The sequence below is a fragment of the Mugil cephalus genome, chromosome 1, assembly GCF_022458985.1.
Source record: "Mugil cephalus isolate CIBA_MC_2020 chromosome 1, CIBA_Mcephalus_1.1, whole genome shotgun sequence".
Classification (NCBI taxonomy): Eukaryota; Metazoa; Chordata; class Actinopteri; order Mugiliformes; family Mugilidae; genus Mugil; species Mugil cephalus.
The window spans coordinates 32546380-32662342 of NC_061770.1; the positions used below are offsets into that span (position 1 = coordinate 32546380).

General features: G+C 41.5%; 8 protein-coding genes and 1 long non-coding RNA gene across 17 annotated transcripts; 4 read left to right on the forward strand and 5 right to left on the reverse strand.

The window, feature by feature from the left end:
• The first annotated feature begins 3786 nt into the window (after positions 1-3786).
• Positions 3787-9185, forward strand: LOC124997612 (toll-like receptor 13). 2 transcript variants are annotated; one of them, XM_047571448.1, is made up of 5 exons: positions 3828-3898; positions 3990-4041; positions 4786-7322; positions 8127-8244; positions 8335-9185. In XM_047571448.1, exons 3-5 carry the CDS (start codon positions 4838-4840, stop codon positions 8576-8578), a joined length of 2847 nt encoding a protein of 948 aa, XP_047427404.1. In that variant the 5' UTR covers positions 3828-3898; positions 3990-4041; positions 4786-4837; the 3' UTR covers positions 8579-9185. The 2 variants fall into 2 exon arrangements, with proteins under 2 accessions (XP_047427412.1, XP_047427404.1); XM_047571456.1 differs by lacking the exon at positions 3990-4041 and having other exon boundaries at positions 3787-3898.
• A 755-nt stretch (positions 9186-9940) lies between these two features.
• On the forward strand, positions 9941-19153 carry LOC124997626 (protein phosphatase methylesterase 1-like). Of its 2 annotated transcripts, none has more exons than XM_047571470.1 (13): positions 9941-10555; positions 11394-11583; positions 11679-11736; positions 12318-12369; positions 12457-12611; positions 12753-12843; positions 14296-14361; positions 14968-15112; positions 15323-15440; positions 16441-16485; positions 18360-18424; positions 18766-18833; positions 18947-19153. In XM_047571470.1, exons 1-13 carry the CDS (start codon positions 10527-10529, stop codon positions 18966-18968), a joined length of 1104 nt encoding a protein of 367 aa, XP_047427426.1. In that variant the 5' UTR covers positions 9941-10526; the 3' UTR covers positions 18969-19153. The 2 variants fall into 2 exon arrangements, with proteins under 2 accessions (XP_047427426.1, XP_047427436.1); XM_047571480.1 differs by having other exon boundaries at positions 9953-10555; positions 14968-15091.
• A 2488-nt stretch (positions 19154-21641) lies between these two features.
• rnf150b (ring finger protein 150b) lies at positions 21642-39241 on the reverse strand. Its single transcript, XM_047582343.1, has 6 exons — positions 38073-39241; positions 30678-30928; positions 29950-30104; positions 29562-29658; positions 28167-28422; positions 21642-26595 (listed from the first exon to the last, which is right to left on the reverse strand). Exons 1-6 carry the CDS (start codon positions 38530-38532, stop codon positions 26477-26479), a joined length of 1338 nt encoding a protein of 445 aa, XP_047438299.1. The 5' UTR covers positions 38533-39241; the 3' UTR covers positions 21642-26476.
• Positions 39242-39295: 54 nt separating this feature from the next.
• LOC125006344 (type II inositol 3,4-bisphosphate 4-phosphatase-like) lies at positions 39296-55916 on the reverse strand. 5 transcript variants are annotated; one of them, XM_047582329.1, is made up of 18 exons: positions 55750-55916; positions 53081-53174; positions 52259-52328; positions 51858-52005; positions 50948-51078; positions 49461-49568; positions 49267-49375; positions 47415-47580; positions 47134-47340; positions 46536-46653; positions 46099-46274; positions 45076-45199; positions 44767-44893; positions 43981-44121; positions 43797-43894; positions 42996-43093; positions 42411-42565; positions 39296-40200 (listed from the first exon to the last, which is right to left on the reverse strand). In XM_047582329.1, exons 1-18 carry the CDS (start codon positions 55899-55901, stop codon positions 40080-40082), a joined length of 2343 nt encoding a protein of 780 aa, XP_047438285.1. In that variant the 5' UTR covers positions 55902-55916; the 3' UTR covers positions 39296-40079. The 5 variants fall into 5 exon arrangements, with proteins under 5 accessions (XP_047438285.1, XP_047438263.1, XP_047438271.1 ...); XM_047582307.1 differs by lacking the exon at positions 55750-55916 and adding an exon at positions 55378-55618 and having other exon boundaries at positions 39296-40243; XM_047582315.1 differs by lacking the exon at positions 55750-55916 and adding an exon at positions 55378-55609.
• Positions 55917-58312: 2396 nt separating this feature from the next.
• Positions 58313-69838, forward strand: LOC125024146 (arfaptin-1-like). Of its 3 annotated transcripts, none has more exons than XM_047611837.1 (8): positions 58313-58511; positions 59519-59625; positions 63131-63218; positions 63864-63976; positions 64068-64289; positions 64928-65085; positions 66764-66938; positions 67416-69838. In XM_047611837.1, the coding sequence occupies exons 2-8, from the start codon at positions 59551-59553 to the stop codon at positions 67578-67580; spliced, it is 996 nt and encodes a 331-aa protein (XP_047467793.1). In that variant the 5' UTR covers positions 58313-58511; positions 59519-59550; the 3' UTR covers positions 67581-69838. The 3 variants fall into 3 exon arrangements, with proteins under 3 accessions (XP_047467793.1, XP_047467803.1, XP_047467811.1); XM_047611847.1 differs by having other exon boundaries at positions 59522-59625; XM_047611855.1 differs by lacking the exons at positions 58313-58511; positions 59519-59625 and adding an exon at positions 59638-62380.
• A 2065-nt stretch (positions 69839-71903) lies between these two features.
• Positions 71904-107439, forward strand: LOC125006400 (FH2 domain-containing protein 1-like). The gene is made up of 17 exons (XM_047582412.1): positions 71904-72136; positions 83757-84256; positions 84840-85001; positions 85115-85176; positions 88963-89065; positions 89149-89234; positions 90734-90834; positions 92736-92806; positions 98356-98463; positions 102404-102476; positions 103328-103578; positions 104816-104911; positions 104995-105061; positions 105740-105886; positions 106091-106541; positions 106954-106969; positions 107084-107439. The coding sequence occupies exons 2-17, from the start codon at positions 83939-83941 to the stop codon at positions 107177-107179; spliced, it is 2208 nt and encodes a 735-aa protein (XP_047438368.1). The 5' UTR covers positions 71904-72136; positions 83757-83938; the 3' UTR covers positions 107180-107439.
• LOC125015062 lies at positions 93879-98349 on the reverse strand. Its single transcript, XR_007113552.1, has 2 exons — positions 98063-98349; positions 93879-94378 (listed from the first exon to the last, which is right to left on the reverse strand). It is a non-coding gene; the product is annotated as an uncharacterized LOC125015062 (long non-coding RNA).
• On the reverse strand, positions 95601-98005 carry LOC125015048 (tripartite motif-containing protein 16-like). Its single transcript, XM_047596694.1, has one exon. The coding sequence runs from the start codon at positions 97559-97561 to the stop codon at positions 95894-95896; it is 1668 nt and encodes a 555-aa protein (XP_047452650.1). The 5' UTR covers positions 97562-98005; the 3' UTR covers positions 95601-95893.
• Positions 107440-111760: 4321 nt separating the features above from the next.
• LOC125015056 (E3 ubiquitin/ISG15 ligase TRIM25-like) lies at positions 111761-113015 on the reverse strand. The gene has a single exon (XM_047596704.1). It carries the CDS (start codon positions 112896-112898, stop codon positions 111912-111914), a length of 987 nt encoding a protein of 328 aa, XP_047452660.1. The 5' UTR covers positions 112899-113015; the 3' UTR covers positions 111761-111911.
• Positions 113016-115963: the final 2948 nt, after the last annotated feature.

A 115963-nucleotide genomic window follows, 5' to 3' on the forward strand; every position in this document is an offset into this window, starting at 1 on the left:
GACCGGACTGGTTCAGACTTGGCAGTAAGAGATCCAGACTTTGTGTCTGGACTGGGCTCCTTGAGGTTGTCATACTTGGACCCAGAAGGACCGGTTCCTGATGGCGAAAGCATTCTGAGGAGGTCAATCTTTGAGCCAGAGGAAGCCAGACTGTGTTTTGAAGTGGAACAGGTCAGTCCAGGTTTGAGAGTCACTTCTGGTGCAACAATTGAAATGAAACTGACTCCAGAGTCTGACAGAGGTTTAGGATCTAGGTCGTCTTTTGACTCCACATAGGTTTTAGAAACTACCACCGACCTAGAATCTATACTGGTTTTATTTGCTTTAAATTCAGAAATGGTTTTACAGTCAAGACTCTCTTGGGAACTAATCCTGGATTTAGGATTTGAACTAATTTTGGAGTTGGAAACAGTTTTAGAGTCTAAACTAGCTGTGGCGTCCCAACTACCTTTGGAATCTGAATCCAGACTGTCCTTGAACACTGTTGTTGTTTTAGAGCATGAAATCGATTTGGAAATGTTTTGGGGTCCAGAACCAGAACTCAAATCTCTGCTATCAAGATGTTCCTTGGACCCTGTTGCATAAGCGTTTCTAGTCACGTTTTTTCTCAGTGTGGATGGTTTGGGACTCAGAGAAGTTGGTTGAGGTATCTTGGTACTAAGCAGTGATGATTCTGCACCCTGACTTGTGGATTTTGTATTTATGGAGGACGTGTCAGAGCCATGAGGTCTTGAGTCATGGCCAGCTTGTTGGTTTGACTTGGTGGACACGCTTGCTTGGTCTGGTTTTTGAGTTTTGGCTGCCACTGTTGTGGTTCGATTGGCCACTTTTGGGCTGATAGCATTTGTAGTTTCTTTCTGATTGTGGACTTTTGGACTGACGGGGATGTCTTCTTTCCTGCTCGACCCCACTTTTAAGCTCAATGTTGTTTTGTTTGCGGTCTTTGTCGTCAGCTCTGTTGTCAGTGAAGTTTGTGGTTTTGCCGATTCCGTCCTCGGTAGATGTGTTTTAGCTCTTTCTGAACCCCCGGCACTGCTAGCCGTTGGTGTTTGCTCGAGCCATCGAGGTTTCGGACTTGCTGCCGTGTTGTTGTGCGTGTGCATTTTGGGGCTGAGTGTGGCCATATGTTTCATATGTGGGGATTTCAGCCTTTGCTCATCTCTGCGGTTTGTGTTGGCTGCTGGCAAGCAAGACAAAGCTGGAATTTTGCTTCTTTGCAGCAACAGATCATCAGCATCTCTTGGTCCTGGTGACATTGCAGTGGTTGCTGAGGCATTTGCCATTTCCATATCGAATGTTCCTTTCCCCTTAACTTTCCCTAACACTTTATTTCCGCTGCCTTTTTTGTTCCCTCCATGGAGCTTCGCGGCCTCTGTGGCTGGGCGAGGGTTGCTCGGTGAAGTCAGAGTGAAGTTGAGGTTGAAGTTTGGTTCTGCTCCCCAGTTAGCATTGGAATCATCAAGAGTGTCGGTTAACCCCGCATTCTTTGAATTTGGGCAGTCTGACTGGATGACATCCTTTATGGATTTTGACACATTTGAGGAGTTTTCCATGCCAAAAGTGACCACTTGTCCAAACTAATTTTCTTTGTGGTATGTCAGAACCTGATGGACGAGACAGGATCAAAGTTATACGACAACTATTTATAAGAAGGTCACTCTGTCAGATTAGATGATTGTAACAAGAAACACGTCACAAACAATTTAGAAATTATTATTTTCATTTAGTATTAGTTATGTTATCAGGAAATAGTAGTTAAAAAAAAGAAGTTTGGTTTTGTCTTTTGTTTCTAAATCCTTATTTGACCTTTTTATAATAATTTACACCTAATTTTTCTTTTGTACCATATTTCATACATTTCTTTTCTGAACTGGTAAAAATATATTATTTGGGCTATGATAGTGATTTAACTGTGTTCATTTAAAAAACGGAGGACCACGAAAGACAATAAAAAACAAGTAAAACTAATGCAACAGTGGGTTATGTGTAAGAAAATCACATACAAACTCCCAAAACTGATGCATATATATAGATGACTTTAAATTTTCAAAATAGTCAGATTGTTAAAATTATAAAAAATAGCAAAAAAGTTGGCGCGTGGAAGGCATAATGCAGATTTCATCACAAACAACATTACCCTGATAATCAGGTAAATTAACATATATACCCGCTATTTGGCATAATTTATGAATAAATAAGTATAACAGGTTAAATTAACGCTTCAATTAAGTAAGTATTCAAACATCAGCAGCAGATATTCTTAAACTAGCAACGATTTCCATGTATAAAAAAAGAAAGTCCACGAAGGAAGACATTTGGAAATGGCAGCCAAAGGCTTTTGAGTACAGAGCATGGATTCATCCAGCAGGGGGCAGAGGACAAGTCAAGCTATTGACAAGTTATTCAGGTAAGTGTCGATTATGTAGATTGTGCAGAGGAGTTAAAGTGATGTTCCACTCATCAAACCAAACAGTAGAAAAAGATCAGGTGTACTATTGATCCTTTTTCTTAAGTAAATATAGTTTTTAATGTGTTCTGAATAAATGCACTTTTTCCTTGATGCTAAACATCAACTGTCATTTTTCAGTTCTTTCCCTTTGAGACAAATCCTCTCAGGATCCATTTACCCTGCCATGCCACGCACATTAATTTAAATCCAAAAACATAAATTAGATTAATTCATGTCTATAAGGATGTCACACATTCAAGTATCAATTTACTTAATTAATAGTAATAATTTGCATTTTTTTTTTATTTTTTTTTTTAGATAAATTAAATATCCACTGATCTATTCAAATATCAGCTTTGTAATCTCATGACTGGATATTACAGAAAGTCATAACGATAATATTACGGCTAACCTGAAGTTCGTTTCAGTCGTACCTCCACGGTTGTAATCCCATCACGACCGCCTGCCGAGGACCAGAGGAAATGTTCGACTGCTCCTTCGCTTTATCCTCCAACACCAATGAATAAATGAAATGAGGATGGAGAGAGGGAGGAGGAGGAAGCAGGACTCTGTCGCTCCTCCTCTTTTTCACCCACCAAATACTAAACTACATTAAATATCTTAAATCAAAGCAAAATATGCTCAATAACTCTTGTCAATGGAAAGTTTCTTTGTGTTGTGTTGAGGATTATTAATGGTGCTTTTTTTCTGTAGGTTTCAGTTTTTTTAACCATATTTCTATAATATTAACAAAGGCACTGGGTGCTGAGTAAATAATTAATAACTAAATCTTTCCACTCTAGATGAATGTGTAGAAGCTAGGAAGAGCTAGTATTAGCTGAGAGTCAAGTATTTTTAGTATAATATACAACATAATATGTATGTTTTGACGAGAACTGATAAAAATGGCTCAACTATGTTTCAACTGATTTTATATAGATTGCAAAAACAAGAAACGATTTCTTTTCTCCCCTTTAGTTTCAAGCAGCATCTTTATATCCTCATGTGTGATGTCATGTTATGTTGTATGTTTTGTGCCCAGCTGGTACATATGTGTGTGTTACCGAAAGGAAACGAATAAAAAGTAAATTAAAAAAAATAAAGGAATGGGTCGTAAACCAAAGTACTGGACACAGGAACAAGTTTGGACATTAAAGTACAGATGTAAAATTAGTGACAGCACTAAAGTAAAAGCCACAAGGAGACATCATCCAAGATCAGCCAATGCTGCAAACAAATAAAGAGGATGACTGAACACATTTAAGATGTTGTAGAGTCACGGACACGCTCTCAAATAGCAGAAGTAGTTGTACTGTTACACGAAGTTGTTCTATCTTGTGTCACATGTCTAACATGTTAAGGGTGAGAGGCTGCAGGGTAAATTTGTTGTGTTTCAGTTCATTCCTGGCACCAAAACAGCAGGTGGAAAAGAGGCAGTGGAGGCAAGTGGTAAGTCCAGTTTGATAAAACTTTACAGGGAAAAAAAAAGAAAATCCGGTATCGTTGGCGTTTGTACCGAGGTCTTTTCTCTACGTCTCAGGCCAGATGTCTAGTCTGGGGAAGTGTTAGAGGACAGAAAAAAAGGAAACAAGGTTTGAGACGTTTACCACTTTCAAACTCTTTAAGCAGACATAATTAGAAATGTTTTGTTTGACTGTTACCATGATAACTATTGATATATTTATATAATTTAAAATAAGCCTACATCTTTTTTTATATATATACAAAAAGAAAGAAGATTAAGGGAAATAAATATGGTTAATAGACATTGTTTATGTTGGAGATATTTCCTCTCTCCTTATTTTATTAAAAATCTCCATTCATTGATGATAATTTATGTATAAGAAACTAATTGCGAGAATTATTGTAGTTATATACAGCAGATGATCGGAAAATAAACCAGCCCAAAAAATGACACATCGCTGCTGTCAGCTGCAGGTTGGGTGCAAAACTGGGGAGACCCACGAAGAGAGAGTTGTTTGGAGGAAGTTGCTTGGTAAAAGCGAAGTTAGTTGTACCCTTGAGATGTCATGAAGGCCTTCCAGACAAAAGCACAACTTCCCAGTGTTCAGCCACACTTTGAATATTGTCAATAGCACTGACACAGCCAGACACCAAGACCATGCTCCAAAATGTTCATGAACAGCATTCAGTTAGCTTTGGGTATGTCCTAAATACGAGTTTTTTTGTTTGTTTGTTTAATAGTAGCCACTAAAAGATAAATATGTCAAGTTCCTGGTAAGAGGCAAGCTAAAGGCTAATGTTACTGAGATATTCCAGGACTATAGTTGGATGCCAGCAGCCCATGTCTTGATTTCTTCTTTTACTCTCCTCAGATTTGTTTCGACACAGACATCAGGTACCTCTGGTTTCACGGCCCTGTTCGACATGCAAGTTTCCGGAAGCGGGCCTCTGCTGCTGCTTTTACTTCCTCATTTCTTGCTTCACTATGATCACTCGTTGGCTTTTTCACTTAAAAACTGCGTGATCCTCTATTCTGAAAACACTGATGCCAATGTCTGGGTCACATGCAATGACCACGACCTTGCCACTATCCCAGATGACATTCCCAGAGACGTGACATCACTAGATCTCGCCACGAATCATATTCTCAACATCGCCCGTACTGATTTAACGGGTTTACGAAAACTTAAATCGGTACAACTTCATTACAATTTGATTTCGCACGTTGATGATGGAGCTTTTGTGGACTTGGTAGAGTTAAGTTATCTCGTCTTGGATGAGAATAAACTCACAAATCTAACAGACAACATGTTTTATGGTCTGTCCAAATTAAGGATGCTGTCTCTGTCCACAAACCAGATCTCATTTATCTCCCCTGTGGCATTTCAGTCACTGGTCAGTTTGGAAGAGGTGAACCTAGGGTCTAACCACTTACATCAAGCAACAGACATTGCTCCTATCTTAAATCTACCATTTATAAAATATTTATATATTGGGTATAACAGGTTTACCTCTTTTCAATCAGGCGACTTGCTTTTAAATGCCTCAAACCTCAGAAGCCTATCGCTAAGTCTGAACCCACTGAGAAAGTTCAGCGTTACAAGAGACGTCTTTCCTCATCTGAATACTCTCGACTTCTCAATGTGCAGCACTGACATTGAGTGGGATGTAGCAAACAAGACCTTTCTGAGGAGTCTAACTACTTTGTTCTTTAGCGGGAGTTACGTTAGCTTCGAGTCGTACAGGGCGATGTTGCAAACTGCGGACTCGCTACACGAACTTATTCTCTACTCCATTAAGAAAAGAATAGACGAGGGTCTCTTGGATGTCGCCTGCAAAATTCCTTCCCTAAGATCTCTTGAGGTAACGTTTTGTGAACTCGTGACCATTGACAACGTCATGCTGCGGCCTTGCTCTCGGCTGACCAAGCTAAGTCTATCCGGTAATCAGCTGTCGGGGATGTCGGAACACGCACTCCAATCGATGACGAAGCTCACGACTCTAGACTTGAGCATCAATCATCTGACTAAAGTGCCAGTTACACTCAGAGGACTCTCCAGTCTGGAGGTTCTGGACGCGAGCTCTAACTTAATCAGCGAGCTCGACTGCCTCGATTTCCAGAATCTGACAAGACTGACGAACCTTAGTTTGAAACACAATCACATCTTCAGCCTCGGAACCTGTGTCTTCCAGAATCTCAACATCTTGAAAAGCCTTGATATTGGACAGAATTTCATATTTACATTTGAGAATACCTTCAGAGTTAATTTACGGCAACTGCAATCTTTGAATTTACGCAGCAATGGTCACTTAGACCTCAAGAGAGGAGATTTTGGGAGTCTGTCTTCACTCCGTATTTTGGATTTAGATTCAGACACATATTATATTGTTCATGATGGGGCTTTCGAAGGTCTCGATAATCTCCAAACCCTTAGCATGTCACTTGATAGATACACAAAAGAGACTTTTAGTGGACTACAACATCTAGAGGCTCTGAACTTACGTCTTACGTTTAAATGGAGCCAGAACAGTTCCCGGCAAAACTCTGAGCCACCTTTCTCAAATTTACCCAACCTGAAGAGGCTGATGCTCAGAGTTTTTGACACATACCGCAGTGATATCCCACTAGATCTGCTCAGCGGTCTGAAATCTTTAGAGTATTTAATGACTCAGAAGTTCTTCACAAGGTCCTTGCACCCAGACACATTTAAACACACTCCCTGCCTGAAAGGCCTCCAGATAATCAACAGCCAACTATCCAGTTTACTACCTGAGCTGTTCCGGCCAATCCCAAACCTGAAGGAGCTCGACCTGTCCCACAACAAATTCAAGTCTTTGGATTTCCTGGCTCAGACCACGTTGCTAGCACTCAGCTGGCTGAAACTTAGCGACAATAAGCTGTCAATCGTCAATGAGTCGGTTTTCCACTCCCTCCCTGCCTTGACGTACCTGGATCTGAGTGAAAACCCTTTAGCATGCGAATGCTCTAATTCTGGCCTTAACCAGTGGGTTCAGAGCAACAACCAAACACAGGCCGTCAATGGTCACCAGTATACTTGCACTTCCCCGGTGAGCCAACAGGGGGCCAAGTTCCTAGACTTTGATGTCCACTTTTGCTGGGTTGACGCCAGCTTCTTATGCTTCATTTCCAGTACTTGTCTGATTGTCGTCACCCTCCTTGCGTCCTTCACCTACCACTTTCTGAGGTGGCACTTAACCTATGCCTACTACCTCTTCCTGGCCTTCCTCTACGATAGCAAGAGGAGGAAGACGGACACCCCCCAGCGCTACGACGCCTTTGTCTCCTACAATGTTCATGACGAGGCCTGGGTCTACCAGGAGCTGGTCCCGGTACTGGAGGGTCAGCAGGGCTGGAAACTCTGTTTGCACCACAGAGACTTTGAGCCAGGTAGTAATACTTCACCTTTGACTTCCTCTGTAGTTACACAGCTGTGCTAGCTTCAAAATGTTTTAAACAACACCCCCGGTAAAAGTTAAAAGTGTTGGTGTGTTGCTTTAGGTGGAGATGAACCTGTCTGAGTAAATAAGTTTGAAGGTTGACCAAATCTGACCCCCCCCAAAAAACCTAGATGCGGGTCAGTTGCAGGCATAATGTCACCCCAGCATCACAGATAATAGTAGCCTTTCATACCCTCCTAGCCAATAGTAGCTCTTCCTAGCTTCTGGCTAATAATAGCCCTTACTAGCCTCCCAGCTTATAGTAGCTCTTCCTAGCCTCCCAGCAAATAGTAGCTCTTCCTAGCCTCCTAGTCTCTTAACAAATGATAGCTCTTCCTAGCCTCCCACTTAACAGTAGCATTTCTAGCTGCATGGCTAATAGTAGCTCTTCCTAGCCTCCCAGGTAATTGTAGCCCTTTTCTAGCTTCACAAGTAATAGTAGATCTTCCTATCCTCCTGGCTAATAGTAGCTCTTCTTAGCCTCCTAGTCTCTTAGCTAATAATAGCTTGTCCTAGCTTCCCAGTTAATAATAGCTCCTCCTAGCCTCCCAGCTAATAGAAGAAATTCCTAGCCTCCTAGGCTCTCAGCTATTAGTAGTTATTCGTAGCCTCCCAGCTAATAGTAGCTCTGAAACCAAGCATAAGTTTTCTTTTAACATCTCCACATCCATTTCTTTCCCTCTACTCAGTACACCACACATTTTACATCCAAATCATTGCTGCAGCATCTTGAAAGAAGCTGTTGTTTACACAGGAATGCCCATCTTTGAAAACATCACAGAGGCCATCTACAACAGCAGGAAGACCATCTCAGTGATCAGCCGACACTACCTGCAGAGCGAGTGGTGCTCCAGGGAGATCCAGATAGCGAGGTTGGGGGAGGGGGGCTGCCTCTCTACTTTCACAACATCTTTACACTTTACACCCAGACTGATACAGATGTTTGTGTGTGTTGCCTGCAGCTTCCGTCTGTTCAGTGAGCACAAGGATGTGTTGATCATGGTGTTTCTGGAGGACATCCCGTTTCGGCATCTGTCCACGTACCACCAAATGAGATGCCTGGTGAAGAGATGCACCTACCTGAGCTGGCCGCTGGCCGGTGGCCACTCTGGAGTTTTCTGGCAGAACATTTGTCGAGCTCTGGAGAGAGCTGAAAGCCCCGACGAGCATGCACCCCTCCTCACTGGACACCAGAGCTTTATTTAGTGAAGTCGAATTCAAGTTAGACCCCACAGATGTACGATTAAACAGCAACATCATGATCTAGAAGCAAGCTAGCAATTCCTATCGTCACAGCTAATAGTAGCTCTACCTAGCCTATCAGCTGACAGTAGCACTTCCTATCCTCTGAGCTAATAGTAACTCTTACTGGCCACCTACCTTCCCAGCTAATAGTAGCTCTACCTAGCCTATCAGCTGACAGTAGCACTTCCTATCCTCTGAGCTAATAGTAACTCTTACTGGCCACCTAGCTTCCCAGCAAATGGTAGCTCTTCCTATCTCCCATTTAATACTAACCCTTCCTAACCTCTCAGCTAACAGTAGCTCTTGCTAGCCTGCTAGCTCTCAGTTAATAGTAGTTCTTCCTAGTCCACTAGCCTCAAAGCTAACAGTAGCTGTGAGGCTAGTGGTAGAAGTTCTTTGATGTTGGGATCCAGTTATTCTGAAGCTTGACAATTAGTGGTGACACCTTTTCTGTGTAATAAATCTGTCTGTATAAAGTTAATGGAAAGAAAAAAATTATGACAATATCCATCAAGAAGTGTAACATATACAGTATGTTTTCTTAACATGTGCATTAAACTAACAACACATTTTTGCGGTTTTCTTTTTTTATTTCTGAATGACATTTATTCTCTTCAGCTCACTGCTGGTTACCTGGATACTGTAGCTGTCTGTCACCAACACCTGAGGTCAGTTTGTCTCGCACAAAGACTCAAGCTTTGATTTGCTGACACGCTTCTCACTGATAAAGTGACAAATTAGTCCTATTTGAGAATAAAAGTGGAAAGTAAATTATTTGCCTTTAATCAACCTTTAATCAACAATGAATGGTGAAATGTTTTTGTAAGACAAGCAGAAAGTTACAAACGTTATCACAAGTCTGATTTTTAGAAATCCAAAATACGAGCTGAAACACGAGCATCTTGATTTTAAAGGATTCAATAGTAGTTCTTTCTTGTTCCTAGCCTCCTTGCTAACAGTAGCACTGCTTAGACTCCTAACTAATAGCAGCTCTTCCTGGCCTTCTAGCTAATAGTAGCTCTTCCTAGCTTCTCAGCTAATGGTACCTCTTCCTAGACTCCAAGCCTACAAGCTAAAAGTAGCTCCCCCTAGCCTCCAAGCTAATAATAGCCGTTTCTAGCTTCCTAGCCTCCAAGCTAATAGTAACTCTTCATAGCTAAGATTAGTGCTTCCGAGTCCCCTGGCTAATAATAGCTCTTCATATGCCCTAGCCTCCAAGCTACTAGTAGCTCTTCCTACCTTACTAGCCTCCCAGCTAATAGCAACCCTTCCTATTCCCCTAGCTAATAGTAGCTCTTCATAGCTTCCTAGCCTCCCAGATAAAAGTAGTTCTTTTTAGCTTCCTAGCTAGGTTTGAGGAGTAACTGTGTGTTTTCGTAGGACAAGGAAAAAATCTCAGAAACTCTCAAAGCTTTGGGAAGCATATCAAAAACCAAAATACGAGATGAAACAAGAGCATCTGGACTTGAAGGGGCCCAGTCCTCCAGGTCTGGTTGTAGGACTCAATCTTTCAAATAAGGACTTTAAATATTTCTGAGCTTCGACCCAACCGTGAACTACCAGAATCTACCAGAATCTGGCCACTGTTTGAAGCTGCCAGAAGAATTAAAAAGGGGTTTTTGACCCTTGACCCTCCACTTACCTGCTCCATCCTCTTCAACTGTCTCGGCCAATGAGACGCAACATTGGTGACGCTACCTGACAACAGCAGCTGATCTGGTATTGTCCTGTAGTGTGTGTGTTCGTCCTTATACCAGTCGTCCAGCTCCTTTTCTTATTTGGTCCATGGAAGGAGGACGTGTACGAGCGTCTCTTCCTGCGGATTGAGGGGAAAACTTGCTTCATCGCCTCAGACGGAAACTACAAACACAAAACACCCCGTGACGTGTCTTTCCTGCTGAGTTGCAGCATGTGGGAGGAGAACTTTGACACTGAGCAGTAAGTCACCTCTCTGAAATACGATGACCCTGGATGAAATACCAAAATATATCATATAGTATGCCATATCTTTGTGACTTGCAAACTACTCTGGAAATGATTTGCCTACTTAAAAACACACTGTAATGGGATAATACTATTCAATACATCCTCCTATTTGCAATGGAAGTGGTAAGATTTTGGGCCAAACTAAATCAAAATGACTTTTGAAAGTTGCTTTCAGTAGCAGACAGTGAATTAAGAAGGTTGTGGTTATATTAGTAACCATAGTTTATCCCTAATTTACCAGCATTAACTGTTTACTGGATGTAGAATTTACACGCTTTGTTTTGTTTTCAAAATGAGATAATGTTATTTTAAAAAGGGTATGCACAAAATACTCTTCAGCCTTTTCAGTCAAGGTACATTTGTTCTGTTTTGTTTTGTACTTTAACGGAAAAGGTTTTGGTTTTTGGATAATATAGTCTAAAAATCAGTGCAGTTCAATACTTGGACACATTACTACTTGTCAAAAATTGAGCAAAAGGGGCCTAAACCCTGTCAAAGACTTCCTTATTCTCTCTCAAAATAAAAGTCTTCCCCATTGCGTCATAGTTACTCATTTCTCTGAGCCACATTAGGAGTAAACGCTTTGGAGTAGACACATATCCATAATAGTCACTTTATTTCTTGGTATGATTGTCGTGGTCAGATGTAACCCCAAAACAAAAAGTTTAGGATCACAATTTCACATGCAATGATGAAATGTGCATGTGGGGCATTCTGATTATTGCAGGTATTGTGGTTTGTGTGGGTAGTGTACGGTGTTTGTGTTTCTGTGCGTCTACATGTCGACCAGTGAGGTTGGACGCAAACTGGACTACTCGCCGGTGTCGTGGCGGGAGTATTTTGACCAAATGGAGGACGTGAGCGTGGGGCCGGCCGACAGCAGGGACGTCTTCAGGATCTACAAAGCAGGAAGTGATGGACCACTGTTGGTCCTTCTGCACGGAGGAGGACACTCTGCACTGTCCTGGGCCGTCTTCACAGTAAGCATCAGTGAGGCCAGGTGATTGTATCGGTTGCCACGTCATGCTAACAGTAGCTTATCTCTTTTTGTTTGTTTGTTTGTTTGTTTTTTTAGACTGCCATTGCCAGCAGAGTGACCTGCAGGGTACTTGCCATGGATCTCAGGGGCCACGGTGAGGCTCATCTTTGACTGGAGACATGCAGGATGCAACAGAACGTCAACATCAAAACTTAAACCTCACTAAAACATCTTGGAGAAACTTTTCTGTAAATAGTTAAAGTGGAGTCAGTTGGAGAGTTTGAGTTTAAATCACAGGGTTGCTGTGGATTCATTTTGATTAATTGTGATTAAATATCATTCACTTTGAATCCATATTAATCATGTTTCACTTTGCATGAGCAAACAGACTCAAGAAAAAGTATTTCTTGAGTCTGATTAGATATAATAAATGCCCAATGTAATCTAAAATCTAAATTCTAATCTAATCCGATCTAATCTAATCTAATCTAATCTAATCTAATCTAATCTAATCTAATCTAATCTAATCTAAAATCTTGAGGTTGATGGCTTTCCCTTTTCGACCTTTCGTTTATACATCAAGAGCGTCAAAAACCCCTCGCACAAACTTCTTAAACTCCATTTAATTTCTTCCTGATTTTGAATTCAACAGGCCTTGGTCACATTAGGACCCTAGTTTCTCAGTCACAGGGAAGGGTTTATATTCTTAGTTTCTGAATTTATTTCTCATTCAAGGTGGCACCGTGGTCCGCCAATCGGACGACTTCTCAACTCAAACTATGTCGAGGTAACAGCTTGAGACAAAAACACGAACACGGCTGATAACTAACGCCACCAATTCTAATCCTCTTTAATTGTTACTGTCAACTTTCAGCGACGTAGCCAACGTGATTCGAACCTGCTACGGCGAGACTCCGCCCCCAATCGTCTTGATTGGCCACGGAGTCGGAGGGGCGATAGCAGTGCATACGGCCAGCAACATGCTAATACCAACCACTGTGGGCCTGGTGGCTATAGACGTCGTGGAAGGTAATCGAGCACACCGACTGGTTATTTAACCAGGAAATAAAAGAAATACCTTTAGAAAGAGTCATGGCTTAGACAAAACAGCAACAAACGTGCTTTCAGGGCAGATATTTTTGTATACGTAACAATGAAGTGTTCTTGAAGGCAGTGCGACGGATGCCCTCCACAGCATACAGAACTTCCTGAAGGGAAGACCCAAGTCTTTTAAGTCAATGGACCACGCAATAGAATGGAGGTGAGAATATGAGGCACCATGTATTTAATAGTTTTTTTTCACACCTATTTTTATATTTTATTCACTTGCGCACACATGAAACTATGTTCATATAATCCAGATAATAAGGAAAAAATACATGTGACAGAAGATGTCAAGAAGCCATCAAACAAACCATAAAACAGGAAGAGAAAACTATCAACAAAAACAAAAGAAAGCTAAGCTAACCTCATTTGCATAACATATGACAGAATAAAAACATACATGAGTAGAAACCTTGTCTATTCAGTCAATCCAATCATCCAATAAACAAAAAATGTATTGAGGAGAGAAAAAAAAATACAAAATATAGCAACCCTACGTCACTGATAAGGCCACGCCCCCTTTTGGGTGACAACAAAGGAGAAGATGTCATACATTACCTGGAGATTCAAGGAGGTAATAGAGTAAATGTCCAGGTATGACACCTCCGAACCCACTGAGTGGTGTTGTTCACCCATTTGTCGGTCGGTCAGCTCCATGGACATATGACCCCTGTTTTTTCAAGTTTTTCTGTAACAATTCTTGGCAACAACATTATATATGTGTCTGCCTGACTAACTTAGCCATTTCACCCATTTTTAGGCCGATGAATGCTAGCAACTCAAAATAAACAGTGACTACAGGGGGATTTGTATTTACTGATAGTGCTTTGTTTTCGCCCAAATAGGGACGTGGCCTAATTTCCTTGACCATGTGCACTTTGGAGTTCCATATCTGTATATCACGATATCTAAGGGACCATGTTTGGTTTGGAAAAAAGGAAAATGAAGATGATCTACTTCTCTAGTAGATCTAATTTACTGACGTACAACATCTACGTTACTGACAACTTCCACTAGACCAAAAATGGGCTAACGCTAGCTGCTGTAGCTACAGTCTGTAAGAGTTCACAATCAAGAACCAACATCAGCTAGTTATTTATTCCTTTACCAACATGAACAGTTGAACCAAGAATTGTTCCAAACCAGCAAAAGTCTACCGCAGACAGATGTCATGTCCATTCTGAAAACATGTTGTGGTCTACGGGATGGAATAATGTCTCTGTAAGACAAGCATAGAGTTAGAAATGTTATCACAAATCTATTTTCCAACAGACTCTTCTATAGCAAAACCCTAGATCCGCTAGCTAGCGATAGCTGCTAGTAAAGCACCTTGCTATATCACCTACAGTCTTACGGTACTTTTCATCCACTAAATGCTATTTCGCAAAAGTAAAGCATCCAAACCACTGTGAGGCTTGCTAAACAAGCTAAGGCAAAAGCAAAAGGAAGATTATCAAGGACGCTAGCCATTGTAGCATAGCTGAGGAACACAGCATTAGTATCAGATGTCATTTGCGGATTTAATAACATATTGATGCAAAGCTTCATAACTGGAGAATAATGAACTGAAGTGGCTGACAAATTGTTTTTCCTCTCTGTTTTCCTTCAGCGTAAAAAGTGGACAAATAAGGAACTTGGAATCTGCCAGAGTCTCAATGGTTGGCCAGATAAAACGGTAGACAATCGACATAAGACCTCATCAGTCACTGACTTCATTCTTTCTTCTCAGAAAACAGCTTAAAAGGATTTGCAGCCCTCAAATTCTACATAAAAATGTCTCAAAACATGTTTGGATTTTCACACAAATCTTGAAAGTAGACAAAGAGAACGCGGTCAAACTAATGAAACTGAAATATTAGACTTGTGTCTTTGTTTACTCAGGAAGATGAGCCAATATTACATCTCAGTGAGGTGCAAACGTAAATGAACTCAAAAGATTTCCAATCATTTTCATGATCCACCCGTTCAGGAGTGTTTCCAACAAATTAAAGAGACTCAGTTCCTGGTTTAGTTAAAATAAATCAAGGATTTGTCTCAGTCTGATCTTCACAACACATGTTTGTAGAAGTGTACGATAGAAAAGGTCCCAAAACAATCTCTGAAGAGCTTGAAAGCCACAAATAATCCACAGAGTCAGACAGATTGAAGACAACTCTTCCCCTCCTTTTATTCATTCAAAAATGCAGAAAATTCTGAGGTCTGCAAATACTTTCATGCGCTTTCTATATGTACCAAAGTCAGAATGCAGACTTAAACCATCCTCTGGCCTATCCTGTATTAGATGTGAGGTGGAAGAGGCGGACATCCGGGAGCAGGCCAGCCCAGACACCGACGTGGTTGTGGAGCGCAACGAAGAGTTCTACGATCAAAGCTACGTTACCGACAAAGAAAACGCGGCCTCAGAGGTGAGCCTCAGCGAAGGCCAGGTATGAAAACGACCACCCAGGTGGTAATGGGGTATTTCATTGACGTCCACTTAAAAGCAAGCAATCAACTCCAGCCTTTATGAATACTTGTTTTATTTGTTCTTGAATCACTTGTTTTATTAAAACCTGCACGACATGATGTTTGTGTCCTGTCATTTTCGTAAAGACCATGAACTTACCGTGACATGTGTCGATGTGCATGTGTGCTAGAGCGTGTACAAGTGGCGCATCGACCTCTCAAAGTCAGAAAAGTATTGGGACGGCTGGTTTCGAGGAACCTCCAACCTCTTCTTGGCCTGCAACCTGCCCAAACTCCTGCTGCTGGCTGGTAGGCACTTCAAGACCAACATTTATCACCATCCATCACAAGTGCAGCGTTGTGCAACATAAATGGACCTTCCAGTTGCCCCCTAGTGTCCACGTCCTATCCACTAACATGGAGGAAGTGGAGCTTATGGCCTATACTGCAGCCAGACACCAGGGGGAGCTCTACTTACTTCATATAAAGTTACATTTTACGTAATTTTACTTATTTCTTTCCACGTTACCATTGGATTTCAGTTTTAAATAGAGCTATAAAAATAGTTTCCTTTGGCCAGAAGTGGCAAGACCCACGTGTTTGTAAGATTGTATTTCATAATTTATAATTCCCAGAGTCCTCTTGATCCTTAGATTTACAACAAATGGCTGTTTTCAAAACAGAAGTCCATTAACCTTAACGAAGATAATAAAACCATGTATTCCAAACAAAGATTCACAGCAATTTCTTCATAGATTCACATAAAATTTCCATTTCTTCACATTTCTCGGTGTCGTATCTCATGATACAAAGCTCCTGAGTTGTTGAAAACGTTCACGAGGGCGTGAGTCTAGAGGAAGTATGGACGGGTCTCTAAACATACAAGATGCCATCGTCCCCATCCCCAGATTTTTGGACTTAAGAGAGGGCTTAAGGCGGAGTCGTCCATTTTTATGTACAGTGTGCTTTTACCTTTGAGTGCGACTCTATTGACCACATTTCTAATACCGTGATGCAGGAATGTTCTCAAACCTTATTAAACCTGGTAATTTAAAACCAAAACATAATGCCCAACCTTTTCCATGGCCTTCGTAAATGTAGCCATGTTTAAGTTTTATCTGAATCTAAATCTGGATTCCACATGTCTCTGATGACGTCTACGACTACCGTTATTCTTCAGTTCATCAAAAAATTAAGCGATCTGATTGGCAATCTTTGCTCTGCCTCCAGAGAAACTTTCTATAAAACACATTTATAGAGACATTCTTATTCAGAGTAAATCATCTCGACGTGTTATTTCCATTTTCAGGTATCGATCGGCTGGATAGAGATCTGACAATTGGCCAGATGCAAGGTGAGACGCCGACTCAACAACAGACTCATCCAGACTCAAACATTAAGTTCCATGTCTTCATTGGCGCACTGTCGCATGGTTGTTGATGGGGCTCGGGTCATTCATTTTCAGGGCTTTGGAGAAGTCATTTTAGTTCAGGGCCCACGTTTAACCCAATTTGATCTCAAGGGTTCGGGACCAGAAGCACAAGAGATTAATAACCTGTAAATAAATGACGACGACTCCAGATCTTCCACTTTGTTTTTAGTGCAATTAAATCATAGAAGTGTTCAATGAACTCTCCTTTTACAGAGCTTTTTTATCAAAAAAAGTGCATTTCTGACTAAAACAGTTCAGCCCGAGGGCGGCGCAGTAGCTTGGTGGTTCCAGCTCGGGCCTTTCTGGGTGGAGTTTGCATGTTCTCCCTGTGTTCACGTGGGTTTTCTCCGGGTACTCCGGCTTCCTCCCACCTCCAAAGACATGCTCGTTAGGCTGATTGGTGGCTCTAAATTGACTCTAGGTGTGAGTGCGAATGGTTGTATGTCTCAGTGTTAGCCCTGCGGTAGAATGGCGACTTGTCCAGGGTGGACCCCGCCTCTCACCAGATGCCAGCTGGGATAGGCTCCAGCAACCCCCACGACCCTAGTGCACGACCCCTATGTTTACAAGAAACACACCGCCTTGGTGTGTTACAACCATATTTTTCCTCATAAGGAGAATTCATTTGCACAAACCAGACGAGTTTGGGAGGAGGTTGTACGTATCAAATGATACCACCACCACCACCGATACGCTGTGTACGAATATCTGAGATGAAGAACGAGCAGCAGGGCTGATGGGAAATGCAGTTCTTACTTGGAGAAATAAAATGCCACGTGTATGTGGAGAAACTCTACGCTGGGAATAGCTGACATTCTTTCCTGGGAGGGAAAAGGTGACGGACGCCTTCGCTGCGTCTCTTGGGATGGACTCTCACATCCACACTAACACACCTTGAGGCGGCAGCTTCCTCTCCAGAGACAGCTGGTCGTGTCAGTCAACAGCCATGCTGGAAGTGACAGCCTTGGAAAAAAATAGCATCAAAGATGAATATATATGGAGCAGAACCAGGAAGGAACACATGTGGAATTATGTAAGAGCAGAATGTGTTTTATGGTCACCTGGAATAGTTTTCAGTTGGTAGATGGGGGATGGGGGGACCTTTTTGGAGCATCCTTCGGGTAGATGCCATACGCCTAATATGTGGCCCAATATTTGACGATAGAGGGAGCCAGGGGAGTGAACTGTCCCGGTTATGATTCTCATGGTTGTATTGAGCTGAGGCAGGAGGAGCACTGGCAACTCGTGGAAAAAAACAGGTTGAAACCAGATGCTACTGCCTCAATCTTTGACCTTTCTTCACATAATGCACAAATGACAAGACTGTCCCTCACAGTCCACTATTTCTGTGGATCTCTTTTAATTAACTCTTTCAAATATCGAAAGCTAAAACACTTTTACGCTCTCATGAGATGGTTTTTCAGACATATAAATGCAAAACTGCACTGGGAACACTTTTTCTTATTTCCTCATCACGCAGGGGGTCATGATGTGACCAGCTCATTTGAAATCCATCTTCCTCAAAGTGAAGATGAGAATTTGAGAAAATTATGAGATATCACGTAAAGACGAGATATTACGAGAGTTACAGCTCATTCACAAAACACCTTTCAATGGAAACACGAACAAAAGAGCAATTTCACAAATACGGATTTTATTTTGCGGCTTATTTACAAACTCCAACATATTTCAGGGTGCAGTAGAATATTTTCTTCTGTCTCTAATGGATCTACTGATGTTTCAGAACCAAGAACGGTGCTGTTTTATGAGTGTGCGTCTTTCCTGATCTCCTCCAGGTAAATTCATGATGCAGGTGTTGGCCCCTTGTGGTCACGCAGTGCAGGAAGACAAACCAGAGAAAGTAAGAGAATGAATTTTATGCTTTTATAAAAATTTGTTCAAGAAAAATACTGGTGATTGTATTAATGTTCGTGACTGAGCAGAACGTTTGATTTTACGGAAAACTTAAAACTGTGCAAAAAGTTAATAAATAAATATGACAAAGTGACAGAGGAGTCTGTACCAAATCTTATTCCAATTAATCCACTTGTGGCGGAGATATTTGTTCTAACAGTACAAACCTTAACCTCGTGGTTTTCCAGTAGCAAAAGACAAAAATGGCTGCTAATGAATTTCAGCTAGGATAAAAGCTGCTTGACGCAAAATACATTCCTACAATTAAATGGTTTCGTTTATGTTTAGGTGGCTGAAGCTGTGGCCTCCTTCCTGTTGAGACACAAGTTTGCTGAAGCCATAAGAGAAACCAGGAGGTGAGTTAAATCAGTTTAATTTTCCTTGTGACTCAAAGAAAAACACACATTACTGACTTATGTGCAACTCTGCAAAAAAAATAAAAAAATAAAAATGTTCTTTCTGTTTTCAGCTCCAACTCTTTCACTCGATGAAGACCTGAAAGCAGATCCTCTTCGTGACGATCTCTAGATAGGAGCACACATTTCCTGGAAAACCAATAGAATCTTTTCTTTCTTTCTTCTTTTTTAACATTTTTAAGTTCTTAGAGTGTCTCCAACATATGGTTCTGTTTCCCACTTCCATTATTAAAAATCCAACTGCCGAATAAACATTAAGATTTAGCGTTCTCACAGTTATTGCATCTGTTGCTGCATGACCACTGAACTACTAAAGGCTACACTGCCCAGAAAAAAAGGTATTAAATATGTATTAAAATTACTTGAATTCAATCTTAAATATAGATATATAGATATCATTATATTAACTTATATACATATATGTTCATTGAGAGAGAGAAAGAGAGAGAAAGTTTATTTCAAACAGGATTCACAAAATAATCTATGGAAGAGTATTAGGGCCACCGATGAGGAAAAAATAAATGACAGCAGGTAGATTTTTTTTCAGCATGCACTACAAGAAAAAAGTCGAGATTTCAAGAAAAGTCAAAATTTCAAGAAAAAAGTCAAAATACAACGTTAAGAACAAAGTTGAAATGTTGAAAAAAGTCTAAATATAATATGAAGCAAAATAGTCGAGAAAGAAGTCGTATACAATGTCAAGAAAAAAGTTGAAATACAGTGTAGAGAAAATAGTCAAATAATGGTAAGAAAAAAGTCAAAATATTGAGAAAAGTCGAAATGTAATATAGTATCATCAGCCTCTCTTCTTCCCCTGGAAATGTTAAAAGTCTTAATGTTGAGAAAAAGGTCTACATACAATGTTGAGAAAAAAAGTGTAAATGTTGAGAAAATTTGAAATAAAGTATGGAGCAAAAAAGTCGTAATACAAATATAATTTCATGAAAAAGTCAAAATGTCGAGAAAATGTTGAAATACAGTGTTGAGAAAAGTCAAAATATAGTAAAAAGTCGAAATGTTGAGAAAAAAGCTGTAATGTCAAGCAAAGGTCGAAATACGATGTCAAGAAAAAAGTTTAAATACTTTTTTGACTTTTCTCGTCAAAATGAAATTTGTCAAGAGTGCATGATGGAAAAAAGTCTTCCTCCCCTCATTTCTCATGGGTGGCCCTAATACTCTGCCATAATCACTCACAATACACAAAACAAACAACTCAAAGCTTGAAAAGTCGTAGGATGAAGTAATGCTTACCTCTACCTTCCATTTATAATTAATACAACACAGTCATGATGTCACAATCATCCAGAATATTATTCAAAGAGAAAAAGAACAGACAAAAGAAACAATGAACAACAACTTAATTCATGAACTTGGTCTAAGTTAGCGTAGCCTAGCGTATCTGGACTCAATACACCTGAGTCTGGTAACACCTGGATTTCATTACAAAATAACTGGTGATCTGACCTCCAGGCTGCTATTAGCTAGCTAGCTATTAAAAAAATGCATGATTAATGCCAAGTGAGATTTAGCTTTTTATGGAATTAGTAAAAATATTTACCCATATTAGCTGTCTTCCATCATATTTCCTCAAGTAAACAGTGAACCCTTAAGAAAGTGAGTAACTGTAATTGTATTAGACTGTCTGGATGTAAGCCTAACATATTTTGTGTAGCAGTAGCCACCATTCAGTAACAGCAGTGAATAAAAGTGTTAGTTGTTTAGTATAAAGCCACGTATTTTGTGCCCATTGTGTGTCCTCAGACTGTTATTCTTGATATTATCTTTGGTGTGTCATGAATACTATGGAATGTGCATCCGTAGAATGTGTCGTTAGCTAAATTAAGAACTATTTGTCTTTAGTTTGAGACTCCCGGAGACGCTAATGTCAAACAGGACGACTGTGTTATCGTTATGAAACAAGAGTAGACGGTGGTTCATGGTTCTGAAACAACAGTGGTACAGCAGATACTAGGATCATGATGGGGGCATCTCTTCAGCTCCCTCTCTTATTCTTCTTCTTCCCCTGATGCCCCGTCATTCTGGACCAGGGTCAGTCTGGACTCATCAGACCTCATGACCTTCTTCCATGTCTCCAGAGTCCAGTCGTTGTGCTGCTCCCTAGCAGGATGGAGCCTTTTTTTCCTGGTTGTCCTCCCTGACTAGTGGTTTTATTTGGGCTCAACAGCTGTTCAGTCCCTTTACTTTGTTCATGGTGTAGAAATTATCTTTATTTCTATTAATCAGCCCTGACTTCTATTGCTGGTTTCCTCCCTTCTTTCCCTCCTTCCATCCCTTCCATACATCCTTCCTACTTCCCTTCCTCCCTCCATTTCTCCTTCTTTCCTTCCCTCCTCCCACCCATCACTCCGTCTTTCCTTTCCTTCTTTATTAGACCCCCTCTTCCTTCCTTCCCATCATTCCTCCTTCCTTCAATCCATCCTTCCCCTCATTGCTTCTTACATACATACATCCTCCCTCCTTCCCTTCGTTCCCTCCCTCCCTCTCTTCCTCCCTCAGTGATCGTCCATCTCCATCAATCAGGATCATTTCTTTCTGGTTCCAGTTTTTAATAAAGTTCCAGTAGTTTTAGTGGTTTCTGATGTTTGACTCTTCTCTAACACACTAACATCTAATCCTCCACCACAGGGTCTGTCTGTTGTCTGTCTGTCCACTGGTGGAGGCGTTGATGGGCGACTGTCGCTACTCGCTTTTTACTTTGGTTCCAAAGACGACACACAAACACTTGGCTGGAGTAAAAACGAAAACTTGCAGTAAAACTTTATTTAAACTCTGTCCTGAACAAGGACAACGTGCAACAACTGAAACACACTGAAACAAAATGGCGTCACACCGGCCTTTATATATTTACACGTGTTTTACGTTTGCGTGCACGGAGACAGTCTCACTGGTGTTCACGGAGGGGAAAAAAAAAAAAAAAAAAAACAAAGACGGACAAAAAGAACTAAAGTCCAGTTATAATTGTAGAAACGTTCACCACGGCTACTCTGAAACGTCTCTCAGCTGTCGGCGTCTCTCTGGAAGGATCCGAAAGTTCAGCCTTCTTTGTCTCGGTTCTCAATTTCCTCTTGACACAAAATTAAAATGTGATTTAATTTACAAAATGTATATGAGAATATGAAAATAAATCACAGACAACAAAAACAGGACAAAGGAAAATAAATTGTTTCCAGCAACTTCCAGAGAAACACAGTTAAAGTGCATCAACAGAACCGGCTGGGTAATCAAAAAAAATCAAAAAAATTAAAAAAAAAAAAAATTAATTTCCAGAGGCAGATGTAACAAAGCACCAATCAGACGTCATTACTGGCTGTGACACGAGGCCCCATTCTGACTTCATCAGTTGCAAGAAGATTTAAAAGTGTTTTAATTAGCATCGCAGAGCTACGAATTTATTTTTAATTGAAGCCGGAGTCGAATGAATGATGAACGTAGACGAACGCATGAATGTAACTTTGTTGCTAATGGTGCCAGCACGTAATTAAACTATTCTTAGACGATAATCTTGTGAGAATTCTTTTTACGCAATAAACTAAATGAAATCCCTTTGAATTTGAGGACCAAAATTACAGATTTAAGGATTTGTGATAATAAAATATTTCAGAGTTGGTTATCGCTGGGAATATTTAAGTTATTTATGCTAAAATTAACGTACCAATGCCGTTAATTTCAAAAATGCATCTAAAATTTATGGGCTTTTAAGAAAAGTTTACACTTAAAAAAATAATAATTAAAGCAAGTGTATGCGAAATTACCACCTAAAAAATAAGGCAAATTTTTGACATTTGAATTTGAGGACAAAAATTACAGATTTAAGGATTTGTGATAATAAAATGTTTTAGGGATGATTATTGCTGGGAACATTTCTGATATTGATGCTAAAATTAAAAGTAGAAATGTCGTTAATTTCAAAAATGCACTTGGAATTTAAGAGTTACTGTCTTTTAAGAAAAGTATATGTTTTATGTATATAAAAAAAACAATAAAGCAAGTGTATCTGAAATTAACGCCCAAAAATAAGGAAATTGTTTTTGAGAAACGAGTGAATGTAGCTTTGTTGCTAATGGTGCCAATGCATAACTAAACCTTTACTCAAAGACTACAGATAATCTCGTGACAATTTTTTTTTTTTTTTTTACATGATGAACCAAATAAAGTCCATTTGAATTTGAGGAAGAAAATTAAAAACATAGCAATACTGTTTATTTCAAATATGCAGTTACAATTTAAAATTTACTGCCTTATAAGAAAAGCTTATATTTGACAAAGAACAAAAGGACGTGAAATTACTGCCCAAAAAACACGGCAAATTTTTGATTTACGAATAATCCGGTTTCTCGACATCTTTATATCAGAAACCACCAACTATAGGTTCAATGCCCTATACGGTCCTAAGGGGTCCAGTATGCCACAGCAGCCTCAGTCTCCACAAGTAGAAGGTAAATTTAATGAATGTGCAGTTACATTTCTTTAAATCCCTCCTCTGGCCACAACAAGCCACACAGATCCATCACGGACAAAAACAAAAGAAAATAAGAGGGAGAGACGCCTTCCACCGTTTTTATTGGTGTTTCAGTTCACTGGTGTTTACAACATATGTCCTGAAACCAAACCAGGAGGAGACAGGAGACATGAAACCAATGACACAAAGAGGGAAGATCTTCTGGAAACGGCGACGCCAGCGAGTCAAATTCCTCCAAAAAAACAAACAAACAAAAAAAAAAACAACACAAACTCTTTATGTTCAATTACATTTCGTGTTAAATGGTAACGGAAACTTTTTTTTATTCTTTCCCATCCTGGAAGCCAACAATTAAATTAGCGCCTGTAGTTGAGCTCAGTTTTCAGATCGAAAACCTTAACAGACGAGTTTACAATTAGTCCAGGTTCACATCCTTAAGTTACGTCTGTACAAATTGCACAAATAATCGACAATATTCCTCCCGGCTGATGCTCAATCTCATTGAGGATCCACCAGGACGGGAGGCGATGAAGAAGAGGGGGAGGGGGTCAGTCTTTTCTTCGTTACAAAAATAAACGTCTCCTCTGGTATCAAAATAGACGACAATCTCATTTTTTATTTTTATTTTTTTTAATCTTTCTCAGTTTCTGGAAGCCACCGCCGACGTGGTGATGTGAACTTGTGTCGTTTTCTATTTACAAATCTAACAAGAAAAGCCGGGAGGTGGTTCTCTGCTAAACAATAAAACTAAAAATCGTTGTGTACGTCGGGTTCTTTTATTCACAGTTTGTGTTGTTTACTTAACCCTAGTAACACATAGCTAACACTTACTGGTAGGGATGTCCCGATCCCGATCTGTTAATACTGTCTGAAATGTTTTGAACAAACTGGACTATTTACAAATTGCCGTCTGACTGACACAGCGGACACGTTTAGTTGCGTAATTTTTAGTTTTTATCGGCTAGCTAGCTAAACGTGAGAACACTTTTTGACGTCGTTTTCATCGTAAATAGCTACAACATTAACATCAGCTGTTTTCGGCTGAAACTCCTTCAAATCATTTTCGGACATGCCTGGATTGACCTCCCCCCCGATACCGATCGGGACATCCTCACTTGCTGTAGTAGACAGATCTTAGGTTTGCTAATGGTCAGAGAGAATGTTGCTGAGCAGCAAGTAAAAGCTCCATGATTGTCAGGATTAAACATAAATGTGTTTTTTTGTTTTGTTTTGTTTTTTTAAAGAAAAGGCAGCATGAAGCCATAGTAACAACGTTGAACACAAAAAAAAACAAGACCACAGGGTCCCTCTGCAGCGTTTTAACCTCCTGAGACCAGAGCATCTGTTGGGTATTAGGGATTAATAGGACCTAAGAGGTATATATAAAAAAAAAAAGAATCATCTTTGAACTGGAAGTAGGTTTTGGAAATAATTATGAGGGCGCAGGGATTATTTCACTGTGTATTACAATTTAAGTTAATTTTAATGGAAAAGCAGAATTGGAAACGATGAAATCCCAACGTCCACAAATGAGTACTTGGGAATTTGTCGAATTATCCTGCCATATCAAAGTAGAAAAGTTAATAAATAAATCATAAACAAACAGGTGTATTGACCCTTCGCTACCAGTTCATGGCAGACGAAAATGTGCAACACACCTAAAACTCCACAGGTCTCAGGAGGTTAACCGACAACGGAAAGATCGGAGAGGCGGTCGATGACGGAAGACTGACGAGAAAAGACTTCCCGTTGTGGATCATGTCTTATTCGGCCGGGTTGACTGTTTCGGTTCAACTGTCAAACGAACAGACTCTCGGGTTCTCGGGGCAGATATTCCCTCAAATAAAACCGTAGCACAGCCTTCGACATCTCTTCTTTTGTTTCCACGTTGTTCCCGTCTAGACTGAAGGCTACGCCGCGAGATGAATGTTGGACGTACAAGGTTTGACTAAAAAAAGCGTAGTGTTTGCTCGGGAAGATTTGTGCAGTTGAAAGCCTTTCGTTGGGCCAACCAACCCTTTCCTTCCAAGGATTTGTACGTCCGTATACCCTAAAAGTCAGAAACGTGCAGCCCTGCAAACTGTTGAGAACTAACGTAGAAAAAACACAACAACAACAACAAAAAAAAAAAAAACAGATTGCCCGCCGGAAGTCCAAAGCAAATATCATCAAATATTGTGTGAATCTAAAATTTTACACACAAGCAGAGAAAGAAAACAATAACAAAGAGACAAATACTGCGGGTTGTCACGCTTCAATACTTCAGTCAAACTCTTGTAGTTAATACTGCCAGCGAGAAAACAAATCAACAGAGAAGTCCTTCCCAAATAAAAGACGTTAGCATTCAGCCAAAGTTACATCCATGAGTCCAGACCAGGGAAAGACGTGGCCTCGACTCAGTTTTGCCTACTTGGGGAAAAAAAAAAAAATCAGGAAAGAGAATATTTCACAGAAAATAAAATAAAATAAAAAGGTCCAGAGAAAAGAGCGACGTGGACTGAATCACCTCCAAAGTCGCTCGTGTCGTTGATGTTTGAAATGAAGGACTTGGGTTTTATTACTTCTCTCTATCGCTGTGCGAAGCTTAACAAGATCAAAGACAAACGAGACAACGTGGGAGGGGGGCGAGGGGGGGTCTGGTTCAACCCACCGAGGATAGTCCACGATAAGACCGACTTCAACAAACTACAGAGCATCTGTGTCGAGTCCAGGGGGGAAAAGAAACAAAAAGAAATCGCGCCGACCGTCGTCCTTCAAGCCCAGAAGTTATTAATAAAACACGCTGATTTAACTCGGGTCCGCGCTCAAAAACCCTCCCAGGTCTAGAGGCTGGCTCTACCTGGGCTTCCAGTCCAGACAGGTTTGGTTTGGCAAGTTTTATAGAACAGGACTACACCATAAAGATCCACTTGGAATCGGGCAAAACCAGATGCAGGTCCCGGATCTTAGCTCAGGTTTGGTTCGCCCATTATTGCGGGTCCGTTTAAAAAAAAAAAAAAAAAAAAAAAAATAGGAAAAATAATGAGATGACGATGAGTTTTGGCCCAGTTCTGTTGTTATTATTATTATTTTTATATATATTTTTGGTTCTGTTGTGCAGCTTTCAGGACTTGTCCCCCAGACGAGTCTGATCCATCGACCCCTCTTCGTCCGACAGACCCGTTTCTACGGCGATGACGAACGACGCCACCGACGCGCTGCTCGCCATTGGCTGGAGCTCACCTGGAACAGAGAGAGAGAGAGAGAGAGGAGAAACTGGACGTTACCGAACACGACCTGAAAATAAGAGCGACCGTTAAGACAAAAGTCGGTGAGAAAGTGAGAAAGTGTGTCCAGACTTATGAAATGTCATCAGTTCACGATCTGATATGGATCTGATATGGATCTGATATACAGTAAAGCTCTTAGCGTTAGCATCTTTTATTTAGCTACATTTAAATTTACTGAACTGAAACTGAGGCTAATCCACTTTTCCAAATCCATACTAGTTTATATTTACTTCTCCAGAAGGGATGTAATTTTTTTCAAGCAAGGGAGCGACAACACCACCGACACGTTCAAGTATTTGTTGACGGCGTTAAATACGGAAAGAGACACGTGTTGGACGATCTCTGGTTTAACAAGTCTTAGCAGAGCAGAGCTAGTGAGGATCCAGAGACCAACTTCCTATTTGTTCTCTTACACAAGCTCTTATCTCTTGTCTAGACAATAAAATGTCTGTCGATTGACGCCTACTGTTTCTAGACCAAAGATTCTCAGGAGGAATTGATGAAGAATCGATAATGACATCGGCATCAGTGAAAACGTGTTGATGACCATCCATTTACAGCCATTTTTTCCCCAACTTTCCTTGAATACAGCACCTATTCTCTAGGGGTGCACGATAAGTATCGTCCCGACATCAGGATATTATGACATCATTCCGCTAAGTCCGATACCATGACTTATCGGCCCGATAACGTATAGTATATATTTTTGTCAGCACTGCGGTGTAAGACGTCGCTTTGAACAGGCGCTCCCTCCCCTACATGGACGTGCACTACCTGCAGTGGATGCTCCGTTCAAGTGGCGTCAGTATTATTGGAAAAATGACTTTCTGACTGAAAAAAAAAACGCATTACTCCCTCATGTCGGAAAAACAGCTCGTCACCTGACTGATATCAACGTCTTATCCACAGTATTCTACTCTTTTCCCCGGATGTTACACACCAATCATGGAAACATGAACATAAAAAGGTCGGGGAAACGGCTCGAAAACCGGGAGAAGGGGAATTTCCGTCACCACATGAATGCATCACAACGTGCACACATTTGTAAATACATAATAAATATAATAAATACCACGGGGAGGAAGAAATAGCATAGAAATGTTTGATTCTAACATGTGTCGGTGCATTATTTTTTTTTTTTATGAACTTTTTTACTTTTATTTACTTTTTAACCTGATGCAAAGTATTTCAGGTCTAGAGGCCTTTATTATTTTGTGATGTTCATTTGAAATATCAAACAGTTTGTTCATTAGTCTTTATAATCTCCAGACATGTTATCGGTTATCAGTATTGGTATCGGCTGTTGATATTGGTTTCAAAAAAAAAAATAAAGTAATTGTGCATCGCTATTCTCTGAGTACTTTACTGCATCCAACAAAGTTCTGTTTTCTTTCAAAGGTAACTTATGTGGACTTGGAGCCTAACCAGGAATCACAGATATGTGTCTACCAGATGGTTTCGTCTCTCAGTAACGGGACAAAGTTCAGGTAAGGACTTCCTGCCCTGAGGTCTGTGGTGTGTCACCTGTGTGGGTGTCGGTGGTGGCCGTCACCGGGCTGTCTCTCAGGGTATCCGGGTCCTGGTAGTCCTGCGGGAGCCCCATCCGTCGCACGCCGGGGTCCAGCACCACGGAGGAGCCGTCCTCGCTTAGCGTGCCGTCGCTGGACGCCCCGGACACCACGGCCTCCAGGGCCAGGGCCCCGACGCCGCCCATCCCACCCACGCCGTCCAGGGCCAGGTCGTAGTCCAGAGGCAGGTCGTCCAGGCAGTCGGCATTTAACTGCGAGCGGAAAGGGAGGAGGAGTCAAAGGAGAGACAGGAAGTGAAGGCGGGAGGGAGGAGATAACGTGGACACACTGTAACATTCCCCTGTGTCATGTACGGGACAGCAGCAGCTCATTGATAAAAGTCATGACAGGATTGAACCAACACAAAAATTCAGGCAAACCAAACAACTTCTTCTTGTTTTTTAACCATGTGCCAACTTTGATTCCTCAAGAACAAAACCACTCTAGGATTTCAGTCATAGAAACTTCAGAGTCTCGTCTTTTTAAAGACCATGAATGAGCTCCAACATGTTCATCAACAGCGTTCAGTGACTTTGGTCTTAAACAGGCTGGAATGCACCAACTACCTCACTGTCTACATTTTATAATCTTACCAACGGCATCATATTTAGCAATATTCAGCATTTTTATTCCCGTTCCACTCCGTATATACAGAATGTCCGTATATGTCTATTCTGTCATACTGTTTTTTTTATTGCTTCTTATCTAATTCCGCGCTACTGTGACGAAGGAAATTTCCCATGTGTGGGATAAATAAAATGTCTCATGTTGGACACACCGCTGACTGTTTATACTGTGGACAAACCCATCGTGACGTCACCCGCTGGATTCTGAACCTCGAAAACGAAGTGGGCGGAGCCTGCGGTCGCCATGTTGGATGAGCTTTACTCCGCCCACACGTGGTCATTCCAAATATGGACGTGGGGGTTGGATGTTAAGAACCGCCCACCCAACTCCCTGCTACCTGTTAGCTTAGCTACCGCCTGGTCCCTTAATTATGCAGAAATTTAAACCTTAGTAAAAAATAAACAAGTGGAACAAAAAAATTGTATAAAAATGTTTATTTAAGTAATCAACTGGAGAAGTTTCATGGTGATATCTATTAGTTAAATATTTTACCCTATTCACCTTAGATAAATACAAATAATTAAATTTTTTGTAACTGAATTGAAACTGAATTTTTGACTTTCGTAGCAAAGATACTGATATAAATATAAATATAAGTATATATAATATCTAAAAATAATTTAACCTCCTGTCTGGAGCCTAAATATCATTTTGACTCTACACCAACTTATAATACCAAGCATCAGCCAAACAAAGTCTAAAACCAAACATGACTCAGACTCACAGCGATGCCCAGAGCTTTCAGGATGTTCATCTTGCACATGGGGCATGTACGATGGTCCAGGAGCCACGGATCCACACAGCTTTTATGGAACAAATGTCTGCAAACAAGGAAAGAATTGAAATCATCACAGAAAGTTCACGAGCCAAACTAAACGTGTGACATATTCATAAATACACGGGATAAGATGTTACAATCCCTTGTGCCATGATCTGAGGCAAAACACATTTAGAAGCTCAGTCCAACTGAAAAGCCAAACACCAGGCTAGCAGTCAGCTACCAACTAGCAAACAACAAGAAGACACCAGCTAACTAGCCTAGCCAACAGCAGCAACACTCTCCCTCTGCCTAAGAATGAAAATGAAACTTGTGCTCAGGGGTGAGTAGTTACCTGCAGGGTAGGATGCGGACCACGTCGTTGGGCTTGTAGCCCTCGATGCAGACGGCGCAGTTGTCAAAGTCGGCCTCCGTCTCCTGGTCGCCCTTCCTGATGGTGCGAACCTGAAGCTTACTGATGGCCTTCTTCGCCGCGTCGCCAAGACGACGCTGGAGAGATTAAGGAGGAGCAAGAGGAAACTTGGGTTTTATTCCAGAAAACCTGTGTTGTCTCCTCCAGAAATGTTCTGGTCCTCCAGCGCTGCCATGAACTCCCCTAACCCTCTCTGGAACATTTGTCGCAAGGAAACTTTTCTCTTCTTTTAAAAGTTCAGTGATTCAACTAGTTACTAACATTTTCCAGAGTAAAGTTCTTCTACACCGGTTTGAGGCTCACCAGCTACTGTTAAAGTATAAGAATAAGAAGTGCTGACGCTACAGGGACGTGGTTTTAGTTTATAACAGACCTGAAATAAACAATAACAACAACAGTTCAGGTTTGTCTGAACTGATTCTGATTATTGGTTCTGAAACAGACCAGGACATTTTGTTTGAGCGCTCTTATAGAGAAGATAGTTAGGCCTTTTCTTTCTTTCCTTTGGCACAACCCTGTCCACCTTATCTAAATTGTAAATAAATGCTTTTATTGCCACACATGCTCGTTGGGCTGATTGCAAACTGCAAAGAGGAACGTAACAATCACATGGGAGCAACATTAACACAGGAGTCGCCGTTGTACTGAACCTGGTTCCTGTCCCGTGCGTTGGCGTATCTGAACCTCTGGATGTAGTAGAAGACGAGCCAGGCCAGGGAGATGATCATCAGGACGATGAAGGAGATGGACACGAACACCACCGACGTCCTGCTGACGTACTTCTGCAGGTTCCTCGTCCCGATGGTGATGGTCAAGGTGACCGTTATGTTGCGCTCCAGCAGAGAGACGACCTCGCGGCCTTTGGGCTCGGGGATCATGATGGCCACCACCTCGCCGGTTCCTGAAGACGTACACGAGGAACATTTAAAAAGCTACGATAAGAACGTGCTGCACGCATCAACCAGGCTTTGGTGGTAACATCAGTCTTTTAGTAGATGTGACTAACTCGTTAACAAGAACGTCATTAGCTCTGTTGTTGTCGTTTAGTTCTTTTGATCCGACATGAGACTGGTCAGTGCTGGGTTCACCAGTCAGTCAGACCTGAAGAACCCACTTTAGATGAAACGTTTTCAAGGAAGTTCAGTTACTTGACCTTTTCTTTTCTTTGTTTTTGGATAAATTACTGATAAACATCCCAGACATTTGAGGCTTTAGCTGCCAAATCCTCAACTATCTCCCCTGATTTCATGTTTGCCGCCAATGATGAAGTCTTCATCGGCCTTTTAGAGACTTTCTTTTAAAAGCAGACATCTTCTGCTGAAAATGAGTGATATAATATACTCTTGTATATTAGCTTCATATTTGGTCTTTGATTCAAAATCTAAAACAAGGGCAACTGGACTAGTTTGAGTTTAAGTTCTTTTGATCCAAGTAGGACTGGACAGAGGTTTACTCAGAATTGCAGGTGAGTGTTGGGTTGACGTTCACCAGTATTTTACACCAAACAAGTCTAGTTGCCTTTGTTTTGACTCCTTCTTGGGGAGATACCATGACCAAAGATCCTTGACTAGCCTTCCCGCTTTGTGTTTGCCACTGAGAACTTTTTAGAGACATTCTTTTAAAAACAGACGCCTAACAAACTGTTATGGCGACAAAACATCTAAAAAGATGAGCTGAAACAAGACAAATACAAGGAACATTTGACTCTTAGGCCTGAACATCATTAGCTCTATTTAAGCTCCGTATTTGGTCCATAAGCGCTAGATGAAAGTATTTGACTCTTTATAAAAAAAAACAAGAAAACAACAAAAGTTAAAACAAGGGCAACTTGACTGATTTGAGTTTTCTTGAAATTCTTTTGATCCAAGAAGGACCAGATAGAGGTTTAATCGTTCACCAGTCAGTTAGACCCAACACTTTCGAGCAACCCAACAAGTTTAACCTCTTCTTGGGGAGAAACCATGACCTTCCCATGAATAAATTTCACAGCTAAGTCCTCAACTAGCTTCCCTAGTTCGGGTTTGCTTCAATGACTTTTTAGAGCTGTTCTTTTAAAAACAGACGCCTGCTAAAGGCTAAAGCTAAAGGTGACCATTGGGAGCGATGACAGTGAAGCAAAACTCTTTGGTGCGACATTATTACAGAAACATCCAAGAGACAAGTTGAAACAAGAAAAAATACGAGGAACATTTTATTAATTTATTTAAAAGTACGTGAACAAGACTTTAGTGGTACGACGACTCTTTTCGGTCAGTAAACATTCCTTTAGTAAATAAGGTTAAACAAGCAACATTAAACCCCATCATTAGTGCTATTGTAGCTCCATATTTGGTCTCCACCAGTGGAGGAGGAAAATATTTGACTCTATACAAAAAAAAAAGACAAAAGCTAAAACTAAAAAGTACAACTGTTTGAGTTCAGTTGGAAAACTGATAATCTTCTCAGACATTTGACTCTTGAGCTGCTAAATCCTCCACTTTCCTTGTTCGCCGCCGATAATGAAGCCTTCATCTGCTTCTTAAGAGAAACCGGATGACTCTGTTGCTAAAAATGACCAACGGGAGCGATGAGGGTGAAGCAGAACTCTTTGGTGACGGACCAGACAATGGCTGCGTTTAATCGAGTGCGAGCTGAGGTTCTCCTTGTGACCGAGGCCTGATTCAGATCAAACTCGTGTAACAACAAACATCCCAGAGGAAGGTTTGAACGAGCACAAACAAGTCAGTTCTTTTTCAGGTGTCTGACTCCGACCCGGGGAAATGTGTCGACACAAGTTCACCGCAAAATTAGTCACACGTGGAGAGACGGTTTCACAACCAGCTGGTGATTAAAGACGGGAAAGAAAAAGGAGAGCACAGACTGGGTATAAACATGGACAATGTGTATGGAGCCACAGTCTGATCAGTCTGAAGGCGGAGCCATGATATGGAAGCCCCGCCCACACTTCCTCCAGACTAATTTTCATTTAATTAATACTCGCTCTGCTCTACCTTCACCAGCTACAAGGAGATGTTGGATTATACACTGAATTTATCGTTAAAAATAGTTTTCACAACTTTCACAAACCCACAGGACTTCTTTACAACTGGTGTTCGCCATTAGGTCACATCCTATTTCTATAGCGTCAAATAAACGAAAACTAAGCTTAAAGGAGTGTATAGAGGTTATGCACTGATGTCACTTCCTCCTGGGGCCACGCCCCCTGAGTGGCAAAAACATGGTGAACTGTATCAGTAAATACAGAGAGACCAGGAAAAATGTGGAGTATCAGATCAAATTCAGGACAATTCCTACTCAATGATGATCCATACAAACTAGTACGGATTAGGAAAAGTGGATTAGCCTCAGCTTCAGTTAGTTTTAGTTCATTTCAGTTATGATAAGTGTAGCTAAATAAAAGACGCTAACGCTAAGAGCTTTACTGAGAAGTAACGTTAGCCATACAATACTGTAGCGTTAGAAGGATGACGAGGAGTGATCACAAATATTCAGTTTATTGTTTTATTCTTATTTATTGTTGGAACTGAACTGATGAATTTCTGACTTTTAACCCTTCATATGTCGGGGTTTGGGATGACATCTCAAATTTTGTGGAAAAAAAGAAAAAAAATGACAAATTTTTGAATCAGGGCGTGATGATGATGAGGCCTCCTCTTTATACCTGGATGAGGCAACGTTTGCTATTTTTAGGGCAACAATGTAACAATTTTTGAAAAATCGAGCACTACAAAAACAAAAAATTTAGTAAATAAAAATCCATCAAAATCAATGTTGCTACTTAATTTGTCTTCAAGGATGAATAAATTAATCTGTCTGTTTGTCTGTCTGATTATCACCCACTAACGAGGAGGAGGTGGAGCTTATGACCCATACTACAGCCTTCAGCCACCAGGGGGAGCTCTACTACTAGCAGCTCTGCTAGCTTTGGCTTCACTTTGGAGGAACTGTCATGGCGTCCATCTTTGTTTACAGCCACAAGTAGAGAGTTTTAGGTCCTCTGGAAGGGTGGGTGGTATGTTGGACGCCGCCCCGAGGACAAACATTATTGATTAGTCTGGTCTAAAAATAACACTCTGGGGTCAATGTCTCTCTGCAGCACATCTGTCCCGACAGTTAAACCAGGTCATCTTCTTCTTCTACTGTTAAAATAACAGCTCCTCCCTGTACCAGATCAGACTGGAGGAGGAGGAGGACGAGGAGGAGTAGAGGTTTGGTAACCATGGTAACGTTTACGAGTCAACTAGTGAAGAAACATCGGAAACACACAGGTAGAAACACCGAGCAGAAAAGATGAACCAAAGTTGGAATCAATGTGGACAGAGACGACACCTTGAAAACAAAACATGACTCTTTTTCTTCTTCTACATCTTCTTTGTATTCCTCTTCTTCCACCTTCTACTTTTGCTCTCTTTGCTTTCTCTTTTGCTTCTTCCTTTCTTCTTTCTACGCCACTTTCTTGACCTTCTCCACCCTGTTTTCTTCTTCTATGTCTTTGTCCTCTTCTTCCTTCTTCCTCCACCACCTTCTTCTTCTATGCATTTGTCTTCTTCTGTCTTCCTCCTCGATCTTAGTCGTCTCTCCTCGTTCCTCCTCCTCCTGTTCTTCTTCTCCTGTTTATTTCCAGCAGACTTGATGCTCATTCATGATCTTCCACAGTATTTTGTATTTTGATGTAAATGTTTGATATGAGGTCTGTGATTTTTTTTTCCATAATTTAAACTACCTTCACTTAAAAATTAAATAAAACGTTAATAAATAAACAGCGATTCACCAAACCAAAGATTTATCGACGTTTTCAGACGCAGAAGGAAAAGATCGGACGTTAATTATCTATAATTAACAACACTACACAACTGGATTATAAAATAAAACGATCATCAGCGGCTAAAAAAACACGATCATGCAGAGGACAGAGATATTTATTTAATCCTTGAGCAACGGCTCTTTCATCCTATTAATCATTTACAGGGTTCAAACCGTTGCTCTTTACCCGCGAGGAGTTGCTGCTGCACTTCATGTTGTGCAATGTTGGCTGAATGTGCAAAGGAGTCACGTTGAGACATTATAAAATGATAATAAAAATAAAAAGGCTGTATCCCATTTAAAAATGATTGAGTCGAACAGCAACTCAAAAAGAAAATCCCAAATATCTGCAGTTCCACTAACGTTCACTAGAGGCTGTACCCAAAAAATGAATTGGTAAAAAACCTCTGCAGCTCTCAGGTGTTCAGGCTGTTACACAAACAAAAAACACCATAAAAACAGCACGTGTTCATATATTTTTCTACTTTTTTTTGCCATAAATCTTTTAATTCACTTTAGCCTTAATCATAAATACCAAAACTTTGATTAATTTCTGACTTTTAACCCTTTATACATCAGGGTTTAAGATGGCATCACAAATTTTGGGAAAAAAAAATGAAAATTTTTTAATTCAGGACATGAAGGTCAATGGTAAAAAAGTACCAATTTTAAAGTCGGGGTGATGAGGCCTCCTCTTTCTACCTGGATGAGGCAGCATTTGCTATTTTGAAGAGGACACTGTTCCCAAAAACAAAAAAATATAAATAAATAAACTGCATCACAATCAATGTTGCTGCTAATCATTGCCATGTATAATAATCCCCCCAAGAAAAATCCACATTGAAAATATTTATTTATGATTTAAATTTTTGACAAAATTTTTTGATGCCTTCACAAACCCTGAAATATAAAAGGTTAAAAGTCAGAAATGAATCAGAGTTTTGGTATTTATGATTAGGGCTAAAGTGGAAGTAGAAATAAATACTAATGAATGCTGCTTTTAGGGCGTTTTTGAAGAGGTCACTTTGATTCTTTAATTCTTTGAAAATCAAGCACCACAAAAAAACTAAACCAATCATCATCAGCTACCAATCATTGACATGTCTAAAGCTCTAATAATCCCCCAAAGAAAAATCCACTCTGCCTTTGGATTATCAAAAATATTCCATTTTTTATGTTTTTTCCACCTCACATTTCATTTACCGTTTTGTCACCTAAGTTGTAATTTTTTAATTCTGTTATTAATGTAATTTTATCACTTTCCGTCTTGTTTCCCTTTTATTATTTTTTTATACTTTGTGTCTTTATGTTTATTAATGTTTATTCCATTTCTTCTACGGGGGCAACATGTGTTTGATGAGGACAATTTAACGGACATTAATGGTAAAAACTTGTCAGTGATTTTTCAGTTTGTATTGTTCAAATTTTATTATTGTTACATTTTTTTCTTTCTTTTTTTGCGCTTTTTTTTGGACTTTTTAGCTCCTTTTCTTAGAATTCAGTCGTAATCGTGGATTAGATTTGACTAATTTCTGACTTCTAACCCTTCATATAACAGCGTTCAAAAAGGTTTGGAAAAGAAAGAAAAAATAAAACACACACAAACTGAAACATTTTCAATAACATAAATGCAAAGTTTTGTTTCTTTCTTTTTTTTACCCCATAATGCTCCGTTTTTAAACTGTTTAACCTAAACTGTCACGTTGTTTTACAGGTGAGTCTGATGAACTGGTTGATTGATCACGTGGAGCCTCCTCTTTCTACCCGGAGGCAACATTTACCAAAAACTGAACAATGTTAAAGTCAAGTCTGAGGATTGTGTCTTTAACACCTAGACGGGCTGTTGGTGGCATTAGACCCCTCTTCCATACCTGGATGGGGTACTGGGGGTATTAGACTCCCTCAGACCCCCTTTTCCATACCTGGACTTTACGTGCCGGGTGTATTACCTGTATGGGGTGTTGCTGGGAGTATTACTGGGGGTATTACCTGGATGGGATGTTGCTGGGGGTATTACCTGTACGGGGTGTTGCTGGGAGTATTACTGGGGGTATTACCTGGATGGGGTGGTGCTGGGGGTATTACTGGGGGTATTACCTGGATGGGGTGGTGCTGGGGGTGTTGCTGGGGGTATTACTTGGATGGGGTGTTGCTGGGGGTATTACCTGGATGGGGTGGTGCTGGGGGGATTGCGTTTACGGGGTGTTGCTGGGGGTATTACCTGGATGGGGTGTTGCTGGGGTATTACCTGGATGGGGTGGTGCTGGGGGTATTACCTGGATGGGGTGTTGCTGGTGGTATTACCTGGATGGGGTGGTGCTGGGGGTGTTGCTGGGGGTATTACCTGGATGGGGTGTTGCTGGGGGTATTACCTGGATGGGGTGTTACTGGGGGTATTGCCTGTACGGGGTGGTGCTGGGGGTATTACCTGGATGGGATGGTGCTGGGGGTATTACCTGGATGGGGTGGTGCTGGGGGTGTTGCTGGTGGTATTACCTGAATGGGGTTTTGCTGGGGGTATTACCTGGATGGGGTGTTACTGGGGGTATTGCCTGTACGGGATGGTGCTGGGGGTGTTGCTGGGGGTATTACCTGGATGGGGTGGTGCTGGGGGTATTACCTGGATGGGGTGTTGCTGGGGGTATTACCTGGATGGGGTGGTGCTGGGGGTATTGCCTGTACGGGGTGTTGCTGGGGGTATTACCTGGATGGGGTGTTGCTGGGGGTATTGCCTGTACGGGGTGTTGCTGGGGGTATTACCTGGATGGGGTGTTGCTGGGGGTATTACCTGTGGGGTGTTGCTGGTGGTATTACCTGGATGGGGTGGTGCTGGGGGTGTTGCTGGTGGTATTACCTGGATGGGGTGGTGCTGGGGGTGTTGCTGGGGGTATTACTGGGGGTATTACCTGGATGGGGTGGTGCTGGGGGTATAACCTGGATGGGGTGTTCTGGGTGTTGCTGGGGTAACTGGGGTATTACCTGGATGGGGGGTGTTGGCTGGGGTATTGTCCTGGATGGGGTGTTGCTGGGGGTATTGCCTGTACGGGGTGTTGCTGGGGGTATTACCTGGATGGGGTGGTGCTGGGGGTGGTGCTGGGGGTATTACCTGGATGGGGTGTTGCTGGGGGTATTGCCTGTACGGGGTGTTGCTGGGGGTATTACCTGGATGGGGTGGTGCTGGGGGTGTTGCTGGGGGTATTACCTGGATGGGGTGGTGCTGGGGGTGTTGCTGGGGGTTTTACCTGGATGGGGCATGGTGATGGTGTCGTTGGCGTTGGCCGAGCCCACGTTGAAGATGACCACGGCCGACGCGTTGTGGGCCGCGGCGTGGCGGATCTTGTCCTTGTAGGTGCAGTTCCCCCGGGCTATGAGCGCCACCCAGGCCCCGGCCTGCGGGGGCACCGCGAACCGAGTGTTGGGGTCGCAGGCCTGCCGGTCCAGGGGGGTCGAGGCGGGCAGCACCGCCACCCCCTTCACGTCCCTCTTCGGGGAGTGCTCTCCGTAGCGGCCGCACTCCGTCTTCTCCGTGCGCTGCTCCGACGTGGCCGGGTCCACGTAGGTGATGTTGACGAAGGCGGTGTACCACTCCTCCCTCTCGGCCACGGTGAAGTCCAGGCACAGGAGGTGGACGAAGCAGAAGGAGAGGAGCCAGGTGGAGAGGGCCAGGCTGCGGCAGGCCGCCACCAGGGAGCCCGGGGCCATGACGACGGTCCCCGGGTAAGAGCGGAGCCGTCCACCGGTGGTCGTAGCAGCAGCTCGGAGAGGCCCGATATCGTTCACCACGGAGCCGCTTACTCCACCATACTACCCCCGGAGCTTCTTTAACACGTTTAGCTTTAATCCTCGGCTGCTTTTATTTTATTATTATTTCTCCTGGGTTTCGTCCCTTAGCCGTCTCCATTTCCAGCCGCAACAAAACAACAACAACCAGCGGAGCTCTGAGCGCAGACAGCCGCGGGGAGGTCAAGGGAAGGGGGGGGGGGACGTGACCGTGAAAAACCCAGACGAGGTGAAACCCCCCCCGAGACCGCGGAAAAACAAACGAGAAGTTATTTAAAATGATAAAATATTCTAAATGCTAAGCGCAGCAGCGAGCTAACTAGCTAAGCTGCATTGTTTTGACTCAGCTATCAAGTTAGCGCGTATACAAAACTGCACTTCCGGTGCTACACACTTAAATAAAAGCATCTTTTAATTTAACTGTGCGTTTACATTCACATTTAATTCATAGAAAACTATCCAAACTTCATTTAATAAATTTAACAAACATATACAACAACAATCGGATTAAAAACTTATTTTAAACGGAATAAATAAACGGATATGGATTTTATTTTGAAATACAAAATCACTGATCGATGTCATTGAGTTTAACTTGACGCAGCTCTTTGTACCACCTAGCGGCCCGATGTGAAACTGCACCTTCAAAAAAATAAATTAAATAAAAACAAATCCGCCATTTTTATTGTGTTATTTCACTTTAATTAAACAAAATATACAATTTTAACATATTACATATAATACAATAAATTTTAAAAAAATAAATAGCCGTCCATAAACGATAGCTGTTATATTATTTTCAGCTTCCACACACTTTTTAATATTCAGCAAACATGGTAATGTTTTTTTTTTTTCTTTCTTTCTTCCTCTGTGCTGGATTAAAGGGAATTAAAATGGGAATTTAAATATTCCGTATGAAAGGGTTTGGTCAACAGCAGGTTGCGTCAGAGAGTCACACTGCACCAACACAGGTGTTTAATATGAAGTTGTAAATGTTTTTATTTTGAAAATGGAACTGGAAGTGATTTGTTTCATGACGGGGTAAATACACCTCAGGGAGGAGAAGGGAGGTGGTGTAAGAGGCGGTGGTGGAGCAGAAGAAGAATGAGAGGGATGATGAAGAGGAGGCTGGAAAAGAAGGAGGAGGAGTTGCAGAAAAAGCAGAGTAGGAGAAGGAGTAAGAGGGGGTGGAGAAGAACGAGGAGGAGGAGCAAAAGAAGGTAAAGAAGAATGAGAAGGAGGTGGAAAGAGAAGGAGAATAAGAAGGAGAAGGGGGGAGAATGTAGAGGAGGAGGAGGTGTATCCAATGTGATCCTTTGATCCAGGTGACTCCAGTGAGTGGAGGTTTGATGAGGAGCAGCTTGGTGTCTCAGGTTCATGACCTCAGAGACATTGTAGTAAGCTCCTCCCATTCATCCATTCATCCATCCGTCCATTCATCCATCCGTCCCTCAGAGCTCAGAGCTCCTCTATCCATAGCTGCCGTCTGGAGGCCGGTACAGTTTGGGGAAGGTGAGGAGCTGAACGCCGCTGAAGGCGAACTTCCTGTTGCCCACGTTCTTCTGGACGTTGTCCATCCTGCAGCCGTCCCTGGAAGAGCCGACGAGGAGGAGAGGAGGAGAGGAGGAGGCTACTACATGATGAATACAATCAGAAAATAAACTGCCACTTTATTAGGTACACGGTGTTTAATTAAACGGGTAGAGCTCCCCCTGGTGGCTGGCTGCAGTATAGAGGGTATAAGCTCCTCCCCCTCTGTCAGTGGGTGGAGCTTGGTCCTCACATTTTTAGATCATTAATTCATCCTCCTAATGCCTACAGAGCTGGGTGATACTGGGAAATTTGGTATCGATCCAATACTAAGTAAATACAGGGCTAGTATCGCCGATACCGATACTTTTTCTTGAAATGTCACGATGATTGAATAACTTCGTAATTTTGCGCTGGACATATACAAGACAAACTGCAACAGAGGATCGATCTCAGCATGCTAGTATCAATCCACTACCGATACTGGCCTTGGTATCGATACTATCGATATTTAGCCTGTGTTTTTAGCATGTGTTTTTAATTTCGCCACGGTTTTTGGGATTAACAGGATCTAAGACGTATAAAAACTAAGAATTATCTTTGAACAGGAAATAAAACAATGTCCTCATATGTGGACACTGGGATTATTTTATTATGTATATTATAGTGAAGTCACCCAAAGTGTAATAAAATATAACTTTGTTTATTTTAATACCTGAACATGGCTGAGCAAAGACAGACAGTGAAGTCCAAACATCCTTGAACGAGTACTTGCTGATTAGTGACGTTGTAGCTCATCGCTATTGATAAAATTAGTTAAATTTGTGCCTTGTATGAAACTAGAATGAATAAATAAGTAAATTATAACCATAGAATTCAACAAGGTTTTGTCCTGTGATCGTCTGTAGAATGAACGAATGAACCATGTTTTTACACCGACAAGTGTAGTGACCCTTTCTACCACTAGGCGGCCGACTAACAGGTTTCAATGAAGCAGAATAAGCTGCGACAAAACTTAGAACTTAACGTCCCCATATGAGGACGCAGGATCTTTGAATCTGATTTATGTTCAGGAGCCCATTTTATTTTGTTATCTGATGCTATAAGGACACAATGTGACATCATGATGATTGACAGTTGTCATTGACAACGACCTGTGAAGTTTTCTCACAGGAAGTCAGAGTAAAAGTTTAGTTTTGTGAATCAGTAATAAGTAATTACCCAGCTAGCTAAAACGTTAGCTCCAACATTAGCTCTGTGGGCCAAGGGCAGCCAACCAGAGGGTCTAGACTGGCCCACAGCATGAATTTACACGGTGAAAAAATTACATTTAAGACATTAATCGCAGTTTTTCCAGTAACAGTAGCTGCTACTGCAACAGTTTCACACAGTTTTAGAGACTTAGAACTAAACAGAAATTGCACTTCTTTGTCTCAAGAAACATTCGGAGTTGTTGTTGTTTATTGGTTAACACACTGTTGTGTTACTGGTCCAGGCTCTTGTTTAACCTCCAGCCTCGGTTTGACCAATGGGAGGAAGTTCACGACTAGTCCGTACTCAGACTAACATGAGGCTCATGACGTTTACTGGTATTTAAGCAGAAGAACAACCAGACTGAGGATGAACCACAGAACCAGCAGGTGAGAGGACACCAGGAGGAAGGCCACCGGGTAAAGGTGTCGTCTGGGACTACCCAAGGTACATTCGCCTGGATCTAACCCAGAGGCGGTGAACCCTGACTGGGCGTAACACCCCTGGATCTGCCCCCAGGACAGACGAGATCTGGAGGGACGGACGAGGGGGAGTGTGTGGAGGAGAAAGGGTGAAATAAAGGAGGTTTAAGTGAAAAAAGAAAAGAGAAAATTATTAAAGAAAGAAACTACAGGAGGAAGGAAAGAAAAGATCAGTTCTAAGGGACTGGAGCAGCATTCACAGAGGAAGTGGTTAATCTGTTTAGGACCTACACAAAGTAAACTGAGTAAACTGGTCTTGGCCTCTTTTGAAGGACAAGACTTTCTATCATAAAAGTCAGAATCTCTCTAAGTGGTACTGTTCAGTGAAACCGGAAGAAAATGACATATTGCATCATGCAGAGTTTACTCAAACACAACTGGTGTCCAGAGCTCTGATTGGTTCAAAAAGATACCCAGAGGAATGTTTATAGGGACAAACCTCAACTTCCCTCCAGTCCTTTAGAACTGAAGACGCTACTCGGATGAAACATCTTGTCTAAAAACAAGGAAGGAAAACAAAGGCTGAGGAGGACTCACCTCCTCATGGTGTCCAGTGCGGAGCTGAAGTGTTGCCGGTTGAGGGCGTGCCGCTCTCTAAGTAACAAACACTGCTCCAGCGTCACCGACATGGCCGTCCGGTCCTTTGCGCTCTTACAGCTCGTCAGCCGGACGCCGTTCACCTGACGACACACCTGGAAACACAAAACCAAACCTTCCTGACTCCAGGTCCCCCAGAGATGACGAGAATCCTCTCTGAGAGGCTCCTAACTTAGCTTAAAAAGTCTTGGACAGAAACTCTGATATGGTCTTAGGCCACGCCCACATCTACCAAAACAACCTTCTGCGTAAAGATGGATCCATTGCAAAACCGCATGTAGTTTCCACCATCTTCTCCTCTGCTTCAGAAACTCCTAAGCCTCTCAAAAGTCCTCCTCCCTGCTCTTAACAGATCTCACCCTAGGAGCTCCCTGAAGGTTTTTTTTTTAGGAATACCTTTTATCTACTCTTAACTTTGAGGGGAAATTCTTAGAAAACATCTTAATTCTAAGTATTTCCTTTGAAGAATCTTTAGGAATATGACCCCAGGTGTTTTTGAAACATCTCTGTGGGTCTCAATCTCACCGTCGCAGCGATCCACAGGACCTCCACGTTCTTCCTCTTCCTGGACTCCACGCTGCGATTCAGAGACGACAGCAGCTCTGGCAGCGTCTGGACTCCGGCTGAGGGACGAGAGGTTCAGGTTCAGGTCAGTGGTTCAGTTGGATCACGGTAAAAATGTGGGAACAAAGAACTGTAACATCCCAACGCATCACAAAGACTAAAGTAAACGAGCAGCTGGTGCATATGATTATTAGCTAAGAGGTTAGGAGGAGACACTATGTGCTGCAATGCTAGAAAGAACTACTATGAGCTGGGAGGCTAGGAAGCGCTACTGTTAACTGGGAGGCTAGGAGGAGCTACAATTAGCTAGTAGGCTAGAGAGTGCTAATATTAGCTAGTAGGCTAGGAAGGCCTACTGTTAACTGGGAGGTTAGGAGGAGTTACTATTAGCTGGGAGGCTAAGGTGTTAGGAAGAGCTCCTTTTAGCTAAGAGGCTGGGAAGAGCTACTATTAACTGGGAGGCTAGGAACAGCGAAGTGCTAATATTTGCTGGGAGGCTAGGAAGAGCTATTATTAGCTAGTAGGCTAGGAAGCGCTACTATTAGCTAGTAGGCTAGGAAGAGCTACTTTTAGATAAGAGGCTGGGAAGAGCTACTATTAGCTAGTAGGCTAGGAAGTGCTACTATTAGCTAGGAGGCTAAGAAGCTAGGAAGTGCTACTATTAGCTAAGAAGATATGAAGTTAGCAAGAGCTATTATTATCTGTGAATCAGGAAGAGCTGCTATTAGCTGGGAGGCAAGGAAGGTAGGGAGAGCTTCGTACCCATGTCAGGAAGCCTCTCTCTCAGCGCGCTACAATAAGTCTTCAGTCTGACACAGCTCTGTTCATTCATTCTCTCTTGCAGTGAACTGTCACCAAACCTGAAAACAACAACAACAACAGTTTAGAACAGGGGTCCCCATACACCAGGGTTGGTAGTTGTGTAGTACAGAGTGTGTGTTTGTACCTCTCAGCCAGACTCTGGTGCTGATTGATTCCAATGTTGAACAGAACCGGTTCAACTCGAATCAAACTCCCGTCTTTTAGCTCTTGTGGCAACAACCTGAAGTTCTCTGGGGGCACCGGGACCTCGACGACAAAACCAGCCCTGGTTGGAGGACATGGGACGCCATGATAGAGCTGTATGCTACGTACTCAGGGCTAAAACTAGGGATGCTAACTGCAAGGCTAACTGGGTACAAGTTAACTAGCAAACAATGCTAACTGGTAACTAGTAGACAAAGTTATCTCGAAACAAGATAAATAGCAACCAAAGATATCTCGATACAAGATAGCTAGCAAATAAAGCTAACTCACACCCAGATAAAAAAGCTAACCTGATACAAGATAAATAGCAACCAAAGCTATCTCGATACAAGATAGCTGGCAAATAAAGCTAACTCACACCCAGATAAAAAAGCTAACCTGATACAAGATAAATAGCAAACAAAGCTGACTGATACAAAACTCTGTATGTCTAAAAACTTTGTCTCAAAAAATTGACACTTGAACTTGAGTCACCTATGTTCTATTAACAACTTAAAATGACCTAAAACATCTTAAAAAAAAAATAATTAACGTGTACTTGTGTGTGTTTTAATTCGCACTAACAAGGAGGAGGCGGAGCTTATGAACTACACTGCAGCCAGACACCAGGGGGAGTTCTACTAGCTTTAGCTTCACTTTAGAGGAAATGTTACCATTAGATCAAGGAATGTGAACGGTCAAGACAGAAGACAGTTTGTGTTCCCACCATGTTCCACAGAGCCTCGGCAGCAGGTCGTGAGGTTCGTCCGTTTTGGCCTCGGTGATGGCGAACGCAACTCGGCTCAGGTCGGCCACGCCCACCTCCATGTCCTCCAGCATCCCCACCTCATCACCTGTTACACACAAACCGTTAAAACTAGACCCTCGATAAGAAAGTGTAAGAACACGGTTATTCTGGAACAATGTCATTCAACTAATGGAGGGAATTTGAAACCCTGAAAGTTGTTGTTTAGGGTTACAAAAACAATCGACCCTCTGGTATGTGTAGTTGTACAGAGTGTAGACATGTTTGTACCGTAGGTGCTGAGCAGGCCTTCAAACTGAGCCAGGATGCCGACAGTGTGAAGCTGCTGCAGGAAGTCAGGATCATCGAGACCTCTGTTCAGCTTCAGCATGAAGCCACAAACCAACGCAGACAGCTGGGAGATAGACAGGTCAACACAACAAACCACAAACCTTAGCTCGATGCAGTTCAAACACCATAAACACACAGTTCATTGTCGTTCTCACCGCTTGGACAAAGACACAACTAGTTAAAAAAAACTAATTCGATACGTAACAATAAGCAAACAAAGCTAACCAACAACTAGCAAGCAAAGCAAATACGTGATAAAAAGCAAATAAAGCTAACTCATAAGTAGCAAGTAAAAATATCCGATCAATAGCAAGTAAAGCTAATTGATAACTAGCAAAGTAAGCTAAATGATAAGTAGCAAACAAACCTAACCAAATACGAGATAACTAGCAAGCAAACCTAATTTGTCACGAGTCAACAAGCAAATAAAGCTAACTGACGACTAGCTAAACAAAGGTAACTGATAACTATTAAAAGAAACTAACTCACTAAGAGATAAATGGCGACAAAGCTAACTCAATACAAGACAACTAGCAAACAAAGCTAACTGATAACTAGCAAACAGAGCTAACTGATATTCAGCAAACATAGCTAACTGATAACTAGCAAGTAAAGCTAACTGATAACTAGCAAGCAAAGCTAAGTAGACAAAAGATAGCCAGCAACAAAGCTAACTGATAAATAGCAAACAAACCTAACCAAATACGAGATAAATAGCAACCAAAGCTAACTGATAACCAGCAAACGAAGCTAACTAGATACAAAACTTATCCAAGAAATTGACACTTGAACATTCATCAACATTATATCGACTACCTATGTCTTTGAAAAAAAAATAATTTCATGTGTATTTTAGTGTTTTAGTTTTAGGCATAAGCCCCGCCCACTAACATAAAGGGGGTGGAGCTTATGACCTATATTGCAGCCAGCCACCATAAACACACAGTTCCTTCTCGTTCTCACCGCCTGGCTGAAGACGGCGTGACGTCTCTGGACGATGGACGCAGGCCCCTGAGTGACAGTTGCCGCCAGCGCCCCCTGCAGGATTACAAACGTCATGGCGGCCTGGGCCTTCCCCACGGCCTCGCGCACACAATCCCTGAGAGTGACCACCAGGGGGAGCAGCTGCTCCTGCCAGGCTGGAGGGGAGAAAAAAAGAAGAAGGGAGGATCAGTATAACTTATAATAATACCAATCAGCCACAACATTATGACCATGTGGTGACCTGGAACCCACCCACACCACAAGGCCACTATGAGTCACAACAGTTTTAGAGACCTACACAATATTAGTGGCTGATGGGTGTACAAGATCACTAGCAAGACAAATACTACTAAGCGGACTGGACACGTGGTAACTAGTGAGACAAAGTGAGACAAAGTGTCAGGATCTTGAGTCACCCGTGGCCTCCTGGTCCGATGGCGTCCCCTTCTGATGTTGCTCCTCCCGCCCCTGCAGCCGGTCCACCATGGCTACGATACAGTTCAGGCTCTTGGCCACGTTGGCCCAGGCCATGTCCTGCACAGACACACACACACACACACACACACAAATATAAACAATACAATCGTATAAAGACGCCCAAAGACTGATGTAATAACCAGGTCATGGTTATGGTCAGGTATGTACTGTTCTATATTAATATGGATCTCAGTAGGTGTCAGCTGACCTCATCCTGAGGGAACAATGTTGATGAGCCAGAGACACATCACAGCACAGCACTGTTGCTGTGGATAAAATTTGTTAAATTTGCACGTTGTATGACGCTAGAAACGTTAATAAACATAAATAAGTTTAAGTTAAAAAAGTACAGGTTTGCTACCACTAGATAGCAGACTAAATTGTCCACAAATGAGGACAATGGGTTTAACTGAAGCTGGATAAGCTGCAACAAACCCTAAAACTTAACGTCCCCATATGAGGACGCAGGGTCTCAGGAGGTGTATCTATAAACACCATAATCGTATCAAGCTGCTCATCACACAAACTCCCACTTGCCCACTCCTCCTCGTCGTACTCCGTGTCGCGCCGCCAGACGCCATCCCGTTGCCACGGCAATGCCTCTCCGTCCAGCTGCGAACCCTCGCAGGTCAACCCGTTGCTGTGGACGTGGCTGCCGTTGCTGTCGGTCACGTGTTGCTGGTGGATCTCCAGCAGGGCGCTCTTGACCAGCTCGTCTTTGAGGGCGTGGACGAACCGCTCGGTCTGATCGTTCAAACGAAGAGTGGCGTCAGCTTCTTATGAATCCAAAACAAAAAAAAAAAAAAAGATTTCCTCACCTGTCGGGTCAGGCTATCGAGGACGAGCCGGAGTCGGGCGGCGTTCAGCTCCAGGGAGATGGAGAGCAGCTCCTCGGCAAACCCGAAGACTTGAGGCTGCAGCTGGGCCACGCTGGACAGAAGGTCCCTGGCTCTGGAGCTCTCCTCCTGGGAGTAAGTCACCGAGCTGTAGAGGGAAACACATGATGAAATCCAGACAATACAAAATCTAGTCTTAAATGTCCTCCCCTGTAGATCCCTAAAGTCTCTCCTTGTCTCCTCCTAGAGTCGACTATAAAACTAGTGTGGAGAGGGGACCTTGTACCTTGGTTCCAGAAAACCTGTGGACAACAACTCCCAATGGTTTGATGTTAGATAATGTCACACAAACATTTTTTATGTATGTATTTACCACTTTTTTGTGGTGTTGAACACTGAGCTTTAGTGTATACTCCTACACCAGGTCCTAGCTGGTGTGTCGGTGTTGTTTTGTCATGATGGCACTAAAACACTGGGCCAGTTTTGCTCTGTACTTCACACTAATTCCTCAACCGTTCCTCAACTGTAGTTTTCTAAATTCCTTCCTAACGTCCAATAAATATTTCTATCTAAGTTAATCTTGGCTCCAGAAAACCATCCTTCAGGTTGTGGCATTTGCTGCGTTTCCATTACACCTGGAAATGCTCTTAACCCTAAATATCACAATAAAAAACTGGTGGAACGGAAACACCTACATCTACCCAAAGCTTAAACATTTCTACGCTCTCATAGGTGGTTGTTCAGACATATTGACATAAAAGTTTACCGCTAAAGGGCGGCACTTTTATGGTATATTTTCCCTGGAGACGACGCAAGGGGTCATGTGACCAGTTCGTTTGAAGTCCATCTTCCGCAAAGTGATGAGAATTTAAGAGAATTATGGTCAATGACGTGACATACATGATGCATTGCTGCAATCAGATTTTTCCATATACGACGCAGCAACACGTGTAATACAATCCATCACCATGGGAGGTGCTAATGTATGTCATGAAGTTATTAGCCACTTTGTTATACAACAGAAGAAGCCTGTTAGAAACATAACGGTAGAGGTGGAGAAACTATGCGAACTTACTGGCGCACCTGCTACACATCCCTACCCTTATACAAGACTTACACAGAGAATGTGTGGATAGAAACTGCTGTCGTGATGGAAAAGACTGGAAATGATGTGAGGACCAAACATAAACAGCATAGAGACATACCACCGTCACTTCTTGCATCTTATTGTGCCGGCAAAACACATTCCCGTGTTTTTCCCGACTGAGTAACAATTGAATTTAATTGAATTTGAATTGGATTTATTTATTTTGAACATAACAGAAATATATTTAAAAGCTGAAAGACAACAGTTAGGTGACATATTTATTCATATTTAAACATATTTAAACAGCCATGTCTGAAAGTTCAATAGTAGCGCCACTGGCTACCGTAATCATTTTTTTTTTCTTCATAAAAAGCTAAAATTGGGGACATTTTATTGGGCAGCTTCAGCCCGGGGGAAAGGTCAGTTTCATCAGTTTCATATTATTGATGAGGAGTTTCATTAGCCGTTAGCGATAGCAACAAGTACGTCACACGAGCCTACATCATCATTCATCACATCTATCGTGGTGATGGTTGAATTCTTATCGTGGGGATTGTTTTTCTATGTATCTACCTATCTATCTGTCTATAAATGCCTGGAGAGTAAAAACAGTGGGAGTATGTCGACAAGACCAAATGATGAGTATTTGTGTTGCCAGCATCACTAATCCTGAAAGATGGGAGATTATGGGGATTAGTGGACAACAGAGGCAAATGGGGGGGATGGTTGTGGAAAGCAGGGGGTCACCTGTGGCTGTGGTTGGCGTGTTTTCCGAGGAGTCGTTTCAGTCCTCCGTGTTTGAAGGCCTGGTGGTGATCGGCTGGAGCCCCAAACGTTATGACCTCATACCACACACCTGAACATGGAGACAGAGCAGCTATGACTAGAGAGGCCAGGAGGAGGAGGAGGAGGAGGAGGAGGAGGCAGCTTTAGGTTTGTACCTGTGCTGCCTGGGCTGGTGACCTCCATTCTCTGTGAGTGTAGGTTGGTGGAAACAAACTGAAGGTGTCGCTCCGACTTACTGCTGCTAGCCTTGAAGCAGCACGAGGCTGTTTGGATGGATTTAAAAAAGACAAAAAAGCTTTAAGAGACACTGTGTGACCTTTTAGAATTAGAAAAACCTTATTTACTGGAAGTCTGCTCAATGTCCTTTAATAGCAGCTCTCTATAGACTCCCACCTAATAGTAACTCTCCCCATTCTCCCAGATAATAATAGCTCTACCTAGTCTCCCAGCTAATAGTAGCTCTTGATAACTTTCCAGCTAATAGTAGCTCTTTCTAGCTTCAAAACCAATAGTAGCTCTTCCTTGTCTCCCAGCTAATTGTAGCTGTTCCTGGCCTCCCAGCTAAGAGAAGCTCTTCCTAGCCTCCCAGCTAATGGTAGCTCGTCCTAGCTTCCCAGTTAATAGTTGCTCTTTCTAGCCTACCAGCTAACAGTAGCTCTTTCTAGCCTCCCAGGTAAAATGGGCTTTGCATAACTTTCCAGCCAATAGTAGGTTTTCACAGCTTCCCAGCTAATAGTAGCTCTTCCTCATCTCCCAGCTAATAGTAGCTCTTCCTCATCTCCCAGCTAATAGTAGCTCTTCCTAGCCTCACAGCTAATTGTAACTTCTCCTGGCTTGCCAGCTAATAGTAGCTCCTCCTGACCTCCCAGCTAATAGAAGCTCTTCCCAGCCACATAGCTAACAGTAAATCCTCCTGGCCTCCTGGCTACTAGAAGCTCTTCCTAGCCTCCCAGCTAATAGTGGCTTCCCAGCTAATAGAAGCTCTTCCTAGCCTCTGAGCTAATAGCAGCTCTCTATAGCCTCCCAGCTAACAGTATCTCTTTGTAGTTTCCCAGTTAATAGTTGCTCTTTCTATGCTGCCAGCTAACAGTAGCTCTTCCTAGCCTCCTAGCTAATAGTAACTGGTGCTAGTCTTCCAGCTAATACTGGATTTACCTAGCTTTCATGCTAATACTATCTCTTCCTAGCCTCACAGCTATATGTAAAGAAAAAAAATGTTGTATTTCTGTGATTCCAGATTCCATCTTTCATCTTCCAATAAAGATATTTAAAGAAAAAGAAAACCTGTATTTAGCCCATAATGAGAAAACTGACGTTTACAACAGCATACAAAAGGGCACAAGAGTAAAGAGTGTAAAGATAAAGATGTGAAGATAAATAGATAAATAGATACTAGATAAAATATGCCAAAAAAGTATTGAATTACACAGATGGCCCAGGTGTAACTGGGTTATAAAGTTGCACGTAGTAAATAGTGAAAGTGAATATTGAGCTGTAATGATAATGATGATATATATAAAGTTAGGGCCAAAGCCATTAAATATGAAGCAAAAGAATGTAATCAAATATTTAGAGACGTTAAACATTGAATGGGGTCAAATTCAGGCCAAATAATAATAATAGGAGGTTAAACTCATCTCACCTGAGAGTTTATCAAGCTCAGTGAGAACTTCCTGATAGCAACCAATCAGGTGGCTACAGCGGTTGATGACATCATGGCGGAGGCCGTCCCAGTGGGGTGAAAGGTCAGCGAGCTCCTTCACTTCCTGAACCCTGAAAAAAGACCAGAGACGGATTGTGTTTCAGTCCAAACACATTGGCCACAACTCAAAGTAGTAGTAAGAGTAGCTCCTCCCAGCTAATAGTCGCTCCTCCTAGCCTCCCGGCTAATACCAGCTCTTCATATCCTCCCAGCCAATAGTAGTTCCTCCTAGCCTCCCAGCTAATAGCAGCTCTTCATGTCTTCCTAGCTAATAGTGGTTCCTCCTAGCTAATAGCCACTCTTCCTAGTAGCCTCCCAAGTAATAGTAGCTCTTCATACCTTCCTAGCTCTGCATAGCCTTTAAGCTAATAGTATCTCTTCCCTATCTCCCAGTTAATAGTAGCTCTTCCTAGCATCCTAGCTTCCCGGCTAATAGTTGCGCTCCCTAGCCTCCCAGCTAATAGTAGCGCCTCATAGCTTCCCAGCTAATAGTATCTCCTTCGGGCCTCCTAGCTAATAGTAGCTCTTTATAGCCTCACAGCTAATAGTAGCTCTTCATAGCTTCCCAGCTAATAGTAGCTCCTCCTGGTCTCCCAGCTAATAGTCGCTATTCTTAGCCCCCTCGCTAGTAGAAGCTCTTCCTAGTCTCCTAACTAATAGTAGCTCTTCATAGCCTCCATCTAATAGTAGGTAGGTCTTTATACCCTCCCAGCTAATAGTAGCTCCTCCTGGCCTCCCAGCTAATAGTAGCTTTACCTTGCTTCCTAGCTCATCCATTCTAGTTCACTATGTTTCTCTAAGTTTCTGAGCCAGTCTTTGTGAATTCTCTGACTTGACGTTTTGAGGATACCTGTCTTTGTGCTCCTGTATGAGCGTACTCAGTAGCTGTCTGGGCAAAGAGAAAGAGAGTGGCGTCTCCGACATCTGTTCCCTGACCAGCAGCCACCTCTGATCCTCCGTCTGGAACCGGTACACCTTCGACACCTGAGCACACAGCACTGCACACATGCACAAATCAACCGTTTATGAGACACTACTCATTGAACTACTCAGAAATACTAAACTTCAACCCGGACTGTTATCGTAGGAAGTCGGAAGACTTGTTTACTTCTGAGATTTTTTTTTTTTTTTAATTTTCATGGAGAAAATCAAAATGAACGAATTTACCAAATATGGTTCCTCGCGCCCCACAAAGGGTTAAGAAGGTATCTGAGGAAACACAAAAACATCTTATAATAAACTATGTCTCACCAGCTCTCATCATTGGACTATTTTCTTTGTCGTGGACAGAGGTGTGAAGACTGTCACACAGCGCAGGACACTGAAAGAAGACACAAAGACAAAAGATGTGACCTAGAGCAGAGGACCCCAACCACTGGATCCATGGACCATTTGGTACTGGACACAAAGAAAGACCAACCATGATCAAAATAATATTGTTTTTTCCTTTCAGCTGTCTTTTTTATTTTGAGAAACGACCACATCCTCACTACCATGCTTGACTCTTTAGCGCGTCACTCTTGCCAAAAATAAAGCTCACTTCCTGGCCTCACAGCTAATAGTAGCTGTTCCTAGCCTCTGAGGTAATGGTAACTCTTCCTGGACCCTCCTAGCTAACAGTAGCACGTCCTAGCCTCCCAGCTCATAGTAGCTCTTCCTAGACCCTCCTGACTTCCGACCTAATATTAACTCTTCCTAGCCTCCCCTTGAGCCCTAAAGGTAAGCTAAAATAAGTTGGACCCCCATGATCTAACAGTATAGTGATTTGCTATTGGAGCCCCACACAACTATCATGCCTGTGGAAACATTTTCTTGTATAAAACCAGTCCTGCTACAGAAAAGGTTGGTTGACCGTTGACCTAGATGTGAGATGTGTTGTTAGCACAGTGTTTGGTTTATTATTGAAGGTATTGTTTGTCCTCCGTTCAGCGTTTCCGCTACACATGACTCATTCTCCAAACCTCACACATGCCTCGAAGGAAACCACAAACTGAGTCAAACTGTGATCGCACTACTTTGAATTTCTATCAGAAGCACAAATCTGTCTTCTCGCGCTCCTTCTCCTTTTTCTACCTTGTGTCCAGGAAGAGTGTTGTCCTCGCTCTGCCACTCCATCTGCAGACGGGACATATTCACCTCCCCGACCTCGTTCACTCCCTCCATTGTCCTGACAAAAACGTAAACAAAGAAAAAAAGATTGGATGAAAGAACAACAGTCAAAAGAGAGGAGACAGGATGGCTAAAGCACAAAGCTAACTGCAAGTAAAACTGGCAAGATGCTATGCTAACTAACAATGCTAACTAGTAACAAGATAAGTAGCCTTACAGGGCTATCCAGTAAAAATAAAACTAGCATTGCAATGCTAACTAGGAACAAGCCACATAACTAGTTACACAATAACTAGTGACACAATGCTAACGAGGAACAAGGTAACTAACAAAATCAGTTAAAAGCTAACCAACAACACTAAGCTAACTAGAAACAAAACTCACAAGACAAGCTAAGTAGGAACACGACAACTTCCACAACCAGTTACAAGATAACTAGCTGTATGGTGCTAAACATAAACAAACTAACTATTACAAGCTAACTAGGAACACTAAGTAACTAGAAACTAGCAGCACAAAGCTAACAACAAACTAGCTAACTTACAAGACAATGCTAGCCGGGAAAAAGATAACTAGCGGCACAAAGCTAACCAAAAACTAGCTAACTCACAAAACACTGCTAACTAGGAACAAGATAACTAGCAAAATCAGTTACAAGCTAACTAGTGTCACAAAGCTAATCTGAAACAACCCAACCCAAAAAAATAAGGAGAGTACATGCTTTGAAAAGGAAAAAGTTAAAATGATGCTGACAATAATGAAACAATACATCTGTTGATAATTTTGCTAAATGAAAAAAGTTGTGACAGAATAATTAGGCCATGAATCATTGTTGGAACTGACAACGTGTGACAGTTCTCTTAAGTAAGTCCATGGATGGAGATCGTTGGGCTTTTCCAATTCTTCAAAAGTGAAATTGACCCTGGTTCACTTCCTTCCTCCATCCGGCTGCTACTTCTCTCTCTAACTCTGCACTAAGTCCACACCTTTCCACTGTTAACTGTAACCTCCTCCTCGTCTTCTTCTTCTTCTTCTTCTTCTTTCCCCTCTCTCTCTCTCTTCTTTTCCAATATAAGGAGTAAAAAGATATCTGATACTCCCGATTTCCTGTCCGGTCTGATACCATGTAAAATTTAAGCTGGTATCGGTGATACCGCTTCATAAAGAATTCTAGATTTCAGAGTAATTTATTTATTTATTTAATTTAAACTCGGAAGCCTCCCAGCTAATAGTAGCTCTTCCTAGCCTCCCAGCTAATAGTAGCTCTTCCTAACTTCCTAGCATCTCAGCTAATAATAGCTCTTTCCAACTTCCTAGCCTCCCAGCTAATAATAGCTCTTCCCAACTCCCTAGCCTCCCAGCTCATTCCAGCTTCCTAGCCTCCCTGCTAATAATAGCCCTTCCTAACTTCCTAGCTTCCCAGCTAATAGTAACACTTCCCAACTTCCTAGCCTTCGAGCTAATAGTAGCTCTTCCCAACTTCCTAGCATTCCAGGTTATAGTAGCACTTCCTAGCCTTAACAAACTATTATGCTACTGGTCCGGTCCCCGGACTATTTCAAATCATAGCTTCATAAAGAATACGAGACATCAGAGTAATTTATTTATTTAATTTAAACTCTGGCGTATATTGAGGTAGTGGCCTCATTTACTATATAGTCGAGCTAATACAACTAAAGAAAAAACAGAGACACAGTCAAACAAAATATGTGAAAATACTGTTTCAGATATGAAAGAAGGAGAATAAACAAAACAATTAAAGTCGATTTTGTTAATTATTAAGTACTCATAAATGCCTCGTGTTCTGTGTTGTAGTTTAACCTGAGGTGTTGCACAACGTTTGTTGTGTTGCCACAATTTAGTAGTTTTGGTACTTTCCACAATGTTAATGATTATACATTATCTCAAATTGGTATCGATATTTTGATTTGAGAATTGATTTTAGAGCACATAGGTCTGGCATCGGTGGTATCGATGTTTCAGTATCGATCCACACATCACTAGTTTGTGTACAAACTTAGGCTGTAAAAGTCAATGGTTACAAGACTGGTTTCATTTCAGCCACAGCTTAAGGTGTGTTATGTAAAATAATAACACAACACAATAAATAATACACAACAAACACTACTAGACTGTATAAAACAGACCTGACCATGTGTTAGTCTCAGAAACAGCTAAAATGAACTAGTAGTAAAGTAGCGACATGAAAATCTCCAGAGACGCAACATTCAAGCACAGACACAACAAAGTGTATCCACTACCTGTTCACACCTGTCTCCACCTCTCCTCCTCTCTCTGCCTACGTCTCCCCCTCCTCATTCTCTCACTCCTCTCTCTTTGTCCTTATCTTGAGCTCCCACTGCTCTTGTCTCAGAAGACTGTGACGCCGAAACAGGAAGTGATTGTCCTCTTCTGCTCTCAGTGCAGGCGGAGTCACTCTCACTTCCTCTTCTGGGTGCAGGTATCCAGGCAACAGCCAGTCAGGTGGCAGGTAGTGGTAGCTGACTCTTTAGCATATAGTATTATACACGTGGTGGGCGGTTACTGGGAGCAGTAACCAGCGTGAAGGAGTCTGAGGTTCGTTCTTAACTAAATATAACAGAGGAGTTTGATCTGGACTAAAGACTGTTTACCTGAGGTTAAAGGAGGTGTGAGGCTCCTTGGACCGGAGGAGATCTCTGATGGAGAAGGAGGTGAAACCCAGGAACCTCCTCTGAAAGAGCAAAAACAGACAGGGCGTTGTTGTATCCTCAGCTTCAGCTGCACCAAAATATGCACCTCTCATTAAACTTCAAAGCTTCACGTTTCCAAACTCTAAAGGTTCATGTTCTAAACTTTAAAAGCTTCATGTTCTAAACTTTAAAAGCTTCATGTTCTAAACTTTGAAGCTTGATAGAGTGCTACCGGTGGGCAGAGGTAAAACAGGATGTTGAAACAATGTGACGAACCGTTGCCTCATTTCCTCGCTTGCAGCTGAAGGTTTGGGCAAGAAAATGCTGAAACTCTAAGCTAATCTGTTTCTTTGAGTCCTGCAACAGAACAGGAGGATTTTTAGATTAGACGCTAATCCTCATCACACACACACTACTCCTACACACCTAGCATAGCTCCTTTGAGCCTCCCAGTTAATCGTACCTCTTTGAAGCCTCTTGGCTAATAGCAGCTTTCTTTAGCCTCTCAGCTAAGAGTAGCTCTTTGTAGCCTTCAAGCTAATAGTAGCTCCTCTTAGCTCCCAAGCTAATTGTAGCTGTTTGTAGCCTTTCAGGTAATAGTAGCTCATCTTAGTTCTGAGCCTCCAACCTAATATTAGCGCTTGCTAGCATCCTAGCTAATAGTAACTCTTCTTAGTTCCTAGCCTCCAACCTAATATTATTTTTTCCTAGCATCACAGCTAAAAGTGGCTCTCCTTAGCTTCCCAGTTAATAGTAGCTCCTCCTGGTTACCTAGCCTCCCAGCTAATAGTAGTTCATCCTAGCTTCTCAGCTAATGTAGCTCTTCTTAGCTACCTAGTCTCCCAGCTAATAGCAGCTCTTCCTAGCCTCCCAGCTAATAGTCGCTCCTCCTTGCTTCCCAGCTCTGTAGCTTCCTAGCTTTTACCTGCGTGCTCTCCCCTACCTGTCCAACGGAGGCGCTGTCGTCTCCTGGTGGACGGAAACACTCAGCACAGGGGATCATCTTCCCCTTGTTCTCCTTCTTCTTTTTCTTCTTTTACTTTGAAAGTATGCTCAGAGATCACCAGTTGTGGCTTCGAAAAATAATACTGCAGTTTTAGCTGTAATACGGAAACGTTTTGAAGATAAATCATCCAGAAAGAAGAGAAACACCTGATGATACGACGTCAAGTTTGGCCCGAACCTGAAGATCCCCATAAATACATAAAGTATCTCATCTAACCTGAACGCACCGTGTTATTATTAGGAAAAAATAATTACTAGACACACAGGAAAGGAAAACAGCAGCTGAAAAGGCAGAAAAATTAAAGTGAAGAAGAAGAAGAGCCTCCAGTGACCTCAGATTAAAACACGCCCGTCAGAAATAATCCATCAGAAGTGAAACGTCCATCATCTTTGTCTGATCTGTCTCTGAACAAACACTGGCAGCTCTATTGCTTTTTCCTCCTCCTCCTCCTCCTCCTCCTCTGCTTTCGTCATGGCCAACAGGATTAAAACCGTGGGCCCACGTGCATCATGGGAAATATGCAGATTAGCGAGCGGCGACAAATAAAACGGAAAGTTATCTGAAAATCCTAAATTCATCTGAGTGTGTGTGTGTTAGTGTGCGTTAGTGTGTTACTGTTTGTTACTGTTTGTTAGTGTGTGTGTGTGACAGAGATTAACTGAACGGAGAGTGAGAAGGAGGTCGAGTGTGTGTTAGTGTGTCTGTTGGTGTGTTGGCATGTGTTAGTGTGTTGAAAAGCACTGCTGCCATTACACAGAATCAAAACTAATCCTCTTATCTACACATTTTGTTCATAGAAGAGACACGCAAGTGTATGTTCAGCTAACAGTAGCTCCTCCTAGCCTCCCAGCTTAGTAGCCTCCCAGCTAACAGTAGCTCCTCCTAGCCTACCAGAAAATAGTAGCCTCCCAGCTAACAGTAGCTCCTCCTAGCCTACCAGGTAATAGTAGCCTTCAAACTAACAGTAGTTTTTCCTAGCCTCCCAGCTAATAGTAGCCTCCCAGCTAACGGTAGCTCCTCCTAGCCTACCAGGTAATAGTAGCCTCCCAGCTAACAGTAGCTCCTCATAGCCTCCCAACTAATAGTATTCTCCCAGCACTTCCTTCCGGTCGTAAGGGGGCGGAGTTGAGTAGATCCAAGATGGCGACCTCTACGACTGTGCATCATTAGCTTTAGAACATTTTATTATTAGTTTTTTATTTTAACTATATATAATTAAATATACACGTTTTATCATTTTAATTTGCATGATTGGTATTTTAGTAATCATTTTATTATTAGATTATTTTTATTTTGCAAAGTTAGTGTTTATTTAATTTTTTTTTTTGTCATGCAATCCACGAAGTGAAAAGAATAAAAAATAATTCCCTTTATTTATAGAGTAGAAAACAAAACTACTGTAAGTCAATTTTAGTGTTGACTTTTCTTTTTTTTAATGGAAATAGTCACCGCCCCTCCGGTGAGCACAGACGAAGACAAACGAGCGTCCCCCATGCGGAAAAACAAAAACGCCCAGAAAACACTTCCGGGTGTGTTTGACTTTCTACTCTGGCTTCACAACTTTTATACACGTAAAATACAAAATAAAACGAACTCGTTTAGTTTTCGCGTTGGAACTTTTAAATGTGAGACATTGACGGAAGAGACAGAGGAAGGAAAGAAGGAGGAGAAGAAGGAAGAGGAGGAGGAGGACGGAGTTAGTTTGAAAGCTGTGAAGGTAAAAAGGAAACAGTCTGTTCGCTTCCTTTAGTCTCTTTAATGTCAACACTTATTACGCTTCTATTAACGAAAACCGGTTTCATTAACGTGGAAACTCGGTTTGTTTCCTCTTTATTCTTTTCTTTTTTTAAATGATTAAGACTTACTGAAGTAACTTGTTGACTGTTACTTTTATTATTAATTAATTAATTAATTAATTAATTATTTAGGAGTTATTTGTCCTCTCCTACTTCTTCTTCACTTCCTCCTCCTCTTCCTCTTTCTTTTCCTCCTTCCCTCCTCTTTCCTTTCTGCCTTATTCCTCTTTTTCTCTTCCTCCTACTTCACTTCCACCCTTCCCTCTTTCTTTATCCTCTCCTCCTACTTCTTCTCCTTCTTCCTTTTCCACCTCCTCTTCCTCCTCCTTTCCGTCTTCCCTTTCGTCTTCTCCTCCTCCTCCCCTCCTCCCATCTCCTCCACCTTCCACTCCTTTGTTTCTTCTTCCTCCTTCACCTAGATCTCCTCTTGTCCTCCTCTCTTCTTCTTTGTACTTATCTACCTCTTTCCTCCCTTCTCCTCCTCCTCCTCCTCCTCCTCCTCCGGTCTCCGTGGTAACGGGGATCAGGCTGAAGGAGCTTGAACTGATCCATGGGGCCGTAGTGACCATGTCTGACCCCTGGGTGGCGCTGGAAGGCAGCTGTTCCAGTCTGTACACTGACCTCTGACCTCTTAGTCCTTGTTACATAAAGTCCGTTATTATCATCTGCTCCTTTGAAATGAAATGTTGTATTTATTTAATTATTTATTTTTCTTAAAACCTATTTTTATTCTTTGTCCAACCCAGCCTGGGGCTGTTGTTGTTTTTAATAGTTTGTTTTTTGTCTTGTGTTCTTATTCTGCCTACAGCGCTTTGTTTTTAAAGTTTTTATTCTGTTTATTCATATCTACTTTATTCTATTATTTTTTTCTTATCCACGAGGAAAAATAAAGTCTCTCATCTCATGAGTTTTTCTGTTTTGTCTTGAGGAGTGGGAAGAACTTGAAGAAGAAAGAGGAGGATGATGGAGGTGGTGGAGCAGAGAGGAGGCATCAGCATGGCGTCAGGCACCACAGAAGAAGAGACTCCTCCAGAGGTGGAGATCTATCTATCTATCTATCTATCTATCCATCCACCCAAACACTAGTGGGCGCTGTATCTTTTTTGCAAAGTCGGGTTCATTTTTGTTTCTAAAACAACAATTGTGACTAAAACCTTTGGATGAAGTTGGATGAAATTGGAATTAGCTTCCTACTTCCCTAGCCACCCAGCTAATAGTAGCTCTTTTTAGCTTCCGAGCTAAAAGTTAAAGCTAATAGTAGGTTAGGACGTCTACGTCCTGCAGTACTATAGAAGAGCCTTACAAAAACTGGACCTCCCGTTGGTCAAACTGATGCCCGTATCCCGGGGATACGGGCGGCGCCATCTTGCTCGTTGCCAGAGTAACTGTAGAGGACTCTTCACTCTCCTTAACTCCTCTAAACATTGCTTAAACATGTGAGAGCTCAATAAACTCAGGCTCCACCGAGATTTCGTATCGGATCACTGGATTCAGAGTCCAGAGTGCTAACCATTACACCGTGGAACCACTAGGTGGTGCATTAGGTATTGTTCTTTGAAGAGTTTAGCCATAAAACATATACATAGAAATATATATTAAAAAAAAGTGGACAAAGATGGAAATTGGATCCGTAGCCCAATTTGCTACTGTCATCTATATAACTAAAAGCATGTATGTTTCTAGCTCCACCGGGGTAGCTGTTAGCATTACGTAGTTGTTGAGTAACCGAGCACGTGAGTGGCGCGCAGATTTATTTGTTCCGTGCACACATCGCTCGCTCCTGCATGAAGTCGTATCGTAAGAAAACCAGCGGCGGCAAAACAACTCGCCAACGGCCACGACAATGTTATCAGCGGCTGTCATGACAACGAGAGGCGTCTGGAGTGATGGATGGAGACAGCGAGTGGACGGATGTGACAGCGAAGATAAGGCGGCCATTGTTGTGGTTAATAAGGTGTGTGCGCGGGCCGCTAACGGGAGCGGTCGGGCCGATGAGATATGGACGCGTGACTCACCTGAGCAGCAACAAGAGAAGCTGCATCAGATTTCAAGATTTCTGCATGGTCAGTTTCTCCACATGTTTCAGGCATACAGAAAAATAAAAAGTTTCTCACAAAAAATAAACAATAAAAAATCTAGTTTGAGCCTTTTGTCTTATAACTCAACTAAACGTAACGTCAACTGCTGGTAAATATCGAGGTATCTTTACTACAGAAGATTTATTTAACCCTACCATTATTTATCTCTGGGGTCAATTTAACCTAATGCTAATGCTACGCGCTACGTCGTCTCACATAAACTCAGAAGAGTCCAGTCAAACCTCAAATGCACCGGACGCTAGTTTGTAGATAGTTTGCTTTACACATGCTCTTGTGACTTTGCTACATAGCTATTTCGATATGCTGCATGCTAATAGCTAAATGCGCCCATCCTTTCGTCATCTCGTCTAAATGTAGAAGATACCAGTCAAAGCTTCAATGCACAGCATGCTAGATTTTAGCTAGTTTGCTTTAAAACGTGCTCTTGTGACTTTGCTACATGCAACTAGCTACATGCTGAATGCTACATGCTACGTCATCTCATCTAAGAAGAAATCAGTCACACCGGAAATGCACGGGATGCTTGTTTGTAGATAGTCTTAGACATGCTCTCACGTGTTTGCTACATGCTACTACCTACTTCCGTTAAGCTGCATGCTAAATGCTAGATGCTGCATGAACTCATCTAATCTTAGAAGAAATCAGTCAAACCACAAATGCACAGAATGCTAATTTAAAGATAGTTTGCTCTACACATGCTGTCGTAACTTTGCTACATGCTAATAGCTATTCCAATACGCTGCATGCTAATAGCTAAATGCTACATGTTTCATCCTCCCACCAAATCTTCGAAGAAACCAGTCAAACCTCAAACGCACAGGATGCTACATGCTCTCATGACTTAACTACGTGCAACTAGCTACATGCTGAATGCTACATGCTACGTCATCTCATCTAATCTTAGAAGAAATCAGTCAAACCGGAAATGCACAGGATGCTAGTTTGTAGATAGTTTGCTTTACACATGCTCTTGTGACTTTGCTACATGCTACTAGCTACATGCTGAATGCTACATGCTACGTCATCCCACCTAATCTTCGAAGAAACCACTGAAACCTCAAATGCACAGGATGCTAGTTTGTAGATAGTACGCTTTACACATGCTCTTGTGACTTTGCTACATGCTAATAGCCACATTTGATAAGCTGCATGCTAACAGTCAAATCACAAATGCCTGAGATGTTACATCCTTTGTTGTTGTGGATATTAAGGCACAGCTAGATCAGAATATTGTTGTGGTGATGTTAAGCCCGTACCCGTTTGTTGGTAATTTCTTGTGGTTTTAAATTAGCTAAATGCTTCATGCTACAAACAACAAATGCACAAGATGCCTTGTCTGTACAGGAGTTTTGAGTGTACTGTCCCTTTAAGAGCTCAGATATGTCCCGTCCCTCACCGTCTCCTCTAACCTTTGCAAAGAACACTCATGGAGGTTTGTACGGCTGGTTTTTACGTCACCACATGCCTTGCTGTCTCATCAATGCGACTCTACACCTTTGACTTAATTTCCTCCAGCCCAGCAAGCTCTCCAAGCCAGCAAAACCTCAGACTGAGGACATGTTGGACATTTCAGGGGCCGGTCTCAGGGTCCAGGTCAGAATCGGGCTTCGGGAGGAGGTGCTGTGGACGCACAATGTCCTCGCAAAGATAGAAGCGCCCGCATGTGCGTCGTTACCTCTCATCTTCATCAGGTGGCTATTTCCTGTCTCAAAGGCCCCAGTAACCTTTGACCACGTCGTCTCCATGGCAACCTGGCAACCTTTTGATCTGGGTTATGATTGGGCCCCTGTGAGCAGCAGTTTCCAAGACAATCCTCCCACACTAGGGCTCCTGATGACTTTGACCTGTTTACTGTGAGGCAGAGGTTCCCAAACTTGACAGATTTCTTCCCATTTGTTTTAGTGCATAGAAGAACAGAGAAATTAGGAGAATGTTTACATTTAATAAACTATCCTTCCAAAAAAAATAAAAAAATTCTTAAGAAAAATAGTAGCTAATAGTAATAGTAGCACTTCCGAGCTAAAAGTAGCTCTTTCTAGTTCCCTAGCCACCCAGCAAATCTTCTTAGCTTCTGAGATAAAAGTAGCTCTTTCTAGTTCCCTAACTGACCAACAAATAGTAGCTCTTACTCTTTGTAGTTCCCTAGCCACCTAGCTAATAGTAGCTCTTCTTAGGTTCCGAGCTAGACGTAGCTCTTCCTAGTTCCCAAACCAACCAGCTAATAGTACCTCTTCCAAGTTCCCTAGCCTTCCAGATAATGGTATCTTTTTCTTGCCTCCTAGCTAATAGAAGCTCTTCCTAGCCTCTTAGCTACGAGTAAATCTTCCTAGCTGTTTAAGTTAAATTATAGAATTAAAACTCTAGAACTCAAAGCTGGGAACCTAAAACCATGTTTGCTTTATTTAACAACATTAATATTTTGTCTTGTTTCTTCCTTACAGGAATCAAACCGTAACTGTAACACCAACGAGGACGACACCGCTGACGCAACACCAAAGGTCACCATGGAAATGACCGAGCAGGGCAGAGGTGAAATGAAGTAGGATGTAACATTAAAAGCCATTATTGCAGGAAAAAACAACAGCAGATAATAGAAAGGTTTGATCTTGCTTCTCCAGGCATTTCTCTGGAGCCATGCGCTGTAAATACTTCATAAAATGATTGCTAATGCTTTTACATTTGCACAATTTAAGCTAAAGCTGCCCAGAATTTTGTTATGTCCTCACATAACGTCCTTTGATATAACCACTGAAGCTGGGAAGAGGTACTGTTAAGAGGTACCGTTAAAACCTACTATAAGCCGGGAGGCTAGGCTAGGAAGCTAGTAAGAATTACTATCAGCTGGAAGTGCCACTATTAGCTGGAAGGCTAGAAAGCTAGGAAGAGCTAATATTAGCTGGGAGGCTAGGAAGCTAGTAAAAGCTACTATCAGCTTGGGATCTAGGATTAGTTATTGTTAGCTGAGAGGCTAAGAAGAGCTACTTTTTAGCTTCACTTCTACTGTTTATTTATTAAAGTAATAACTTGAACCAAAAGCCTTGGCCATAAAACATGTACCAACCTTTCTTTGTTGTTATATATGAGAAATATATTTATTTCCCATAACAACACAATTAAGTGCATCTCTTGGATTTATTGAAGCTGTTTCTGTTTTTCTACATTGATTTCCTCCAGACCTCCCAGTGACACCTCAGACACCAGGTGGATCTGTGGTGATTCAAGGCAACAAGAACCCGGCCAGCGAGAAGCTGGAAAGAGTTCGGAAGTGGAGCATCTCCACGTATAAGGTGGGGGGAGGAGTTATAACAGGTAAAACAGTTCTAACCAGTAATCCTGGTTCTGATCGGTGGTAACGACCTCCTCTCTCTCTCTCCTCAGTGCACCAGGCAGGCTCTGGCTGAGAAACTCGGCCGTGGATCTCGGACTGTGGACCTGGACCTGGAGCCTCGTCTCGAGCTGCTCAAAGACGACCGACAGCGCTACGATCATGTGACCAAGCTGGCTCAGACGCTAGCTAATCAGCTGACACAGTTCGCAGTTACACAGAAGACCCTGGGGGATGCCTTCACTGAGCTGAGCGTCAAAACGCCGACACTCCATGTGAGTCTTAGAGAAAAATGACGCTTACCCTAGCCTCCCAGCTAATAGTAGCTCTTTTTAGCCTCCTAGCTGATAGTAACTCTTCCTGGCCTCCCAGCTAATAGTAGCTCTTTTTAGCCTCCTAGCTGGTAGTAACTCTTCCTGGCCTCCCAGCTAATAGTAGCTCTTCCTAGCCTTCCTAGCCTCCCAGCTAATAGTACGTCTTCCTAGCCTTCCTAGCCTCATAGCTAATAAAACTACTTCTGAGCTTCCCAGCTAATAATAGCTTTTCTTAGTCTTCCTAGCCTCCCAACTTATAGTACCTCTTCCCACCCTTCCTAGCCTCCCAGCTAATGGTACGTCTTCCTAGCCTTCCTAGCCTTCTAGCTAATAACCCTACTTCCTAGCCTACCAGCTAGTAGCCCTTCTTCCTAGCTTCCTAGCCTCCCAGCTAATGCTAGCTCTTCCTAGCCTCATAGCGAATAGTAGCTCTTCCTAGCTTCCTAGCCTCCCAGCTAATGCTAGCTCTTCCTAGCCTCATAGCGAAAAGTAGCGCTTCCTAGTTTCCTAGTCCCCCAGCTAATAGTAGCTCTTTCTAGCCTTCCAAGCTAATAATGAATCAGAATTATCGTCTAATAAATCTTCTTTAACCACCTCAGGTGGAGTTTGCCTTGAATGCCGAGGCTCAGAGGTTTCTTTCTAAGAATGGCGAGACTCTGACGACGGCCGTCAACGCCTTCACCTCCGACATGAACACGCTAATCAACAAGACCATCGAGGACACCATGATTAATGCCAAGCAGTACGAGGCCGCCAGGTAGGTGGGAAAGCACACTTCCTGTTTCCTGCTGTTTTTCTACTAATAATGAACCTACAAGATCTCAACTGAGAGGATTTCCTGAAAATGTAGGAAAAACTCATAAAAGTAAGAAGGAAAGGATGGACACAAAGGTAGTCCAGCTCTCTCAGATCACTGCAGTATCTCAGATGATCAGATCTAAAGCACCAATCAGATCACACCTTGACAGTTCCAAATTACCTGTTGCGTAAACTTATGAATTCTGGGTAAATTACCCATTGGACATTTTCCAGCTTCATGGTAGAGTTGTCCGTGGAGGCTCTGCTTCATCCAGATCGTGGTTTATTCATAAAAACTAAACTGTATATAAATATGGAACTTCCTTTTCCCTTTTATTGGCCAAACTGACGCTGTTTTCCCAGGGATACAGGCAGAGCCATCTTGGCGACTTTGGAGCCAGAGTCTGATCAGTATGATGCAAGGGCGGAGCCACAATGTCGATACCCCGCCCACTCTTCCTCCAGATACATTCGCGTTTTCATTTAATACTACGCTCTGTTCAACCTCCACCAGCTGCAAGGAAATGTTTGGATTATATGCTGAACTTATTTTTAGAAGATGTTTTTACAGCTGTCACGGTCACCTATTTGCGGAGTGGTTGCCATGGCATCTGGTGGTTGTCATTATGTCACATCCTGTTTCTATACTGTTGCGGTGGCCAATGAACTAAATGAAACTTTGAAAAATTTGACACTTGAACATTCATCAACATTATATTAACTACCTAAAATGGCAGAGACTATCTTTGGAAAAAAATTATTTGATGTGTATTTTAGTGTTTTATTTTGGCCCAAGTCCCGCCCACTAGCATGGAGGGTGTGGAGCTTATGACCTGTACTGCCGCCAAACACCAGGGGGAGCTCTACTTGCTTTGGCCATTAGGGAAATGGGAACATCTATGGATAATGTATGTCAGAAACTCTCAAGTTGTGCAGATTATATCGTCGCTTACTCAATTTCCAAACCTCCAAAATACGGACGTTGTCAACTACTTGCTCTGTATAGTTTAAAGGAAGCAGAAATTTGACATCACAAGCAACAAAAAACAACTTATTTATATGTTTTCAATGCAAACTCTTGAGTTAAAGTTCTCAAAGTGGTGAGGCCAAGGGGTCCAGAAATGAACATTTTAGACGACTCCCGACAACTGCACCCTGAAAAGACAGTGGTCTTGTAGATATTCTGCCTGGAAGCAGCAACAAAGGCACAGACGTGTGATCTGGGGCGTCCACGTTAACCTGCCCTTCAGGTCCAACTCTGGGACAATCTGCTCTTGTTGTTGTCTAGACGACTATATGCTTTTAAGACGTCTTGGTTCACTGATTGGGAGATAATTGGGAGTGTCTTATGTCCTTTAGGTGTAGGTGGACATATGGATATTGGCCTGAGGAGCTGGGTCTCCTGTGTTGATCCATGTCTTTGTGAATGGGTTGTTTTATTTCCCAAAAGAACTGTGTGCACCTCATTTCCCGGAGATTTCCAGTTATTGCAGTGTCTTGAGAAGACGTGACTCTTCATGCTCTGTTGCTAATCCCAAGAAAAGCACTACTTAAACAGTTCAAATGTAAACAAGAAGAAAACGAAACGAATGGCGAAGTGTGTCGAAGAATGATCGTGTCAATGCGCTGACTTCCAGGATCGAGTACGACGCCTACCGAGTGGACCTGGAGGAGCTGAACCTGGGGCCCCGGGATGCCGTCACCGTCCCCAAACTGGAGCTGGCCCAGAAAAACTTCCAGAGTCAGAGGGAGAAGTTCGAGAAGATCCGAGACGACTTGTCAGTCAAAGTCAAGCTGCTGGAGGAGAACAAGGTAAGAGAGGAACCTGGAAACGTGGTTGAATGATCCAGGTTTGGGTCAATGGTTGGTCCCACTGTAAATGTTCATGGTTAGTCCAAGAGTTTTTAGCCTTTCATTAAAAGTTGAACTTAAAGATGAGTTAAAAATCAACGATTCTAGGATCAGAGCTTTAGGGGGCCTTTAATGTCAACGTACGGTCTCACAAAGCTAGCATTTGGTCTAAAATATAAAGAAAAGAAACTGCATTGAAATGAGAAGATGAAGCAAGAACAATAAGTGAAGAATAATCTTAAAGGTATGATTGTCATCATCATCTACATTTTTGTTGATACTGTCATAATATCGTGACAAAAATATACAGTCATATAATCAATCCCAGGACCAGTGCTCTATGTTCTGGTTCTGTAGAAGCTAAACTGAAATGAATTAACTGAGATAATTGTGAGAAGTTTAAAGTAGATGATCCCGTCCTGTTGTGTCTTCCTGCAGGTCAAAGTCCTCCATAATCAGTTGTGGCTGCTCCACAGCTCGGTTGCCGCTCACAACGCAACCTGCCATCGCTTCCTGGAGCAAAACATCCAAAAGGCCGGCGATCTTCTCAGCAACCCCGGAGACGTGGATGGCCTCTCTTCCTCCTGGCTGGAGGAAAGTTGACAGTAAAATCAAAAAAGCTGAATTCCACCGTGCTGCATACGGGTGGACGGGTGTGAGCTTGGTGGAGCTTTTTTTGGTGGATCAGCGGATGGATGTTCAATGGGAAAAGCTTGGGATCACTCGACTACACATGTTTGGATAGATGTAAAGTCTGGGATTGTTAGGTAGAAGTTTATTTATATATGAATTCAATTTAAATTGTGCATTTGGGATGAAATGTCCAGGCTCTGCAACTCTCTGGAAAATGAGCGCTTTAGAAATTTAGTTTATCCGGTGGGGGGAATCACGCAGGCCTAGAAAAGGTACATGTTTTAACAGTGAAACACACCAACATACACACCCCCCCCACCTGGTTTCTGTTGGGGAGTAAATCCATCTAATCCTCTATGAGGCATTAAGCCTTCCTTTGAAGTGTACGAATCCTCAGCCACTGCCGTCAGAAACTCAGGGCAACTGAAAGTGCCTCAAAAATAATCTCAAGAAACCAAGAAAATGTTGGCCAGCACTATTCATTTATAACTTTCACATGAGAATATGTCAGCTGTAGCTATTAGCACATTCGTAGAATGACAAACCTCAACACTACCTCCAACCAGCTGTTTGTTTGTTGAGGAAACTCTTGGACGGCTGGTGAGTTGCTGCCTCTAAAATTATGTGCTGGCCTCAGATTTAGCTTCCGTTCACCTATTGACAGCTTGTTGTCTGTAGACATCCAGTGCAGCTCACAGAGCCAAAGAAATGTTGCCATATGGAGATGATGTTCGATTGTTTGTAATCAAAGCTAGGTTGTTTTTTGTGTTGATGATTGGGGGACCAATTAATTGAACTACGTGGACACAGATTTAGTTTCCAGACTAGTCGTCATGCTGGGAACCTTGTCTGGTTTGGATCCCAAGAAACTCTACTGTCGCCGTACGCTATTGATGTTGCATTGTTCCTAATCAAAACTAGGTTGTTGACATCCAAGGCAGAATTTCATTCATAGGTTAATCGCAGGTTTAGCTTCAGTTTCCATTTACCTTTTTGCTGCAGTTCAGTTCATTGTCTGGACGACCCATGGAGCCCAAACACATGTTGTAAAATGTTGACGATGTTGGTTTATTTGTAATCAAAATTAGCCTGATTTTTGTCTCTGTTGTCAAGCTGTGTCTTGACATTTGATGACTGCGGACCAGTTAATCGAACTACCTGGACACAGATTTGGTTCATTTCAGAAAAGTTTGTCAGTTAGTTGGTAGAGGACAAATACAGGCTATAGCTAACTTTTATTTTTTGGGAACACAAAGGCTGTTGATAGACGACCATCTATAACTTGGAACTTGTTAACCAAAGATCTCCTTTACATGGCTAAAATTTGGTGACACAAAAAATTTGCTATGAGCCAAAATAAATATTAAGAAAAAAAACTTTACGCTGAAGATATTGTCTTATTCGTAGGTAAAGAAAAGTTGTTTTTTTGCAAATTTTTTCACTATATTTTCATCAGTCTGTAAGCTTCTTCTTCTTCTTCTTCTTCTTTTTGTTTTAACCGTAATATTAACTACTTCCACAACTGGCCACTTAATAAAAAGCCTCCTGATGGTTCATTTCACAACAGTTTGTTGGCCTGGATTGTAAATTTCTGCAACTTTAGTTGGACAAGAATAGGCTGTAGCTAACTTTGATCATAGTCTGAGCCATCCCTTAAGAGACTTTTAAACCATTTAAGTTTTGGTTGTGGACAAAATAACAAGAAACAGTATCTTGTATCATAATATAAACTGTTACCGTTGTCATGTCCATTTAAAATAAGTTCTCTTTGCACTCTATCCAATGCGTAGTCTGCCTTAAATATTTCTTGTATTGTAATCTACATGTATTCTTTTTGTTTTTGTTTGTGTATACCTCAACATCAACTATGCAAGAGCGGCAGAGGAGTTTGTATGATTATGTCCCAAAACAAAAAAAACCTTGTTGCATTTCTGAATGTGCGCACACCTCCAGTGACTCTACTCTTAAGTGAATCCTTTGTTTTGTGGTATTTTCAAGCTGACTCAATGAAAACTGAAAGTTAACTTTTTATAACGACTGCGGGTGAATGAATGTTTGGGGTTTTCCAGCAGCGGGATCCTTCCCCCTCTGCCAGTAAAGCTCAAAGCTTCATTGATACTTTCAATTTTCACTTGTAGACGATGCCCAACGAGGACCACAATGTGCATGTGAAACAACTTGTTATGGATGGAAATGTCACAATTGCCAAATAAACTGAGTGCAAAATATTTTGTTTGCGTCGTAAATGCCTGACATACAATACTAAACAGTCCTGTATCTTAGCGTACCTAATGAATTGGCAAGTGAGTGTGCAGCTGCTTAATCTATGGCTAGTGTGAAATACATCTTTCTTAGATTGTTGACGTAACAACATGAATCCATACATGTTCACGCATGCCACAACATTAGGTACACCAGTGGGAATGATTCTTAATAGTTTTATGTCACAAACGATGGATCAGCTGGAGGATAATTTTGAAGAATGTAGTTAAACTGAATTATAGAATCTGAATCAGAAAAAATGTATTTATTCCCGAAGGGCGAAGAGAGGGAAATAAAATAGGAGCAAGACAATAAGATAGAAAAAGAATAAAAATTGCAAAAGTGGGCAAAAAACAAACAAAAAAACAGCATATTATGTACAATAGCAGGCCTGCTGCCAGTAATGTTAGAGAGATGGATTGTGGAAAATAATATCAAGACCAATATGTAGAAAAAAAAAAAAAAAAAAAAACAGCAGATAAGGTATGATAAATAAATAAATAAAATAAATAAAGTGAGGCGTGGGTACAGGTGTTTCTGTTATTTGACCTAGCCCACTGATTAAGCCCACTGGGGTTGCCAAAATATTAGGAACACGTTTCTGCAGAAACCGCAGTTACTGTAAATCAACAAATGCTCTTCACATAACTTTCATCAAGAGAAGATTTCATTTGCCGTACCTAATAAATTGGCCAGAAATCCCATGTGAAAACCCTGCTTTGCTAAACCGTTAGCATCGGTGGTATCTGGATAGCAACAGTTGCCAAACAAGAAGCCATTTAGTCCATGTGTGAAGGCAACATACAGTTTGGATTCGTCTTTTATTTCATCCTTGTCAAACTAGTCTTCTTTAGTCCAGGACCCCCCCCCCCCCAGCTGCATGGATCAGTATGCAGCGAGGTGTTTCTTCCTCTAAATGGAGGGGGATTTGGGAATAAGACTCGGTTTGTTTGTCTGTTTGTGGTTCTGGTTCTGTTGTCCCGATTGCTTTAAAGCGAGGCAATTATTCACCTGGCAACGCCAACACAACCAACCTGATTCCACACATTTCAGTAGCAGAATAGAGCTTCTCACAATGAGAGACGTGTTGGTTAACTGCTCAGACCTGTTACTTGTTCCTGTTTTTGTTTTTTGTTTTTTTTTTGGATTAATGTCTTGTTTTTGATTTATTTATTTATATCCAAGTGTGTGTTTTCAACTATAACTTGTGAAAGTGGAGAGGAGCTTGACACTTTCTGGTGATGTGTGATACGTAAAAGAGCCGACACTTGGCGTTGAATCAGAAGAGTCGATTCCTATCGTATCAGAGCCGTTTAGTTTTTGTTACTTTTAGCTCGTTCATCTTTGTGGTCAGTCACATGTGGGGGTCATATCACCATGTTGAAAGTAGATACAGGGACAGACAGATATTTAATACCGTCTTCCATCTTTCATAACACTCATAGATGGTTGAGGCTTCTTTGTCAATCTGACCATATGTGGACCCTAAAAGCTCTTTTGAGGCACTGCAGGACATAGATACTGTAACCTACGTAGGTAGCCTAAACCGGAGTTTCTTCTTGTACCTCGTTAGTCAGGCTCGTTCTGCAACAACTCCACCCAAACACTTGTCTGCGCTGTGGCTTTTTTGCCTGTAGTTACATTTCTGTGGAGGTGCACGTCACTCACGGTGTATTTATACTATGGACAAACCCACCGTGACGTCACCCATTGGATTCTGAACCTCAAAAATGAAGCCCAAAGTGGGCGGAGCCTGCTGTCGCCATGTTGGATGAACTTTACTCCACCCACACACGGATGCTAGCTTCGAAGAATAGGTTGCCCGTTGATTTGACGTGTAGTTGATTGTTCCGAGGGAAATTATTGATTGGGTTATTGGACGTCTATTGATTGTTTCTAGGCAGATTGTTGGGCGGGCCGTGTATTTTAATGATCTCCTGAAAATAAAGAGCCGAAAGAGTCGATTCGTCTTTGGGAGTCGTGTCAAAAGATCCGACTGTCAGAAAAGACCCGAGCTTCTCTCCACTACCACTTTCATTGCCAAGGGAGGGGCTGGTTCCAGCTTATCAGAGCGGCACAGGCGCGCACAGGTGGGCGTGTGCGAGACAAAGCGCGTCCCCTTCCACCTGAGCGAGCATGCATGCGCAGACCCTCCAGGATTCCCATCTCTCTCTATCTCCTTCTCTATCTTTACCCTAAAATTAGATCATTTTGAACCGGACTTCTGCGCAGGAGCTTGTGCGCCGCTGGACGCGTTCTCTCCGGTGAGTTTATATATTTTTTTTAAAAAAAACCCACAGTCTTATTTATTATTTTTATCTCGTAATTCCACCTTGAGACCTACTTCGCTTCATTAAAATGAATTCTGCGCGCTGACAGGCCTCTTAAACACGGTGACACTTCGCACCGACCAGACTCCGTTCAGATTTCTGCTGCTTTTTGAAATAAACTGACCCTCAGCCCTTGTGACATTCGCACATTTTCCCCGTAGTGTTTCATTAGGTGTTGACTAATCTCTTAAGAATTTCGGCACACGAGACACTGAAAGATAACTTGTTCTTTACGTGCTATAATTGGTATTAATTCCTGCAGGTTGTTTGTGGTGTTTACATCCAGTTATATTCCTTAAAGTCATGTTTTGTGCTGTTACCTAGTTTGCTTCCCCAACTTTCTAACACGGTTCTATCAGTACTTTAATGTTTAAGTCTAATATGATATTTATATATTATATTTGGCTTTTCTGTGATACCTTCTACCTCCTTTGTGGTGTTTTTCTGTACTTTTCCGCTCTAGGCTACAGCTGATGGCAACTTTCATTATTGATTAAACAGGAAATTTTGTGATTAACTGTCTGTAAACTTCCCAAAAAGTTAAAATTATACTGCGTGAGCTTTGAGGTTTTCAGGGAAACAAACAAACAAACAAAAAGACAAAATGCCGTCAAAAGTCACAAATGTTCATGTTGCATCTTACTTCATAAATTAAACCTGAAACAATTGCCAAGAAAATAGCATCTCCAAAGACTGAGACTTTGTCCCACCAGACTCCATTCAAAAACTCTATTAATCTAATTTTACGCTGCTTAGTGGCAAACAAACACAAAGTGTATCCCCGGATTTAAGGCGTTTCTAGACTCAACACATCCTCCTGGTGAATTCCTCAAACTTGAAAACCACAGCGGATGCATGTATTTTGCAGAATTATTGCAGCTCATTGTTTCTGGGAAATATCCTTACACCAGACTCCGTTCAGAAATCCATTAATTTAACATTCAGCTGCTCAGCTGCACATTCGTTCAGTGCCTGCAGCCTGATCTTTAGGATTCCCTGAGTCGACGAGGCCTTTTGATAAAATCTGCAAACTTAAAAACCACCAACTCGCTTTTGTTGTCCGTTTTTCTCGGAATGACAAATGAAAAATGTGTTATTTCCATGATGGTTAAGGTTGAAAAGAGTTAAAAGTTAAAGGTTCGCCGGCGGCCCTCCGTCCGACCTCCACCGACCCGACCTGGTGACGGTACCCCTGGCTGACATTTGAGAAACAGGACGTTGTTTAGTTGGGGGTGACTTTCTGTCCCCGTTGCCACGGTAACCCCAGAGACGAGTGATGCTCTTTGCTCGATCCTCCCCAAACTGTAAAACAGGGCAGTAAACGTAACGTCCAGCTCTTCCCTCCGTTGGAGACAGAAGACACCATTTGCTCAGGAGAGTCGTGAAACGCTGTCACGCTTTCTTTGGCCCAACTCCACCTAAAGCCAGAACCAACGCCCCCACCCACCCACCCACCACCAACCACCACACTCCTGTTTACTGTTGTTTGTCTGGTAAATAAGACGAAGGCCTTCTCATCCTCCAGGAGCTTTATTGGAGTTTCCAGGGCGACTCTCCAGCTGGATCGGTCTTTGGATGCGCTCTACAAGACTTTCTAGCTTATTGATAACTTGAGATCTTAAACGTTTTAATTAGTAACACCATCACTAACGACTGGTAGATTTCACTCGATAAAAACACACATCAGAACATACTGTAGTACAACAATACGTAGTAAACTGAAGTACTTTTATTTTCAGCTACAAAACGTCTCAAATCTCTAATGAATAGCGCCTCCTCAGCTTAAACAAACGTGAGGAATTTGACAATGCTTGTACAAAAACACAAAAGTTATATAAGCGTAAAAGTAATTTAAGCGTAAAAAATAAAACTGTACAGCATGAGTTATACTTAAAGAAACAAAAAACTGCACACAATGAGAGGGTAAAATATTCATAGGTGCACCTGTTCCCCAGACATGACTTCCTGCATCACTGACAACCGTGAAATGGAACTTTTTGAGAGGAAAAAAAATGACGAGCTGATTATAAAAATGTTTTTGGCCCTTGAAAGTTGCCACTAAATGATATTTATGCATAAATATTGCACTAAACAAGAATTACATGTAAATTCCAGGCTGTCTTAGCTAGCTCTAGCATCAAAGAGCTAACTAAAGTAAAACTAGTTTTATTCATCTGTTGGTATGTTGGATTAACTTAACCTGTGACAGGATTGTTCATTGGGTTATTAGATATTTTCTGGTGATTTGTAGGTTGACTGTTGGTTCCACCATTCAACGTCGATTGATTGTTTCTAGGCAGATTAGCTTTAGCTATGTTTTATTCACCTGTTGGTATGCCAGATGTGACAGGATGGTAGATGTGCACGGTGTGTTGCCATAAAACTCCAGTTGCAAGTTATTACGTTATCACATATAGATCATTTCTGTTGAGATTGTTGACTGAACTACTGGACGTCTATTGGTTGTTTCTAGGAAGATTGTTGACTGGTGTTATTGGACATGTTTTGGTAATTTCTTTAATAATTTGATTTATTATGTGTTCATTGGTTGTTTCTAGGCAGATTATGGATTGGACTATTCAATCATTCATTCATTCATTCATTTATTGGTAATTTCCATTGGGTTTTTGGATATTTATTGGCTATTTTTATGTTAACTGGATTTTTATTTTGTTTTTGTTTTTTTTTTTTGTTTGTTTGTTTGTCTTTAGCTAGGTTGTTTCGGACCACTGGTGGTTTATTGATATTTTCTATGGGTGATATTATTGGTTTATCTGAGTTTATTTATTTCTTACTGTGTATCTAGATCGGGGGTCTTTAACGTCTTTGTGCTACTAGGGAGCAGCACAAAGACTGGACTCTGGAGACATGGAAGAAGGTCATGTGGTCTGATGAGTCCAGACTGACCCTGGTCCAGAGTGACGGGGGCGTCCTACTACCTGCTGTACCAGCCTGCTATGATCTGGGGTTGATGCAGCTGCTTAGACGTATTCTAAGATGACGATGTCAGGGTTTATGTCAGGGAGTCCAGACCGGAACCCCGTTGAGAATCTTTGGGATGTGAAGATCTTGGTGTAAAATTAACACTGGACACTGGATGGAAATAAATCTGGTGACATTTCAGAAGCTTCTTATTGAAACAAATGTAACCAAAGCTAATGTTGGTCCAACCAAATGTTAGAGGCGATTTTTTTGGCAGCGACTTCTTTTTTTTTTTTGGCCCAGCAGTGAACATTTATAGCCACACTTGATGGTTTTCTTGATATTTATGGGTTATTTATAGGTTGTTTCATTAAATGTATATATTCATTAGTGTTTTTTCTTGATAATGGTGCATCCTCTACCTCATGCGTTCTGTCTTCTGACCGGCTGCTGCTGCTGTAATCCTCACACCAAGGCGCTAGCAAATCTGTCACTGCTGGAGAAAGTGTGGGGGCTAATCTGTCAGACTGCTGAGCAACAACCAGGCAGCTTGTAAACTGTAAACCCACAGAAATCACAAGAAACAGGCTGGAAAAAATAAGACTTCAAAGCTGCTGTCTGGAGCAGTTTCCTCTCATTTGGCTTCACCACGATGCCGTCAGGTCGCTAGCCAGGCCTCGCTGTAACAACAAGCTGTAGAGGTGACGTCATGTTATTAACTTGCCGTAGGTTCCTCTAAATACGTGCTTTGTGTATCTATTTGGCTACAGTAAAAAGGCCTCGTGGAACCACCTCAGTCAGGACGGATCAATGCAGCGTGGAGGTGTGGTGTAAACCTTTGATGAGCTCATCTCCTAATAACCACGAAAGCACTTGATCTTGGAACAAAATCCATTCTTTATGCGCGCGTTTGCCTCACGTCAGTCAACCCAACATTTCCTTCTGTTTCATTCTATTTTATTTATCGTAAAATAAACAGTACACAGGAGTCTCTGAATGATCAGGTTGAAAAAAGTATGTACGTGAATGAATCCCAGGCTCTTTAACATCCCAGAAACTTTTGTTTTAAATAACATGTTAAATCACGTAGAAAAATACAAGTTATTACAATAATCTGTACAACAAGTAAATATAGGATTTTATTTATACAGTTAATTATCAGAAACTCAAGTTAAAGATGCTTAAAGGTAGGTTATCACAAGAGAGATATTTTTGTCCATTTGGGCAATTTTTTCCTTTTGGTAGTTTTGTAAAGTTTAAGAGATCAGTTTTTGGACATTTTTGACATTTTTTTCCGCTAAGGTCACAAGAGGGTAGTAAATTTAAATCTGATGCTGCACAAAAACTAATAATGCAATCAAGTCAATATGTTACATAATCTTTTAGATAATAACCAAGACTGATCTGAAAACATCAACATTAGTTTTATGGAAAACAGCAAATTTTACAAGCTTTTCTTTTCCTTAAAAAACTACAGTGACTTCAAGTAATCAATCCGGCATTTAAAGGATTAAATGCTTGAATTTTGGTAGTTTTGTAAAGTGCTGAAGTGGTTTAAGAGATTTGTGCAGAAAGTTAAGTTTTTGTTGGAGTTTTTTGGACATGGACGTTGTTGTCTGCTGAGGTCAGCTCAGCGCCTCTAAAAGCCTTTTTTATCTTGACTATTGAAGAAAAATAAAATGGAAACAAGTTTGTGGCGGAATGTGCGATGTGTTGCATGTTACTCAGGGAACGTCGTCCTCTTTCACCCAGTTAAACTGAGTTTCGCTGACGTCCCTTCACACAAAAGTCCCTCATGGTCCGACTGCACTGTGTCCGAGACACACCTGTCCACTGATGAGTCATCTGCAGGTGGCAGTTCACCGAGCTGAGCTTCCACTTTGATTTGTGCCAGAGCCGTCATGGCCCTCGGGGGGAAAAAAAAAAAAAATCAGCAGCTGTTGATTCGTTTTGACAGGATAGTTTGTCTCTGCTAAAGGTGACGTAGTCTGAAGAGTTTGTCCAGCGAACAGTCGAGGTGATATGGTTTTGAACGGTTGAATGATGAGTAACAGACAAGTGGGAATATTTAAGTCTAAATTATTATTGTTATAATATATTATAGCACTGTTAGCCCTTAGGCCCCAGGGTCAAAGTAAATCAGGAAGAGCTTCAAAGTGATCAGGTCTGTGTTGAGCTCTAACACTTGATAGAGTCTGTGAGAACATTGATATTTCCTCTATAGGGGCACCAGGCAGGGAAACCAGTCACCGGGCCTGTTACACAACGTTGTGAAGGTAACCTTTAGTAACTACAGCGCCTCCTTTAGCCCAGTGAACAGTGCAGGTGATTGTCAGGTTGTTATGTTGTTTTCTGATGGGCAACACACACAAATGCTTCTATTAAAACCTCAACTCACGACCAGTCTCTCAGAAACTGTTTGGTGGCTGATTTGCATTTCCTTTATGTAACTATGTGCCTGAATTGTGTCTTCTTGTGTCTTTGTTGTCTCTTTTCCGTGCCTGTTTTGTGTCTTGTCATGGATTTTAATGACTTTTTTTGGATTTACTTTGGACAATTTTGTTTCCGTTTTGCATTGTGCATTACTTTGGGACTATTTTTTGTTGTGTTGCGCCCATTTTTCTTTATTTTTGTGCCTGTTTTGTGTATTCTTATTCTATTTTGCGTTTCTTTGGGACTATTTTGTGTCCTTTGTGCCTGTGTCTTTTTGTGGCCGTTTTTTCTCTTTTTGTACTTGATTTTGTGTCTTTTTTTTAATTGTTGTGTCTTTTTGTGCCTGTTTTGTGTCTTTTTTAATTGTTGTGTTTTCTTTTGTGCCTGTTCTGTGTCTTTTTGTGCCTGTTTTGTCTCCTTTTGTACTTGTTTTGTGTCTTTTTGTGGCTGTTTTATCTATTTTTGTACTTGTTTTATCTCTTTTTGTGCCTTTTTAAATTTCTTTGTGCCCATTTTGTCTCTTTTTGTGTCTATTTTGTGTCTTTTCATGACTGTTTTGTATTTCATTGCGACATTTTGATGAACAACAAAAATAGCATTGAATGAGAATGTGTGTTGAAACCGTTTGATGTGTGTTGCACATTGAAATGAGTTGTAGCATCCACAAGCTGCATCCACGTTTTAAGTTGCGTTGTCATGCAGAAAGCTGTCGTCACTTCCAGAGGATCTTTGTGTCTTTTTTCATCCGTTGTGTATTAATAGATCAATGTGAGTCACGGTTGTCGTCCGAGCATTAGTCACCATCAGCGCTGTGTGTATGTGTGCGTTGAGGTCATGTTGTTTGTTCAGTTAAAGGTTTGTGTCGCTGTGTTTTGCTGTGCGTGGCGTCTCATGTGACTCGGGAGAGGTCAAGTGAATTTAGAGTGTAAATATTTGCCAGTGCATTATTTCTCAAACAGGTTTGCAGTGACTCCTGTGTTTTATTGTACACTTTCACTCACAACCATGTTGCTGCTGTGTTTAAAAAGTTTAAAAACTTTGAACGTGTCTTCGAATAAGAGAAGTTAATTAGAGCAGCTCAGATTAGAGCTTCGCAGGGTTTAAATTCAGATCATTGTTCACGTCAGAAGAGTTCAGAGTGAATCTGGAATCAGGCCTTGAAGGTAAAACTCGACCACGGAGATGGTTTGAGATGGACCTCAGAGTGGTTCAGTGGTGGAGTCTCTCTGGTGGGAACTCATTATGCTCCATCGGGTCAATTCAATCATTCTTTGCTGTATTTTTGTGGAATGTTATGTCTTTTAATTACATTTTATGTCTTTTTGTGACAGTTTTGTGTGTTTTGGGCTTGTTTCTGTCTTTTCAGGACAGTTTTGTGACAATTTTCTGTTTCTTTGTGGCCTTCTGTGTTTTTTTATGATGGTATTGTGCCTTTCCATGATCAGCTTGTCATTTGTGTCCTTTTTGTGCCTGTTAGTGTCTTTCCAATGTAGGTTTGTGTCTTTTTGTAACAGTTTTGTGTCTTTTTGGGCTTGTTTCTGTCTTTTCGGGATAGTTTTGTGTCTTTTGTGGCCTTCTGTTGTGATATTGTGATTCTTTGTGGTCATTTTGTGTTTCCTTATGATGGTTTTGTGGCATTCCATGATAGGTTTGTGTCTTCTTGTGACTCTTTGTGTGTTTTTGGGCTTGTTTCTGTCTTTTGAGGATAGTTTTGTGGCCTTCTGTGACAATGTTCTGTTTCTTTGTGGGCCTTTTGTGTTTCTTTATGATGGTGTTGTGGCCTTCTGTGATAAGTTTGTGTCTTCATGTAACTTTTTTGTGTATTTTGATCTTGTTTCTGTACTTTCAGGATAATTTTGTGGCTTTTTGTGCACTTTTGTAACCATTTTCTGTTACTTTGTGGTCCTTTAGTCCTTTTTGATGGTATTGTGTCTTTCCAAGATCAGCTTGTCATTTGTGTCCTTTTTGTGCCTTTGTGTCTTTCCATGGTAGTTTTTTAACAATTTGTGCCTTTTTGGGCTTGTTTCTGTCTTTTTGTAATAGTTTTGTGGCTTTTTGTGGCCTTTTGTGTTTCCTTATGATTTGTCTTATGTGTGATGGTTTTGTGGCATTCCATGATATGTTTGTGTCTTTTTGTGGCTTTTTTGTGGCCTTCTGTGATGATTTTGTGTTTCTTTGTGGTCATTTTGTGTTTCCTTATGATGATATTGCATCTCATCATGATAAGTTTGTCTTTTTGTAGCAATTTGCGACTTTTTGTGCTAGTTTGAGTCTTTGTATGATAGGTTTGTGTCTTTTTGTGACAGTTTTTTGTCTTCTTGGGTGTGTTTACAGCTTTTCATGATAGTCTTTTGGCTTTTTTTGTGAACTTTTGGGACCATTTTGTGTTTCTTTGTGGTTATTTTGTGTTTCTTTGTGGTCATTTTGTGTTTCTTTATGATGTTTTGTGTCTTTTCATGGTAGGTTTGTGACTTTTAGTGGATGTTTGTGGCTTTTTGTGGCAGTTTGTGTCTTTTCATAATAGTCTCTTTTTTTGTAGCTGTCTTTTCTTGGCTGTTTTGCAGCTTTAAGAGCTTATATTGTGTTTTTTGTGTGTCTTTTCGTGATAGTTGTGTGTATTTTTTTGGCTTTTTTTGGTGATTTTTGTCTTGTGAGTTGCTCTTTAAAGAGCTGCATGTTGTGTGTGTGAAGTTACCCGTCAGCTGCCACTCTGACAGGAGGACAAAACAGGAGGAGGGTTTTTCATGTCGCTGTCAGTTACTCGTTGTGATTTGTCAGAGCTGCCTCTCTCCCTCTGTTAGTTTTGAGGTCAGAGCCGACTCTGAAGGAATGTGGAGCAAAGGCAAGAGAGGGACGTATAGAGGGATCATATCTGGGTCGTCGGTCTGCAGTGGTTGGTTGGTTGGACTCCAGCGTTGCCTCGTCTCAGTGAATGCACTGCAGTGTCACAGCAGATTTCCCAACATTCATCTGAATCTGAAGCCACTTGTTCCAGATCAAAGTCACAAAAGCATTTTTCATGTTCCCTGCAGAATGAGTTTGTTCACTAGAGTCACATCTGTGATTCTACGTGAGATGAGCTGCACAAACGTTTTGGACATTGAAAGAAAAGTGAGGATGCTTTCAGGGATTTGTCGGGTGTGGCCTTTTGTGCAGATCTGTTTGTTGTTAAAAATTGTCTTTGTGCTCTCTTGTTTTGTGTCTTTTCATGCTTGTTTTATGTCTTTTTGTGCCCATTTTGTATCGTTTCATGGTTGTTTTGTGTCTTTTAGCGCCTATTTTGTGTCTTTTTGTGTCATAGCACCTATTTTGTGTCTTAATGTGCCTGTTTTGTATCGTTTCGTGGTTGTTTGTGTCTTTTTGTGCCAGTTTTGTGTCTTAGTGCCTATTTTGTGTCTTTTAGTGCCTGTTTTGTGTTTTGTTTTGTGCATGCTATGTATCTTTTAGTGACTATGTTGTGTCTTTGTGCTATCTTGTATCTTTTTATGGATTTGTGTCCTTTTATAATTGTTTTGTGTCTTTTCATGCTTGTTTTGTGTCATGTTGTGCTTGTTTTGTGTATTGTTGTGTCCGTTTTGTATCGTTTCGTGGTTATATTGTGTCTTTTTGTGCCTGTATGGTTTTGTGTCTGTTTTGTGTCTTTTTATGGTTGTTTTGTGTCTTTTGTGTTTTCTTTTCTGTTTCTGTAGATGTTCTACATCTTGGTTGCTCTTATGTTAAATTTATGATTTTTTTTGTGTCTTCCAAAAGTTACATCTTTGCGGTCATATTGTCTTTGTGTCTGTTTTGTTGTCATAGTTTTGATTGTTTCTGTAGTAAACTGGTTCCTGATCCATCCATGGGTTGAGTGCTTGTTTTAATAGCATCAGTTGTAGCTTTTTCTCTGACTGCAGTTCAAACTCGACCCCATTGTCCAATCAGAATGCTTCGTGTGAACCGGGTCAGTAGTGTGGCCACGGTCTGTTCTTGCACCGTGGGTCTTCCATGAAATTTCCAAGAAATTGTTGTTTTGCATTTAGTTCAGTTTATGCTTTCGTGTCTGTTTTGTTTTTTTCCTTGTTTATTTTTGTTCTTTGTTGCTGTTTTGTGTCTTTTCGTGATTGTTTTGCAATTCTTTGTGATCATTTTGTGTTTTTGTGGTTGTTTGTGGTTATTTTGTGTCTTTTTGTGTTTCTCTGTGCCTGTGTTGTGTTTCTTTGTGTCTTTTCCTGTCTATTTTGTGTATATTTGTGATAGTTTTGTCTTTTCTTGTGACCATTTTACATCTTCATGGCTGTTTTCTGTTTGTATTTGTTGAGACTTTGTAATCGAGATTCGAAGAATTTAGATTTTTACTATTGATGTGATTCATGAATGAATTAAATCAAATTCAAACTGAAAATGGAAGGAAGAAGCAGTTTAAACTCTAAATTTTACTGATGTGGTAATGGATATGGACATGTGTGCCGAAATTTTCACCACTCGCATTTGAGATCATTTTTAACCTTCCTCTGACTAGTTACTTATATTTGCGCACAAGCAAGGCAGTGTAAAAAAGCAGTTTATTTTAAATTCAGTTTATCTGCAATGTTATTCAAACTAAAATAATGACAGAATAAGTAGTAATCGGGTCAGGGTGGACTACAAGACTACTGCACACAAACACACTCTGGGGAAGCCTGGTTGTTAGAGCGATTTAGATGAACATTTGATGGAAGAAATCGAGCGCTCAGAGATGTGAGATTAAGTTATGTAACACCCTCACACACATTTATCCTACATGCATGTATGAATGTTTGTATATGTGGGCACAGACCATCTCAAGGAGAAATATTTCCAACCAACCAATTTTCATCCATGGTGAAAATAAACCAAAGCATATCTGGACCCTGGATAACTCTTGTATCTATCGTATCCTAAAGCCAGTGACTAGCGTTGTTAGGCAAATTACTTCCATACCTATGCTAGTAACTAACTTTTCTATGCTAGTCACTAGCATCCTGAGACTTGTCACTTCCCTAGTTTTGTAGCAAAAGTTTCTTGTCAAGTCCCTAATTATAGCAACTAACCATCACACAACTATCAATCCTAAATTAGCCACAAGTATGCCTAGGTGTGCAACTAAATTTTCTTGACAAGTTGATAGCATCCCTTGGTTTGTCACCTAGATTCGAAGGCTGGCAACTAGAAAATCCAAGAAAAACAACGTGTCTGTGAAGGTTCTCAGTCATCCAGGCCATGGTAATCCAAAAGGCGTTTTAAAAAAGACAACTGGACTTGTAGAGTTTCTTGAAGAAACTCACTTCCCTTGGTTTGCAGCTAATGTTTCTAGGAAAGTCACTGGCTTCCTGAGGCTAGTAGCTAACTCTCCTAAGCTGGTTGCTAGCATCCCTATTCTGGTCACCATCATACATATACGGTATTACATGCTATTGCTAGCAACTAGCATTCTTACATAAGTTACTAGCATCCATAGGCTAATGGCTTGCTTTCATAAGCTTGTCAGTGGCATCCCGAGCATACTTGGACCACTCATCTACATCCTATGGCCCAGCATCGTGCGATCTTTGGCAAATTACGTCCATACCTATGCTAGCAACTAACTCTCCTATGTTCGTCACTAGCATCCCAAGCCTTGTGACTTCCCGAGCTTTGTAACAAACTTTTCTCCCTAAGGATAGCAACTAACCATTATACCTATACTGTACTACATATTAAAGCTAACAACTAGCATTCCTAGACATCTCACTGGAATGCCTACGTTTACAGCTAAGTTTTCTTGGCAAGTCAATAGCCTCCCTAGACTAGTCATAGATGGTATAGCCAAACTAATCAAGTACAGTTTTAGGCTAGCAACTGGTAATCCTTGGCAAGCCTCTGGTATCCCTAGGTTTAACTTTACTGGAAAGATCAGTAGCATCCATGGCTAGTGTAGCATCCCATGTCTTACTGCTAGCTTTCCTAATCTTCTCACTGGTCACAATATACCCAGAGTTAGTCACTTACATCCTAAGACGAGCAACTAGCAATGTGAGGCTAGTCACTAGCATGCCTAGACTAGCTGCCCAAATCAGTATTAATAAGTCTACACATGCCCAGTGCCATAGCTAGAGAGACGAAAAACAGAGCTTAAAAAGAACAAATATCATCACAAAACATGGCCCTGTTGTCCACCAACTTACCAAAGCAACAAAACAATAAACAAATAATTTCTCTCCAGGTCTCTGCTTGTTGGTGTCTTTTGACCTCTCAACAGCCTGCGAAACTCCAAAGGCTATGACCCGTCTTCATCATCGTCACTTTGGCCCTCGCCATGGTCGCCCATCAGCCCATCGGTGACCCATCACCCCGCAGTAAAACCTGCCTCCTTCCCTCTCAGCTGGCGTCCAATCATCAGCAGTGATGCATGTGACGGGCAGCGTTTCCCCGGCCAGCGAGACCGAACGTTTCTCTTTCCAAGATGGAGCTGTAGGCTTCGCCATGCCTATGTCTCCTCCTTCTCCTCCTCGCTCTCCTTCGAGGTTATCTGACCACGAAGGCGACCAAACCAGTTCTCCTGACCCTCCTTTGCCTCCCCCTCCTCCCCCTCCTCCACCTCTTCTTCCTCCTCCTCCTCCTCCACCGCCTCCCATGCTTCCAGGGCTAGAAGACCCTGGAGTAGGCCTGAGGAAAAAGAAGAGGGTCAGGAGTTTCAACTGGAAAACGATTTCAGAGGATCAGGTAAAGCTGCAGCTTTGTTTTTTTTATTAAACATTTAATTTTCTGCTGGGTCATATATGGAACAGCAGTAGCTTTATGAACCAACCGTATCTCTGTACACGGGTTGTGTTTGATGTAATGTGTCGTTTTATTCTGATTTCATTGATAAAAATCAGTATGGGATTCAATCACCACGGTCGACACAACCAACACATTTTTTCAAACCAAAAAAATTCATGCCAACCCAACAGCACAACAATACCACTTAGAATAATTCTGACTTTTGTGATAAAAACTTCAAAGTCTTCGCTTTTAAAAGGGACCAAGATCATGCATAGGCTCCAAAATATTCATGAATAGCATTCATTTTGTTGTAGTCCTAAATTGGTGTTTTTTTGTAATGATGTTCGGTTGATTTAAAAACTGTGGTCCCAGCAAACTTAGACCAATCACCAATCCTACGGCTGGAAACTAGGAATCATAGTAAAGGTACCTTCATACCTATGTACCTATGTTTCGTACCTATGCAGCTGACTTTCCTGATGTTAGTCACTAGCATCGGCAGAAACCTGAAGGAACTTTGAGGGTAAAATGTGCGTTTCAGGTGAAGGGACGGCCCAACCTGTGGACTCAGGGCCGAGGGCGGAAGCAGTTCCACATCGACATTCAGACCATCGAGGAGCTGTTTGGTCAGAACGACGAATCAAAGATTATGGGCACCAGGGGAGGCTCGGCCAGGAGCTCGTTCAGAGAAGCCAAAGGGGAGGTGAGTTTGTGGCTGCTGTTTGCTGAAGGTGTTGTGTGGACAGTTTATAGCTGAGCAGTGACCTCAGATGACGACGCCTTGTTCACCTCTTTCCCTCTGTACCTTTCTACTAGGTCTCCATTCTAGACTCCAAGCGGGCGATGAACGTTGGAATCTTTCTCAAACAGTTCAAAAGGTAAAACCATGTTTCTGAGACTCTCCTCATGTGTGTTTTTGTGCTCCTGTGAACTTGTGAAACAGTAGTTTGTACTGTTATGGTTCAAAGTACACATCTGACCAATTACTATACAAATACCCGGACGTATTCTTGTGCTGCCTGGTTTTGATGCAGGATGCATTTTACTACTTGTCATCAGCCAATTCAGGGATGAACATCTCTTACAAATACGATCAGCTGAGATATTACAATAAAGAGACAGAACGTGACAACAAAGAGATGCAACATGGTTTCAAAGAGACATGAAATTGCAGAGAAGTGGCACAATATGACCTCAAGGAGACACAAAATGGACATGAAGAGATAAAATTGCAACAAAAAGGCAAGATGCAACACGACTAAAGGAGACACAACTGGCTCAGTAACCTCCAGAATCCTGTATAAAATCATCACCCACCTCTGAATCCATGGCAACGCACCACAATACCTCGAAGACCTCCTCACCCCTCAAACATTGTCTCGACAGCACCGGCCTCTTCCTTCCTCCCTGAACCAAACTATGAACCATGGGAGACTGGGATTTTTGCTTTTTTTGGACCTCCCTGAACATCTGAGGAGTCCTCAAGGTCTTAAGTCTTTCCTTTTCAAACAGGCCTTTCCACAGTCACCGGACTCATGTTTTGTAGAAGCTGTTTCGTAGTTCTTAGTGTTTTCGTTGTGTATTCTTATTTTTCTTTGAAGCACTTTCAGATTTTTTAATAAAACATGCAGTATAAATAAAATGGGCGGCAGTGGCTCTGTGGTTAGCACTGATGCCTCCCAGCGAGAAGGTCTGATCTAGCTGGAGTTTGCGTTTTCTCCCTGTGCTTGCATAGGTTTTCTCAGGGTTCTCAGGGTGCTCTGGTTTCTTCCCACCTTCCAAGGACATGCTGGTTTGGTTGGTTGGTAATTCTGAATTCTAAATACCATGCCTCTCGAATGGTTGTCTGTCTCTGTGTCTTAGATAGACTGGAGACCTATCCAGGGTGTACCCCGCTTCTCGCCCGATGACATCTGGGACAGGCTCCAGCAACCTCCACGACCCTAGTGAGGATAAGCGTTAGTAGAAGTCATGAGATTATTAACATTAACATCGCTGCAAAGAGGCACAAAATGTCCTCAAAGAGAAACAAAAAAGGGCAAATCCTTTGCTACAACATGATGCAGTATGACTAAAAGAGACGCAAAAACATGCACAGCTACCAAATGGATGCAACTTGGTTTTAAAAGAGCCACAGAAGAAAGACAACAAGGTGTTGACAGCTTGTCTCAGGGGCCCCATTGGAGTTCAAACACTTTTGCATGGAAGTATTATACCTTCATGATCCGGGTTATGTAAAGGTCTGACATATTTCCTTAACTTTTTTATAAATAAAACATATATAGCCAGTCATTTTGGTGGTTATTTCATGGATTAATACCGTTGATATGAGACAGGAAGACATTATTTCGACATCAAACTGCTAATTTTGACACACAAGCGTAATGGTCACAGGTTTGAATCCCAGAGGAGATTTGTTAACACTTGCTCATGGCCAGGTACCTGTCCTGCAGATTCAAGTAAATTTGTCCTGCTGCCAAACTGAGTGCCGTTTAGGAATAGGACTCCAGACGAACACACTCAGTGACCCTGGGTAATAGTCTGTCAGAGGGGGTGTTGGTCTGACGTGTTTCCTCACCCTCATCTTTAGGTGTTATGGGTAAACAGATGTGGGGATGACGGCGTGTCATGCAGCGATGCAGATGGAGACGCTAATGACATGTGGCTGATCCACGTTTATGTTGGATCAGATGAATGGGTGGACGTAGTCCATGGACTGACGTAGATCGAAAGGCTTCACCAAAACAAAATGTCACTGCATGAGATGCCAACTGACGGCAATGAGAAGGGACACAACACTGTGAGAAAAACACAAAAAGTGACCCTAAAGAAGGACATCACAACATCACAGAAAGAGGTCCACCATGGCTAGAAATACAATTCCACACACATTTACAACGAATGGGCAGAAAATGGCGACAAATTGTCTGCCCGCTGCTTCAGGGACATAAAATGACCGCAAAAGAGATAATAACAATGAGGACAAAGAGTCTCACCGTGGCTACAAAGAAGCCAGGTTGTGCTTCTTTGTAGCCAACCAAAACGGACACAAAATGATCACAAAGGGCCACGCATTGGCTACAAAGACACACGTGACCACAGAGATTCACAAAATGACAAGAAACAGCCACAAAATGAGGACAATGAAGTACACCATGGCTACAAAGACACACACGTCCACAAAGATTCACAAAATGATGACACAGACATGAAATTACTGCAAAGAGGAAAACTTTAATTATAGAGACATGGAACACAACTACAAGAGATAAAAATAATTAACACATAATAAAACACTTAAAGTTCAACTTTACATTTCACATTCCTGTCAGAGGTCAGTGTTCGGGCAGGGACGGGACCCAAATCGGTGTCCATGGGCAGCCGAGTGTCCTGAATGTGTTTATGTTGTAATGACCACATCAACATGTTCAGACTGGGCTGCTTACCAAACACACACAGAGACATAGAGGCATGAGGGAGACAGAGACAACACAAGTGATACAGACGACCGTAGCGATCAGCCACAGCATTATGACCACTAACAGGTGAGAGCAGTAACACTGAATATCTGGTTATCGTGGCTCCTGTGCGTGGAGAGGATATATCAGGGAGCAAGTTGAAAGCTTTATCCTCAAATTTGATGCCAAAATTGACATTGGTTAGTACCAGTCAATAAGGATGGTTACTGATACTTGGTACCATAATGGTGATGCTAATGCTAGTAACCAGACCGAAAAAACAACTCAGATTTGGGTGCTCTATTGCTGTGTCGACGCTACACACTTTTCACCTGCATGGATGGATCATTATGAATTTTATTTTATATTGGTTCATTTATTTCTTATTCTTAGTTGTATTTATATGTAGTTGCATGTCCCACCACTTCTTCATTGCCGCTGTTGGCTAGGCTAGTTAGCTGGTGTCTGTTAGTGTTTTTCTTCCGATCTTGGCAGAGGGGGAAGTGTTAGTTGAAGTGTAGTTGCATGTCCTATCACTTTGTACCTGCTGCCGTTGGCTAGGCTAGTTAGCTAGTTACCTTGCTGGTTGCTAGCTGGTAGCTGACTGCTAGCCTGCTGGATGGTTTTTCAGTTGGACCGGGCTTCTAAATCTGTTTTACCTCATATCATGGCACAAGTGATTGTAACATCTTATCTCTTATCTTAAACATTTTTTTGAACTAAGTTTGTATGGTTTCATTCTTTAAGCACCGGGAAGTGTTTCAATGTACTGGTTTGGCCCAGGAATCAGATAAAACATGAACCATGCCCATCCCTACCAATCAACAGTTGGTTGGTCTTTTCTGCAAGAGCTTCTAAACTATGGAATAAGAAACTTCACCTCTTACAATACACTCAGGCTCCACCTGAAGGACTGGCTCCTGAAGAACCAAATATGTGAACATCATCATCATGCTGTTGTCTGTTGCTCTGTTACTGTTTCGGTTGCTGTATTTGTTTTAGCTTTCAGATCTTTGACAACTTCATCTCCCATGAATATCTTTACACTAGTGACGAAAAGCAGAAACATGAAGTAGGAATCCGAGAATAACTTTTCAAGTGTCAAAAAAAAAACGTGACATTTTATGCTAATTCTAGTGTGACTTTCGCACATTTTTGCCAAGTAATTTGTCGCCGTTAATTAAAAGTAAAACCTTCCTCCTCCAGGTCCAATCAGACGATAGCGGATGACATTCGCCGTGGCAACAGTGAGCAGTTTGGGGCGGAGCTCCTCCGGGAGCTGTTGAAGCTGCTGCCGGAGACAGAGGAGGTGACACATTCACTCACTGACGCACAAACTGTGAACAGAGATAAAAAAGACTCAATGTGACTGTGTACCTGCTTCATGTGAAGGTGAAGAAACTGACGGCGTACCGAGGCGACGTCTCGAAGCTCCCACTGGCCGATTCCTTCATGCACCTGCTGATTCAGCTACCCAGGTAAACACTCACTCAGTGGTAGAAGGTACATTTACTCTGTTGTTCAGCACATTCCTGAGGTACATGTTCACCAAGTACATCACTGCTTATTCCACAGGATACGTATAACACGTATAATGAAATATAGGTCATACCGAGTCAAGGTTTCATATGTTTGTGGTGTCGCAAAGACACAATTTGTCCCAAAATTAAGATTAAGATGAAGAAAGCCTTTGTTAGTCCCACAATGGAAGCATAGAAAATATCAAGAGTAAAGAGTACATGGTATAAAAGGTAAATAGTCAAATAAAATAGAATAAAAAGATACAAGTACAATGAAGTGTACAGGGGTTTGAATTGGACCAGGTGTAACTAGTAAAACCTCATGGTGTAATACTACTGAACATATTAAGAGTGTCTGTTGTGGAGTCTAACAGCAGCAGGAAGGAAACAAAAAATCATCCTACATGTTTTAATTTAATTAGTACTTCAGGTCAAGTATAAACTGCAATTTACTATTATATAAAAATCGAATTCCTGTTTTTGTTGCCTCCTAAAATATAAAATAATTAGTGCTGTCTTATCTCTTCACATTTATTATGTATATGATCCTTAAAAGGGATCCTACCTCCAATTTGGGAACACAAGTGAATGGAATTATTAACCCCTACATACAAGATGACAAAAAAACGTCAGATATCACATTCGATGTGTCAGAATTTCTTATAATGTCTCAACATCTCATCATATCCAAAACAACTGACATGAAATGCAACTAATGAACATGAGTCTTTACCAACTATCCACCACACGGTGACTTACCTAACAGAATACAGATGAAATAGCAATATTTTTATGAATTCTACAGAGTTTGTACGGGTGCTTGAAATCCTTGAAAATGCTTGAATTTTAGTGTCATGTTTTTAAGGTTTGAAAAATGCTTGAATTTTGGGTCTGGTGCTTGTAAATGCTTCTTATTGTAATCATACATTTTTCACAACAAATATCAATCTCACTCAATAGCCTTATTAAAGAGAGAGAAATAAAATAGTGAAATTAAAAAATGTTAACTGCTCTGTCTGGTGAGATTCACATGAGCCTTTGCCTTTGCGCTAGCTGCACGCTATCTACATGCTAGCTGCATGCTAGGCGTACGTGATGTAGAAGCGCTGCTATAGATGTGTACGCGGTGGGATGATTCTGACCGGCCGCACCGCTCTCATCCACGGGGTGTTTGTAGGCCGTTCACCGTTTATTCAACCGGAGAAGGCTGAATCTTTTACTACATGTGCTATTATTGTGTATGTAGGCTATTATGTATTGTGGTTGCATGTGTGTATGAAATGAAATTCATTGTCTGAAGTCTTACCTATACACAGAGACCAGGTTCATGCTGAAAAAACATTGGCCCCTGGTTGAAACTAACTGCAATACAACTAACGGTAGCGTCTCGATGGCCAGGGTTCATGTCTACCAGCTTGTTCCTCACATAAAAGTAGTATATTATTCTCTCTCTGTAGTTACCCAATCCGCATCGAGTCCATGCTGCTGAAGGAGGAGTTTCCTGTAGTGTACGAGGCCATGAAGCGAGACATTAAGATCCTCCGCTGCGCCACCAAAGGTATTAATCGATTCATCCATGTATTTTTAACAATTAACAACACTTATCAACAAATCCCATAAAAGACCAGACGCAACCCAGTCTCACGGTCACTATCTTGCTGCCACAAATACTCACCATGGCCATTTTAATATTGATTTATTAACAGTGATGATGGTACAGTGCAAAAAATCCAAGATTCCATAGACCACAGGTGTCAAACATGCAGCTTATGGGCCAAAGGCGGCGCACCAGAGGGTCTAATCCGGACCGCAGCATGAAATTGCAAAGTGCGAAAATAGAAGACTGCAATTTTTCAATGAAAATAACTGCTCTCTCAAATGTGTCCACTCTTTTACTCAGAGAAGTGGACAGAACGCAAGACTGAGGAATAGCACCAGGACTAAACGGCAATTTTATTTTATTGAAGGATAGTTTATTGTTCATCTTTGCACTAAAACAAATGGGAAAAAAAGATCTGGAGTTGTCATTATGTACATTATTATGCCATTGTGTTACTGGTCTGGCCCACTTGAGGTCAAATTGGGCTGATTATGGCCCCCAAGTTAAAATTAGTTTGACACCCTTGCCATAGACTTTGTCAGTAGTTTGTAAAATGTGATGTATTTGAGTCAAATCAAATACATCATATCAAAAGTGAGGAAATACAGATGTCATTGTTGATATTTTTACTCTGCAGAGGGCAGTAATACAACCAGTACACTTATAATTTAAATAATCTGTAATAAAGCTCCATGTAACCGAGTATTTGGGTCATTGGTTTGTGGTCATCGTTGTGTCCTCATTTGTTGATTTTTAGCAAAAATCTCACATGAAACTGAAGCACAGATGCTAACAGGCAATGCTAATAAATAGCATGTGGTCATTGCTGCACGTAAAGACCTCTAAAACCAAAACAGGTAGATTCCCATGAGCTCTTAGTTGGTGGTGGCAACGTTTAGCTGTGGTTAGCATCACAGCATTTACTTTCTGGGTTCTAACCTGCTGGGCGACTGCAGGATCTTGAGTAACATACAACGATAAATTATGTGGTTAAGGAAGAACATTATGTTCTAAACAAAACCACAAAAGCTAACTTATCAGAAAAATTATGTGATAAAAAGTGCTTCACAATATGTCGCATATGCCTTTTGGCTCACGTGGAGGGGGCGGGGCTTCTTGTCTAAGCTACAGTCAAGCTAGCCGTGAAGTCGGCCATCTTTGATTACATTTTATGCCAAAAAAAGAAAGAAAGTACGCTACTTACCTTAAATGGAATGGTTTTAGGTGCCTGTGTTTAAGAAGCCTTTTATTGCTTGTTTTCTTTCCATAGAATGAACTTCAAAGGAAATTACATTACATTATACATACATATAAGATTCATGGTGGAAACTTGCTGTAATCCACGTTAAATTAAAGGAAGAACGATTCATCCGTTAAACTCCTGTTCACAACCCAAGGGATGAAGAAGAAGTGACTCTTTAAGCTGATAAAATGTACAGTGGAAAGCAGATTTGTGAATATGAAAAATAACCAGAATTGGTTGTTTGTTTTGTCTCCATCTTTGGTGCAGATGATTCAGACGTCAACATACAACCTGCAGTAAATCACTGCCCTCCTCCCTTCACACACTCCACTCAATATAAACTAACACCTTGAATATTTTTAGCAGTGTGTGTGTGAACTTGATAACTAACCCTCCACATGCTAACGCTGCCGGCAGTAACACAACACACTGTGGGGATTTTGGCACTTTAAGCTCCGTGGAGGTTTTTATGACCAACTTAATTTTTTGTTGTCATCCTTCCTCTTTTTGTTTCTCTCTTTTCAGACGATATTTTTTTTGTTTGTTTGTTTGCTGTAGATGTTGATGTTTTCAGATTATTTTTCTTAAGCTAATGATCTCTCTCTCTCCGCTCCAGAGTTAATGTGTTGTGAGGAGCTCCATGCAGTTCTCCACCTAGTGCTGCAGGCTGGAAACATCCTCAACGCTGTGAGTGAATAAACACAACCTTTAAGAATAATTAGACTAAGAAGAGAAAGGAGAAAGCTGCAGAGCAAACTCCCTTAGGACCCCCTAAAGCAACTTATCAGAAAAATCAACATGATAAAAAGTACTTCACGATACGTCGCATATACCCTTTGACTTATTGCCTAAGATACGATCAAGCTGGCGTTGAAGTCGGCCATCTTTGATTAAATTGTGTGTCAAAAAAAGGTTAACAAATTCTCACCTGTTCTTTTGAAATTATATTATGACAGAGTCAATTTTGCCTGTGTGAATTTTGTGATTTTCAAGCTACTTAACCTTAAATGGGATAGTTTTAGGTACCTGGAATTCCTTTTTAAGAAGCCTTTTATTGCTTAATTTATTTCCACATAATGAACTTCAAAGGAAATTACATTTTATTATCTTTAATGTGAAGAAAAAAAGTTAATTGTGGCAACTTTAGAGAGGAGAAAACTGCAGAGCAAACTCTCTTAGGAACCCTAAATTGATTCAGGATACGTCTTTGCCTTTGACCCACATAGAGGGGGTGGGGCTTGTCGCCGAAGCTGCACTCCAATTAGCTATGAAGTCGGCCATCTTTGATTACATGTTTCACATGGTTATTTGTGCTTTTGAAATGAAATTAATGAATTTTATGACTCAATTTTGCTTTTATGACCGTAAATGAGATGGTTTTAGGCACCTAGAATTCTTTTTAAGGACCATTTTATTGCTTGTTCTATTTTCATATAGATATATTTTCATAGGACTTGAAAGAAAATTACATTTTCTTATCATTAATTTAAAGAAAATATTCAATGTGGAAACTCAAGAGAGGAAAATGTGGAGGAGAAAGCTACAGAGCAACAACATGATGCATGCACCATTAATGTTGTGTCTCTTTGGGTCATGCCAACTCTACACAATCATAGATTCCAGGTACGTAATGCCTCGGAGCAAACACTAAATATAACAATATACAAATCATTGCAAAGATGGGTACCAATGTTATGCCCCGGCCTAGGGATACCTTAACATAACATAAACATGTAAAGTAATACAGAACACGGAGAGATGCAGTCCAAAAACGAAGGGATTTATTTACCCAAACGAACATAAAGTCTTCGGGGCGAGCATCACCTAAAACAATAAACAAAACGAGCTGGGTTTGAAAACTGACTTGCCTAGCCAAAAGAAAAAGAAGTCAACAAAACAACAGGTTTTCTACCCTCACTCCCTAACACCAAAACAAGAGAAAAGATGGATAAAAGTAAAAGGCTACTCACCCCTACTAATATGGTACTGCGAACTATTTCTACTATTTACAATATTTACAGGAGAGATAACAGATCTCATCCGCAACATAAATGAATCACAAGAATCACAAGAAGGTCGGTATGGATTGCGTCGGTGAAGGTCGCGATGCGGTTTGCAATGTTGCCAAAGGCGAACCAGCGAGAGAGAGAGAGTGTGTTGTCGGCTCCACTTTTGAATCCGCAGCCTCCGGACTTCCTCCAATCAGCGGCCCCCACCTGCACGCGCCCATCCTGGAAACACAAGGACACAGCTCCCCCCCTGGACAGAGAGGGACAACACAACAGAAAGAACAAAACATGCAAATTATGACCACTACGGTCATAACAACCAATTACTCGTGGAGTAGCACTCAGCCACCTGCGCTACATGGATGACATCAAGCTGTACGCCACAAATGAGCGAGAGATCAACTCACTGATCCACACCACCAGGATCTACAGCAACAACATAGGGATGTCATTCAGATGGACTTCAAGAGAGCCACATAGATCAGAACTGAAGGGGTCGACCAACCAGAGGGCAACTTAAGTGACATCCATGTGACATCCTACAACTACTTTGGTGTTCCACAGGCTAATGGAAACCATGAGGAGGCCACAAGGAAGTCAGTTCTGAAAAGTCAGAATGATAAGAACAAGATCTGATCCATCAGCATCTATGCACTCATCAGATACCCCTCTGGGATCATCGCCTGGCCAAAGGAGATAGAAGCCACAGATATCAAGCCAAGGAAGCTCCTCCTCTGGCCCAACAAACAGCACAGAGGCACAAATCGTGGCCACAGAAGAACAGGCCCTAAGTACAAGAGCCATAGAGGCCAAGATCTACCGGAGTAGATCAGACCCAAGGTGCAGACTGTGCAAAGATACAGCCCAGTACATAGTAGCAGGGTGTAAGATGCTAGTCAGGTCGGCGTACATGGAGAGACACAGCCAAGTAGCTGGGACAGTGTACAGGAACATCTGTACCCAGTATGGAATAGATACCACAGAAGGTGGTTGAGAACGTTCGATGGGACTTCAGCTTCTAGATTGAAAAAACAGGTCCTTACTAACCAACTGGACATTGTGGTGGTGGACAAAGAACAGAAGGAGGTGGTGGTGATTCATGTGGTGATACCAGCTGGCGCCAACATCAGAAGGAACACAAAAAGGTTGAGTAGTACCAAGGGTTGAAAGAGCAGCTTGAATGGATGTGGATGGTTAAGGTGAGCGTGGTCCCGTGTAGTAGCACTCGGGGCAGTGACCCCCCAACATGGGACAGTGGCACCAACAAATCCCAGGAACAACACCTGAAGCCTGAGTCCTAGGAACAGTTGAGATACTGAACCAACAGAACCCTCAAACTTCTGGGCCTGTGGAGAGGACTCGAGCCTGAGGACGACACAGATACCACCCTGTTAGGGTGAGAGGGACATTTTTATATACAGCTCTGATTGACATGCAGCATCTGAATGATACAAACAAGAATACATAGCATGTAAGTAACATAAAATCCATCAGTATGTTTTAATGGTTGAAGAAAACTCTTAACATCAATCAGTGTGTGGACATGATTAGATAATCAACTCAAATACAACGATAGAACAAACGAATGCAAATAAATTTTATGTCAAATTGAATATCCATGACATTTATTCCTACTCACTAACTTATCAATAATTAATAAAAGTTTAACAAAAAGGACAAAACCGGCAGCTTGATTCATCATGTGAAGCTTCACCTGGAGACTAGAAGACACATTTTAACCAACTGTCCCTGAAGAGACTTCTGTCTATTTGACTTTAATCAACTCAGCAGTGACTCCAGAACCAAGAAGATAAAGTCCAGCATGGAGAGGCTGAGTGAATGTGGTCTGGACTCTGTGGAGGAGAGTCATGGTTTTAGAGACGCTGTAGAAAGACAGAAGACCTGCTCTGTGATCCAGGTACACTCCTACTCTGGAGGAAACAGGACCTGAGATGACAGTTCTGACTTTGTTGTAGTAAAAATTATAACTGTTTGTGTCACAACGTAATGCCCAAGATTTGTCATTAGATCCAAATAAACTTTCATATCCTGCTCTGCTGATATTCTTGTATGCGACTGCTACTTCAACTCCTTCTCCTCTCCACTCCACCTCCCAGTAACAACGTCCAGTCAGACTCTCTCTACTCAGGACCTGATAACAATAAGTGAATCTGTCTGGATGATCAGAATAAGACTGAGGTTGATCCATAAAAGTTACTTTCCTGTTTCCCTCAGATAATAACAGAAGTGTATTTGCTGTGTTTGGATCCAGTGTGATTTCACATGAATATTTCCTGAATTCATCTCTGGTCTTTGGCTCTGGTTGTGGCAGTAAAACATCCACTTCAGTCACTGTCACTGAGATGTTTGTCCATGTCTCTCTCAGAATGTCCTGTAGTTTCTCTCTGGTCTCTGTCACAGCTGCTTTCACGTCCTTAAAGTTCCTCAGAGGACGAATCTTGATGCTGGATGAGTGTGTAGACTCACTGGGTGGTGGCAGTGAGAGGTAGTTGTGTAGAAACTGGTTGTGATGCTCTGTGTTTAAGAGCTGCTTCAGCTTGGAGCCTTTCCTCTCCAGCTCAGTGATCTGCTGCTCCAACTTCTCCTCAACATCTTTGACTCGACTCTCTTCAGTTTCCTGCTGGGATCTGACCAGCTGCTCCACATCAGAGCTTCTTTTCTGGAGGAGACGGATCATCTCAGTGAAGATCTCCTTACTGTCCTCCACTGTTTTATCAGCAGAGTCTTTGATGGCCTTCAGCTCCTGTCTAAGCAGCTCCACATCTTTCTTTCTCTCCTGGATTCCCTGCAGGTTTTTCTGTAGCATCACCTCCACCTCCTTCTGCTTCTCAGTCCTTTCTGCTGCAGCTGAGACTGTTTCATGGCCTTTATGTTCATCCATTGTGCAGAGATAACAGATACTCTGCTGATCAGTACGACAGAAAATCTTCATCACCTCATCATGAAGAGAGCAGATGTTCTCCTGGAGCTTCTTGGAGGGATCCACCAGCTTGTGTTTCTTTAATGGAGCTGCATCATAGTGAGGTTGGAGGTGTTTCTCACAGTAAGAGGCCAGACAGACCAGACAGGACTTGAAGGCTTTCAGCTTCCTCCCAGTGCAGACATCACAGGCCACATCTTCAGGTCCAGCATAGCAGTGATCAGCTGGAGCAGCTTGGAGTCCAGTCTTCTTCAGCTGCTCCACTAACTCTGCTAACATGGTGTTTTTCTCCAGGACAGGCCTCGGTATGAACATCTTCCTGCACTGAGGGCAGCTGTAGATTCTCTTCTGGTCTTCTCCATCCCAGTGGCTTTTAATACAGTTCATGCAATAGCTGTGTCCACAGGAAGTAGTCACAGGATCCTTCAGTAGATCCAGACAGATGGAACAAGAGAAGGTTTCTCTGTCCAGATGAACTCCTTTCTGCTCCATTTCTCTTCTTAGTGTCGACGACGGAGTGAGTTTTTGTTTCCTAGAAGTGACTCTTGTCTGAGCTCTGATCTGAACAACATGTGACTCTACAGTGAATGGAGCCAATCAGCTCTCACTCTTCACCACATGTTGGTTATATCCATCTTCAACGTAGAGATCTAAAGGGGAGGGAACAAGGAGACATGAGGAAATATGAGTGGAGCTGTTGTTTTTCATAGCAGACAGAACAGGGAGTGGTTATCAGATGTTGACTCATTGCAGGAAGAGTTTGAAACTTTGTGTTTAATCCTTTTTACAGCAGAACATATTAAAAAAACCTTGGTCAGCTAAATGTGTAGTGTTTACAAATGTTTAGAAAATAACCATTACAGTAGAAGTTACAAAATCACAAACCCCTTCACTGCCTCCTTCCATGTGTTGAACACTCTACGAAACAAAGGCAGATTATAATCCAAGTGTACCACAAAAAGAAGGACATGCATGAATGCTCCAGATCTCTACCTGTTGATTGTAGTTTTCTTCTAGTTTCCCCCCTGTTGAAGTATTTTTAGATTATAAGTAGCTTCATGCAGAGTGAGACACCACTGGATAAACTTGAAGGATTGTTAAACATGGCTGTTGTAGAGTCAAACTGAAGAGATCTTCCTTCTTCGTCGTCATCGTCAGTGTTGCCTGACGTCAGGAACGATGCATTAGAAGTGGTGCTTTATGGGAAATGCAGTCCTCCTGCTCTTAAAATGTCCACGATTGTGTTTTGTGTTTAATGTCTGTTTGTTGTTCTGTGTGTGTTGCAGGGAGGCTATGCAGGAAATGCAGCAGGCTTCAAGTCGTCGTCACTCCTGTCTCTGGCCGACACCAAGGCCAACAGACCAGGCATGAACCTGCTGCACTTTGTCGCTCTGGTTTGTTTCACATCGTTCTGTATTTTTAAAGTGGTACAGTTATTTTAAAGTTGTTGTGCTTTTCATCGTCGTGTTAGTCATACAGTTGTGAATGAAATGTCACTTTTTTCATGATATGGGTTAGGATTAGGGTTAGGGTTAATATGTTTAATGTGCAATGTATAAAAACAAGATAACTCTGTTTTTGGTTAAAGAACTTGTTTTCAGTGAATGCATTTCTTCTTCTTTCCAATGTAACCCCTAGGTACCATTCTGCTTTCAAGTAACACACTTTTAATAAATAACTACATTTAAATAATGAACACTTTTGCTGATATAGTTCTAGTGTCCTCAAAAGATATAAAACTGTTCTCTGAGGAAAAGATCATTTATGAGATTTCTCCTCATATTGGACATGAGAACAAAAAGTGTTCATGATTTTAAAAAGTATTAATTCATTAGAAGGTTTTTTTTTTGACTTTTTTTTCAATTCAACATCATACCCTAGGGTTAGGGTTAGGGTCGATAAATTAGGGTTAAGGTTAAATGGGTACAGATAACAACAAAGGGGAAGAACTACATTTATCGAACACATCAGACTCTTCATCAGAGAAAATATGATGGTTATTAAATGCCTGTGGGTACATACTGATTCTCTCACTCCACTCTAACATTCAGTCAGATCTTTTCTGGACTGACTATAAACATAACTGTCTGGATGATCAAAGACTCTCTCTTCCTAATGTTCATTTCATGTTTCCTCAGATAATAGCACATGGTTTGCTGTTGATCAGTGTGATTTCACGTGAATATTCCCAGAATTCATCTTGGTTTGGCTCTGGTTGTGGCAGTAAACACCACTCAGTCCACTGTCACTGAGATGTTTGTTCCATTCTTCTCAATTGTCTTAGTTTCTCTTGGTCTCTGTCCAGCTGCTTTACGTCCTTAAAGTCCTCAGGACGAATCTTGATGCGATGAGTGTTGACTCACTTGGTGGTGGCAGAGGTAGTGGTGAAGACTGGTTTGATCCTCTGTGTTTAAAGCTGCTTCACTCGAAGCCTTTCCTTCAGCTCATGATCTGCTCTCCCTTTCTACCTCAAACATTTTGACTCGACTTCTCTTCAGTTTCCTCTGGATCAGCTGCACCAGGCTCCACTCAGAGCTCTTTTCTGGAGGAACGGATCATCTCAGTGAAGATCTCCTTACTTCCTTACTGTTTTATCAGCAGAGTCTTGATGGCCTTCAGCTCCTGTCTAAGCGCTCAATCATCTTTCTCTCCTGGGATTCCTGCAGGATGTTTTGTAGCATTTACCCCACCCTTCTGCTTCAGTCCTTCTGCTGCAGCTGACTGTTTCATGGCCTTTAGTTCATCCATTGTGCAAGAGTAACAGATACCTCTGCTGATCAGTAGACAGAAAATCTTCATACCTCATCATGACGGAAGCAGATGTTCTCCTGGGACTTCTTGGGGCTCACCAGCTTTGTTTCTTTAATGGAGCTGCATGTGGTGAGGTTGAGTGTTTCACGTAAAGCCAGTAGACAGCCGACAGACTTGAAGACTTTCAGCTCCTCTCATGCAATCACAGCACATTTCAGGTCCAGCATAGCAGTGATCACTGGGCAGCTTGGGTCACGTTTCTTCACATCTCATACCTCTGCAAGATGGTGTTTTTCTCCAGACAGCCTCGTATGAAAGTCTTCCTGCACTGAGGGCATGTAGATCACTTCTGGTCTTACTTCATCCAGTGGCTTTTATCAGTTCATGCAGTAGCTGTGTCCACAGGAAGTAGCACAGGTCCTTCATTAATCAGACAATGGAACAAGAGAAGTTTCCTGTCAGATGAACTCCTTTCTGCTCCATTTCTCCCTTCATCAGTGCATTACTGCAGATCTTATTGAGCTTGCTCAATTAACTTTGACTCAGTCCTTGTCCAGGTTTACATCAGCCAAGAAATCAATAACGTTCTCCTCTCCACACTAGGTGGCGATACGGGTCTACGCGCACGCTCAGTGGGTTGTGTCATGCGACACGTAATTTCCATAGAAAATGCGATCACTTATACATGCCAGATAAAAACATTCAATAGCATTTCGGTTCTCAATTGATAATGAAACTCCAATTTAATCGGTGTCAATGTTTACTGCACTGTCTCCCTGTTATTTGTTACTCACTGCATAAAAAGCACTCAGTGTGACACTGAGTGAGTTTCTGTTTCCAGAGTGCCTCTATAGTCTGACTCTGATCTGAATCAACATTGACCTACAGTGAATTTGTCGCCAATCAGCTCCACTTCACTCTGCTGTGTTGCACCATCTTCAATGTAGGTCTAAAGGGGAGGGGACAAGGAAACATGAGGAAATATGAGTGGAGCTGTTGTTTTTCATAGCAGAAGGAACGAAGTGGATATCAGACGTTGACTCATTCAGGAAGTTTGCAACCTTTTGCTTATAACCCTTTTTACATGCAGTAGCAATTAAACCTTTCGTTCAGCCTAAATGTGTAGTGTTTACAATATGTTTAGAATAACCTTACAGTAGAGTTACAATCAACCGCTTACTGCCTTCCATGTGTGAACCTTGAGACAAAGCAGATTTATCCAGGTCTACCACAATAGGACTTCTTGAATGCTCCACTACCTGTTGTTGTAGTTTTTTCTAGTTCCCCTGTTGAGATATTTCTAGATTAAAGTTCCTTCTTGAGGTGACCATGCATAACTTGAAGATTGTTAACATGGATGTTGAGAGTTAAACTGAAGGTCTCCTTCTTCGTCGTCATGTCATGTTTGCTGGACTCAGTAACGATGCATTCGAAATGTCTAGTTGGAAATTGAAGTCATCATGCTGCAACAGTCCTTAATGTCATGATTGTTGTATGTTTATGTAGCTGTTGTTCTTCCATGATGTTTACAGGTTGAGCTATGCTGAACATCACTAGTGACCAAGGTGTCAACTCTTGTCTCATGCCGACACAAGGACAGTACAGGCATGACTGCGCAACCTTATGTCCTAGTTCGTTTTGACATCGTTTTGTATTGATTAAGTGGCTACGTATTTAAAGTTGTTGTGTTTTTCAACTAATCTATTGTCGACATTGTGTTGGAATGTCAGTTATGTTCATGAATTATGGTTAGCGATCAGGTTAGTGTAATCGTTTGAACATGTGCAATGTAAAAAACAATGAATGAACTTGGGCAAAAATGTTTCAGGAACATTTTCATTCTTGCAAGTAACCATCCACTTCTATCAAGTAAAACTTTTATAAATAACTACATTAATAAGTGAACACTTTTGCTGATTAGTTTAGGTCCTCAAAAGATATAACGTTCTCTAGGAAAAGATCATTTATGAGTATTTTCTGACCTAATATCGACATTAAGACCAAAAAGTGCTTCAGATTTTAAATATTAATCGTTAGAAGTTTTTTTTACAGTTTGTTGTATTCAACATCTCATAGGTTAAGGTTAGGTCGATAATTAGTTAAGGTTAAATGGGTACAGTAACAACAAAGGGAAACTTACATTTATCGAACACATCAGACTCTTCATCAGAGAAAATATGATGGTTATTAAATGCCTGTGGGTCATCTGATCAGTTATTTATTTTCATTTGTTTTGGGCTTGTCTATGTTAACTGGATAGGCTCAGCAACATCCTGCAACATAGATAGGATTAAGTAGTATGGAATTGATGATAGATAGATGCTCGTATGTTAACTCACAACCCCTGAGATTGCATGACTGATGGGACCTCACCCTTTTAACTGGAGGCAGCGTGGCCTCTTTGTGGTCATTTTACTTCTTGTTTAGCTTCTTCTTTGTGTGTGTTTGCTGATTCAGTCATGTGTTTCAGTTCATACCTGAATATGGATTCGTGGGCACCGTAGAAGCAGTTTAAGATCGGAGCGGTGATAGCTGAAACATCGAACATATAAAACTCTAATTGTTGCTGTTTTTCCTTTACAGGAAGCTCAGAAAAAAGATGAGAAGCTGCTGGAGTTTCCTCTGAAACTGATCCAAGTCCAGCTGCGCCAGTCGGGTGGTTACATGACAATATAAATTACATAATCGTCTATAGAATAGCCAGTGCATTCTTTGCTAGGATGGGTAAAGGGTCAAGTGTGGGGGAAGGAGAAGTATGGCAGAGGTTACAATATTAACAAAGATTCTGTTATGATGTTCATTATAAAACAGTCCAGAACTGAAGGTAGAGCAAGTCTCATGCGAACGAGTTAAAATCGACTTTTATGATAATGAAATACAAACGAAGAAGAAGGAGAGAGAGGAATAGTAGGGGGGCCAGAACAGAGCCCTGGGGAACTTCTCTGGCAACGCATGAAGAATGAGGTGATTTAAACCAGTCATGACAGGCGCTGTTTGAGGAGTATCCAGGTCATGGTATATCAAAAACATTAAAGAAGGGCAACTGGACTTGTACAACGGTTTGTTGCAACAGTGTTTTCCCTCAAGTGCTTTTGACAGAAATGGCAAGTTTAAAATGGGACGAAAGTTATTTAGGTTATGTGGGTCAGTTATAGTGGTAGTTGCAACAGTTTTGGTTATTGGAGAGGACTGAGAAGGGAGGCAGTCTTTTACTAGACTAGGTTGGAAAAGGTTTGGACTCACGAACTCTACTGCACAAATTTCCCTTGAAATAATTCATGATTGCGTTGATCATAGATGGTTGATGTATCCTGGATGGATCCACAATGAAACCGTGGATGCTGATCTCAGTTTTGACATCTCCAAGCTCAGCTAGAGGAGAGTGTCATGCAGATCACTGAACTGCTGCAGCATACTGGACAAATTCTGAGGTAAAACACCACCAATCACTTAAATAAGACAACCCTCTTTGTCAACCCACCCTCCCACTCTGTACTGTGACACTAGCTGATCAACTCTGTCATTGTGCACTTATACACAGACTTCTACTGAATCAAACCCATGAACCTCGTGTGCGTTTTGTCGTCCCTCAGCTTGCCACGTCGTCTCTGTGTTGGTTGCGCGACAGCCGGCAGCAGCTGGAGAAGGAAGGCGATGAGCTGATGGACTTCTTCTGTGAGGACAGAGAGACGTTCAGGCTGGACGACTGCTTCGGCGTCTTCCACACCTTCTGCTTAAAGTTCACCAATGCTGTCAAGGTACCTTTCAGTTTAGGCAGAGGTGCCAACCCATTAGTTTGGATATCAGTTATTGTATGCAAGATTTGCGTTATCATAGTGTACATTTTGCAAATTCCAACCGTGGTTTACGCTTAAATACAGCATGAGAGAAATCTCAGAACAATTCCTCTTAGTCCAGTTAGTCATTAGATTCAGTGGGAATGTTGATGATGTTGAATCAGTGTATTTTTTTGCATGGTAATCAGTTAAATGTTGAAAAAGTCCTGAGTAGAAATTTGATCAGGACAATGATGCACATCAACTTGTTGATTGATTGTCCAGTTATGGAAGTTGTCTTCCACTTTTTTACATTTGACTCGACACCTATGACAGAGAAACTGTCATTGCCCCAAAGTACATAATGTACAGTGCATACAACCTTATGTACACTAGTAGGATTTACTGAACAGTCCGCCACTGAATCCCTTCATCACTATTCTATTTCACTTGTGTTGGGACAGTAGTTCAAGATTATTCGTCAGCGTACATTTAAGTGAACATCTTGAGCCCGAAGCAAAAAATGAATGATTGGCCAAATCATTAGAGACACTTCAAATCATTGAATACCACTAAGAATAATTGATGCCGAACTACGTCAGTAATAGTAAAGGCTTTGCTGACTAATTGCTAATAGACGCTCTCTTGCCAAAATATTAGGTATAATAGTGAACGCATTCTAATCTAAGTCCTACTTCATGGTCTGATGTTGAAAGGTGGTGATTCAACTGCATTAACGTTTTTGAATGATGTGAAACCGTTAAACTGGAGTGAACATATTAATTTTACAGTACGAAAAACATGAAAACACAGTTGAATCAGCCCTCTCGCTTATTTGAAAGTAATGCTGAAAAGCAGACACTTGATGAATAATAGACTGAGAGCAGGACACTTGTATAAGAATGTTTTCACTAGGGTGCCTAATAAAATGGCAAGTGAAACACCTGGAAACCAGACTGGAGTCTCTCCAATTGGTAAGAGGTTTTTTGTTTATCTTCAGTGTAACAGTTGAGACACGATAATAAAATCCAAATGACTACGCCAGGCTACAAGTCGACTTTTGTTTTAATTAGTCTACCTAATGAACCTAATGAAACAAGGAGGCTCCAGGTGTTTTCCCATCGTGCCTCTTATGCCGGATGTGTCAGCCCAACATGGTTGTACTGGATCAAATCACTAGTGAATGGTGACGTGACTTGTCTCTCTTCTTTCTCTAAAGGAGAACAGGGAGAGGGAAGCAAAGGAGGAAGCTCGGCGTAGGCGAATGCAAGAGCTGGAGGAGCAGAAGAGACACTCCTGGGCTGGAGGCGAGCAGGTAGGATAAAACACAAATATAATGAAAGACAAACGCAAACTGCTCGACTCAAAATGAGTTTCCACTGTGTGGTCCCGTCGTAGGTGAGCGGAGCCGTCGGGTGGCGCTGCAGCAGCGAGAGCGACATGTCAGCGCAGTGTCCGCACCTTTGCACAGAGGCCCGGACCTGCTTGATGGGATCCTGAGCCCAATAGTCCCGACCCTTCTTCCGTCTATACAACTTCCCACGGTGCTCCCTGGCACGCTTCCAAGCTTGCGACGTTCCGGACGTCGTCCAGCTCGCCGTTCTAATCTGCCCAATGTGAACTGAGCCACACGTCCCTCGAACTGGGACCCACCGCATAACCGCAACAGCAGAGAGGGAGGTGCAGCAGGCTAAGGACAGATGTCCATCTACCAGTCAAATTTGCCTTGTAGCTCAGTCATTCCTAGAAGGTTGCAGCATCATGCAGATGGAAACACAACCCACTTCACACCTCTAAGTCCAAATTCCACAATCATGCAATTCCCCTTAACCTCAGCGTGACTCACCAAACTGAGTAAACCACCATCTGAAAATAATCAAACTCCGTCTACTCAAACCAGCACTCTCATTGATGATAAACAGCACGCAACTCACGTGGTTTAGCACTGAGGAACACTCGACAACAGCGGAAGTGAAAAGATTCGATCAGGTTTTTAATGATGATCACATGGACATGATGAAAAGTAAAACATGCCTGCTGCTGCTGAAAATGTCTGGTTTTAGAAAGTTGACATCCCTGGTGCCTGAGCTTAAGTGTTGAGTATGTGAACCTCCACCCTAACACCGAAAATGGTCATCCACAGTCTGTCACCGAGACGATATGGTGATCGCAGATTTGGATCAAGAGGTGGTGAACACATTCGAAGTCCAGAAGGTGAAGAACGACTCTCAAAACTCTGACGCACAAATTCTTGAGACAAATTCCTCCTCACTGCAACGAGAGGAGAAAGGTCAGATAAAGGTGGTTGTAATGGTGTGTGACAGGTTGCGAGTTGCTGTCTGGCAACATGCACCACACACAACCATGAAAGGATCCATGTGACAACTGGTAAAAACCAGTTTCTTCCTCAACTTCCAATCATGCAATCCTTCAAACTGAGCGGCTAATGAGAAGTCCAGTACCCATCACAGCCAACCATGCTGTGTCCGCTTAGACCGTCCTCCCTTTATCCCTAGAGTGGCGCCTGCAGAACCAAACACCAACGTCACCTCAGATCCCTCTGAAGGAGATAAAGAACTGGCCAATCAAGAGGCAGCAGCACAGAGCTCCACCAATAAGAAAAACAACAAGGTGACTGAACCAGAACAATCAACATCTTCTAGTCACTCAGCTTCCTCCAAACTTTCCACTAAGAAACTCCCTACCTCTAAACCTCGACCTGCTGGGGTTAAATCTTCAAGCCCGAACAACTCCTCTACAGCAGGCAGGTCCAAGCCCGTCCGCACCCTCACCAACTCTGAGAACCAGGGAATGAGGCGAGTTGTGCCCATTTCCAGGACCAGCCGAGGTACTCCATCCTTAGCCAAGCGTCCTGAGAACCGGGGCTCCTCCAGCACCACAGTGCCAGCATGTCCACGTCTCCAACTAACACACTATCCCAGCGCGTGACAGGCCACTACTGCTCCTTCATTCCCGACGTTCCAACGTCATAAATGTCGGATTCAAACACAAAGGTTTCAAATTCTCAGCGTATTGCCCTAAAAAGAGCTAACTTGCTAGAGAAGCTATCCATCCGAAATCCTTGATGAAGCCAAAATCCAGGCAGAGAAATGTGCGCTCACGCTGAGTAGCACTCGCTCAGTGCCGGAGGGTGGAGGAAACAGTGGTCAGATGCAATCCTGCCACTACTTTGCACATCACGAACCTTATCACACCACTTCAAGTTTTGCGTAGACGCTTTCCTCTTTCAACGTTCACGCTTGCTGAGCTCCTCTGCACTTCTCATTCTCCGCACGGCTCAACTCTCTTTAAACCTCTCCCCAAACGATCACCTGTACCCCACACTGGTGCTCCCAGCTTTTACCAGAACTGGGTCACTGAGATTTGCCGCCTCATCCAGTTCTTCTTCAGACGTCATCAAGTTCTCCTCCTCATCAACATGAGGTAGGTTAGAGATAGGTCATCTCAGGCTCACCATTCAACATAGCTCCCTAAAGCGCAGAGGAACGACAGCGGCAGCATCTCTGACAAATCCACTCATTCTAGGGACTCGGTCAAGGCCCCCAGGCCAACCTGGAGATAACAGGAAACGGTGTTTGCTGCAGCTGAAGGGAAGTAAAAGGACACACTCCAATATGAATTTGACTCTTGTACATGTATGCAGAAAGAAATAATTCCCAACCAAAAAACTACATTGAAGAAAGTTACATTCCAATATGAGACACAGACATTATTATTTGAGTTTGTGAGGCTTCATCCCAATATCAATAATTTGTCTCCTTTGCATTTCAATCTTGTTGGTGATATTATAATTAATAACAATTAGAAGCACTATGTCACGTTCAAAATGTATTATTTGTCCTATAAAGTGCGTATAACTGTTTTAATTGACCACTGAGTTGCAGAATGAAATGGTGAGACTGGGCCTTAACACAAGAACTATGATTATCACAGACCATTATTATGTTTAATGTTGGAACGTATTTTAAAATCATTGCTTGGATCTGATACGATTGGTAGAGCACCTTAGAGACAGAAAGAGGCTAAAAACTTTGAGATCTATGCTAGCTGTCTTAACAAAACCATTAGCTAGAGAGACTATAACAGTCTTAAAAGAAATATGCGTAGAATGCGGATAATTCTACACTAGTGTCACTCTATTTTAATTTTCTAATGTTCTAATGCAGAAAATGTGAGCACATAAAATGTTGATCAGAGTTCAAGTCCTAGTCTAATCAGCTAGCTTTCTTGGGGAAGCCTTGTTCCAAAACAGTACAATAATGTCACAGTTTAAGTAAAAGTTATGTTTCTACCATTGGCTCCTGCCTCATATCTGTTTATCATTTGATGGAATAGTTAATACTGAACTTATGAGGTTGTATGAAAGCGGATGGTGAAGCAAAACTAATATGCTACATTGCCATCTGCCATGTTGGAATCTGGACAATCTGCACTGAATAAATGTTGCCCTGCTGGTAGACAACGCATTCATGTGTAAGGTTACACAGTTCCACATACTTCTATGTAACTTAACCATAACTTGACACTGGTGTGTGAATTCTATCCAAGGAAACAGGAAACTCTTCAACAACAAGTTTGTCAATGAGAATCTTTTAAATTATTTTGCAATTCAACAACTTTATGAAACCTGAGTAGTCACTGGATTAACACATTCTCCCAATGGGCAAATGTGTAAACTTAAAGGCTGGTCATGTACGATCGTATAACCGCGTCCAGACATGGGGACGTTAGGAAGGTCGTGTGTTGCGTCTAATTTGAGACAAAGCTAAAGCGTACTGTGAAAAACAATTTGAAAACAAAGAGTAGGGCCAATTGGGAGCGGTTTGCGAGGACGCTACTGTCACCTTCTGTGTGGTAGTGGTTTCTTTTGTAGTGGTTTCTTTTGAACCATTTGAAAATGAAAACACAAACAATACCCTAAAACTTGGTAACAAAGAAATAGTTAACTTCAATATGAATAAAATAAATATACACAGTGGTGGCCTTTCTGTGTGGAGTGTTCTCCCTGAATCTGTGTGGGTTCTCTCTGTGTCCTCCAGCTTCCTCCCACTGTCCAAAGACATGCTAGTTAGGTTGATTGGTGGTTCTAAAGTCCCTTTCACATCGAGCGATAAATGGGTTTTTGATGACGTATTGGTCTGATTTTGGCACTCGAAGGCCTGACTGTATTGTAGCCTACTGTAGGTCATTGTAGAAGCTCTAGCTCAAAAACAGAGTCATGTTCGGGAAATTGCATGATAATTTAGAACTGCTTTCATTGAAGAGTTACATTATCCCTATATTATAAAACTCATTATACATCCGAGAGTGGCATACAGGCATCATCTCTCACAGACAGTCGACCCAGGACTTCCGAAATGAAATGACAAAGGCGGTCTGAAAGTGACCTCTTATCAGCATTGTGCTATTAACCAAAACATCTGTATTAGTAAAGGGGGTTTGAGAAGAAAATAAAAGATTCTAGAAAAAAATTCATGTTCACATTATGGTACATTTCAAAGTCGGAATTTTTATTAAATAACTATTTTTAAATGTAATTTTGAATTGATATTAATTTTTTATTTATGTTTATTTTAATATTATTTAAATTCACGTAACCCTGCAGTGTCTAAGTAGACCCAGGGTATTACCCCATTTTGAGACCATTCTAAACTCTCCCAAACGACTCAACCGTATCACCTGTGCCTTCCAGCTTTTACCAGAACTGGTCCATGAGACTTTCAGTCATCAGCATCTAATCTCAATAACTACAACCCATAGTTCCCTAAAGCCACCAGATGAAGACAAGCAGATCTCTAACAAATCCAATCATTTTAGGGACTACTGTATTCTAGCGGAAGAAAGTAGAAGGATACATTCCAATATGAATTTGACTCCCGTACATGTATGAAGAAAGGGTTAATTTCCAACTAAAAATCTACATTGACAAAAGTCACATTCCACCATCAGACAGACGTTATTGTTTGAGGTTGTGAGGCTTTATCCCAATATCAATAATTTGTCTCCTTTGCATTTCAATCTTGTTGGTGATATTACAATTAATACCAATTCAAAGCACTATGTCATATTCAAAATGTATCATTAGTAAATTGAGTGAATTGAGTAATCACTTGTCTAACTTGCAATCATTTAAACCCAACGATTAATCTTTTAGTTATTCCATTCTGATGAGGTTATGATTTCTATGTAACTTAACCTCTGTCCCCGTGTTAAATCCCACCAAGAAACCAGAAGACACTCTAATAAACCGTCCTAAGGTGGAGCTCAAAAGTGGTTTTCATCCATAAAATGAGAAATATAAAAAAAAATATGACATATTATATGGCTGCTCGCAGGTATGAAAACTGAGTCATCTTATAAGTGATGACACTGAATCCCAGCTGGGTGTAAAACCTTAAATGCTATTATGATAATTGTCATGCTGATGACTTTGCATAAATCTGGTCTGCTTAAATTCTGAGTTCAGAGAATAACGGAATTATTTTAGTAAAGAAGTGATGAGATTAGTGAAGGAGATATTTAAGAGTCTGATTCAAAACAACTGTGTCAAGTTTGTTCATATAAGGTCATTTGTATGTTTGTGTATCTCCATTCAAGTAGGTAAACAATATTTAATATATTTAGATGTTTGTCTATCAATTAATAAAGTATTACTCTTCCAACATACTGCACTCTTTGTTCACAAATTGTATTTATTTTCTTTCTTTTTCATCATATTACATTAAAGATCTGGACAAATTCATAAAACTAATTGTTAATCTAAACTTGTATTCATGTTCAAGATTGAAACATCAGTTGTGATTGATTTGTTTGTCATAGTCTTGTCATGTTCCAAATTTTTTTCTTTTTTATCCTCTTAAAACACAGTTGAATCAAACATTTGAGTGGCGCCCTAATAATCCTGATACATTCCAGTAAATGGAGACACCAGTCATTGTTATAGACCTTGGTTTTGAAGTACTATAGATTTAAAAAGAACTAGTGAAGACACCCATTTAAGGATTTTTATAAATGTATTTGAATTTATTTAACCCTGAAGATTTACTTCCAACTTTCATTGTATATCTGGGTTATGTGCAACTGCAGTGCAGTGATCCTGTTTTACACAAAATTAATTTATTTGGCATCAAGACAGAATCCAGAACCTGTAAAAGCTCAGAACAAGCATTAAAAAGAAACCTTTAGCAGTTTGTATGAGGGGAAACATCTTGAGCTTAAGTCCGGCTGGGTAGAGAAAGAAAAATAGGGAAGGGAAGGAAGATGATATATACATCTGAGTAGCATGCGGCATCTAAACATGATACAAACAAGAGTACAAGATACAGCTGTTGCAATACGGATAAACAAACTGTTATTTGTTCAAGAAAACTAGATGACAAGAACAAACAAAGCAGCAATAACATGGAAACAGGAAACTTTAAACGCTCACATATATTAATGGTAGAATTAATTCATGATGTTGAATGAAACTGTTTACATCAATCAGTATGTCTAATTTAACTATAATTAATAAAGGTTAAACATAAATGACTCATGGTTCATCATATGAAGCTTCATCTGGAGACTAAAATACACATTTTAACCAACTGTCCCTGAAGAGACTTCTATCTATTTGACTTTAATCAACTCAGCAGTTGCTCCAAAATCAAGAGGATGAAGTCCAGCATAGAGAGGCTGAGTGAATGTGGTCTGGACTCTGTGAAGGGGAGTCATGGTTTCAGAGACGCTGTAGAAAGACAGAAGGCCTGCTCTGTGATCCAGGTACACTCCTATTCTGGAGGAAACAGGACCTGAGATGGAAGTTCTAACTTTGTGTAAAAATTCACAATTGTTTGTGTAACATCGTAATGACCAAGATTTGTCGTTGAATCCAAACCTACATGTATCTGACCTCCCTACTCTGCTGATATTCTTGTATGCGACTGCTACACCAACTCCTCCTTCTCCTCTCCACTCCACCTCCCAGTAACAACGTCCAGTCAGACTCTCTCTACTCAGGACCTGCAAATAATCAGTGAATCTGTCTGGATGATCAGAATAAAACTGTTCTTCTTCCATTACTGTTACTTTTCTTTTTCTCTCAGATAATAACAGCAGTATGTGTGCTGTATTTGGATCCAGTGTGATTTCACGTGAATATTTCCAGAATTCATCTCTGGTCTTTGGCTCTGGTTGTAACAGTAAAACATCCACTTCAGTCACTGTCACTGAGATGTTTGTCCATGTCTCTCTCAGAATGTCCTGTAGTTTCTCTCTGGTCTCTGTCACAGCTGCTTTCACGTCCTTAAAGTACCTCAGAGGACGAATCTTGATGCTGGATAGTGTGTAGACTCACTGGGTGGTGGCAGTGAGGGGTAGTTGTGTAGAAACTGGTTGTGATCCTCTGTCTTTAAGAGCTGCTTCAGCTCGGAGCCTTTCCTCTCCAGCTCAGTGATCTGGTGCTCCAGCTTCTCCTCAACATCTTTGACTCGACTCTCCTCAGTTTCCTGCTGGGATCTGACCAGCTGCTCCACATCAGAGCTTCTTTTCTGGAGGAGACGGATCATCTCAGTGAAGATCTCCTTACTGTCCTTCACTGTTTTATCAGCAGAGTCTTTGATGGCCTTCAGCTCCTGTCTAAGCAGCTCCACATATTTCTTTCTCTCCTGGATTTCCTGCAGGTTTTTCTGTAGCATCACTTCCACCTCCTTCTGCTTCTCAGCCCTTTCTGATGCAGCTGGGACTGTTTCATGGCCTTTATGTTCATACATTGTGCAGAGATAACAGATACTCTGCTGATCAGTACGACAGAAAATCTCCGTCACCTTATCATGACGAGAGCAGATGTTCTCCTGGAGCTTCTTGGAGGGCTCCACCAGCTTGTGTTTCTTTAATGGAGCTGCATCATAGTGAGGTTGGAGGTGTTTCTCACAGTAAGAGGCCAGACAGACCAGACAGGACTTGAAGGCTTTCAGCTTCCTCCCAGTGCAGACATCACAGGCCACATCTTCAGGTCCAGCATAGCAGTGATCAGCTGGAGCAGCTTGGAGTCCAGTCTTCTTCAGCTGCTCCACTAACTCTGCTAACATGGTGTTTTTCTCCAGGACAGGCCTCGGTATGAAAGTCTTCCTGCACTGAGGGCAGCTGTAGATTCCTTTCTGGTCTTCTCCATCCCAGTGGCTTTTAATACAGTTCATGCAGTAGTTGTGTCCACAGGGAAGAGCCACAGGATCCTTTAGTGGATCCAGACAGATGGAACAAGAGAAGGTTTCTCTGTCCAGATGAACTCCTTTCTGCTCCATTTCTTCTCTCAGTGTCGACGGCCGAGTGAGTTTCTGTTTCCTAGAAGTGAAACTAGTCTGAGCTCTGATCTGAACAACAGGTGACTCTACAGTGAATGGAACCAATCAGCTCTCACACTTCACTGCATGTTGGTTACACCCCTCTTCCATGTAAAGATCTAAAGGGGAGGGAACAATGAAACATGAGGAAATATGAGTGGAGCTGTTGTTTTGCATAGCAGAAAGAACAGGGAGTGGTTATCAGACGTTGAATCATTTCAGTTTGAATCTTTGTGTTTAACCCTTTTTATACCAGAGCACATTTAAAAACCTTGGTCAGCTTAATGTTTACAAATGTTTAGAAAATAACCACTACAGTATCTCTATGAGACGAATGAAGATTATAATCCAAGTCTACCACAAAGAGGACATGCATTAATGTTGCAGATCTCGACCTGTTGATTGTAGTTTTCTTCTAGCTTCCTTCCTTTTGAAGTCTCTCTAAATTATAAATATTTTCATGCAGAGTGAGACACCACTGGATAAACTTGAAAGATTGTCAAACATGGCTGTTGAAGAGTCAAACTGAAGAGATCTTCCTTCTTTGTCGTCATCGTCAGTGTTGCCTGACATCAGGAACGATGCATTAGAACTGGTGCTTTATGGGAATTGCAGTCCACCTGCTGCACACTCTTAACATGTCCAGGACTGTATTTGTGTTTAACGTCTTTGTTCGTTGTTCTGTGTGTGTTGCAGGGAGGCTATGTAGGAAATACAGCAGGCTTCAAGTCGTCATCACTCCTGTCTCTGGCCGACACCAAGGCCAACAGACTGAGCATGAACCTGCTGCACTTTGTTGCTCTGGTCAGTTTTACATCTTTGTGTGTGTGTGTGTGTGTGTGTGTGTGTGTGTGTGTGTGGTACAGTACAGTACAGTTGATTTAAAGTTTTGTTTTTTCAATGGTCATGTCATATCATTATCTTCGTGTCTCACTTTGTCTCATTTTGTTGTTCTCTATAGCCAGTTGTTGTCAGTTGCTGTCATTTAGTGGAGATTTCACATCTTTATTTTTATCCATGTTGTTTTCTCAACACTGTCGTGTAGTTGAGCATAAAATGTCACTTTTTTCATGATATGTTTAATGTATAATGTATAAAAACAAGATAACTGTTTTTGGAACTTGATGTTTTCAATGAAGGAATTTCTTCTTCCTGCTTGAAAATATAATTTTCCAATATAACTCCTGGGTAAACTCCTGGGAACAATTCTGCCTTCAAGCAACAAACTTTTAACAAATAACTACATTCAAATTATGGTATATAATGATAACTGATATAGTTCTAGTGCCCAATTTGAAGCAGGAGAAACCTTATAAACCTCATAAGCCAAGTGTCATCAGTGAAGGAGTTAAAATCTACCTTTTATTGATGTCAAATAATGCCAATAATAAGGTAAAAGGGGAACGAGAACAGAGCCCTGGGGAACCCCTCTGGTGAGAGAGATCTGAGAATGAGATCTAAAGGTATGATTTATACCAATCATTTGAGGTGGATGTTGTGATAGGTGAAGCATCGAAGACTGCACTTAGCCTTCGAATAAGCCCAGGTTCAGCTTCAACAAGGAGATCATTTGTGATTTTTACAAACAGCTGTTTCTGTGGTGCAGGATGACCAAAAACCAGTCTTCAAGCATGTTGCTAAAAGTCACACAGTTATGAGTCTATGAAGGAGTGCTTTGACCAAAATTGCATTTTGAGAGATGAAGGAATGTGACCAGATATCAGGGAGGAATGTATAATGTCTACCAAATAGCAGTAACATCATGCAATCACTAGAGCGGTATGTAGCAAGTATGTAAATAATATTTAATATATTTAGATATACAACCTGTTTATCATTTAATTAAGTATTACTCCTCCAATATACCGCACTCTCTGTTCACTTTGTTCAGAAACTATTTTCTTCAAACTGTATTAAGCACCTGGACAAATTAAAAAAAAAATAAAAACTTAAGTTTTATGTCCAAGACTGAATCATCAGTTATAACTGACTGTCTGTTATAGTCTTGCTATGTTGCATTTATTTTATTCTCTTAAAACAAAGCAGGATCAAATATTTGAGTGACTCCCTGATAATCCTGATACACTCCAGTAAACAGAGACATTGATCAACATTATAAACATTGTTATTGAAGATTATAGGTTTATATAGAAGTAGTGTTGAAACCTCTCAAATTCTTTTATAGATGTTTAGAAATGTATTTGAATTTATTCAGTTAAATGAACCTTCCTTGTATATCGGGGTTATGGGCAACTGCAGTACTCTTAGTTCACTTTACAATGCCAGTGTAGTTTAACAGGGACTACACACCCGACAAACACATTGTATGTTGAATTGTACTCAAATAACCGTATTGTTAGTTCAAAATAGTATGACTCAAGTAGAACTAAAAAAGTGGGGTTTTTTTGTTTTTTTTTTAGAAATACTAACCAGACAGACGGAAATATAACATAATGTGAAATTCCGCCCTTACCAAATAATAAAATAAAAAGAAGTAAAAATAAAGACAATCTCTCTTGGAGAAAAAAAACAACAACTAGGACACAAGTTTCCAAATCTCTGCTCTGGCTTGTATTCCACCACAGATTGTGTGTGGTCGTGTGACTGCATGGCTACATATTATTGGTGAGATGTCATATGAATTTTAACAATAAATCGAATTGGTGAAACACAGTCATGGGGTTGATGAACTGATGTAGAGTAGAACTTCTTCTTCTTTTTTCACAACTGACTATGCTGAAGTAACCTAGTAGGAATTTTACCCCCAACAAACACATTGTATGGTCCATGTGTAATTTATTCACAGCTTGATTATACAAATATATACCCAATGATTAGGTAGAGGCTCAAGGAAAAAATATTCCTTTCTGCTACATTTTAGAGTGTTGATGACCATGTGAGTTTCTGTTTCCTAGAAGTAAAAAATATGATTCTGCAGTAAATGGAGCTGTCAGCTCTCACACTTCCATCATGCTGGTTACACACATCTTCAGTGTAGAGATCTAAATGGGAGGGAACAAGGAAAC

Coding starts and splice junctions, on each gene's coding strand:
- LOC124997612 (XM_047571456.1), top strand. CDS start 4,838: ATGCAAGTTTCCGGAAGCGGGCCTCTGCTGCTGCTTTTACTTCCTCAT. Junction 7,323..8,126: donor CCACAGAGACTTTGAGCCAG/GTAGTAATACTT, acceptor TTGTTTACACAG/GAATGCCCATCTTTGAAAAC. Junction 8,245..8,334: donor AGGGAGATCCAGATAGCGAG/GTTGGGGGAGGG, acceptor TGTTGCCTGCAG/CTTCCGTCTGTTCAGTGAGC.
- LOC124997626 (XM_047571470.1), top strand. CDS start 10,527: ATGTGGGAGGAGAACTTTGACACTGAGCA. Junction 12,370..12,456: donor TCAACTCAAACTATGTCGAG/GTAACAGCTTGA, acceptor GTCAACTTTCAG/CGACGTAGCCAACGTGATTC. Junction 15,441..16,440: donor CAAACTCCTGCTGCTGGCTG/GTAGGCACTTCA, acceptor TTCCATTTTCAG/GTATCGATCGGCTGGATAGA.
- rnf150b (XM_047582343.1), bottom strand. CDS start 38,532: ATGGCCCCGGGCTCCCTGGTGGCGGCCTGCCGCAGCCTGGCCCTCTCC. Junction 30,929..38,072: donor CATCACCATGCCCCATCCAG/GTAAAACCCCCA, acceptor GTACGTCTTCAG/GAACCGGCGAGGTGGTGGCC. Junction 30,105..30,677: donor ACGCACGGGACAGGAACCAG/GTTCAGTACAAC, acceptor TAATCTCTCCAG/CGTCGTCTTGGCGACGCGGC.
- LOC125006344 (XM_047582329.1), bottom strand. CDS start 55,901: ATGAGAGGTGCATATTTTGGTGCAGCTGAAGCTGAGGATACAACAACG. Junction 49,569..50,947: donor TGAGCTTGATAAACTCTCAG/GTGAGATGAGTT, acceptor CCATCCAAACAG/CCTCGTGCTGCTTCAAGGCT. Junction 43,895..43,980: donor CACCAGAGTCTGGCTGAGAG/GTACAAACACAC, acceptor TGTTGTTTTCAG/GTTTGGTGACAGTTCACTGC.
- LOC125024146 (XM_047611837.1), top strand. CDS start 59,551: ATGATGGAGGTGGTGGAGCAGAGAGGAGGCATCAGCATGGCGTCAGGC. Junction 63,977..64,067: donor GGAGCATCTCCACGTATAAG/GTGGGGGGAGGA, acceptor CTCTCTCCTCAG/TGCACCAGGCAGGCTCTGGC. Junction 66,939..67,415: donor AGCTGCTGGAGGAGAACAAG/GTAAGAGAGGAA, acceptor GTCTTCCTGCAG/GTCAAAGTCCTCCATAATCA.
- LOC125006400 (XM_047582412.1), top strand. CDS start 83,939: ATGCATGTGACGGGCAGCGTTTCCCCGGCCAGCGAGACCGAACGTTTC. Junction 89,066..89,148: donor TGCTGCCGGAGACAGAGGAG/GTGACACATTCA, acceptor CTTCATGTGAAG/GTGAAGAAACTGACGGCGTA. Junction 104,912..104,994: donor CCTGGGCTGGAGGCGAGCAG/GTAGGATAAAAC, acceptor GTCCCGTCGTAG/GTGAGCGGAGCCGTCGGGTG.
- LOC125015048 (XM_047596694.1), bottom strand. CDS start 97,561: ATGGAGCAGAAAGGAGTTCATCTGGACAGAGAAACCTTCTCTTGTTCC.
- LOC125015056 (XM_047596704.1), bottom strand. CDS start 112,898: ATGGAGCAGAAAGGAGTTCATCTGGACAGAGAAACCTTCTCTTGTTCC.